Source organism: Eubalaena glacialis, chromosome X (genome assembly GCF_028564815.1).
Source record: "Eubalaena glacialis isolate mEubGla1 chromosome X, mEubGla1.1.hap2.+ XY, whole genome shotgun sequence".
Classification (NCBI taxonomy): domain Eukaryota; kingdom Metazoa; phylum Chordata; class Mammalia; order Artiodactyla; family Balaenidae; genus Eubalaena; species Eubalaena glacialis.
Window position 1 is genome coordinate 112078372 of NC_083736.1, and position 144179 is coordinate 112222550.

Consider the following 144179-nt stretch of genomic DNA (forward strand, 5'->3'; position numbering starts at 1 on the left):
GGATATAACAGTAAAAAGGGCAGATCTGTCCCTACTCTCATGATGCCCACAGTCTAGTCTACGAAAGAGTGATATGCAAAATACAATCTAATAAACGGAGTCAAGTTTGAACATGCAAAGTGATGTAGAGCCTGGGTCTTTTACCTGCATAATTCATGCCCTCAGAAGCCTCAGTCTGAAATATCCAAATCAGGAATGCCAAAGTAGAGCCAAAGGCTTAACTTGATAGGATGATTGGCCCAGCACTCCTGCTTACGTTGTCAGCAAAGTGCTGTCCTTACCAATGCCACCCAATTGCGAAGACAAACAAAAATATCCAACATCTTCACCAATGCCAGAATTTATCTTCACTCACAGCAAAGAGCAAACATTTTAAAATGCATTTGCAGAAATCTACCTGCCAGGTCCTGATGAACAATTGTTTATTTCAAAGATATTGGAATTTTCTCCAAGTTTAGTAATCCAATGGGCTCACCAAAAGGAAACTTAGAGATATAAAATACCTACTAGACTGCTACCAATCTGTCTCCCTGCCAGTGCCAAAAAGCAACAGAAGCACTGGGTCCCACACAGCATTAAAGCATTAAACAGTACTCTGTCGCCTGGGGTTTTCTTTCCCTCTTCTTGTCATTCATATGCCACCTGATATGTTTCTCCGTTTTTATGCAGAAGGACACATTAATCTAATAGCTGCCTTCATTGATTGAACATTTTATGTCCTTTTTACTCTTAAATGATCTGCTATAATTTTTTAGATATCTATAAACCACATGAACTCTCTCTCATTTCTATGAATTACTGTTTTTGCTCCTATCCATGTTATTTGCATTCTCCCTTTTACCACCAGCTTTCATTTCTGATTCCAGAACTTTGAAAATGGCAATTTTCAAGGAGGATTATGGACTAATGTATATTTGTCAAAAAGGCCAGAGGGCAGCTGTTTGTGGGGTAAATTGAAAATAATGTTTTCTTATGTTTCTTATTTTCATCTGATGAAGCCATTCTAACTCGACATAGCAGGTTATGGTGAGTGCTCCTTGCTGAGTGTGCTGGCAAGGGCTGGGCTTATCAAGTGATTCATGAGCTTCCTTAAACTGCAGCCTGAACATTGCTTAGGTTTATGACAATGGCTTTTATGGAGGGATGACATGGATCGGAACAGTCAGACTCATTCGTTTATAGTTAGCTGAGACAGTTGAACTATGAGCTCCCATAACTGAGGCCTTTATTAAACACAATGTTGTATAATATTTTATATGATAAAATTAACAGTAGTAGGTCTTATCGGTACCTTATTATATCATATTATATCTTATTATAGTAAGTTCTACTGGGCTTACTCTTTGCCAAAAGCTGTTCCAAACACTTCACATCTATCAACTTATTTACTTCTCACAAATGCCCTATGGAGAGACACTATTTCGAAATCCCAACTTTATAGGTAGAGAAACTGAGGGACAGGGATATTTACCCATAATCACAGTTAGTAAATGATGGAGCATGGCTTTTGTAGCCATTAACTGCTTCAAATTCACTTCTCTCCTTCCCTTCCCCTGCTATGCTGTTCATCACAGGCAACAACATCCTCAGGTTCCCCTGTCCTCTGGCTTCTGCATAGGTTTGGTCAATGCGAGGCACTGATAGTTAGAAAGAAAATTGTAGGGAAGGAGTTGGCGAAAAGTCAGTTTCTCTGTCTCTTTTTCCCCCTTCTTCCTGTAGTATCTCTGGAAGCAGCTGTGTTTTCTCCAAATACACATAGACAGCTCTCCCTCCACAGCCCCAGGTCTACCTGGGCAGCCTCTGCTTTCTCCAAATACACATAGACAGCTCTCCCTCCACAGCCCCAGGTCTACCTGGGCAGCCTCTGCCTAGGTTTTAGCTTCAACCAGACAGCCTGGCTTCAAGGTTCTGGTAACACCACCTCTTCCCATTGCCCATCTAGCCCTAGAAGTGGAAGCAGCTTCCTGTAGCTACTAATCTCTTGGTGGACTCACAATCCCATGTTTGATTTCTCAACAAATCTATTACTCATTTAACCAATCCCTTACATTAAATTCCCTTTAGTGGAAAGATCTAGAGTAACTTTTGATTTCTTGTCAAGACCCTAACAGACAATGCTTTGAACTCAGTCTAGCCCCAGGGTCCATGCGCTTGAACACTATGCTACTTTGCCCTTCCATAGAACAGTTTCATTCATTCTGTAGAGAGTTTTCCAAAGCATCTAAAAGATGAATAATTCAACCTGGAAGTTGACTTCTTTAAATTCTGGTTTGTCAAGAGTAACCCCAAACTACCCCCAGGGCCCCATGCTAGACTGTAAGCTCTGTGAGGACAGCAATTGTGCATGTCTTGTTCATTGCTGTATGCCCAGCACACTACACAATGCCTCATACATAGTAGGTGCACAATACATGTTTGTTGAAGCACCATCTGAAATCCACTTCCTTTTGTTCTTATGTAAATTTAATAATTCTCTCAAAATATTTATTCAGCATTATATATATGATAATACATTATATGTATGAATATTAATAGCAAATATAGGTTTAGGAATCAGACTGTCTGGGTTCAAATCCCAGCTCCATCATTCCCTACTAAGTGAATCTGGGCATGTTGCTTAATCTCTCTGACCCGCTAAAATGAGGACAATGTTGGGATCTATCTCATAGAATAGTTGTAAGAGTTAAATGAGATAATATATGTAAAGTGCCTAGTACAGGCCTGGAACATGGTAATTACTCATTAAATGGAAACAGATGCTGCTATTACTGTTGTTGTTGTGTTGTTACTATTATTGTTTCTATTGCTGCTGCTCTTATTACTTATCCTTTCCCCTTTATGAAATGAATGCTGGTGTTGGAACATTTCCTCAGGAGGCAGAGACTATTTTTAAATGATTTTCTGCCTATAAGACCTTTCAGCCTCTGCTTTCTCCATGCCTCCCTGCTGTACAGGCTGAAGACCTTTAAAACTGGAGTCCATCAGGTCCTTGAGCTTTACTCCCAGTGGAGATAATTGAATTATTTCATCTTTCCTAAGCCTGACACCACCCCAGTATTACCACATACTCCATGAGCCTCAACTTCCTGCTAGGTTTAGCTGATATACATAACTGGGATTCTGCCTCTGTTTCCAGACAGCACTAAGCTTCTCTAGTGGCTCTAGAGCCTGAATCTCTGACTCCATGATTACCCTTTACTGATAGGGACATGATTTTCATTCTTTGCTTTCAATCAAGTGGACCTTATAGAACCACAGTGCTACCACATTTCTCCATATAGAGCTAACTACTGTTTGGAAACTTCTGCTAGTGAGCATCCACATACCATATAATCATATTAGACCACCATCTCCCTTGGAAACATATGCTAGTTAGGCCTGAACTTGCTACACTACTGTGGACACTATGATATTAACTGCTAGCTCACTCCTTCAGAAGGTATTGCTAAACTGGTTTAGTTCCACAGCCCTGATCATGTTCTCTCTGGATTATTTCCTTCCCTCACTGGCCCTCTAAAGTCCTAGTTGGTTTTGTAGTCCCACTTATAAGGATTATAAGTGTTCATCCCAGAACTATATGCAATTAGGTACATCCCACACATTTTGTAAATGAGAATGCTGGATCTATCAGACCCAAAACCATTCAGCTAAGTCTGTTCATTTGGTCATTTTTCTGCATTCCTCATTCCTTCATTCATTTAGCAAATATTTACTGAGCACCTCCTGTGTGTAGTCTACTAGGAACAGGAGATACAGTAGTGAATAAAACAAATCTATAACCTCAAGGAGCTTACATTCTGCAGGGTTGGGGTTCAACAAGAAAACTTTCCACAAGACTCTCAGGCCCTCTCTTGTTCTTTCTAGTCTTCTAGAAAGTTATTTCAATGACCATATGTCACTAATCTACTGGCTTCCACAATGATTCCTTTGCAAATAAATTTGGTTGTGCCAATAACATCAGGAGTAAAACTGATGAACACCCTTACCCATACACACACCCACAAACCCACACACTAAGTTATCAGTACTAAGGAAAAATAATTATTCTCATTCCACCGAAAACTATGCTCCAAAGTGTCAAAGCATCTATAGATTTGGTTCTATTTGAGAATGGAAGAACTAATGACCATGTTAATTGGGCTCATCAAGTCAGACATTTGACAACATTGTGTAAGTTAGGAAAATAAAATGAGTGTGATATAAGACCAGCCTTCAGATTAGCAGTCGCCCTCTCTAATGGAGCTCAAAATCTATTCCAAATGTCCAATCTAATCCAGAGTAACTAGAATGACCAGAAAAATCTTCCAAGAGCAAAAGACCCCATCACTTCCTCTCGTTTGCATCTTTCATTGTCAATAGGTAATTAATCACCAGGTTCCACCTCAGTGCTACAGGAATTTTTCTAATGATTTATTATATGAATAACTAAGGGAAAAAAGTCTCCAATGACATAATATGCATAATATGTATTTTAATTGGAAGGCAATTTAGATATTTATCTAGGCCATGTTCATGTGCAAGTTATTTCTAATGATGGAAAGCTGCTTTGGTGGAACTAATTATAATAAATTACTAATGGCAGCTGCAAACATTAGGTGTTCAGTGAATGTGATCAATAGACCAAAAGCCAAGCATAGACATAGTTACAAATGCTTTATATGAATTTCTTATGGAATTAAAAAGGGGCCCCCTTTATATTGTTATACGAGAGAATGAGTCCTCTAAGCCAAGTGCACTAAGATCTTCTCAGCATTCACAAAGCTGCCTTAAGATACAGATCTATGTACCCCTAGATCCTCAGGAATGGGACTCTGTCCTGTCCCATAGTGCACTTAATTCTCAGAAGAACTGGGGGTGCTAAGACAATGTTGAAATATCCCAAATAAGCTTCACTTTTCTCAGAAATCAATTTTATCTTGGTACAAGAGGTGCCTTGCTTGATGGAAACCAGTTAGATGAAAATTTAATTTCACAAATTGTTCATTTATTCTCATATTCACTGTCAGTGAGAAAAGAAAACAGGTCAATTTCCATATGACCACAAATCAAATGCAACAGAAATATACTTAGAACCATGCACAGTCGATTTAAAAATGGGTTGGACAATTGGAGTCCTTGCTGTCCAAAATAATCTTGCTCAATATGAAACTATTTTTCTGCTTCAGATCTCATCACAAAAGCTCCTGGTTGTGTGCACTGTAAAATATTCCAGGGTCAGTAGGACCTCCCACTTTTGCTTGGTATTTTGAAAGCACGGACCACAATGAAAACAGGTCATGCACAGAAATACTAGTTCACAGATTGCCAGCAAATGTCCTGGGTCTACAGTTTAAAATTTTATGTTTCCTTAACTTAAGAACTGCAAGAGACATAGCAAATAATTCAAACACTCTCCTATCCAACACTCAGTTTATGAAATAAAATATCACAGATGTAAATGAATCCATCCGTGCAGCACATCTCTTCTGGCTCCTATTCCCTCCCTCCCTCCCCAGAAGTAAACAGTATCATAAATTTGGTGTTTGCTATTTCCATGCATGTTTTATACTATTCTTTATACAAATATATCCATAAACAACATATAATATTGTTTTGTGTTTTATGGTATCACAATGTATTTTTCCATAAATTCTATTCTTTTATTGATTCAGCATTGTGGTTTGTGAGATTCATCCATGTAGATGTGCATAGCTCTACCTGAATCATTTGTACTTCTGTATGTACTCTGTTGTATTCATATACCACAACTTTATAACCTTTTCTCCATAGATGCACATTCTGTTTCTAACTTTTGTTATTACAAACCATGCTGCTGTGAGCATGGTTCCTAACACCCATGTTCAGAAGTTTCTGTAGGGTGTACCCTTAGGCATGGATTTTGGTTGTAGGCTATATGCACATCTGCACCTTTACCAAACAATGACAAATTGTTTTCAAGAGTTAGTGTACCATGACCAGCACTGCCCACCAGCAGTGTAAGAGGGTTTCAACTGCATATTTTTCAAAAGTTCTTTTTTCTTCCTCAGAAAGTTATTCCTTTGCTACATCAATATTACCTCTTTTATTTTTTAACATCCTTATTGGAGTATAATTGATTTACAATGGTGTGTTAGTTTCTGCTGTATAACAAAGTGAATCAGCTATACGTATACATATATCCCCATATCCCCTCCCTCTTGTGTCTCCCTCCCACCCTCTCTATCCCACCCCTCTAGGTGGTCGCAAAGCACCGAGCTGATCTCCCTGTGCTATGCGGCTGCTACCCACTAGCTATCTATTTTACATTTGGTAGTGTATATATGTCAATGCCACTCTCTCACTTCATCCCAGCTTACACTTCCCCCTCCCTGTGTCCTCAAGTCCATTCTGTACATCTGCATCTTTATTCCTGTCCTGCCCCTAAGTTCTTCAGGACCATTTTTTTTTTAGATTCCATATATATGTGTTAGCATACGGTATTTGTTTTTCTCTTTCTGACTTACTTCATTCTGTATGACAGACTCTAGGTCCATCCACCTCACTACAAATAACTTAATTTAGTTTCTTTTTATGGCTGAATAATATTCCATTGTATATATGTGCCACATCTTCTTTATCCATTCATCTGTCGATGGACACTTAGGTTGCTTCCATGTCCTGGCTATTGTAAATAGTGCTGCAGTGAACATTGTGGTACATGACTCTTTTTGAATTATGGTTTTCTCAGGGTATATGCCCAGTAGTGGCATTTCTGAGTCGTATGGTAGTTCTATTTTTAGTTTGTTAAGGAACCTCCATACTGTTCTCCATAGTAGCTGTATCAATTTACATTCCCACCAACAGTGCAAGAGGGTTCCCTTTTCTCCACACCCTCTCCAGCATTTATTGTTTGTAGATATTTTGATGATGGCCATTCTGACTGGTGTGAGGTGATACCTCATTGTAGTTTTCATTTGCATTTCTCTAATGATTAGTGATGTTGAGCATCTTTTCATGTGTTTGTTGGCAATCTGTATACCTTGTTTGGAGAAATGTCTATTTAGGTCTTCTGCCCATTTTTGGATTGGGTTGTTTGTAGTTTTGATATTGAGCTGCATGAGCTGCTTGTATATTTTGGAGATTAATCCTTTGTCAGTTGCTTCATTTGCAAATATTTTCTGCCATTCTGAGGGTTGTCTTTTGGTCTTGTTTATGGTTTCCTTTGCTGTGCAAAAGCTTTTCAGTTTGATTAGGTCCCATTTGTTTATTTTTGTTTTTATTTCCATTTGTCTAGGAGGTGGGTCAAAAAGGATCTTGCTGCGATTTATGTCATAGCGTGATCTGCCTATATTTTCCCCTAAGAGTTTTATACTCTCTGGACTTACATTTAGGTTTTTAATCCATTTTGAGTTTATTTTTGTGTATGGTGTTAGGAAGTGTTCTAATTTCATTCTTGTACATGTAGCTGTCCAGTTTTCCCAGCACCAATTATTGAAGGGGCTGTCTTTTCCCCATTGTATACTCTTGCCTCCTTTATCAAAGACAAGGTGACCATATGTGCGTGGGTTCATCTCTGGGCTTTCTATCCTGTTCCATTGATCTATATTTCTGCTTTTTGTGCCAGTACCATACTTTCTTGATTACTGTAGCTTTGTAGTATAGTCTGAAGGCCAAGAGCCTGATTCCTCCAGCTCCACTTTTCTTTCTCAAGATTGCTTTGGCTATTCAGGGTCTTTTGCATTTCCATACAAATTGTGCAATTTTTTATTCTAGTTCTGTGAAAAATGCATTGGTAGTTTGATAGGGATTGCACTGAATTTGTAGATTGCTTTGGGTAGTATAGTCATTTTCACAATGTTGATTCTTCCAATCCAAGAACATGGTATATCTCTCCATCTGTTGGTATCATCTTTAATTTCTTTCATCAGTGTCTGATAGTTTTCTGCATACAGGTCTTTTGTCTCCTTAGGTAGGTTTATTCTTAGGTATTTTATTCTTTTTGTTGCAGTGGTAAATGGGAGTGTTTCCTGAATTTCACTTTCAGATTTTTCATTATTAGTGTATAGGAATGCGAGAGATTTCTGTGCATTATTTTTGTATCCTGCTACTCTACCAAATTCATTGATTAGCTCTAGCAGTTTTCTGGTAGCATCTTTAGGATTTTCTAGGTATAGTATCATGTCATCTGCAAACAGTGAGTTTTACTTCTTCTTTTCTGATTTGGATTCCTTTTATTTCTTTTTCTTCTCTGATTGCTGTGGCTAAAACTTCCAAAACTATGTTGAATAATAGCAGTGAGAGTGGGCAACCTTGTCTTGTTCCTGATCTTAGAGGAAATGGCTTCAGTTTTTCACCACTGAGAATGATGCTGGCTCTGGGTTTGTCATATATGGCCTTTATTATGTTGAGGTAGGTTCCCTCTGTGCCTACTTTCCAGAGAGTTTTTATCATAAATGGGTGTTGAATTTTGTCAAAAGCTTTTTCGGCATCTATTGAGATGATCATTTGGTTTTTATCCTTCAATTTGTTAATATGGTGTATCACATTGATTGATTTGCGTATATCGAAGAATCCTTGCATTCCTGGGATAAACTCGAGTTGATCGTGGTGTATGATCCTTTTAATGTGCTGTTGGATTCTGTTTGTTAGTACTTTTTTTTTTTTTTTTTTGCAGACAGGGATTTTTTTTTTAACAGGTTTTTGTTCTATGTTTATTTATTTATTTTATTTATGGCTGTGTTGGGTCTTCGTTTCTGTGCGAGGGCTTTCTCTAGTTGTGGCAAGCGGGGGCCACCCTTCATTGCGGTGCACGGGTCTCTCACTATCGCGGCCTCTCTTGTTGCGGAGCACAGGCTCCAGACGCGCAGGCTCAGTAATTGTGGCTCACGGGCCCAGTTGCTCCGCAGCATGTGGGATCTTCCCAGACCAGGGCTTGAACCCGTGTCCCCTGCATTGGCAGGCAGATTCTCAACCACTGCGCCACCAGGGAAGTCCCTGTTTGCTAGTATTTTGCTGAGGATTTTTACATCTATGTTCATCAGAGATATTGGCCTGTAGTTTCCTTTTTTTGTGACGTCTTTGTCTGGTTTTGGTATCACGGTGTTGGTGGCCTCATAGAATGAGTTTGGGAGTGTTCCTTCCTCTGCTATATTTTGGAAGAGTTTGAGAAGGGTAGGTGTTAGCTCTTCTCTAAATATTTGATAGAATTCGCCTGTGAAGCCATCTGGTCCTGGGCTTTTGTTTGTTGGAAGAGTTTTAATCACAGTTTCAATTTCAGTGCTTATGATTGGTCTGTTTATATTTTCTATTTCTTCCTGAGTCAGTCTCAGAAGGTTGTGCTTTTCTAAGAATTTGTCCATTCTTCAGGTTGTCCATTTTTTTGGCATATAGTTGCTTGTAGTAATCTCTCATGATCCTTTGTATTTCTGCAGTGTCGTTTGTTACTTCTCCTTTTTCATTTCTAATTCTGTTGTTTTGAGCCTTCTCCCTTTTCTTCTTGATGAGTCTGGCTAATGGCTTATCAGTTTCCTTTATCTTCTCAAAGACCCAGCTTTTACTTGTATTTATCTTTGCTACGGTTTTCTTCAGTTCTTTTTCATTTATTTCTGATATGATCTTTATGATTTCTTTCCTTCTGCTAACTTTGGGGTTTTTTGTTCTTCTTTCTCTAATTGCTTTAGGTGTATGGTTAGGTTGTTTATTTGAGATTTTTCTTGTTTCTTGAGGTAGGATTGTATTGCTATAATCTTCCCTCTTAGAACTGTTTTTGCTGCATCCCGAAGGTTTTGGGTCGTCGTGTTTTCATTGTCATTTGTTTCTAGGTATTTTTTAATTTCCTATTTGATTTCTTCAGTGATCCCTTGGTTATTTGGTAGTGTATTGTTTAGCCTCTGTGTGTTTGTAGTTTTTACAGTTTTCCTGTGATTGATATCTAGTCTCATAGCATTGTGGTCAAAAAAGATACTTGATATGATTTCAATTTTCTTAAACTTACCAAAGGTTTGTAAATTTGTGACCCAAGATATGGTCTATCCTGGAGAATGTCAAATGAGCACTTGAGAAGAATGTGTATTTTGTTGTTTTTGGATGGAATGTCCTATAAATATGAATTAAGTCCATCTTGTTCAATGTGTCATTTAAAGCTTGTGTTTCCTTATTTATTTTCATTTTGGATCATCTGTCCATTGGTGAAAGTGGGGTGTTACAGTCCCCTACTATGATTGTGTTACTGTCGATTTCCCCTTTTATGGCTGTTAGCATTTGCCTTATGTATTGAGGTGCTCCTATGTTGGGTGCATAAATATTTACAATTGTTGTATCTTCTTCTTGAATTGATCCCTTGATCATTACGTAATGTCCTTCTTTGTCTCTTGTAATAGTCTTTGTTTTAAAGTCTATTTTGTCTGATATGAGAATTGCTACTCCAGCTTTCTTTTGATTTCCATTTGCATGGAATATCTTTTTCCATCCCCTCACTTTCAGTCTGTATGTGTCCCTAGGTCTGAAGTGGGTCTCTTGTAGACACCATGTATATGGGTCTTGTTGTTATATCCATTCAGCTAGTCTATATCTTTTGGTTGGAGCATATAATCCATTTACATTTAAGGTAATTATCGATATGTATGCTCCTATTATCATTTTCTTAATTGTGTTGGATTTGTTTTTGTAGGTCTTTTCCTTCTCTTGTGTTTCCTGCCTAGAGCAGTTCCTTTAGCATTTGTTGTAGAGCTGGTTTGGTGGTGCTGAATTCTCTTAACTTTTGCTTACCTGTGAAGGTTTTAATTTCTTCACTGAATGAGATCCTTGCTGGGTAGAGTAATCTTGTAGGTTTTTCCCTTTCACCACTTTAAATATGTCCTGCCACTCCCTTCTGGCTTGCAGAGTTTTTGCTGAAAAATCAGCTGTTAACCTTATGGGGTTTCCCTTGTGTGTTATCTGTTGCTTTTCCCTTGCTGCTTTTAATATTTTTTCTTTGTATTTAATTTTTGATAGTTTGATTAATATGTGTCTCAGCGTGTTTCTCTTTGGGTTTATCCTGTATGGTACTCTCTGTGCTTCCTGAACTTGATCGACTCTTTCCTTTTGCATGTTAGGGAAGTTTTCAACTATAATCTCTTCAAATATTTTCTCAGACCCTTTCTTTCTCTCTTCTTCTTCTGGGACCCCTATAATTCGAATGTTGGTGCGTTTAATGTTGTCCCAGAGGTCTCTGAGACTGTCCTCAATTCTTTTCATTCTCTTTTCTTTATTCTGCTCCCTGGCAGTTATTTCCACCAATTTATCTTCCAGCTCACTTATCCATTCTTCTCCCTCAGTTATTCTGTTATTGATTCCTTCTAAAGTATTTTTAATTTCAGTACCTGTATTGTTCATCACTGTTTGTTTGCTCTTTAGTTCTTCTAGATCCTTGTTAAATGTTTCTTGTATTTTCTCCATTCTGTTTTTGAGATTTTGGATCATATTTACTATCATTACTCTTAATTCTTTTTCAGGTAGCTTGCCAATTTCATCTTCATTTATTTGGTCTTGTAGGTTTTTACCATGCTCCTTCGTCTGTAACATATTTTTTGTTGTTTCATTTTTTTTTTTTGATGGGTGGTGCTGTATTCCTGTCTTACTGGTTGTTTGGCCTGAGCTGTCCAGCACTGGAGTTTGCAGGCAGTTAGTTAGAGCTGGGTCTTTGTGCTGAGATGACGACCTCCAGGAGGCCTCACTCCGACTGATATTCCCTGGGGTCTGAGGTTCTCTGTTAGTCCAGCGGTTTGGACTCAGAGCTCCCACCTCAGGAACTCGGTCCCAACCTCCAGCCTGGGAACCAAGATGCTGCAAGCTTCGTGGCACAGTAAAAAAAAAAAAAAAAAAAAAAAAGGAAGAAAGAAAGAAAAAAAGGAGCAGTATAATATCAAAGAATAAAAAACAAAATAAAATTAGAAAGATAAAAAATATATTAGGAAAAATAAAACTATAATTGAAACAATGGTTGCTGGGGGTTTCTGCTGTCCCCTTACTTATCCGCGGTCCCTCACCAGTGCCTGGTAGGTGCCCTAGTTGTGAGGAGACGCGAATTCTGCCTCCTCCTAGTATGCCATCTTGACTCTGCCCCAATATTACCTCTTAGTTCAGTTCTTATAATACTGAAAAAAGAATTTACAATGTAGTCCCAGGTCAGTCAGCTAGAGTAGCTGGGGTCCACTTGGGGACACAAATGGATCATTTCAAGCTCCTACTTCCCATTTCAGCCAGTCTCAGGAGAAAATGGTGAAGCACATGACATTCATCTTTGGTAAATTCTACTGCTCCTTCTGCACTTGCAGCTCCCAGTGATTTGATGTCTCTCACTGAGTATAGCCGTACCATCACCAGTCACCACTTCATGCTCTAGCCAGCTCCCATTCTCATCACAGCTTGCCTGTCAACTCTGACTCATTCATTTATTCATTCAGTCATTCATTCATTAGTTCAATAAATATGTACTGAGCACTTAAGATTTGCTAGACATTATATAGTGGGGTTTAAAATAGAAGGGAAGGTTCAGAATTGCCAAGACTGGTACCTCTTCTGCCTTATGTTCCAACCCTCTTCTCTTTGTCAGAAAATCTGATCAATTAAAGCAACGTGAGTAAGAAAATAACAAGTATTAATTGAACATCTACCATGAGCTAATGTGTCTGTGGCTGAAAATGACAACATGTTCACTGTAGTATGTAACATACTTGTACAGTAACATGGCCATCATCAATGACCCAAAAGAGAGTAGAAAGTAAGCTGTCATTTATTGAGTACCAATGTGTTCCAGGCACAAAGATGTTATCTCCTTTTAATTCTACAACAGTACTCTGATATGAGGAGTGTTATTATTTGCAATTAGCAAAAAGGAAACTGAACCACAGCGAAAATCAGTGACCTGCCCAAGGCCTGATAGTAAGAGCCTGACCTAAGATTCAAATCCTGATCTTACCCCACTAGTCCAAGGCCTCTTATGGCTGATGGTAGGAATTTTAAATATCATGAACTAGACAAGGAAAACAGTTTCCCATTCCAAGCCACTATATGCAGGCTAGACAGAGAGGATGCAATTTGCTGATGTGATTTTTGCCAAGAAAACGTCAAAGGAATCTTTAATCATTGTGACTGAGCTGAGGTTCCATTGCCCATTATAGATGGTGCCTCCCTCAGGACAAGGTCGTGGCACACAAGTCTTGATTCACTGCCCAGTCTGGTTTCGTGTCATGAGAGCTAAGGAATATATCTCTGAGTTTAGGATCCTTCCACAGAAAATTTCCCTAACGTCTTCTAATGAAGGGTAAAGGCCAAGGTGGAACTGGCTGTGAGGCCATAGGCAATGTCTGAACCCTCTTTTCAATGCACAGGACTTCTCTGGACTCAGCAACTACAAGGAAAACTGGGTGAGAGGAAATAATGACATTATGGAGTCAATCCTAGAGGATCAAAGAATAGCAGTTAGCAGCAACCTTGTTGTCACTGAGAAGAACCTGGAGGTCAGATCTCAGTTTAGATGGCACCTCTTCAGGGAAATCTTCCCTCACCACCCAAGCCCAGGTTGGTTGACCATCTTGTGTGCTTTCGCAGAGCCCTGTGCTTCCCCTACCATAACACTGACCCTCACTGTAATTGTTTAGTTACCTGCTTGTCTCTTCCATCAAAACTGTGAGATCCATAAGAGAAGGGACCATACTTGTCATTTCACTCTTACATTTGCAGTGCCTAACATAGTGGCTGGTACAAAATAGGTACTCAATGGGTGTTTGTTCAATAAATTAATGAATATACAAATGAAATTAGGACTGAAAAATTCATTCTCCTTTCTTAGAGGAAGAGACCCAGAAGTGGTCTGACTGAAGCATTCTAAGAAGCTAGAAAGCAGGACCCCATAGACCCACAAAACGTCCATAACACTTAATTAGCACTTGCTCTGTGCCAGGCACTGTTCTAAGTGATTTTATATTTATTGATTCATTTAGCCCTCACAATTATCCTATGAGTTAGGTGCTATTATTATCCCTATTTAACAGCTGAAGAAATTGAGACATAGAGAGGTTCAATATCCAACCCAAGGTCATTCAGCTAGGAAGTACTGGAACTGGGATTTGTACCCAAACAGTGTAGACCTGATGTATGTGCTCTTAATCACCTGGGTAAACTATAAAAGTATAAAAGTCTTTCTTGATTTTTGTCCCAAGATAAAGTGCTGATAACTCAAGAGCTACTGTATTTTCCTATGTCTAGGCACCAAAATCCTAATCAGACTAGACTGTGTATTCCTTGAAAAACTTAACCCTGTCTCATGGATCTGTACTCCTGGCCCTAATATATTTTGGTTGTTCTGAAAAAGTACCATGCTAAGTTCACAAGAATACCTGTAGCTGAATCAAACTATCGTGTTATCTTAGATTAGGCTCTGGCACTAGAAAAAACTGGGTTTTTTTTTTTTTAAAACAAATACCCAAACTCTCTAAATCTCAGTTTTTCATCTATAAAGAGATACTAATAGTATCTATCTCAAGGGGTGTTCTGAGAGCCAATTGTGATAAACTATGTAAAATGCTTAGTGCAGTGCCTGGCACAGAGGGGATGTTCAACAAATGTTATCTGTGGGATTCATTTTCTTCCTCTGAAAAAAATGGGAATCCTACTACACATCTCCCGGGATTGCTGTGAGGACTAAAGGAGATAGGGAGTGTATTCCTAGCAACAGGCTATCTTATGCTATTGCGTCCCCCTTTATCCTATTTTCTCTTCCTTCACTGGGATTCCAGTTATAGGCTTACCACTATACTAAAACTACTCTTTAAAAGGTCACCTATAACTTCCAAAATGTCAATTCTAATGTTGTTTTCTCAAGTTTCATCCTACTTGCCGTGTCTGCTACATTTTTTTCATTATTGACCGCTCCTGTCTTAAATTTCCCCCCTCTTGTTCACTGTAAAATTGCATTCTGTTGCTGCTGCTTCGTAGAGACATATCTCTTATACTAGAAGCTCCTCTCTGCCAACCCCTTCAACAGGTACTTGCCAATGTTTTAGTCCTGGCACGCTCCACTTCCCACTGAGCCCACTCTTGCTGGGCAATCACATCTACTCCTGTAGCTACAAGAGCTCATTCTGTGTGAATGAGCCCCAAATTTATGACTCTGACCTTAATCTCAACTGAGCTTGAGTCCTTAATCTCTATTTCTTGCTGGATATCAAGCTTGGCAATCTCTCCTTTCCTCCTCCTTAAACCAATACTTCCTATGTTCCTCCTATGTTTCTTGTTTTAAATTAATGGCCTTACCACTCTCCTAAGCCACCAGAGCTTGAAACTCTAGTAATCTCTTTCATCTGTAGCCCTTATTATTTCTTGTTCAAACTAGAAGAGTAATTATCACATAAGCCTCACTAATTCCATCCTCAGACTACTCTACTCCATCCTTCAGCTGGCCCCAGTTTCATAAACGTAATAAAGCCACTCCTAGTTCTCGGAGAAGGCACGGACTCAACAGTGACAAACTTAACATTTCAAACATCTTAACTCAGCAATCTTGTCTTCAAAGTCCTTTACCAATTCAATCCCATTCTAAACTTAACAATATTATTCCCCTTGGCATTTCCCAAAGCTGACCTAACTTTACCACAGAATTTTATATGTTTAAGTTATTCTCTCTGCTTGGACTGTCCTGCACAAGTTCCCCTTTCTTCAGAGACATCCATGGTTCAAAAGCGCTCTCATCCTTTAAGCTTCCCTAAAATTCCACCTCAACCACACAGCCATCTTAAAAGTCCTCAGTGAAAATTTCTCTCTCTTTTCCTCATAATCCAATAGTACCTATTTTTTACCTTTGTTATGGAGCTTTCCATAGTCCAACTTATAAGTATTTAGATCTTCTCATGGACTGGATTGTAAACTATTTGAGGATAAGGAAGATATTACATGTTTTTATCTATAACTTGCCCACAGAATCAAACATAGAGCTTTACGTATGGTATGAACTCAGGAAGAGTTGTGTGTGTGTGTGTGTGTGTGTGTGTGTGTGCAGGTTTTAGTGGAACTGGGCCTTACATACTCTGAACCTCCATGATCTCTGCAATCCTTCTCATCAAGGAAACCCATGGAGCCCCATGTGCTCTCTGGGTGAATAGACTTTAGAAACCTACCTGAGCTCCAGAACCCAACCCAGTGAATGGCCTGGGCAGGGGAGTGAACCCATAAACCTCTACCTCACTATTAGCAGCCTATAACCAGCAAGTAAGTCAGCTACATAATTTGACAATTTGGAGAAGCCATCAGTTGAGATAACCTTGGGATTCCAAGGGCCTAGCTCACTACAGCCTTAGACAAATGTATTAACAATATCTGTATATAAAGCACAGTGGGCAGCCTGTCATCATGGGCTTACCATCATTAATTCACCCATCAAATTTAAAGTGATACCATTATGGTAAGCATTAATAATTCCCAGCATAATAACAGTGATAACAGCAGGTAGTTTTTCAAAACTGTTACCCATGTTTCAATAACACATCCTGAATGTTGTGCTTAAAGCAGTCTCCCAAGGAGAGATGGCAATGGAAATATTCTGATAATAACAGTTTACAGTAATAATAGTTTAGAGCTCTAGCTTGAAGTTGGCTGTATGTGTCTTTTCTTTTTTGAGTCTCTGGGTAACACCATTTATGGTATCTCATTTTTCAGAAGTACTGGCATGAGCTGGTCTCACTTGATAATGCTGTAGTCATAGAGTGGCCACAGTCTAAGCAGCTTCTAAAAATCATAGAGCCCCAGAAATGTCATTGGCCCCAAAATACCAAATAAAAATGTATGGCAATACCTTACCTGTTAAAAGGGTCTGCTTTATACCAATAGATCATTTAGGAATGGACAATTTAGAAAAAGTACTGAGGTTCAGCGGATAAAAACAACACATTTAGAGTCTACCAGAGCTGGATTTGAAACCTTGGTTTGGCCACTTCCGTTTGGCAAATCACTTAATACTCCTTGTCCTAAGCATCCTGTAAGATGGAGCTAGTACACCCATCTCATCTTGTTTGGGGTGGGGGGTTATGTGACATAATATGCATAAAGCTCCTGACATACGAGGGGCACTCACTGCATTCTCATTTTGAGTTGGTATATGGTATAAATAAGTCCAAAGTTGGCTACTGCATGGTGTGATAAATGCTATGATAGTGCATACGTAGTACAGTAGAGCTTAGAGAAAGTTTCTTGGAAGAGATGGGGCCTAAATTTAGAGTACCTATTTCCAGGATCGAGAAAAAGAAAACAGAAGCTTTTGCCAGAGGAGACACATGAGCAAAGATTAGCTGATTTTTCTGTTATAACAGACTGGACTCCCAATCCCACTCAGTGTCTTATGACTCCCTTAGAGAGAGAGAGAGAGAGAATAGCTGGATCAGGGGAAACCTATGCTGTTCCTGGGAGAACAACTTAGACAGTTCACCCTTCTGACAGAATGGGGAGCTTGTGGCATGATTTCTGTGTAATTAGAATAGCAAATTACTTACATAGGTTCTCAAAGACCTTCAAGAGGCCAATAAACATAGAACTTAACGCGAAAAAAGGCAAAGCCACTTTAGCTAGACTTCGTAAATTGAAGACATTTTCAACTTATTAAAGATTAGCTCTAAGAGATTTTAAGATACATGGATATTTGGACTGCCTAGGAAAACTACTATGTGGGTCAGAATCAAGAGAATGACCTTTGTTAGCTGTTGTCTAGATCAAAGAGCTTTTTCAACTTGTGTGCAGGGGTTACAGGTGTGTTGAGATACTGACCATCTCCAACACTCAGCGGACCAGGAGGGGCCTGGGGCAGCCAGAGCCCTGGACTTTTCAGCTGTGGCAGTGAGAAGTCCTTTCCTTTTACTCCATGTGAAAAATAATATCATTCTGTATGCCATGACAAGAAAATAATGGAGAAACATTGCTATGGAGTTCCTTCTCTAAAGGAACTTCTCAAAAGCAATGCCAGCCTGAATTATACTGGTGCTAGAGTTAAGGGCATCACCATCATCATCATCATCACTACCACCACCACCACCACTACCACCAGTGGTATTTCTATTATTAAAACTAAACGATTATTCTGAAAGAGTCACTTGGCTTCCCCCAAATATCTTGCTCTACTCCTAGTGTAGCATGATGACCAGGATGAATGTCATAAGAATATGATTTATAAGATAGAGAAGACAATCAACCTTAATCAGAAGTCACTGTGGCTGTAACTAATTCCATAAAATGAGCATTTGTTTAAAGTGGGTATTAATCTGTCACCGTATGAAGAAGCTCTAAATAAGTCTGTGCATGTATGTGGAGGCATCATGGAGCAGTAGTCTCTCTTTACACAAGAGCAAATAAATATTCTGTCTGGAAAGAGAATGATGGAGAAGAGGCAAGAAATCAAGAAATCCCTTTTCACTGCTCTTTCTTTTCTACTTAAAACAAAACAAAAACCAACCAATCAACCTTTCTACATATCACGGTTTGGACTTTTTTCCCCCAAAAGCTTATTTCGAGGGCCATTTGGGGAATGTTTCAGCCTGGCCAAGTTACTCTGGATTTGCAGCTCTGCTGTCAGTCCAGGGCAGACTCCCAGCAGAAGCCTCCTAATTGGCTGTCAGTGAGTCACTTTTATGCAGAGCCTTTTCCTTAAAACCTTTTCCACTCCAGTAACACGGCCTCTCTACAACAGCCCCAAAACACGCTGGAAGTGTAGGTGTGGGAATGGGAGTAGGAGGGTTGGAAACCACACTGAACTGGTGCTCCGACAGTTGCGAACAGTCTCTAAATGTTTTCACTGCGAATGTGCTTCAGTCATGTTAAGACAGTCAAAACAGTTTGACAAGTTTCTGTTTGGCTCTGGTCTCGGCTACTGTGTTCATGACCTGATTAGCTAGTGCCTAGAAGACATTGACAAGAGTGGCAAATCCACTGAGACAGCTCTCTGCAAAGGGAATTTATGGCTGTGTAATACAGTGATTAACCCTAAGAACCCACAAGCTGTTACCCAGAACACGACTTCTTCAGAGCCAAGAAAGGCAGAAGAATGAAGTCAAACATTTTCTTCATGTATATGTGTCCACCCTCCAAACACATTTGCTTGTCTTTGAATATGAGTTTATTGCTGCCAGTTGGAATTTGGAGCTTAATTTGAATCTTGGCTCTGTCACCTAGTAGCTGTGTGACCCTGAGTAGGATACTTAACCTCTCTGAGCCTCATGCTCTTATCTGTAAAAATCTGACCATTGATTCCCACCTCCCAAGATTACTGTGTTCACATGTGAAAACAGCACAGTGCCTAGTTCACAGTCGGCAATTGATACATGTTGATTTCCTTCCTTTCCTTAACTAAAATATTTGAATTAGGACTTATATTACCATTACTATCACAAGACGTACAATACAGAGAAAGCACTTGAGGCCCAAACTGCATGTCCTATGCAGTATGCCAAAACGATATCCCAAATCTTAAAAGTTCTCTCTACCAACTAGCCAGTGCCTGTTTTTCCAGCAGGATGCAATCTGCTGCCACATCTGTCATCCATAGGAAGTTACCTCTAGGACTTAATATTCTTTTCGGCTACTCTTGGGCATTGATCTCTGAAGATGAGATATCTGAGCAGAATTCTTTTAACATTATCTTTGCACATGCAGCACTTAGCCTTCTTAAAGGTCTTCCCTCTGCTGCTACTAACTGACCCTCTGGCACATAAGTGCCGACAAGTGCCCTTGCTATTGAAATATCTTAGACTTTCCAATCATATTGCCTGGAGAGATGGAGTGCTGAGAAAGGAAGTTGGGTATGACAGAAAATTAAATTGAGCTCATATTTTCTCATTATTAGGATTATCATTTTTAAGGTTGAGATGCCAATAAACCCTGAGACTGAGTTGAGCCCCTCTTCTTTCGCCTAGCCCTGCTTTCGCTTATCTCATTTAAGTACTTACCCTACTGTATTGTTATTAACCCCTGAGATCCTTTGAGTCAGGAACTGTGTCTTGAACTTCGTCATAAACACAGCAACTTACATAATGCCTGGCACATGATAGGTGCTTGGCTAATATTTATTAAATGAGAGCATAAATGAATAAAAGAATGAATGTTGGCAAAACAATTTAGAAATGCTTTCAGCTAGACCTTCAAGAGCTTCATAGCCTCATCCTCTACTTCCCAATCCTTTGCCCAAATGTACAGAATCAAATATGGGGAAATAAAGCTTTCTCCTCCCTGAAAAAAATAAACTAATTACGATGAGTCCTAATATGCCAACTATGCTTATTGACCCCAGCCAAATACACAGTCGATTATTTAACACCAGGAAAAAGAGAAAAGATATAACTGAAACCCATACACTTCACACTCCTTAGTGTGTGCCATTTTACCTTTATGACCTCCCCTCTCAATGTCCCTCAGCCTGAACATACATTGCAAATGTGCTATACTTCTGTAGGTCTGATTTGCAATGCCAAGCCCACTAAGAATGATTCTCCCCAGATACTGAGCCTGCAGATCTGCAGCTGAATGGCAGTACCTTGGATCTGACAGCAGAGGTCCAATAGGAAGGCTATCTCCTCAGGATTATTGAGAACTTTAAATGAGATGTTGTATACAAGGCACCCAGCACAGTGCTTGGCACATGATAAATGCTTGATACATGTGAGCTAGCGAGCTAATTTCTTGCTCCTCTTAGTGAGAGGGCATCAAATGGTCTTAACCCTTCAATTCACTCTTCAGTGCATCTTCAAAGATCCAAAAGACAGTCACATACCACATTTCTTTCTAAATGATTCTTTTTTGTTGTTATTCCAATCCAGAAAGAAGGTTACTAGACAAACCACAACTGTATAAAATGCCAATTCATCCACTTTAGTCCAGCCCCTCCCCAAGGCCTCTCCTTTTTCAACCAATGATTTATTTTCTTTCGAAGAGTTCATTGCCCTCCCTACTAGAGACTTTACAGTTTTCAACAATCTATTATAGTTTTACCTGTCTTAAAAGGAGCCAGAATTCCATTTTTTCTTAAGAATGTTTAAAATCATATTGAAACAAAACAGCTTATTTTAACAAAGCTATATGCAGTAATTGTTTCCTTGCATACCATGTGCTTGTTCCTTCTAACCATACCCACTCCACCTGAATTCATAATGAAGCTGTCCCTGCCAACACCAATTTGCACTTATTTTCCCTCCTCTTGGCTTCTGCTGGTGCTTGCTATACAACTCCCACAACCTAGCCCTTGATTCCAATATCATAGTTTCTTGGAGATGTTGGGAGTTTCCTCAGATTAGGTGCTCATTTTTCTTCTACTTCTTTTGAATTTCCACTAACATATTGCCTTAGGATAGTTCTTGGCACCAAACAGGGGTTTATTATACCCCGTTGAATGAACACATGATCTTTAGGTTCAATCCCTGCAATGGTGGGGCTCAGGTAAGGATGGCTCCATTCTCCTTGTAGTCTATCCCCACTGTAGCTGCTTCCCTCATATCTGGTGGCTTTGAGCCCAAGGAAACACCCTCAGTGCTGTTCTACCAGACCTAAAGAGAGCTGTGAAGATACGGCTCTCTTAGACGATGTTCTTTCTAATACGGAAGTTCAGCAAGAAAGCCAAGGGAACAGATGCTTTATCCCTCTGGCATTTCTTGTTCTCCTGCCTGCAGAAGACAGGCTTTTGGGGTCCACTTCAAGATGTCAGAGGAGTAAGATGTGGAGATCACCTTCCTCCCCACAAATACATCAGAAATACATCTACATGTGGAACAACTCCTACAGAACACCTACTGAATGCCGGCAGAAGACCTCAGACTTCCCAAAAGGCAAGAAATTCCCCACGTACATGGGTAGGGCAAAAGAAAAAAGAAAAAGGAAAGACAAAAGAATAGGGACGGGACCTGCACCACTGGGAGGGAGCTGTGAAGGAGGAAAAGTTTCCACACACTAGGAAGCCCCTTCACTGGTAGACACGGGGGGTGGGCGGGGGGGAAGCTTTGGAGCCACAGAGGACAGCACAGCAACAGGGGTGCAGAGGGCAAAGCAGAGAGATTCCCACACAGAGGATCGGTGCCGACCAGCAGTCACCAGCCTGAGAGGCTTGTCTGCTCACCCGCTGGGGCAGGTGGGGGCTGGGAGCTGAGGCTCCAGCGTCGGAGGTCACATCCCAGGGAGAGGACTGGGGTTGGCTGCATGAACACAGCCTGAAGGGGCTAGTGCGCCACAGCTAGCCGGGAGGGAGACTGGGAAAAAGTCTGGAGCTGCCGAGGAGGCAAGAGACCATTGTTTTGGATTGCACGAGGAGAGGGGATTCCTCTCCTGTCTGCCCACAGAAGGCAGAGCACCGACTAAACGAGCTCCAGAGACGGGTGCGAGCCGCAGTTATCAGCGCAGACCCCAGAGACGGGCATGAGACGCTAAGGCTGCTGCTGCCGCCACCAAGAAGCCTGTGTGCAAGCACAGGTCAGTATCCACACCTCCCCTCCCAGGAGCCTGTGCCGCCCACCACTGCCAGGGTCCCATGATCCAGGGACAACTTCCCCCGGGAGAAAACACAGCCCGCCTCAGGCTGGTGCAACGTCACATCGGCCTCTGTCACCGCAGACTCGCCCCACACTCCATACCCCTCCCTCCCTCCGACCTGAGTGAGCCAGAGCCCCCTAATCAGCTGCTCCTTTAACCACCACCTGTCTGGGCAAAGAACAGAGGCCAGAGGATGACCTACATGCAGAGGCAGGGCCAAATGCAAAGCTGAACCCCAGGAGCTATGCGGACAAAGAATAGAAAGGGAAATTCCTCCTAGCAGCCTCAGGAGCAGTGGATTAAATCTCCACAATCAACTTGATGTACCCTGCATCTGTGGAATATCTGAATAGACAACAAATCATCCCAAAATTGACGTGGTGGACTGTGGGAGCAACTGTAGACTTGGGGTTTGCTTTCTGCATCTAATTTATTTCTAGTTTTATGTTTATCTTAGTTTAGTATTTAGAGCTTGTTATCATTGGTAGATTTGCTTATTGATTTGGTTGCTCTCTTCCTTTTATATATATTTTTTCCTTTTTCTCTTTTTGTGAGTGTGTATGTGTATGCTTCTTTATGTGATTTTGTCTGTATAGCTTTGCTTTTACCATTTGTCCCAGGGTTCTGTCTGTCCGTTTTTTTCTTTTTTTTTGTATATATTTTAGTGCTTGTTATCATTGGTGGATTAGTTTTTTGGTGTGGTTGCTCTCTTCTTTCTTTTTTTATTACTTTTTTATTTTTAATAATTTTTTTATTTTAATAACTTTATTTATTTATTTATTTTCTTTCTTCTTTCATTTTTTTCTCCATTTTCTTCTGAGCCGTGTGGCTGACAGGGTCTTGGTGCTCCGGCTGGATGTCAGGCCTGAGCCTCTGAGATGGGAGAGCAGAGTTCAGGACACTGAACCACCAAAGACTTCCCAGCTCCACGTAATATCAAATGGCAAAAGTGCTCCCAGAGATCTCCATCTCAACGCTAAGACCCAGCTCCACTCAAAGACCAGCAAGCTACAGTGCTGGACACCCTATGCCAAACAACTAGTAAGACTGAAACACAACCCCACCCATTAGAAGAGAGGCTGCCTAAAATCATAATAAGGTCACAGACACCCCAAAACACACCACTGGATGCAGTCCTGCACACCAGAAAGACAACACCAGAACACAGGCACCAGTCCCCTCCACCAGGAAGCCTACAAAACCCAATGAAACAACCTTACCCACAGGGGGCAGACATCAAAAACAACAGGAACTATGAACCTGTAGTCTGCGAAAAGGAGACCCCAAACACATTAAGTTAAGCAAAATGAGAAGACAGAGAAATACACAGCAGATGAAGGAGCAAGGTAAAAACCCACCAGACCAAACAAATGAAGAGGAAATAGACAGTCTAATTGAAAAACAATTCAGAGTAATGATAGTAAAGATGATCCAACATCTTGGAAATAGAATGGAGAAAATACAAGAAATGTTTGACAAAGACCTAGAAGAACGAAAGAACAAACAAACAATGATGAACAACACAATAAATGAAATTAAAAATTCTCTAGAAGGAATCAATAGCAGAATAACTGAGGCAAAAGAATGCATAAGTGACCTGGAAGATAAAATGGTAGAAATAACTACTGCACAGCAGAATAAAGAAAAAAGAATGAAAAGAACTGAGGACAGCCTCAGAGACCTCTGAGACAACATAAAATGCACCAACATTCTAATTACAGGGGACCCAGAAGAAGAAGAGGAAAAAAAAAGGGACTGAGAAAATATTTGAAGAGATTATAGTTGAAAACTTCCCTAATATGGGAAAGGAAATAGTCAATCAACTCCAGGAAGCGCAGAATCCCATACACGATAAATCCAAGGAAAAACAGGCCAAGACACACATTAATCAAACTACCACATATTAAATACAAAGAAAAAATATTAAAAGCAGGAAGGGAAAAGCAACAAATAACATACAAGGGAATCCCCATAAGGTTAACAGCTGATCTTTCAGCAGAAACTCTGCAAGCCAGAAGGGAGAGGCAGGACATATTTAAAGTGATGAAAGGGGAAAACGTACAACCAAGATTACTCTACCCAGCAAGGATCTCATTCAGATTTGAGAGAGAAATTAAAATCTTTGCAGACAAGCAAAAGCTAAGAGAATTCAGTACCACCAAACCAGCTCTACAACAAATGCTAAAGGAACTTCTCTAGGCAGGAAACACAAGAGAAGGAAAACACCTAGAAAAACAAATGAAAACAATTAAGAAAATGGTAATAGGAACATACATATCGATAACTACCTTACGTGTAAAAGGATTAAATGCCCCAACCAAAAGACATAGACTGGCTGAATGGATAAAAAAACAAGACCCGTACATATGCTGTCTAGAAGAGACCCACTTCAGACCTAGGGACACATACAGACTGAAAGTGAGGGGATGGAACAAGATATTCCATGCAAATGGAAATCAAAAGAAAGCTGGAGTAGCAATTCTCATATCAGACAAAATAGACTTTAAAATAAAGACTATTACAGGAGACAAAGAAGGACACTACATAATGATCAAGGGATCAATCTAAGAAGAAGATATAACAATTGTAAAGATTTATGCACCCAACATAGGAGCACCTCAGTACATAAGGCAAATGCTAACAGCCATAAAGGGGGAAATCGACAGTAACACAATCATAGTAGGGGACTTTAACACCCCACTTTCACCAAGGGACAGATCATCCAAAATGAAAATAAACAGGGAAACACAAGCTTTAAATGATACATTGAACAAGATGGACTTAATTGATATTTATAGGACATTCCACCCCAAAACAACAGAATATACTTTCTTCTCAAGTGCTCATGGAACATTCTCCAGGATAGACCATATCTTGGGTCACAAATCAAGCACTGGAAAATTTAAGAAAATTGAAATCATATCAGGTATCTTTTCTGATCACAACGCTATGAGACTAGATATCAATCACAGGAAAAAATTGTAAAACACACAAACACATGGAGACTAAACAATACACTACTAAATAACCAAGAGATCACTGAAGAACTCAAATAGGAAATTAAAAAATACCTAGAAACAAATGACAATGAAAACACGACAACCCAAAACCTATGGGATGCGGCAAAAGCTGTTCTAAGAGGGAAGTTTACAGCAATACAATCCTAACTGAAGCAACAAGAAATATCTCAAATAAACAACCTATCCTTACACCTAAAGCAATTAGAGAAAGAAGAACAAAAAAAAACCCCCAAAGTTAGCAGATGGAAAGAAATCATAAAGAGCAGATCAGAAATAAATGACAAAGGACTGAAGGAGACAATAGCAAAGATCGATACAACTAAAAGCTGGTTCTTTGAGAAGAGAAACACAATTAATAAACCATTAGCCAGACTCATCAAGAAAAAGAGGGAGAAGACTCAAATCAACAGAATTAGAAATGAAAAAGGAGAAGTAACAACTGACACTGCAGAAATACAAAGGATCATGAGAGATTACTACAAGCAAATGTATGCCAATAAAATGGACAACCTGGAAGAAATGGACAAATTCTTCGAAAACCACAACGTTCTGAGACTGAACCAGGAAGAAATAGAAAATATAAACAGACCAATCACAAGCACTGAAATTGAAACTGTGACTAAAAATCTTCCAACAAACAAAAGCCCAGGACCAGATGGCTTCACAGGTGAATTCTATCAAATATTTAGAGAAGAGCTAACACCTACCCTTCTCAAACTCTTCCAAAATATAGCAGAGGGAGGAACACTCCCAAAGTCATTCTACGAGGCCACCAACACCCTGATACCAAAACCAGACAAAGATGTCACATAAAAAGAAAACTACAGACCAATATCTCTGATGAACAAAAATGCAAAAATCCTCAACAAAATACCAGCAAACAGAATCCAACAGCACATTAAAAGGATCATACACTATGATCAAGTCGAGTTTATCCCAGGAATGCAAGGATTCTTCAATACAGGCAAATCAATCAATGTGATACACCATATTAACAAACTGAAGGATAAAAACCAAATGATCATATCAATAGACGCAGAAAAAGCTTTTGACAAAATTCAACACCCATTTATGATAAAAACTCTCCAGAAAGTGGGCATAGAGGGAACCTACCTCAACATAATAAAGGCTATATATGACAAACCCACAGCCAACATCATTCCCAATGGTGAAAAACTGAAACCATTTCCTCTAAGATCAGGAAAGAGACAAGGTTGTCCACTCTCACCACTATTATTCAACATAGTTTTGGAGGTTTTAGCCACAGCAATCAGAGAAGAAAAAGAAATAAAAGGAATCCAAATCAGAAAAGAAGAAGTAAAACTGTCACTGCTTGCAGATGACATGATACTATACATAGGGAATCCTAAAGATGCTACCAGAAAACTACTAGAGCTAATCAATGAATTTGGTAGAGTAGCAGGATACAAAATTAATGCACAGAAATCTCTTGCATTCCTATACACTAATGATGAAAAATCTGAAAGTGAAATTCAGGAAACACTCCCATTTACCACTGCAACAAAAAGAATAAAATACCTAAGAATAAACCTACCTAAGGAGACAAAAGACCTGTATGTAGAAAACTATAAGACACTGATGAAAGAAATTAAAGATGATACCAACAGATGGAGGGATATACCATGTTCTTGGATTGGAAGAATCAGTATTGTGAAAATGACTATACTACCCAAAGCAATCTACAAATTCAGTGCAATCCCTATCAAACTACCAATGGCATTTTTCACAGAATTAGAACAAAAAATTGCACAATTTGTATGGGAACACAAAAGACCCCAAATAGCCAAAGCAGTCTTGAGGGAAAAAAACGGAGCTGGAGGAATCAGGCTCCCAGCCTTCAGACTATACTACAAAGCTACAGTAATCAAGACAGTATGGTACTGGAACAAAAACAGAAATATAGATCAATGGAATAGGAGAGAAAGCCCAGAGATAAACCCATGCACATATAGTCACCTTAGTTTTGATAAAGGAGGCAAGAATATACAATTGAAAAACGACAGCCTCTTCAATAATTGGTGCTGGGAAAACTGGACCTCTACATGTAATAGAATGAATTTGAACACTCCCTAACACCATGCACAAAAATAAACTCAAAATGGATTAAAGACATAAATGTAAGGCCAGACACTATAAAACTCTTAGAGGAAAACATAGGCAGAACACTCTATGACATAAATCACAGCAAGATCTTTTTTGACCCACCTCCTAGACAAATGGAAATAAAAACAAAAATAAACAAATGGGACCTAATGAAACTGAAAAGCTTTTGCACAGCAAAGGAAACCATAAACAAGATGAAAAGACAACCCTCAGAATGGGAGGAAATATTTGCAAATGAAGCAACTGACAAAGGATTAATCTCCAAAATTTACAAGCAGCTCATGCAGCTCAATATCAAAACTACAAACAACCCAATCCAAAAATGGGCAGAAGACCTGAATAGACATTTCTCCAAAGAAGATATACAGATTGCCAACAAACACATGAAAGGATGCTCAACATCACTAATTATTAGAGAAATACAAATCAAAACCACAATGAGGTATCACCTCACAGCAGTCAGAATGGCCATCATCAAAAAATCTACAAACAATAAATGCTGGAGAGGGTGTGGAGAAAAGGGAACTCTCTTGCACTGTTGGTGGCAATGTAAATTGTTACAGTCACTATGGAGAACAGTATGGAGGTTCCTGTAAAAACTAAAAATAGAACTACCATACGATCCAGCAATCCCACTAATGGGCATATACCCTAGAGAAAACCGTAATTCAAAAAGAGTCATGTACCACGATGTTCACTGCAGCTCTATTTACAATAGCCAGGACATGGAAGCAACCTAAGCATCCATCGACAGATGAATAGACAAAGAAGATGTGGCACATATATACAATAGAATATTATGCAGCCATATAAAGAAATGAAATTGAGTTATTTGTAGTGAGGTGGATGGACCTAGAGACTGTCATATAGAGTGAAGTATGTCAGAAAGAAAAAAACAAATACTGTATACTAACACATATATATGGGATCTAAAAAAAATTAAAATGGTTCTGATGAACCTAGGGGCAGGACAGGAATAAAGACACAGACGTAGAGAATGGACTTGAGGACACGGGGAGGGGGAAGGGTAAGCTGGGACAAAGTGAGAGAGTGGCATGGACATATATACACTATCAAATGTAAAATAGATAGCTAGTGGGAAGCAGCCACATAGCACAGGGAGCTCAGCTCACTGCTTTGTGTCCACCTAGAGGGGTGGGATAGGGAGAATGGGAGGGAGACGCAAGAGGGAGGAGGTATGGGGATATATGTATATGTATAGCGGATTCACTTTGTTATAAAGCAGAAACTATCACACCATTATACAGCAATTTTACTCCAATAAAGATGTTAAAAAAAAAAAGACAGACATTCATCAGCTAAATACTCTAATATACCTAACACCTCACAATACGAAAATAGGAAAATTTGTTGCCTTAATGGGAAAAAAAAAAAGAGGCATTTTTATGTAACTTGGAAAAATAACTTAGTAGCCAATGAAATACATCTGGACCTTGAAGGGAAACAAGTGCATCTATACTAAATGGAGAAAGAAAAAAAAAAACACTTTAGAGATTAGAAAGCACCGTTCAGAATTAGACCAATGCTGGATACCATTTCATATTCAAACTAACGGAAGGGCATATTTAATAAGGGCCTATTTAATAAGGGCATTTGTTTCTCCCTGTGCGATGCTCCTACATACTATTAGAGCTTACTAAAGAATGGGGAATGCCGCAAATGAGTGCATATCTGACAGACACTGTTCTAGAAGTTTCTGGGGAAATCTGATGATGTGTTGGAGCTATCCAAAGATAAAACTGCTGCAGTAATGCAAAGAGGATCCAAGGAGTTTTGAAAACTGCTTAGTGAAGAAGGGGTAGAAGGAAAACAAATAATACACATTATCTTATTTAAAATTCACAATAACTCTATGAGATAGGTACTATTATTACTTTAGAGATGAAGAAACAGAAGATAAGAAAATCATGGATGACTAGAATTATAAGAAAATTTTATATTATTTAATTTTCCCTATTCATTGTATAAATGTATAAAGTAGGATCAGTGAGGGAAGGTGTTTTTAATAAAGTCGCATAGCTGCAGGGTCAAGACCAGAATGCTTCTGACTCTTAATCTGGTGGTTTACCCACTATTACAACCTCCCTTCCTCTCTAGCTCAAATCCAACCCTTCCACCTCACATATGTCCCTTTACTCTTCTCTCTAATTCGTCTGTAGAATGAGATTTAATATTTTTATCTTGTATTCATCTATTTTTTTAAATAGTATATACTGAGTGTCAGGACTGTTCTAGGCACTGGGCCCTAGATTAGAGAATAGAATAGACAAAACAGAATTCTAATTCTGTTGGCATTTAAAGTCTAGTGAACAACACAGACATTAAAGAAATTATCATCATATAGATAACTACCAACTCTGACTGCTGTTAAGGAGTACTACAGAATATATAACATGGGGAATAATTTGATTTGAATGGGATAAGTTCAGGAAGGGCTTTTCAGAGAAAATGACTATTAGTCAGAGATCAGAAATACAAGAACTTGGTCAATCAGAGTCCTGTATTACCACTTTGAGGCGTAATGTGTCTAACAGTTTTACTCATTCAATAAAATTTAGTATTTAACCATTTAAATATATGGCAGCAGTCATTTCATTTTCAACCATCTAGTATAGAATCATGAGCAATCGGATGCTTCAGAAAAGTGTTCTGATGGTAATCATGGAAAAAGAGTCAAAGTCAGTCTCAAAGAGCATAGGTGATTACTCAAACATTGATTAGTTAGCTTCACCTAAAGATTTGCCAGCAAAAAGTTTACAGAGTGCCTTTAAAGTAAGGACATGACTTGAACAAAGGCATTAAAATGCCCCTTCACAAATCCCAAGTGAAATGATCAAACAAGTCTGCCTAATGGCATTATCAATAATCTCAGTTCCCTTACCATAGATTTCTGCCCATTGTATCACAGTGCTAATTTAAACTTACAAATGTTAGCCACTCAGGTTAAGTTAGGATAAGATCATTAAAATAGCACAAAGCTAAAGAGAGAATGCAAGAGGAATTTACCCACATGTTTGAGTGACATATCCTAAGATGAGATAAATCCTCCTCATTCAAAAATGAATGAAGTGGACTTGAAACCAACACAAGGTCAATGAAATTCTGCTACAGCACAAAAAGGAAGGGGGAGAAAGTGAAGCAAGTGGTGGAAGAGGAGCATACTTTTGAAAAAGGTTTGCTATAGGAAACAGAAGTTAATTTAAAATAGTATCTGCTTTGTACAGAATAAAATTCAAGGAAATTTAAACTTGACTCATTGCAGATTAATTAAAAGACAAAACAATTAGATTTTAAAAGGAAATTGGTCAGCCAAAGAATGTAAGGAAGCAAATAATCCTGTAACAGATTTTTTAATGATACTAAAAGATTTTGCTTTGGCATTTAATAAAGAATCTACTCTTGAACATCATTTTATGTTATTTCCATAGACCTATGCAAAGAAAAAAAAAAAAAAGCTAAAACTAGATAGAGATACTTTCCTGACTAGCAAGAAAGGGAAAGGGAGAGAAGCTAGATTTCTTTTAATGTACCTTGTTTTTGTTTTTACTTTGGAACAATATAAATGTTCTACATAACTATAAAACAAAATTAAATTTAAAAAGCAATTGTTAAAAAAAAGAAACAAACTTAATTATTTATCAAATTGTTGGCATAACTACAAAAATAATTATTTCAAGAGACTTTAAAACACAGTGCAGATAGTCCCCGACTCAACGGTGGTTCGACTTATGATTTTTCAACTTTTTGGTGGTACAAAAGCAATATGCATTCAGTAGAAACTGTACTTCAAATTTTGAATTTGGATCTTTTCCCAGGCTAGCAATATGCAGTATAATACTCTCTCGTGATGTTGGGCGAGCTGCAGCTCCCAATCAGCCATGTGATCATGAGGGTAAACAACTGATACACTTACAGCAAGCCTGTACCCACACACCCAGTCTGTTTTTCACTTTCAGCACAGTATTCAATAAATTACATGAGATATTTCCATAACTTATTATAAAATAGGCTTTGTGTTAAATGATTTTGCCCAACCGTAGCCTAATGGAAGTGTTCTGGGCACATTAAAATAGGCTAAATGCATATTCAGCTTATGATGTTTTCAACTTATGATGGGCTTATCAGGATGTAACCCGCATCATAGGTCAAGCAAGATCTGCAGTTTGTACATCCCTAGTGGGATGTGCTCTAAGGATAAAATTTTTGTTTAATCTGCAGAGGATTCTCAAATTGCTCTCAGTAATAGTATCAGTTGGTTTCAGTAATCACTTTATTAGTAATATATTTATATTGTTTTGAAAGTATAAATACCAAAGAAGCAATTATATTAGTGTAATAAGGACCCAAGCTTTTCATATAGGATAAAATGAAGCATATAATTAAAAGCAGTTAAGTAAAACTCATAAATTGGAACTGAAATATGATAGTAAAATCATGATATATTATTTTAGCTTGGTCCACTGAAAAGTTTTAAAAGATGATGGCTACGTTCTGAGTACGGGAGATACAACAGCAGACAAGATAAGATGGCCCTTGCAATGCCCAGAGCAGAGCCCAGTGAGGAAAGCATACAAGTAAAAATGCACATACATTTCAGTAGTTCATTAAGTGGCACTCAGTAAGGTGGATAAGTACCATGATAAGCAGAGTTTCTCTATATTGCAGGGTAAATGGAAATGTAAAAAGAAGAATAAATTAAAGTTGCTCTATATAAAGGATGGCAAACAGAGAGATAATTGCCATACCTAAAGAAGAGGTGGAACAAATGGAAAAGAAGCAAGAGGCAAAGATATAATCTTGAGATGGACAAAGACCAATTAGTGAGAAGGAGTACTGTACACCAATAAACACATAGGAAATGGAAATGAAAAAACAATTCATAAAGTAGAAACACATAAAACAAAACATAAATTAAAACAAGACCGATTTGACAGTTGAAAAGCTCTATCACAATGGTTGAAATTATAATATCCTATAATTGTGAGGGTTTAGTGAAATAGGTAATTACACAACTATTGGTAGGAAAATAAATTACCCAATATTTCTGAAAATAAATTTGTTATATGTACCCACCCACTCCCTACAAAAAATAAAAAATGCAAAAAAAATCACATACCTTTGACCCAGCAGTGCAATCACTAAGAATTTATAAAAATGAAATAATGAGATATTCTTGTTATGTTATAATAATAGTAATAATACTCAACATTTATTGAGAGTTCTTAATATGACAGACACATTTCCTTGACAACCCAATTGGGTGTTAATATTTTCAATTCCATTTTACAATTGAAGAATATGGGGGTTAGAGAAGTTAAGTGACTTGCCAAAATCACAAAGCCAGTGAGCATCAAATCCAGGATTCAGATACAGTGTACCTCTACAGCCTGAGCTCTTGCACTATCCTCCTGTTGTTGTAAATAATATAGTGGTTAATAAATTATGGTATATCCATATGAAAGACTGCCATACAGCCATTAAAATCATAGTGCATCATATTTAGTGGCAGGAATATGCTCATAATTTACTAAGTGAAAAATGTTTTACATTTTAGAGCATGTGTCCACATATTTTAAAATGTATGCCATCCTAAGGGTACAAAAACAAAAAAAGTGTCTACATCTGTGCCAACAGAGGATAATGGAAAAGGCAGAGACAGAAATAAGAAATAAGCTTGCTCTGTCCACTTTTCTCAATACAGCAGGCTTGTGCTTCTAGTACAATGCAGGCAGTTGAGGTCATGTCCATTGTGAGCAAGCAGCTGATAGCACTGGTGGGGGCTTTCCTGGGATCCCCACACATCCATGTTTCCTGAAAGCTGTCTTCTGACATTCTTTACCAATGGTTATGAAAGCAATGGTCTTTCCAATGGTTATGAAAGCTTTTAATTCCCTGAATCACTCTATGTAGCGCTTCTGAATGGACATTGATTGATACAGGATTTAGTATCAGGAGATGGTGATACATGCCTACTAAGAGATGCCAAAGGCAACACAATCTCTTGAAAGGAATTGCACTGCTCTTCATTAGCAGTACCTCTGTGCTTCAGTAAAAGAGCTCTGTATGAATATCTGCAAAGGAAAAACAGATTTCTAGCACTAATCAACCCTATGAACTTCAAAAAATTCACCCAGCAGACATGTACCTAAATAGAGATGTTGAATTTGAGTGTCTTCAGGACCCTCCTTGGGGAAAATTGGTCTTTGTCTACTGAGGTCTGCAGTAAACAGATCTGACTTGCTTCTTATAAAAGTTTTCATTGTTATTATTATTTATAGACAGCTTTATTAAAATAGAATTAAATTGAAGATAAGATTAAGCAGAATTCAAACTAAGTCAAGTTGAAAGCCTAGAATAAAGGGCTAAAAGGGAACAGCAGTGAGAGAATGTAATAATAATAATACCTTGGATTTATATAGCTCTCATCCTCCCACAAGCACAATGTGAATGTGAACTGCATATATAAGTGGATGAAGAATTAAGTGCAGTTTGGGTTTTTCAAGTCTGGATTTAAAAAGCTGTGGCAGAAGAGACTAGCAAATGGAGAATCAAGATCTTAAGACCAATTTGAAAAAGCTTCTCATGGAAACACAAAATCCGTGTTTGCTATTCCTGTTAAAGGGGCAGCATCCTCAAATAAAGCCAAGACTTATATGTCAAAGACAAGGGAATCAAAATAAATGAACAAATAAGAGAAGATATATCAGTGACTGTCCCTCAGATATGACAATTAAAATACTACTTTTTCCATGAAATATTTCTCAACTGCCCAGCTACAAGTGATCTCAACTCCCAAAAGGGTTTTGCACTGGTTTCATGTGGTGCACACTTAGCGCATTCTACCTTGTGTTGGAATTATTTATGTATATTCCTGTCTCGTTCACCAGACCGTTAGTTCCCAACTTAGTGTTCTTTAGAATCACAGTAGGCATTAAAATCTAGATTTGGTCACCTTATTCTCAGAGAGTTTTATTCAATGAGTCTTGGGTGGGCCCTAGAACCGGTATTTTAGTATGCACTTCTGGTAATCCAGTGTGGGTAGTTCATGCCCAAACTGTGACTTCTTTGAGGCCAGGGACCTCGTTCCATACTATATACATCTGGATTTAATTGAAGCATTTTATATAATGCTATGTACATAATAGATCTCTCAGTAGGTATTCATAAAATGGATAAATGTACATGAAATAACTAAATGTATCAGGTTATCTATTTAAAGGATAAAAGAAGAAGTATAGTGTTCAAGTGCTGTGAAGTTCAGGGGAAGGTAATCTTATGGGCTAAAATGACACAAGTGCCCCTGGAGGTAGGTGTTCCTTAAGTTGGTCTCTGAAAACAGGGTATTTGGAAGAGGCAGGGGGAGGTGGTGGGGGGAGGCAAGGAAGGCAGTAGAAAGAGTAAGCAGTGGTACAAATGTAGGACTATATGGGCTATGTTTAAAGAATAGTTATTAGAAATTCCTGTCTATATTTCTTCCTTTTTCAAAGTCAGAAGTTATAGATTCCCTTTAATTTAATGCATGATCAACAGATTTTGACTCTGCTCTGCTCCCATAAGAACCAAATGACTTCCCTTTTTAGAACATGACTCCCAAGTGTCTTCAATTTAAAAATCCCAACTCCATACACAGACCTTCAGGATCCAGCCTTTCACATATTTATCCTCCTGAATACACACACACACACACACACACACCCTCCTTTCCAATTTTACACAACTGCCTGCAGTTCTTAAAGATATAGTGTCTCTATGCCTTTCTCTCTCTTGTACCACATTTTCTAGCCAGAGTAACTCTTCACCTCAAAACAAACATCAGATATCACATCTTCGAAGACATTCTTTGACTACATATGAAGGTCCCTCCCAGCACTGGATTAAAGTACCTCCTCAATGCTACCATAGCTTCCTGTGCAATCCCAGTCATATCACACATTTACTCTCTCTTTTTTTTTTCTACAAATGTATTATCCTCCACAAACATAGTCAGAAAAGACAGAATATCTATAGCCTGGGAAATCCTCTCTGTGGCAGGCAGCCTCTGAGATGGCCCCCAGTAATCCCCACCTCCTGGTATTCATACCCTTATGTGATTCCCTGCCCTTGAGTGTGGGTGAAATGTTTGGCTCTTTGTAATCAGTAGAATATCGCCGAGGTCATGGGATTCTACTTTCAAAAGTAGGCTACAAAAAGACTGTGGCTTCCATCTTGAACACTCTCTAGTAAGCTCTCCCTCGTGTCTCTCTCAGTCTCTCTTGCTCTCTCTCTCTTCTCTCTCTCTCCCTCCCTCTCCCTCTCCCTCTCTCATCATCATCATCATCATCATCATCATCATCATCATCATCATCAGTTGCCATGTTTGGAGCACACTCAGATCCATGTAATGAGGAACCAAAGCCTGTCAGCCACCACATGAATGAGATGGAAGCTGATCTTCTCAGTCCAGTCCACAGCTATGTGAGTGAGATTAGAAGCAAATTCTCCAGTTCAAGCTAAGACTTGCTATGACTACTACTGCTTTGACCAATGACTTGGCTGTAACCTCATAAGAGGCCTGGATTGAGAAGCACCCAGCCAAGCTGTGCCCAGGATTCCTGCCCCACAGAATCTGAGAGTTAAGAAATTTTTGTTGTTTTAAGCAGCTAAGTTTGGGGAAATTTCTTATACAGCAATAGATAACTTTTACATTTCTCCTTTGTTTCACTAATACTATTCTGGGTCACTCTGGGAGACAGAATATGAAGTTTGGTTTCCTTCTTTCTTAATTTTTTAAGACTTTATTGACATATAAGTCACATGCAATTCAATTCACTTTTCTAAAGGTGCAACATTCAATGGTTTTCAGTATATTCAGAGTGGTGCAACCATCACCACAGTACATTTTAGAACATGTTTCTTCATTTGCAGTATGCTCTTAGGACAATTTCCAGAATCCCTAAATTTTTAAAAAATAATTTCCACCAGTTCCTCTGAGGAGCAGGTCCAAAGAGCTCCTCACCCTTGTGCCAGAAGTGGAACCCCTCTCCCCTTTCTACAGATAATGAGGACTGAACTCAACCTGGAGCAGTCTCAGGATAAAAGATGCCAGATAAACTAGGTATTACTTTTTGAGATTTCTCTCCTGAAATATATTGCTTTTTGCATAAGTCCAAAAAAAGCTACAAAGAAGAATTAAGGCCTTCCACAAAAAAGATGTGAGAAATATCCTGGTAGAGGGTCCTCTCCTGGGGAGAGGAGATTTGCCTCTTTTTAGGCTAGAAAGGCTGTGCTGAAAGTACTTGTCCAATCACTTGGGGAAAAATAAAGAATTGTTATTTCTTTCCCAGTAACAAAAACAATTCCCAGACTTCTCAGGCACCAGTGGATTTATGCTCAAAATTTCCAGACACCATGGCCTTTAATAGTTTAACATTAAATGAACTTAGCAACTTGGAAATGCAGACTGCAATTCCAGGAATATTTATTGACCACCCACTATGTGTAGAGAACTATCCTTAAACATTCTGTGATTATTAAAAAAAAGAATGTCAATGACGTGCAGAGCTTGTGAGTTAGTGAGAGAGAAAATGGATATTCCCGAAACAGCCAGAAAGATCATTTAAAAACAGTATTAATAAGTTTAAGCAATATACCACTCTATAAATGGCATGATAGGTGTGAAAAGCACGTTCTGAGCATGGCAGTTTAGTAAGGGAAGTTACATAAGAGAAGGCATGTTCTGGTATGGGTCTTGAAAGAGGTGACATGGATTAAGGTTTATATGGTTAAAAAAATGCAATTAACACTATATATAGGCAGTTAAATAATCTAATCCTAATTTATCTGTCTGCATTCATATTTATTTGCAGAACAGCAAATACAATGCTTTATTACAGAATAAATAGTAAGTTAGATATATTTTAGAATTTTGAAAAGAGAATAAGAGAAATGATGGTTTCATTAAGTATGCTAATTTTGTTTAATGACACTTGCCAGACATTTAATTATTGGATGTTACACAGAATGTGTAGACATTTTTTCATTGTAAAAGCTTAAAATCCTGTCATCTTGTCAACAGCTGCATTTACAATATGTCCCTTTTTTAAGTCAGAAGCTATAGATCCACCTCAATTTAATGCACGATCAACAGGTTTTCAAAGCTAACAAATAAACTGGAACACATACTGTAAATGCCTAACACCATCCCAACAATATTATAAGATTTCAACAGGCCCAATTGACTGCACAGTGAATTTGTGAAAATGATAAAGGATAAAGACTTTATTTTTGTAACACTGAAAGAGGGAGAAATAGGTTATTTGAGTCCCTGTCTTCATTAAGCCTAAACAATTGTCTGAAATGTGAGAAATTCAATCAGTTGGTCTGAAATAACAGCCAGAATTCATGCTAGACTTCTTTCTCTCCAATCCTCACACACCCCACTCCCCCAGCCCAAGTTAACTTCCATTATATTATAGTGTTAAAGAGCAGGGGATGTGGGTGTATACAGATCTAAGTTAATATCCCAGATCTGCCACACAGCAACTGGGTGGCCTTAGGCAAGTTATTCAACCCCTCTCCACTGTAGTCTCCCCATCTGTAAAATGGGAACATTAAAATCTATTTAATGGGTTTGTTAAATGGACTGAGTTAATATAAAGTATATAATGTTTAGGTACAGTGGTCAAACACACAATTAATGCTCAACAAATAGCATGAGATACTTGATAAGTAGTGGGTTGGCCAAAAGGTTCGTTCGGGTTTTTCCATAAGATGGCTGTGGTAGCGTTTAGTTGTCTTTAACTTCATTCGAAACAATTTTGTTAGATTGTATTGTGACAGCTGTCATATCAGCGTGCATTTTAAAAAAACTTAGCAAAATTGGAGAATTTTTTGTGTAGCCATTTTAATATTGAAGACAGAAGAAGAAAAGCAACATTTTCAGCATATTATGCTTTATTATTTCAAGAAAGGTAAAAACGCAACTGAAGCGCACAAAAAGATTTGTGCAGTGTATGGAGAAGGTGCTGTGACTGATCAAACGTGTCAAAAGTGGTTTGCGAAGGTTCGTGCTGGAGATTTCTCGCTGGACGATGCTCCAGGGTCAGGTAGACCAGTTGAAGTTGTCAGCGATCAAATCGAGACATTAATTGACAACAATCAATGTGATACCACGCAGGAGATAGCCGACATACTCAAAATATCCAAATCAAGCGCTGAAAATCATTTTCACCACCTTGGTTATGTGAATGGCTTTAATGTTTGGACTACACATAAATTAAGTGAAAAAAACCTTCTTGACCATATTTCCGCATGCGATTCTCTACTTAAACATAACAAAAACATTCTATTTCTAAAACAGTTGTGACGGGTGATGAAAAGTGGGTACTGTACAATAATGTGGAACGGAAGAGATCGTGGGGCAAGTGAAACGAACCACCGCCAACCACACCAAAGGCCAGTCTTCATCCAAAGAAGGTGATGTTATGTATATGGTGGGATTGGAAAGGAGTCCTCTATTATGAGCCCCTTCTGGAAAACAAGCGATTAACTCCAACAAGTACTGCTCCCAATTAGACCAACTGAAAGCAGCACTCACAAAAAGCGTCCGGAATTAGTCAACAGAAAAGGCATAATCTTCCATCAGGATAACGCAAGACTGCATGTTTCTTTGATGACCAGGCAAAAACTGTTATAGCTTGGCTGGGAAGTTCTGATTCATCCGCCATATTCACCAGACATTGCACCTTCAGATTTCCATTTATTTCAGTCTTTACAAAATTCTCTTAATGGAAAAAATTTCACCTCCCTGGAAGACTGTAAAAGGCACCTGGAACGGTTCTTTGCTCAAAAAGATAAAAAGTTTTGGGAAGATGGAATTATGAAGTTGCCTGAAAAATGGCAGCAGATAGTGGAACAAAAGGGTGAATACATTGTTCAATGAAGTTCTTGGTGAAAATGAAAAATGTGTCTTTTATTTTTACTTAAAAACCAAAGGAACTTTTTGGCCAACCCAATATTTGGTGACTAGATTGAATAAATCTAAGTGTCCATAGAGATACCTTAACTCAAAATAATTCAGGTGTAAGTATCTCCCTTAGAGTGGAGTTATTCATAAGTGGGTCTTAAGGACTTAACGTGTCCCCCCAAATTTACATATTGAAACCCTACCCCACAATGTGATGGTATTAGGAGGTGGGGCCTTTGGGAGGTAATTAGGATTAGATGAACTCATGAAGGTGTGAAGCCCTCATGGATGGGATTAATGTCCTTCTAAGAGTCACAGTAAAGCTTGTTTCCTCCCTCTGCTCTCTGCTCTCTGATACAATAAGTCAGAAGTCTGCAACCTAGAAGAGGGTCCTCACCAAACTCGACCATGCCGGCACTCTGATCTCTGACTTCCAGCCTCCAGAACTGTGAGAAATAAATTGCTGTTGTTTATAAGCCACCCAGTCTATGGTACTTTGTTATAGCAGCCCTAAGACAGTGGGTTAGAACTGTGATAGCTATTCAGTCAGGTAAGGATTATAACAGACTGAGATTACAGGGCAACTTGTAGGGCTTCACAACCAGTTAATCACAGATTGCCACAATGCGGTCATTCCAAGAGCTACTGCATCTCACTCTCCTTATGGCCCACTAGCACTTGTAATGTAAACTAAAAACTCCCTCCATGTAGCCCCCATCATAGTTAGCAGAACCTCTCCCTGCTACAGGCTGAACTTGTTCCTAGGGTAATGGGTTGGAGTTTCCAAAACCAAAGGGGTTTTTTAAAGATTTTTAATTTTGAGATAAAATTCACATAACAAAATCATCATTTTAAAGTGTACAGTTCAGTGTTTTTAGTATATTCAAAATCCTGTGCAATCATAACCAATATCCAATTCCAGACCATTTTCATCACCCTATAAAGAAACTTTGTGCCCATTAAGCTCTCACTTTTAATTTCCCACTCCCTCAAACTCTGGTAACCACTAACCTGCTTTCTGTCTTTATGGATTTATCCATTCTGAATATTATGTATAAATGGAATCATACTGCCTTAGTCCATTTGAGCTGCTATAACAAAGTACCACAGACTGGCTGGCTTATAAACAACAAACATTTACTTCTCATGGTTCTTGGGACTGGAAAGTCCAAGATCAAGGTGCAAGCATGGTCGCATTCTGGTGAGATCCCTCTTCCTGGCTCATAGCCAGCACCTCTGGCTATGTCCTCACATGGTGGAAGGGACCAGGGATCCCTCTGGAGCCTCTTATAAAGCATTAGCTCTATTCAGAAGAGCTCCACCCTCATGATTTAAGCATCTCCCAAAGGCCCCAACTCCTAATGGCATCATCTTTGGAGGTTAGGATTTCAGCACATGAATTTTAGGGGGACACAGACATTCAGACCATAGCACATATAATATGTGACCTTTTGTGTCTGGCTTCTTTTACTCAGCATGTTTTCAAAGGTTCATTAATGTTGTAGCATGTATTAGGACTTCATTCTTTTATGGCTGAATAATTGTCCATCAAATGCATTAGATGTATAAACATTTGGATCATTTATACTTTGAGTTATTATGAATAATTCTGCTATGAACATTCATGCACAGGTTTTTATTTGAACATATGTTTTCAATTACCTAGGTGTATGCCTAGGAGCAGAATTACTGGGCCACATGGCAATTTTATGTTTAACATCTTGAGGAACTGCTATACTGTTTTCCACAGTACCCTCACTATTTTACTTTTCCACAATGCCCTCACTATTTTACATTTCCACCAGCCGTGTGTGAGGGTTCCAATCTCTCCACATTCTCACCAAAAATTATTTTCCTTTTTTTTTTTTTTAATTCTAGCCATCTTATTTAGTGTGAATTCATATCTCATTGTGGTTTTTATTTACATTACCCTGATGACTAATGATGTTGAGCATCTTTTTATGGGCTTGTTGGCAGTTTGTATACCTTCATTTATTCAATTGTTTTCCCCATTTTTAAATCGGATCATTTGTCTTTTTGTTGAGTTCTTTATATATTCTGGATACTACACCCTTATCAGATATATGATTTTCATTCTCTCAGTCGTCTTTTCATTATCTTGATACTGTCCTTTGATGTACAAATGTGTTTTATTTTTTTCAGTTTTGGTGAAGTCATATTTATGTTTCTCTTTAGTTGCTTGTGCTTTTGGTGCCATATTTAAGAAAATGTTGACTAATAAAAGGTCGTGGAGATTTATACCTATATTTCTTTCCAAGGGCTTTTTAAATTTAGCTCTTACACTTAGATCTTTGATCCAGTTTGAGTTAATTTTTACATGGCATGATATAGGATTCTAAATTCATTCTTTTGTATATGGATATCCAGTTGTCCAAGGATCATTTATTGGAAAGAATATTCTTTCTCCCTTGAATGGTTTGGAGCTCTTGTCAAAGATCAACTGACCATCAATGTATGGGTTTATTTCTGAATTCTCAATTTTATTCCATTAATCTCTATATTTATCCTTATGCCAGGGCCACAGAGTTTTGATTACTGTATTAATTATTGAAATTGAGAAATGTGAATCCTCTCACTTTGTTCTTTTTTTCTGATTGTTTGTACAATTTTGTGTCCCTTGTAATTTCATATGAATTTTAGGATAAGCTTGTCAATTTATGCACAAAAAAAGGCAGTAGGAAATTTAACAGGGATTACACTGAATCCATAGATAAATTTGGAGAGTGTTGCCATCTTCCTATCCATGAACATGGATGTCTTTCCATTTAATTTTTTTCAACAATGTTTTGTAGTTTTTGGTATTTAAATCTTGCACATCCTTCATTAAAGTTTTTCCTAGGTATTTTATTCTTTTAGATGCAACCAAGCTGAACTTATTAACTCTAAGAGTTTTTTGTAGTTTCATTAGGATTTTCTATATAAAAGATCATATCAACTGCAAACAGATATAGTTTTACTTCTTCTTTTCTGATTCAGGTGCCTTTTATTTCTCTTTCTTGCCTAACTACCCTGGCTAGAACTTCCAGTACAATGTTGAACAGAAGTGGTGCAAGCAGAAATTAAGGGGAAGGCTTTCAGTCTTTCACCACCAAGTATAATGTTAATTGTGGGTATTTCATAGATTCCTTTTATCATTTTGAGGAAGCTCCCTTCTATTCCTAGTTTATTGAGTGTTTTTATTATCAAAGGGTATTGGATTTTGTCAAACGATTTTTCTGCATCTAATGAGATAATCATGTTGTATTTTTCCTTCATTCTGTCAATATGGTGCATTACATTGACTGAACTTTAGAAGTTGAACAAGCTCTGCACTCTTAGTATAGAGACTTAGGATAAAGTCCCTTTGGTCATTTGGTATATAATCCATTTGGTATATATAAAGTCCATTTGGTATATAATCATTTTAATTTGTTGCTAGATTTAGTTTTCTAGTATTTTGTTGAGAATTTGTACATTCATATTCAGAAGAGATATTGGTCTATAGTTTTCTTTTCTCATAATATCTTTGTCTGGATTTGTTATAAGAATAATACTGGCCTCACAGAATTAGCTAGAAAGTGTTCCTTCCTCTTCTATATTTTTGGAGAGTCTGTGAATGATTGATGTTAACTCTTTAAACATTTGGTGGTATTCAGCAATAAAGCCATCCAGTCCTGGGTTTTGTTGTTGTTGTTGTTATGGTTGGGAGGTTTTTGATTACCAACTCAATCTCTTTACTTGTTATAGTGCTATTCAGATTTCTACTTCTTGTGTCAGTTTCGGTAGTTTGTGTGTCATAAGAAATTTTTCCATTTCATCAAGGTTATCTAATTTGTTGGCATACAATTGGTCCTAGTATTGTCTTATAATGATTTTTATTTCTGCAAGATCAGTTATAATGACCCCACTTTCTTTCCTGATATTAGTAATGTGAGTACCTCTCTATTTTTTATTGGTAAATCTAGCTAAAGTTTTTTTCAATTTTGTTTATCTTTTTAAAGAACCAACTTTGAGGCTTGTTGATTCTTTCTACTGTTTTTTATTATCTAGTTCATTTACATCTGATCTAATCTTTATTATTTTCTTTTCTCTATAGAGACAGAAAGTAGATCAGTGGTTGCTTAGTAGTGGGTGGGAAAGGGGAATGACTTCAGATGGGTTTGAGGGATCTTTTTAGAGTGACGAAAATGTTCTAAAGTTGGATTGTAGTAATACATGCACGATTCTGCACACTTACTAACAATTATTGAATTGTAGGCTTAAATGTGTACAACATACATTTTATAATATGCAAATTGTACCTCCATAAAGCTGTTTTTTAAAAATCCCCAGCTCTGTCACTTAGTAATTAGGTGATCTTGGGCAAAATATTTAATTTTTATGAGCTTCAGTTTCCTCATTTGTTAGATGAGAATAAGAGTTTCCACTTCACAGGTTTATCTTGAGAGTTAGACATAATGTACATCATGTATACAGAATTAGAAATGATGTATATAAAGTATCTAACACAACTCTTGATGCATCATAGATTTTCAATAAATATCAGTTACCTTTCCACTTCTGTTAAATGGTGGTGGTGGTGGTGGTGGTGGTGGTGGTGGTGGTGATACTGATGAGGAGGAGGAGAATCTCACTCTGCTGAAGCAGATCTTTGAGGCACATGCAATCCACATTCGGCCCAGATTCAGTTGGGAGAACACGAGAGTAGAACCAAACTGGTACTTTAAAAAATGGTTGATAAAGTGTATCCTGAAAAGCACTTAGATTTTTAAAAATTATTTGTAATATAAAACAATTTTGAGGTAAAACTTACTCTTAAAGAGAATACCATGTTTTATTTTAGTTACCAAGTTCATAGTTTGGTTCAGGTCTGTAGCTTGGGGGAAGGAAAAGTGTTATGGCTTGGGCCTGATTCCATAGGTCCTAAATTGTGAAAGACAATGAAGCCCTCAAAATTTTCACCTTGAGAGTACTTTCAAGACTTAAGTTCCCCCAAAATGGCTATTTTAGGGCTAGGGCCCAGACTACATTTTGCACTAAAATAGTCTCTACTCACTGCTCAAAGTCTACAAAGGGTAGGAAATGGTGGACTGTTGCAGAGCTCTACTCTGAGCAGTTTGGAAACTAGGCGATCACACTCAGCCTTGGGAGTGACTTTTCTTTGGAAAGATCTGATACAGAAGAACGCCAAGTACCATCCCAGGTTCCTGGAAAAGTAGCCAAACCTGATGAGTCTACACTGACGTAGTTCTCAATGGTTTCCCATATGGGAGTTGTTCCACTCCTCACAGAGCTACAGAGATATACAGTAAAGGTAAAAGAGAGACAGGAGGCAGGTCAGCGTACTAGAATGGCCCTTTCTCAACAACTGCTTGGAAAATATGACCACCATTTGAATTCCCTCTACCCTGGGGCTAAGCAATAGGGAAAGAAAATAACATATAAATTCTTATAAAATCCAAAAGTTGAGGGAGAAAAGGAAAAGAAAGACCTGACACTGTGTGGCAATATAGGAAGTATATTTTCAGGGTGTCTCCCATTTCCACACTAAATCTCCTCTCAAGGACTTGGCATTCAGTCATAGATGTACTACTAAGTAGCTGTGACTTTCAGCACATAACTTGAACCTCTCTGGGTTTCAGTTGCTTCATATGTAAGATGGGAAAAATAATAAAATTTATCTTACAGAGTCCTTATAAGGATTCAAGGAAGTAATAAAGCAACTGGAAAACACCTAGTTCAGTGCCTGGCACATAAAATATGCTTAGTTAAATTCCTACTGAATTCAAAGTCCATCTGATTAACTTCTGTCACTTCAGATGATAATGAGCACTATGTTTATGTGTTCTCCCCACCATATAGCATGCATGCATTTTAAGTCTTTTACTGTCTCAAATTAGAAGATTTACTAGTTACTAATGGATAGTTCAGGAAAGACAGAGAGCAATACAAAGATTTTTGGTGGAGTGTTGAGGAAAGCAAAGAGCCCTTCCACTTTCCTTTGGCCATCAAGAGAAACAGTAAAATAATCATCCCCAGGTGACCTGTCAGGGTCAAAGTTCTAAGTCCTTGCAAGGATGTGAATGTATGACATCACTACAACGGAGTAAAGAATTATGATCAACAATTCCATCTAACACGGAACAAAGTAAGAAAGGGCAGTGAAAACTGGAGCCTAGGTCAATGGTATACGCGGGGCAAGGGGGTAGAGAGAGGGACAAGAATTGTAGGGAGAGGAATTCACATAAGACATGTAACACAAGGCTACATTATGGGTGTTTCTGATTTCCAGGACAAGGTATTTGGAATAGTTGAGCTCTTCAACTGTTTACTTAAAAGAAGAATCTGAATCAATGTGAGGTAGCTCTATTTGCTTATATATGCCCTAACAAATCTTGAAAGACTAAGTGAGTTGGCAAGAAAAGAATGAGTATTCGATGATTTTAGTGTAATTTCTGGGGCCTTCCTAGAACCATCGGTGAGGTGAGTCTTGGCAAAGGAGCAAATTAAATAATTGTGTCGTTAAGCAACATGCATATTCATGCAGACGCTGTTGTTTACACATTCTTTTCTGTCATGGCTAAATAAAACACAGCACCATTTACGTGCAAATCACCACATAATTATTCTACCACACTTCTAAATGACTGAAGGGGGTGTTATTGGGTACAGGCTTTCCAAGTCCCTGAGAATTATGGTGAGCCATCCAATAAAGGTCAGTTGGTGTGCTCCATCAGATCAAGAAACAAAGGATAGCAAGACTGTGAACCCAGGGAGGCAGGCCATCTATAAATCACAAGGGCCTGGGAAAAGAGGAATCAGAGGTGAGGTAAGTCACAGAAATAGTCTCCACTGAGAAGAATGAGGCAAAAGGGAAGAGGACTGGTGTTACTGAGTGTCTACAATTTATCAGGTGCTATGCTAGGAGTTTTATACAAATTACTTCAAGTAATCCTCTTAATAACCTTATGAAACATACAGTCTTATAGTCCCATGTTACAGATAAAGAAACTGAGATTCACCTGCCTTGGTGACACCAGCTAGTATGCCATAAAACTGAGCTTAGTTCTCTCTGAATCCAAAGTCCTTCTACCACAGCATGTTATCTCCATACAAAAGGGACAAAAATATTTGGGAAAATGGCCAGGCAAACAGTACACAGTGAGTTCACAGGAAATAAGCAAAGGTTGAAGTAGGGTGAGGTGAAGGTACAAGAGAACAAATAGGAGAACCTAGGGAAAAAAGTAGCACAAAGAACAAAAGAACAACCATAATTTGTCTTTATATGTCTCTCCCTCAAGGTAAGAACCAATCCTGAATGCGACTGGCCTGAAACCCTGAAGAGGACAAATAGGACAAATAAGCCTGAATGCTCAGCACCATTGGCTGGCCACCTGGACCCTGCATTCAGAGCATTCTCTGTCAGAGGCTCTTCCCTGATAGACCTTCATGTAGCTATTAGCACAACTGGCTTCTTCGGCCTTTCAAACTAGTGAGTAGCTTGTGTAAATTTTAAACTGCAGAGAAATGCCATTGTGTGAACTCTATGTTTGTTCCTCTGCTGGCCCACTGAACATTAATGTTTGCAGAAAAAGCTGTTTACAGCTACTTACTCTGGTCTTCTAAGCAAAGAGCACTAGAAGACTAGTATTTGTATTAGGAAGGCACCATATTGAGACCCTAAGGAGAAGAGCATCAGATAGAGCTTCTCTTTTTCTGAAATCTGGGATGCTTTTTGAGAGCACTGGCTTGGGGGTGTGGGGAGGAAAGGCAGCCCAGGATAATACCAAAAGGTAAAATTTACTGTAAATTTTTGTGTGAACCTGTTTGGTGTCGGTTGGGAATTCTTGAATTACAGGAATTGGTGAGATAAAGTCTTTTCTGTTTACTAGCATGGCTGACCACACATGTAAGTGATCTGATTTTAGGCATTTTCTCACAGAAACATAAAATTGGAAACAAAATTGCATCCTTAAGATTCAATCCATTCTATTGAAAAGTATTTTGATCCCTGTTAAAATGTAAACATCTTTGGGCAGGGTAACTCTTTTATACGTTAACTCTTTTATCAGCTGTACTTTTCTGGACTTTTTCATCTAGAACAGGGTCAGCAAACTTTTCCCGTAAAGGAGCAGATACTAAATATTTTGGTTTTTCCATGCCTACTCAACTCTGTAATCATAAGGAAAAAAGCAGCCATAGACAATATAAAAAAACAAGTGTGGCAGTATTCCAATAAAACTTTATTTACCAAAAAAAAAAAAAAGAATTGGCCAGCCAAATTTTGCCAATCTCTGACCTAGACAGAAGTTTTTTGAGCAGGAAGGCTAAGGTTCCTGGTCAGTGGAAGTAGGAGAAATATGAGAGGTTGCTCTACAGGACATCTAAGTGGGTTAAAGATGACATAGGCCATTATTAGTTCTTCAAATAACCAAAATCTAAAGGAAGATTCTATCTAGAGAATATGGACTGGTGTACAAAATGATACAAGAATGTACATTTTTCTGGAAAAAAAAGGTCCTTAACTTTTATCAGATTTTCAAAAGCATTGATGACCCCATACAGGGTGAAACCCCATAGCATAAAGGGGAACATCTTGTCCTGAAAATCTACCTTCCCCAGGCCAGCCCCTAACCCACATCTACCAGTGAAGTTCAATGACCACTGTTATGTCCACTCACATATGTTTCAGCAATCATCCTAGAGAAAACATATGTTTCACTACCTCCCCCTTTTGGTAGCTATTTACTTATAATAATTGCAAAAAAAAAAAAAAGCATATAGTCATCACTAAAAGGTTGAGTCTAGGACTCTACCCATTCTTAACCTGATCCTGGCTAATGAAAATAAAATAATGTACTTACAGTTAATGAGCCAATTAATGTTCTACCAGACACTGTGCCTATCTTTCATTTTCATTTTATTACGGGCCTAAATTGATTCTACACATAGAGATATGATCATCAGAATCAGCCCTACTCAAAGTTAGCAGAAGTAGTGGAGTGAGGGGGTAGGTTGAGGCTATGGTTTGGGGCATAAAAAGGCAAGCTTTGGGTTCCAGTTTCGGATCATGCAAAGAGCTTGGAAATTGTCACTCCTGTCCTTGAAACTATAAAAAGCTGGACAAAAAAAAATCATTAACCTTTCTTTGACCCGTGACAGAGCTGAAGTCGCAGAGCATATACCACCCCAAAATCTAGAGAGACGGTCACATCCAGAGTGACATAATCCTTAAATTTGCTTACCTGGAACAAAACCCACTGAAATCCATAAGCTTGTAGGGACACTTAAATGATTATTTTGACAAATTTCTGAAGGCTAAGTGTAAACTACCTTGAAAGTGAGAAACTCATGGGGGCTGCAGTCTTAGGAAGGCTCCTCACACTTTGTGGGCTTTCACTCCAGGAATTTACCAGATTCTCACAGTGAGGATATGAAAAAGATCTCCTCGTGGCCCCGGCTGATAATTACTAATAAATAATTAATATAATTTTAAATGTTTTAAAAAAGTATAAATGATATGCTAGGAAAGGAGATAAAACGAAACCACATAAAATATTCAATTAAAACCAGAGAAGGCAGAAAAAGAGGGTAAAAAAGAAATAGAGCAAATATGAACCTAATAGAAAACAGTTGCAAAGATGGTATCTATAATCCAACTATACAAACAATTAATTTACTTTTGAATCCTTTAAATATACCATTTAACAATATGGTGCGGAGTACAGGGACGCTCTGTAACATCCTTGTAACTTTTTTGTATATCTAAAACTATTCTAAAATTAAAGTTTATTGGGCTTCCCTGGTGGCACAGAGGTTAAGAGTCTGCCTGCCAATGCAGGGGACACGGGTTCAAGCCCTGGTCTGGGAAGATCCCACATGCCGCGGAGCAGCTGGGCCCATGAGCCACAATTACTGAGCCTGCGCGTCTGGAGCCTGTGCTCCTCAACGGGGGAGGCCGCGATAGTGAGAGGCCCGCGCACCGCGATGAAGAGTGGCCCCCGCTTGCCGCAACTAGAGAAAGCCCTCGCACAGAAACGAAGACCCAACACAGCCATAAATAAATAAATAAATAAATTTAAAATTAAAGTTTATTATTAAATGTTATTTTAAAAAGGCAACTTCATCCCAAAGGATATCTCCCCAGCCCACTACCATAGAATCTGAAGTGCCACCATAAAGAGCCATCACCTCTAATTCTTATTTTGTAAAGGAAGCAGTCCTGGGTATCATGTTAAGCACTACTGCTATCTTGATTAACGCTTGAGACTGGTGTTTTTCTCTCCTATAGCTACTAAGGAAGGGACTGAAGGAACTAGGCTTCTCACTGAGAAGGGAGGGTTACTATGGAGCTGGCATGGCCAGGAAGGCAGAAAGGAGTAGGGTACCCCAGCAGCGGTTACCAATCCTGAGGCCCCAGGACCTGGGTTTGTGAAAACCTATGGAAAAAAATATGGCGAACAGGCAAATTGAAGCAGTTCAAACTAGCATGTGGAGAACAGGATATGCTGGCTCCTGCTGACTTTTACCTCAAGGGCCTCAGCTTGGTGTAACAGTACTTCTTATAGTGGCACTCTCTCAAAGCAGTTCACAACATCTCAAATTAAAAGCAGGCTCTCCCCAGTGATTTATTACTGTATAACTCTACACAGTTGGTAATTGGGAATTTCAGTAGCACTTGAATGCCTATTTTGTCACAAGTTACATGAAGGCTAAAAAGAAATGGTTAAGGGAGTGGATAATTATGGAAATACATACATCTGACTTTGAATCCCAGACATGTTCCAACTTGTGTCTGGGTTCAGCTTAGCATAGGTGAAATCTCACTTAGCCAAATCAACATGCTTGTGAAAATATCCAGGGGATGAGCGTGAGAGAATCAAATTTTTATCAAGCAAATGCTGTTTTCTCCTTGGGTTTAATATCACTTCAGGACTGTTTTATGTTCACATCTCCTAGATCCTCTAACACGAGTTACAAATCTCTCTGCCTCCTCCTCTAGTTTATCTGTCAACTAGTTATATGTAATTCTGTAAATAAAGAATTAAAAACAGTAGGAAAGCCTCTTATTTAATGGTCTGCCACTGTGAGTCCTTCCCCTTAAACCAAGAATTCTTCTGGCTATGTCAATTATCCCTCCCTTATGCATCTGCAGGCCTCGGCTTTCTTAAGCAGAGCATGTCTGTCATCCCATGGGTTTTTCACAGAGGAGCGTTTTACAGACAGAGCTGGACAAAAAGAGAAACAGCTTGCTCCAACACTTCCCAGGTCTAGATAATCATCAGAATCACGTGGAAAGCTGTTTAATATACAGATTTCCAGGCCATGCCGATCACCTACTGAATCCCTGGAGGTAGGGCCTAAGAATCAGTATGCTAAAAAGCATTTCAATTCTAGATTTAATTAAATAAGGACACCCCACCCCACCTCTGCCCAGTGATTCCAAAGATTAATCACTTCTGAAAACAGTGGTCTAGTCCAAATTCCAACTAAAGGTTTGCAGTCAGGACAACAGAGCCACACTGAGCAACTACATATGGTTGGAGTATTTCTGAGGAGCTCAGTACCCTGTTGATAGAGGAGACCTAAGTAACACATGGTTATTAGATCCTAGTTATTTATGTTCACAATTTTCCTACCTGGAGGACAGGACCAAGTTTACCATCTTTTCTACAATCAATATAAGGAATGTATTTTCCTTTGCTTCAGTTCAAGCAAATTAACCTTCCTAGTTCTTAATTCAATCTTACGTCAGCCGCTATAAACCACTCTAGAGTATCCCATTTCTTCACCTTACTCTGTCACACAACATGGGGTCAGTACCAATGCATAATTCACCAACTATAAACAGAAACATTCACAGGGAAGCACCTAGAATTTTCCAGAGTAGAAGACTCTCTAAATTTGGTTAGGCAAATGCCCAGGAGGCCAAATCACCAGGCAAAGTATTATGGTGGTTGAGCTATAGCAATCCTTTCACTCTCAGCCAGAAGAGCTCCAAGAGAACAGGTTCCTCTACCCTATACAATGGTCTCCGAATGTAACTTCCAAGTATAGACCTTAGAATTTCATTTTCTGAGATGTACTCTACTGAGCACTACACTTGGAATCAGGAGACATCCAGTTAGGTGATCGTAGATAAATCATTCTTTCTCTTTGAACCTTAGCTTTCACATCTATAAAATAAAGGAATTAACCTGAACAAGCTTTTAGAATTACAACTCTAATTTTTAATTGAACCGAGTAGGGCCATTTGTAGTATGAGTTCTGGACTTCTCAGGGTTCTAGTTATATGTAAGGAATCTGAAAAGGAACTCCGAGAATTACTTGGTTGGTATTAAATTCAGCCCCGAAGAACTTCCAACTTTTCATCCCAGCTTACCTTGCACTGGACTCACCATCTTGGCCAGTGAGCTACCCAGTCACAAGTCAAGGGAGCCAGGGAAAACAGTCTGTTAACAATGCTGCTCATAGCCTGAGAGAGCCAGTCAGGAAACCCTTGACTTTTAACATAATTGAGTTCCATGAATGTCAAAGGAAATGGTATAAAAGTTATTATCCCAATCCAAAATCCCCAAAGTGAGATAAAATCCTAAGAGTCTTTCAACTGGGACAAGGTTTGTTCAACTTTAGCATCTGGTGGTAGCAATAAAAACAGAGCCCCATGCCTATTGGGGCTCTTCAAGTTGAATGACCAAATTAACATGGTCAGTGGTTAGTAGGCTCACTGAAGCTCTATGGAAGGATATCTCTCCCTCTCCTTCCTATTTGGGTCCTTATTCTACTTGGTCTCGACTGGATGATTTCTTTGCTCTCCAGATCTTTGCTGCCAGTTTCCCAGTTATCTTCGTACTGGGATTATCATTTCTGCTGAAACAATCCTCTCTTTCTGGCCAAAACACAGGTACAAATTTCTGTTTGGTTTGGGGGTAGTAGTTCCTTCCTTCCTTCCCTTCCTTCCTTTCCCTTCCTCCCTTCCCTTCCTCCCTTCCCTTCCTCCCTTCCCTTCCTCCCTTCCCTTCCTTCCTCCCTCCCTCCCTCCCTCCCTTCCTTCCTTCCATTTTTCCTCTGGTGTGGGTTGGCAGGAGGAAGCGAGGGTATTATTTTGGTCCCAAAAGCATAGCTCAAGTTTCTCACACTATAAAGCTAACCAGCCTCATAAAACATCACAACAACATCCTCACCTCTTCTACTGAAAGCCCATAAATAACAGAAGAGGCCATGGGAAGCCCATTTCCGCCCAAAGCATACAAGTATCCTCTTATAATAGTGTTTCCAGAGGTTAGGACCCACACCCAAATATATCACACTACTGAATGACATGGTTAGGTCAGAGAGCCATGGTTTGATGGGTAGTGATGCAAACTACCTTCATAGCACGCTGTCCTTTATCTGAAAAAGGAATTTCCCATCACCAAATGAGGCTACCTTTCCAGGAAGCCATAAAGTTGCTGACTACCTACAGTGTCTCAGCACAAATTCACCATATATGTATTACCAAAATGAATGGACTATTTTTTTCACTGTTTGGGTCACCATTGCCATAATTATAAAAGTCAGCAAAAAAGCTCTGGTACTTAAGGGTATGCTAGTTCTAATGCACATCCAAAAGGCTAATGGGACCTGGGTGGGTGGGAGGGGGAGAGAATGACCCTGAAAATAAACTTTTCTCAGGTACAGACCTTCTCATACTCTAGATCTTCTCTGCATTCTAAGGACCCAGATTAAAGCGCACAATCTGAAATAGGAAATGGACACCCTGTGGAAGATGCCTCAATTCTCAGACTAACTGGGTAAGATGTGAATTGACCAACATAACCACTAACCCAACTCCGTGTCCACAAAGACTTCCAATCCTCTCTGCTGGGATCACTTAGTCCCATGCTTCAGCCTCAATGCTGTTCCAACCTCTGGAATCAATCAGAACCCTAGCCAGGGAGAATTTAAGAAACTCATAATCAGTATCCCTTGCTGCAGATCCTCCTCTGACATAAAACTGGTTTTTTGGTTTTGTTCTTTATGATCAAGTTCTGTCTTATTTTTTGCTCCAATAACTGGACCCTTTTTATATGTGTGTGTGCTTAATGTATTTGAGGAACAGCAAGGTGGCTGCTGTGGCTGAAATGGTGTGAACTAAGAGGGGAATAGCAAAGGCATGAGATATGGAACTAGAGACCCAATCATAGTCCATTGTGAAGACTTTGGATTTTGCTAAAAGTGAGATGCAAAGTCATGGGGTTTTGAGCAGAGAAGTGATAGGAGGTGACATATTTTAACAGCACCACTCTGGCTCTTTTGTGAATAATAGATTGAACGGGGCACGGGGAGAAGCCAGGAGGCCAGTAAGGAGATGATCGCTCTAGTCCAGGTGAGAGGGAACAGTGGCTCAGACCAGGGACATAGCTTCAGGAAGGTTGTCAAAGGTCGCTGCCTCTGCTGATTAGCACACCAGAATCCCCAAGTCTGCCTCTGCCGACCTTACCGCTGCTCTCTCCCAGCCCAGCCAGTTAACTGTGTCATTAGCTGAGGCTGGATTAGCTGAGGCCAGTGCAGCCTCAGGCCAGTTCTTGACACTTCAGGATTGGTACCTGTTCTGTGCCCGGAGACGGATGAAAATGCTGCAGTGGTGCTTCTTTAGCCAGGAAACTAGAAGCGAACTTGCCCTCATAACCAGAGACACCAACCCATGAGACCTTAGATAGGCCCACAGAAATTCAAGATGCCACCCTCACTCCCACAGCACAGCTGAGTGTCCTTTCCTTCAGTAGCCCTGAGTAAGGAAGCTGTACTATTGTAATACTGTTCTGAATGCTTGTTATGCAGCAAAGCACTGTGCAGAATTCTCTACGTGGATTATTTCACTGAAACCTTTCAACAAAACTATGAGACAGATTCTCTTATTACTCACTTGTGATGGTTAGTTTTATGTGTCAACCTGACTAGACTACAGTATCCAGTTCTTCAATCAAACACTAATCTAGGTGTTCCTGTAAAGGTATTTTGTAGATGTGGCTAACATTAACAATCAGTTTAAGTAAAGGAGTTTCGCGCCTCATCCAATCAGTTGGAAGGCCTTAAAAGCAAAACTGACTTTTTCCAGAGAAGAAAAAATTGCGCCTCAAGACTGCAGCATCATCTCCTGCCTGAATCTCCAGCCTGTTCTACAGATTTCCGACGTGTCAGCCCCCACAGTCAAGTGAGCCGATTCCTTGAAATATATACATCCTACTGGTTCTGTTTCTCTGGAGAACACTGACTGATAGACCATTGTGACAGATGAATAATGAGATTCAAAGCAGTTAAGCAAGTTGCTCAAGGTCACAATGGCTACTAAGCGTAAGGGATCGGATGCAAGTAGACCGACTCCAAACCAAATATCCCATCCCCTGCTTCCTCTAAAATGTCTAAATCCATTTTTTTTTCATTGCTTGATCCTGAGAAATCTCATAGTACTTCAAGGGTCTGTGTACTTATTATATTAGAATATTAATAGCTTATTATTATTATATACTTGTTATTATTATTGCTATCATTTACCAAGTCATTCCTTAATGCCAAGCATTGTGATGAGCATTTGGTATGCATTGTTTATCTTATGTAATCCTGACAACAACAGTGTAAGGTAGTTAATATTACCATCATTTTATAGATGGTAAATATGAAGATCAGAGATGTTATGTAACTTGTCCACAGTCACACAGCTAGTAGAAGGCAGAGTTGGGATTCAATATCATTGCTCTGGCCTGACTTCTGAACTAGTGTGAGTAGAACCAGTGACTGCCCAGCCTTAGATTCGAAGGAGCCGTTGTTAACCCACTAAGTCAGTTAATTATTTTTATAGGGCCATGTCTCTACTTGCTTAGGGTCCTTGGCTCCTGACCCACTTCCAGAATCAATTAAATTTCTAGAACAGTCCCTAAAGGTACTGGATCTGTCATTTATACTCTGGATTAAGTAGCTACCATTACTGGACCCTGTCCTAGTTAGGCACGATTTATGAGGTCAATGGCTCTTATAAAGAGGCATTAAGAAATAGAAAGGCCAAGTCTTCTGACTCCATGGAATAAGCTTCGAAGTCAGAACACTTAGGTTCAAATCTCTGATCTCTGACCTTGAGAACATCAGGTAACTTTCCTAAAACTTAGTTCCTTCATCTGTAAAACGAAAATAATTGCTACAGGATTGCTTTGAGAATTAGAAAGGTAATATGAGGAAAACATTAGGCCAGAGTATAGGCTCACCAAATGTGAGCTATATACAACCAATTACAGAACCTTCAGCCCTGGCTGTTGGGGGCCCAAGCTGAGCTGAGCACCTAAGCAGGCACCCTGGGAGTTCTGACTGGGCTCCAAACTGGAACAAACTGCTCACGCACAAACACAGCCATGTCTGTATAATTCACTGGGAAGATCTTATGCTCAGTAAGTGGTATTTTAAAGCCAAATAGGCCCAAAACAGAGTTAGAGAAAAGACAAATGACGTGTTCTGACCATCATTTCAGTACTTTTGGTATTGTGTAGTAAGAGACACCATTCCATCATTAGTTCAAATCAAGTCTCATTTTGTGAGCGCCTACTCTGTGTCAGATCCTGTGCTAGGTATTGGGGTTATAGGAAAGAATAAGACATCATCTTGCTCTCAATCAGCTCCTAGTCTAATGGGTTCGTGGGTGTGAGAGAGTGAAAATAGATAGACAAGGGTATTTTATGTAGCCAATACTTATGTGACACTTATTTTATGCCAGGTACTCTTTTAACCACTTATTAGTCTTATATTAACCCAATGAAGTAGTTATTATTATTATTCCTATTTTATAGATGAGGAAACTGAGACATAGCAACACAGAGTAACTCATCCAAGGTTACATTGCCAATAAATGGCAGAGCCAGAATTTGAACATACCACACTATACTACTGTACTCAAACAAGACTTCCTTCTTACTTATCAGGACACCTCCTGGGGATGACTGGGAGAGCCCCAAAAGGCTCCAGAAACTCTAGAGGATTAGTACAGTTTAATATCCTCTAAAAATTGATCAGGGCAAATTCCCTAATCACAAAGCAGAGGATAACCAGAACATCAAATAATAAATTTTAGTGTACCTACCCATAGAATAGGCAAAAACATGGGAAGTTGTCTCTTTATTAGTTATCTTTTACTGTATTAATAATTACCCCAGGGACTTCCCTGGTGGTGCAGTGATTAAGAATCTGCCTGTCAATGCAGGGGACATGAGTTCGAGCCCTGGTCCGGGAAGATCCCACATGCCATGGAGCAACTAAGCCCATGCGCCACAACTACTGAGGCTGCACTCTAGAGCCCGCGAGCCACAACTACTGAATCCGCACACCACAACTACTGAAGCCTGCATGCCTAGAGCCTGTGCTCCACAACAAGAGAAGCCAGCACAATGAGAAGCCCATGCACTGCAACGAAGAGTACCCCCTGCTCTCAACTAGAGAAAGCCCACGCACGGCAACGAAGAACCAACACAGCCAAAAAAAAAAAAAAATTACCCCAAAATTCAGGAGCTTAAAATAATAAATATTTATTACCTCACAGTTTCTGTAGGTCAGGAATTTGTACATAGCTTAGCTAGGTGCCTCTGGCTCAAGGTCTTTTATGAGGTCACAGTCAAACTGTCAGCTAGGGTTGCAACCTCATCTGAAGGCTCAACTGAGGGAGGATCTACTTCTGAGCTCACTCATGTTGTTGTTGGCAAGATTCAGTTTCTCACAAGCTATTGGTCAGATGGCTCAAGTCATCACTGGATGTCTACCTCAGTTCCATCCTGGGCCTCTCCCACAGGGCAATTCACAACATGGCAGCTGGCTTCCCTCAGAGTGAGTAAACAGAGAGATAGAGAGAGGACACCCCCAATACAGAAGTTAGCATCTTTTTATAACCCAGTCTAGGAAGTGACATCCTTTTACCCCTGGCATGTTCTATTTGTTAGAAGAGAGTCAATAATTTCAGTTCATACTGAGAGGGAGAGGATTACACAGGACATGAATACCAAGAGTTGGGGATCTTTGGGGGCCATCTTAGAAGCTGTCTAGCACAGTCTTTAACATCATCCAAAGGCAGGAAGCTCCACATCAGCTCTCCCAATAGATCATTAGTCTGGCTTGTTGCCTTCAGGTACTAGAGTATCCTGCACCACTGAATTCAGAAGAAATCCTTGTACTGAAAATCAGACACCAAATCTAATAATACAAGCTACATTAAGATTTTACTTGCACTTCTATGATCTTCATTAGTTTCGTTCATGCCCTTACTTCTAGTTTTTGCCAGACAGGCCTTTAAAAAGTGCTATAAAACTAGACTGTTCCTTCCTTAACTTGTCACCTTTTCTGTTTCATCCTTCAAAAAACACCTCTTGACTCAGCTTCAGGGAAACTTCCCTAACGAATCTTGCCTGGCATAAGGGGATTTTTTTGCCCGAGACCCAAGTTAGTTCCTCTAAGATATGAATATAGGCAGATAGCAGCAGGTTATGTGTGGAATTTGGAATAGACAAGGCTGATGACACTTTTTCCCTGCCTCACATAGAAGCAGGGGTACCCACAAGTCTCTAAGTTTTTATTACATGCAATTAATACTTGTGGAAACAAGGTTACACTCACTGGCAAAAAGAACAAAGTGGTGTGGGTTCTCCCCTAAGATAAGCGCTTACTTCAGTGTTTCTAGCTTATTGTTTCCAATATTTCCAATTTGGACTCTGGGCCTACATGGATCTCCTTAACTCTTCCTTCCTGTCTTAGCTAGCCTAACAATTATTGACTTCTGAGCTGCTTAGCTGTCTGACACTGCTGCCTTTGGTTAACTAAGCTTGCCTATCAGCAAAGTCAACCTGATATTCCTTAGTTTGTTGCTCCAAGCTGCAACTTTTTGCTGATTCCACTTTATCTGACCAAACTACAAGTTCTGGTCCCTCCTAGCCAACCTCTATCTTGCTGCCACCTATTCCATATTGTAAAAACTATCCTCTTTCACCTTGAGCAAATTATCTGCCTCTATCAGGAAACTGATGCCTTTAGGCAGAGACTCCTTGTTAAAACCTCACCCAAGCCTGTTCTGTCTAGGCTTTATATCAAACTTGAAAATATTATTTCCAATTCCCTGTATCTACCATCAAATTTACCTGTTTCCTGGCCAGTGCCCTCAGCACGCTCTACCTGATAAACTAACTCATGCTGAGTTGTTGATCATTGGGAATACCTTGATGAATAACCCTATACAGAAGGATTCCCACTTTAGTTACTGAAAAAAATGCCAGAGCACAAAGTTAATAGAGGTAGAATTTCTGGCACTCTGACAGAATAGTGGAATTATTATCATTATATAATGAAATAATAGTGGTACCCTTCAAGTTATACTACAGGTGCCCTCCTGCTCCACTTTTGCAAAGGGCAAGTCCTCATAGAATGTTTATAAGCTAGAAAGAAATTCTCTAAAAAGGCATCTCATCACCAATGTGATGATGAAGCTGTTTTTAAGCTACATACCTCTAAATATTTGGACGTATCCTTAGAAAACCAAGAGTTTCTCTGAAAGTCTTAATTTTCTTTGAAAAAATAAATGGACAATAGTATACTGCATGGAAGTGTGCACAACTTTACCAATTTTCCAGACTGACATCTTCTGACTGGTTCCCCTTTTAGACCTTTGAAAGTATAATTACTGCCAGCTATCTAGTTCCTATGGAACATAAAATTACCCAAAAGAATCATAAGTATTCCATCATCTCCACTGTAGAGAAAAATCAAGCACCATTTTTATTTGGCATTGTTTCCAAGGCGCAGTGTATTCCAAATTATGAAAAATTTCTTGATAAATGAATTCGTGGAAGTCAACTCATTTGCAAGTTAGGAACTGCTTATGTTACGTATGTGGCATTTCCCCAGTTTTTAAACACTATGCTAGAGAAGATCTTGTGGTTCTTGGCTAATCAAAAGAAATCAAAATCTTTTCCATGGTGATATTTTCTTCATCTCACCAACATAGAGTGAGAGACATAGACCACCGACTCCCAGACTGGGTATAAGGACTCTTGGTGCATTACAAAAATACCCTGGGTAGGTCAAGGCATATTGAACTCTCTCAATCTCTCTTGCTTCCCACATGTACACACTTTCCCAGAGGACCCCTAAATAAACAAAACCTACCTGAAAACTTTAAACAAAAGGCATTATTAATATCATTCCCTTTATAAGAAAAGGGAAGAAACAAAACCAAAGCCCAGATTAAAAATTTAGTCAGAGATCACTCACAGGGGATGTCTTAACACCATGCAAACGGATTCCCATTTCCTTTCCTTGGTGTCTGGAATTCAGAGACTGATCTCCTTAATCTGGCTTACATGGCCCTTCACAATCAGGCTCCAGTTTAACTTTCCAGGGTCTTCTCTGTTTCTTCCTACACATAAATCCTCCATACCAGCCAGATGTCCCCTTCATTGGTCCCTGAACATCAGTTCTTATGTGCCTTTGCTTGCGTCATCTCCCCTGCCTGATGGTCTCAAACTGCTTCTCTTTAATGACAGGAGGAAGTCTGGTATATTGAAAGGAGAATGAGTTCTGGAGTGTGACCAGCCAAGGGTTCAGATCCTGGCTTTGCCATTTAACAGTCATATGCCTTTAGGCAAAGTTTCTTAGTTTCTCTAAACCTCAGTTCCCTAACCTGAAAAATGAGGATGATAATGTTGCCTACCTTGTAGGGATATTATGTGGGTTAAATGAGATAATACATGAAAGGCACCTAGCCCATATTAGGGCTCCAACAAATAGGATATATCATCATCATTATTATCCTTTTTCATTTTTAAAGTCATAACTCATAGCTCAACCACCAGCCAAGTCCACAGGGATATCCACTTTCCCTGAGCTCTAATATCTTACTGCATCTATATCGCATGTCTGGTACTTTAATATTATTAGTTTTATCGTAGGTGCAAATATCTTACCTAGCCAAGTACACTGAAAGCTCATTTAGGGCTAGGACTATGTCAACCTTCTCTCTATTCTCCCAGATAATCTTTAATACAGAGGTAGAATGCCCAAAATATTTGTTGCTTATCTTAGATTATAGATGCAGAGTCAGTAAACACTGACTGGCAGGATGATGACATAGGGCTTGAAAGATAATAAAAATAAATAATGTCGCTCGCAACTAACATTTCATTGAACACTTATAGTTACTAAAAACAGTATACAGGCACTTGACAGATAATGTCATTTCATTCTCGCAAAAGCACTGTGAAATAGGTATTATTAGCTCCATTTTACAGATGAGAAAACTGAGTCTCACAGAAGTTATGGAACTTTTGGGGGATTACATAGCTTGTAAGTGGAGGAGGCAGGATCTAGATCATTTGACTATGGATTCTGAAAAGTTCTAAACGAACCAACATATTGCCTTACTAAAGGACATATGCTATCCTAAGGACTTTTTACAAATTATTGAAGGTCACTTCGCTGTTGGTAACCAGACTGTACTTTGCTAAGGTGAAAAAGTGTACATAATAGGAAGATTTTTAGCATTCATAATTGGAAAAAAATGGAGTTCTAGTACACCAGACCATTCCCACACTCATCCACTGCTGTAATTCTTGATCATTCTTGAATTGAAGATCCAATCTATGTGAGAGAAGAGGGGAGGGTGATCAAGAGGAGGCAGATAGATGGGCAGATGGCTGGAGGAGTAGATGGCCATGTGGGAGAGTACAGGGACTGTTGCCTGCTGTGTCCCAGGAAGGCTCAATGTCCATCAAGGAAAGAAAACGATTGGGAGACGCTTCACAGTACAACACACCAAATGGAATAAGAGCCTATTCATCCAGTTGGAGCAAGTAAAAAGTAACAGTGCCCACTTCCTGTGTGGGTGTTCTTGGCCTTTTCCAGCAAGGTGTGTGTTTAAAAAAAGATTAGTACAATAGGGCATGAACAGTCCTATTGAAAACAGCCGCCTGCATAGACTTGGCAGATTTTGTGGAACAGTTCCGTCTGACATTTAAAGTGTGGCAAAACTACTTAAATTCAATTTAAAAATAAGTTTTCTATAGCCCCTTATTTTCTTCTTATAAGCATGAGCTCAATGAAGATGGCATCAGCTTTACAGGATGCCCCTCAGAATGAATGCTTGTCAAAGACAAGAATATGTGGCACTAAGGGATGACAAGCTGATTAGGCTGCATTGATTCCCAGGCTCGTGCCTGTGAAGAATATTCTCTCAAGAAAGAAAACTTGTAGGTGGAATTTGGATAGTGGTTTGGACTGGGATGCAGCTCCAAACCACTGCAGCCAAGTTCACAAAAGGAACATGAACAAATGTTTTAATCAACAAATGGTAAAGAGGAAAGGGAACAGAGAGGGACATTTTTTGTAATGTCACTGAGGGACTCGGACCTGCATCCTGATTTCTTCACAGCAGTTGAATTTGGTTAGAAAAAGGATTGCAGAACTCTGGTTGAATAGGTCATACAGCATAGCTACTAGCTTATTCTTGTTCCCCAGCATAAAGATTTGAAATGCTTCTTGAGGAGCTCAATAGACAGACTTCTTTTTTTCTCCAGTGAGATACTGGCTCAAAAGCATCCATCCACATCCTCCAAATTATCGCCCTGCTTTCTTCCTGATCCCTTCTGCTAGAACCACGGCCAGGAGCTAGAGAATATACTATCACTATATAACAAAAGCTTCCTTGTTTTGAGTATTGCAGAGGGAAATTCCACCTTTCTCTCCAAACTTTTCCCTCTGTCTGTCCCCTTAATAGCACCTTCACAAGGGAAGAGGACTTAATATGCTTATTGGTCAAAGCTTGAAACATAGGTCATGTCACATTTGAACAGTGGATATAGTTATTTTTCCAGAACCCATTCGTGGCACTCTTTCACTTATACTTCTAGGAAGGATCTAAACTGTTGGTGCAGATTTAATCACTCTCTTCTTCCATATCTTCCTCTTTCTTACATTCCTGTCTCAGGAACAAACTTGGCATTCTTTTTGTCTTCTTTCTGTACCACTCCATGTAGCTGGTTGGGTCAATGGATTCAGAGCCTTTCTTGAGATCTGGCTTCTCTCTCTCTCATCCCTACTCACTCTCCACTTACCACCTGTCCCAAGCAGGCATATCTAAGTACACAGGTCCTAAGATTAGGATTAGGGAGTGGGGGTGAGTAAGAGACTCCATTAAGCCCCCAGCTTAAACCCCATCATCCCATTCAGTTTTTTTGCAAGGATTACTGAGTACTAGCCAGCTATCAATGAGGTAGTAATTAGATTCCCATTTGGTTATCGTTCTTTGCACATAGCTTCCTCGATATAGAACCCTGCAAGAATGAGGGATCACTGAGAGGGCAGGAACCAAGGATTTTAGAGTCCGGGGCTATATTACCAATCTGAGACTATCAAAACCCATCTATAACTACTATTCTGGAATTGGAAATATATCTTGCCTAGATTACTAAAATAGACACCTCTCTGTTCCTCCCACCTCCATTTTCACTTTTCTCTTGCCCATCCTTCTCATTATAGCTAGAGCAAACTTCCTAATTAGAAAATCTTTTCATATTACTCCTTTCCTTAAACACATTTGTTTGTTTTTTATCCTTACCATGACTTTGAAGACTTGCTAATCTGGCCCTGGTCAACTCTAAATGAGTGGTTCTCAAGATCTGTCTCAACAAGAGTCACTTGGTATTTTTGTCCTACCCCAGAAATAGATTCAGTAAATCTGAGGAGAAGCCTGGAAATCTGCAAAGGGACAAATGCCTTAGATTATTCTGACACAGATATTCTGAGTACTACACTATGAGAATCACTTTCTTGTGGTGGTGACCTTCCCTCATCATCTTGTTCTCCTCCTTGGCTGACTTCCTCTGCTCTTCCTGAAATATTTTACTCATAGACTGATAAAATCTTGAGTTGGAATAAACCTTAAAGATCACTGAAGTGCCTTTTACACTGCATGTAGGCATCTCCTCCACAGCTTGTCTCACAGGTAGGTCTCCAGCCTCTACACTTGCTCACGTTGTTGAATGGCTCTACAAAAGTCTAAATTTCATTCAACATGAGGATCATCTTTGGGTAGTGGAAAGAGCACTAGATCTTAAGTCAGAATTTAGATCCCGACTGCCACTTTTCAGCTGGGTGATCTTAAGCAAATCACTTGATCTATCTTCAGCTCAGTTTCCTTTTCTGTAGAAAGTGTTAAGAGTTAAGAGTATGGACTGGAGCCCAGACTGAGGGGAATCAAAAATTGGCTCAACGAGTTGCTAGATGTGTGATGATGGACATGTTACTTAACCCCTCTAGGTCTCAGATTAGTCATCTGTAAGGTGTACCTGAAAATAAAAATAACCAACTCATGTGGTGAAATGTAAATGAGTTTATATGTGCAAAGGGGTTGGCATATAGTAAGTACAAAGTAAGTATTAGCTATTACTACTTTCTAATATTATATATCAGGGTAAAATTCCTGCAGTAACTACCTCATATGGTTGGTGCAAAAATAAAAATCATATGAGATAATGTATGATAAAGTGCTCAATAAACCATAAAATGCCATGTAAATGTTATCAGATTTAGTTGGCATCTGTTCTAAAACTAACTTCAGACTACACAGAATAAGTCTAATACTTATTCTACATAACAATATCTGAAGATAGCTTACCATGTACCCCCAGGCATGATAGCTTCAGTGTTTTCAACCATTCCTTATGTCACATAGCTTTATGGCCTCTTCATCATCTTGGTCATATTTTATGGATGCACTATATTTCATCATTTATTTTTATTCCTCAAACATTTCTTGAACACCTACTACATTCTAAGTACTTTGCTACGTATTGGAGATATAACAATGACTGAAACACAGTTCCTACCCTCAAAAAATGTTGTCCAGTGGTCAAAATGCTTCTTAAAATATAACATCAGAACTAAATGTTACCAAAGGACTGACTGGGCCAATGTACCTCTCTTATTGTGTATAATACATATTTATCAACGTAGACTGAGGCTCCATTAGCATGGCTGATCAGTGTTGATTCATATTGAGCATAGCATCAAATAATCCTCCAGGATTTACACATTAAAACTCCTGTTGGACCACATCTTCCCCACCCTGAATTTGTATAGATGATTGTAAACCCAAGAGTTAGGACTTGAAATTTATACATATTAAATGAGCTATTATCATTTTCACCCCATCCTTCTAGACTATAAAAACTTTAATATCTACAGAGTTAATAGGCATGCTGTCAATAAATTCAGTCATTTCGTTGATAAAAATGATGAGCAGAACACCATTAGAAATTTCCTTTCTGATTCACATAAATTCATTAGCATGTCTGCATTAGAATTATTCAACTATGTATGGAATCCCCTAACATGATTTCCATAGAGCTCACATTCCAGGCATTCAAATAATAGTAGCTAATGCTTATTGATCAATTACTAGATACTGCTCTAACGTCCTTAGATACTGTTCCAAAAATTTTACATGTATAAACATGTCTTACCCTCACAACAATCCTGTGAAATAAGTGCTACTTCTATTTTGATTTTATAGATCAGAAAACTGGGGAACTGAGAGATAACGTCAAATGCCTGAGAACCCACAGCTAATAAGTGGTAGAGCTATGATTTTAAACCTGAAGTCTAGTGCTAGAGCCCACATACCATCACTGTGATATTCCTCTTCTTGTTGTTGAACAAATGAAATGGAATTAACTAGGCATAACTTAACCCTCAGTGAAGCCATACTGAGAGCCCTCATGATCACTACTGCCTTTTCTTAGCATTTGCAATTGATTTCTTTATGAATCCACTAGAGATTTCCACTAAGGATTGATGTCAACAGCACTGGAATAAAATTTCTAGAATCTGAACCCCTCCTTTTAAAACAATCAGATTACCATTACTTTTGTAATTGCATTCAGTTAGAGACCCCTCTCATTTGATTAATATGGTGTTTCTCTGACCTATGATTACACAGCCTGCTTGCATATCATAATTAAAAGTCAACTTCCAGAATTTCATTAAATATTTAATGAGTGTCCTTGGCAGAAAGGCAGAAAGCCTAACTAAAATGGCTCTTTAAACCCATTCACCGAGAAAGAAAATGAAGCAGAATACAAGAAAGTTTATATTCCAAGCAGACACTGGTAATTATCACATTGGACCACGCATCTGTCTAGCCACCTTCTGTTCACAAGATGAAATTAAAACTGTTGGTGTGCTGGCTTCCTATTCCTGTTAGTTACAGTCTCCTCTTACGTGCCTGCAGGTAGGGATGCTCTGTAATGCTGTTTCATTGCACTGACATTTTAAGAAAGTAGAATGACCCTTCTGTTTTTATTTCCTCGTCCCTAATAGGGTCTGTTACCAGATCGCCCCCAGAAAAAGCTATTTATTGCTGTCTCTTTTATTGCTTTTCTTTTTATATTTCTGCTAACTTTCTGTGGAGAAACTTTGAGCACTTAATTGGGTGGGACATGGAAAAGTGGGAAAGAAGGAAATAAATTGCTGGCATTTATTCTTGGATATGCACTGTGGCAGCATTTTGGCCCAAACTGTTCAAGTTCTTACCAATTTTATGGGAAATTATTAACCCCCAAAATTGTAAAACTAAATCCTCAAAAAATTTTAGATCATCATTTTTCAACCTGTGTACTATAGAACATGAAAACAGAGTTAATTTTTTAAAGTGTGTTTGGGAGGAGGAAGTTGAATTCTCAAACTAGTTTTGGGAAATTTTTATAACATATTTTCTACATAAGTGAATATTATTTACAATTTCAATCAATTTTAATTTTTCAAATATTTACAATTTCAAACATTATTCACAATTTCAATCAGGCAAATGTTTATTGAGCACCCACTGTGTTTCAGGTACTCTTGCAGGATCTGGATATAGAATGGTGAATAAGGCAGACATGGTCCCTCCCCTAATGGAGCTAACATACCAGAGAGACAGAAAATATACAGCTCAATGAATAAATAAATGAGATAATCTTATATAATAATACATGTTTTGAATTTAATAAGACAGAGGGATGAGATGGAACATGGCAGGAAGATGTGTTGGACCCACCTTAGATAGAACCATGAGGGAAGGGCTCTCCAAGGAGGTGATATTTGATCTGAAGTTTATGGCTGTTCCATTGGAATAGCAAGGGGAAGAGTTAGGAATAGAGAATGGTGAATACTGGAAATTCCCTGAGACTAGAAAGAGTTCAGTGTGTTCAAGAAACAGCAAGGTGAGACCTTCAAGACGGAGGAGGAGTAAGAGGTGGAGATCACCTTCCTCCCCATAAATACATCAAAAACACATCTACACGTGGAAAACTCCTACAGAACACCTACTGAATGCTGGCAGAAGACCTCAGACTTCTCAAAGGACAAGAAAATCCCCACGTACCTGGGTAGGGCAAAAGAAAAAAGAAAAAACAGAGACAAAAGAATAAGGATAGGACCCGCACCTCTAGGAGGGAGCTGTGAAGGAGGTAAAGATTCCACACACTAGGAAGCCCCTTCACTGGCGGAGACAGGGGTTGGGTAGGGGGGAAGCTTTGGAGCCACAGGGGAGAACGCAGCAACAGGAGTGCAGAGGGCAAAGTGGAGAGATCCTCACACAGAGGATCGGTGCCGACCAGCACTCAAGAGCCTGAGAGGCTTGTCTGCTCACCCGCCGGGGCAGGCAGGGGCTGGGAGCTGAGGCGCGGGCTTCAGAGGTCAGATCCCAGGGAGAGGACTGGGGTTGGCTGTGTAAACACAGCCTGAAGGGGGCTAGTGCACCACAGCTAGCCGGGAGGGAGTCCAGGAAAATGTCTGGACCTGCTGGAGAGGCAAGAGACCTTTGTTTTGGGGTGTGTGAGGAGAGGGGATTCCTTCCCAGTGTGCCCACAGAAGGCAGAGCACTGCCTAAGTGAGCTCCAGAGATGGGCACGAGCTGCGGCTATCAGCCTGGAACCCAGAGATGGGCATGAACCACTAATGCTACTGCCGTTGCCCCCCAAGAATCATGTGTGCGAGCGCAACTCATTATCCACAACCCCCCCAGGAGCCCTGCGCAGCACATCACTTCCAAGATCCCGAGATCCAGGGACAAATTCCCCAGGAGAACACACGGCACACCTCAGGCTATTGCAATGTCACGCCGGCCTCTGCCACCTCAGGCTGGCCCCGCATTCCAATTATGACTACAGTACCCACTGCCTCCCCCCGGCCTGAGTCAGCAAGAGAGCCCTAATCAACTGCTGCTTTAACCCCCTCCTGTCTGGGCAGGGAACAGATCCTGAGGGCAGCCTACACGCATAGGCGGAGCCAAAACCAAAGCTGAACCCCAGGAGCTGTGCAAACAAAGAAGAGAAAGGGAAATCTCTCCCAGCAGCCTGAGGAGCAGTGGATTAAATCCCCACAATCAACTTGATAAATGCTGCATCTGAAGAATACCTCAACAGACAACGAATGTTTCCACAATTGAGGTGGTGGACTTTGGGAGCAACTGTAGACTTGGGGTTTGCTTTCTGCATCTAATTTGTTTCCGGTTTTATGTTTATCTTAGTTTCGTATTTAGTGCTTTTTATTATTGGAAGATTTGTTTATAGGTTTGGTTGCTCTCTTTCTTTTTCTTATATGTATATATACTTTTTTCCTTTTTCTCTTTTTGTGAGTATGTATGTGTATGCTTCTTTGTGTGATTTTCTCTGTATAGGTTTGCTTTTACCGTTTGTCCTAGGGTTCTGTCTGTTCATCTTCTTTTTGCTTTTTTGCTTTTGTTTTTGTTTTCTGTCTTCCTTTTCTTCTCTGCTGTGGGGCTGGCAGGCTCTTGGTGCTCCAGCTGGCTGTCGGACCTGAGTCTCCAAGGTGGGAGGGCCGAGTCCAGGACACCGGACCACCAGAAACCTCCTGGGCCCACATAATATCAATTGGCGAGAGCTCTCCCAGAGATCTTCGTCTCAACACTAAGACGCAGCTCCACCCAACGGTCAGCAAGCTCCAGTGCTGGACACCCCATGCCAAACAACTAGCAAGACAGGAACACACCCCACCCATTAGCAGAGAGGCTGCCTACAGTCATACTAAGTACACAGGCACCCCAAAACACACCACTGGATGCAGCCCTGACCACCAGAAGAACAAGATACAGCCCCGACCACCAGAACACAGGCACCAGTCCCCTCCACCAGGAAGCCTACACAAGCCACTGAAGCAACCTCACCCACTGGGGGCAGACACCAAAAATAATGGGAACTACGAACCTGCAGCCTGTGAAAAGGAGACCCCAAATGCAGTATGTTAAAAAAAAATGAGAAACAGAGAAGTATGAAGTAGATGAAGGAGAAAGGTAAAAATTCACCAGACCAAACAAATGAAGAGAAAACAGGCAGTCTACCTGAAAAAGAATTCAGAGTAATGATAGTAAAGATGATCCAAAATCTCAGAAATACAATGGAGAAAATAAAAGAAACATTTAACAAGGACCTAGAAGAACTAAAGAGCAAACAAACAATGATGAACAACACAATAAATGAAATAAAAAAACTCTAGAAGGAACCAATAGCAGAATAACTGAGGCAGAAGAACGGATAAGTGACCTGGAAGATAAAATAGTGGAAATAACTACAGCAGAGTAGAATAAAGAAAAAAGAATGAAAAGAATTGAGGACAGTATCAGAGACCTCTGGGGCAACATTAAATGCACCAACATTCGAATAACAGGGGTCCCAGAAGAAGAAGAGAAAAAGAAAGAGACTGAGAAAATATTTGAAGAGATTATACTTGAAAACTTCCCTAATATGGGAAAGGAAACAGTCAATCAAGTCCAGGAAGCACAGAGAGTCTCATACAGGATAAATACAAGGAGAATCACGCCAAGAAACATATTAATCCAACTATCAAAAATTAAATTCAAAGAAAAAATATTAAAAGCTGAAAGGGAAGAGCAACAAAAAACATATAACGGAAACCCCATAAGGTTAACAGCTGATCTTTCAGCAGAAACTCTGCAAGACAGAAGGGAATGGCAGGACATATTTAAAGTGATGAAAGGGAAAAACCTACAACCAAGATTACTCTACCCAGCAAGGATCTCATTCAGATTTGATGGAGAAATTAAAACCTTTACAGACAAGCAAAAGCTGAGAGAGTTCAGCGCCACCAAACCAGCTTTACAACAAATGCTAAAGGAACTTCTCTAGGCAAGAAACACAAGAGAAGGAAAACACCTACAATAACAAACCCAAAACATTTAAGAAAATGGGAATAGGAACATACATATCGATAATTACCTTAAATGTAAATGGATTAAATGCTCCCACCAAAAGACACAGACTGGCTGAATGGATACAAAAACAAGACCCATATATATGCTGTCTACAAGAGACCCACTTCAGACCTAGGGACACATACAGACTGAAAGTGAGGGGATGGAAAAAGATATTCCATGCAAATGGAAATCAAAAGAAAGCTGGAGTAGCAATTCTCATATCAGACAAAATAGACTTTAAAATAAAGACTAGATTCTCAGACCTTCAAGATGGCGGAGGAGTAAGACATGGAGATCACCTTCCTCCCCACAAATACATCAGAAATACATCTACATGTGGAACAACTCCTACAGAACGCCTACTGAACGCTGGCAGAAGACCTCAGACTTCTCAAAAGGCAAGAAACTCCCCACGTACCTGGGTAGGGCAAAAGAAAAAAGAAAAAACAGAGACAAAAGAATAAGGATGGGACCTGCACCAGTGGGGAGGGAGCTCTGAAGGAGGAAAGGTTTCCACACACTAGGAAGCCCCTTCAGTGGCAGAGATGGGGGGTAGGTGGGGGGGAAGCTTTGGAGCCACGGAGGAGAACGCAGCAACAGGAGTGCAGAGGGCAAAGTGGAGAGATTCCCGCACAGAGGATCAGTGCCGACCAGCACTCAAGAGCCTGAGGGGCTTGTCTGCTCACCCGCCAGGGTGGGTGGGGGCTGGGAGCTGAGGCTTGGGCTTCGGAGGTCAGATCCCAGGGAGAGGACTGGGGTTGGCTGCGTGAACACAGCCTGAAGGGGGCTAGTGCACCACAGCAAGCCACGAGGGAGTCCGGGAAAAAGTCTGGACCTGCCTAAGAGCAAGAGACCACTGTTTCAGTGTGCGCAAGGACAGGGGATTCAGAGTGCCGCCTAAACGAGCTCCAGAGACGGGCGCGAGTCTCGGCTATCAGCACGGACACCAGAGATGGGCATGAAATGCTAAGGCTGCTGCTGCAGCCACCAAGAAGCCTGTGTGCAAGCACAGGTCACTATCCACACCTCCCCTCCCAGGAGCCTGTGCAGCCCGCCACTACGAGGGTCCCGTGATGCAGGGACAACTTCCCTGGGAGAACACACAGCATGCCTCAGGCTGTTGCAACGTCACGCCGGCCTCTGCCGCCGCAGGCTCGCCCCGTATTCCGTACCCCTCCCTCCCCCCAGCATGAGTGAGCCAGAGCACCCTAATCAGCTGCTCCTTTAACCCCATCCTGTATGAGCAAAGAACAGACGCCCTCAGGCAACCTACATGCAGAGGTGGGTCCAAATCCAAAGCTGAACCCCGGGAGCTGTGCAAACAAGGAAGAGAAAGGGAAATCTCTCCCAGCAGCCTCAGGAGCAGCGGATTAAATCTCCACAATCAACTTGACGTACCCTGCATCTCTGGAATACCTGAATAGACAATGAATTATCCCAAAATTGAGGCGGTGGATTTTGGGAGCAACTGAAGACTTGGGGTTTGTTTTCTGCATCTAATTTGTCTCTGGTTTTATGTTTATCTTAGTTTAGTATTTACAGTTTATGATCATTGGTATATTTGTTTATTGATTTGGTTGCTCTCTTCCTTCCTTTTTTTTTTAATATATAGATATATATATATTTTTTCCTTTTTCTCTTTTTGAGAGTGTGTATGTGTATGCTTCTTTGTGTGATTTTGTCTGTAGAGCTTTGCTTTTACCATTTGTCCTAGGGTTCTGTCTGTCCATTTTTTTTTCTTTTCTTTTTTTAATTACTGTTTAATTTTTAAAATTTTTAATAATTTTTTTATTTTAATAACTTATTTTATTTTATTTTATTCTTTCTTTCTTTCTTTTTTTCTCCCTTTTCTTCTGAGCCATGTGGCTGACAGGGTCTTGGTGTCTGGTGGGGTGTCAGGCCTGTGCCTCTGAGGTGGGAGAGCCGAGTTCAGAACATTGGTCCACCAGAGGCCTCCCAGCTCCACGTAATATCAAATGTCGAGAGCTCTCCCAGAGATCTCCATCTCAGTGCTAAGACCTAGCTGCACTTAACGACCAGCAAAATACAGTGCTGGACACCCTATGCCAAACAACTAGCAAGACAGGAACACAACCCCACCCATTAGCAGAAAGGCTGCCTAAAATCATACTAAGGTCACAGACACCCTAAAACACACCACCAGACACGGTCCTGCCACCAAAAAGACAAGATCAAGCCTCATCCACCAGAACACAGGCACTAGTCCCCTCCACCAGGAAGCCTACACAATCCACTGAACAAACCTTAGCCACCGGGGGCAGACACCAAAAACAACGGGAACTACGAACCAGCAGTCTGTGAAAAGGAGACCCCCAAAACAGTGAGTTAAGCAAAATGAGGAGACAGAGAAACACACAGCAGATGAAGGAGCAAGGCAAAAACCCACCAGACCTAACAAATGAAGAGGAAATAGGCAGTCTACCTGAAAAAGAATTCAGAGTGATGATAGTAAGATGATCCAAAATCTTGGGAACAGAATGGAGAAAATACAAGAAATATTTAACAAGGACCTAGAAGAACTAAAGAGCAAACAAACAATGATGAACAACACAATAAATGAAATTAAAAATTCTCTAAAAGGAATCAATAGCAGAATAACTAAGGCAGAAGAACGGATAAGTGACCTGGAAGATAAAATAGTGGAGAAGGAAAAGACTTACAATAACAAACCCAAAACAATTAAGAAAATGGTAATAGGAACATACATATCATTAATTACCCTAAATGTAAATGGAATAAATGCTCCAAGCAAAAGACACAGACTGGCTGAATGGATACAAAAACAAGACCCATATATATGCTGTCTACAAGAGACCCACTTCAGACCTAGGGACACATACAGACTGAAAGTGAGGGGATGGAAAAAGATATTCCATGCAAATGGAAATCAAAAAAAAAGCTGGAGTAGCAATTGCCTTATCAAACAAAATAGACTTTAAAATAAAGACTATTACAAGAGACAAAGAAGGACACTACATAATGATCAAGGGATATATCCAAAAAGAAGATATAACAATTGTAAATATTTATGCACCCAACATAGGAGCACCACAATACATAAGGCAAATGCTAACAGCCATAAAAGGAGAAATCAGCACTAACACAGTCATAGTAGGGGACTTTAATACCTCAATTTCACCAAGGGACATATCATCCAAAATGAAAATAAATAAGGAAACACATGCTTTAAATGATACATTAAACAAGATGGACTTAATTGATATTTATAGGACATTCCATCCAAAAACAACAGAATATACTTTCTTCTCAAGTGCTCATGGAACATTCTCCAGGATAGATCATATCTTGGGTCACAAATCAAGCCTTGGTAAATTTAAGAAAATTGAAATCCTATCAAGTATCTTTTCCGACCACAGCGTTACGAGACTAGACATCAATTACAGGAAAAAATCTGTACAAAATATAAACACATGGAGGCTAAACAATACACTACTTAATAACTAAGAGATCACTGAAGAAATCAAAGAGGAAATCAAAATATACATAGAAACAAATGACAAAGAAAACACGATGACCCAAATACTATAGGATGCAGCAAAAGCAGTTCTAAGAGGGAAGTTTATAGCAGTACAATCCTAACTCAAGAAACAAGAAATACCTCAAATAAACAACCTATCCTTACACCTAAAGCAATTAGAGAAAGAAGAACAAAAAAACCCCCAAAGTTAGCAGGAGGAAAGAAATCATAAAGAGCAGATCAGAAATAAATGACAAAGAACTGAAGAAAACAATAGCAAAGACCAATACAACTAAAAGCTGGTTCTTTGAGAAGAGAAACAAAATTGATAAACCATTAGGCAGACTCATCAAGAAAAAAAGGGAGAAGACTCAAATCAATAGAATTAGAAATGAAGAAGAAATATCAACTGACACTGTAGAAATACAAAGGATCATGAGAGATTATTACAAGAAACTATATGCCAATAAAATGGACAACCTGGAAGAAACGGACAAATTCTTCGAAAAGTACAATCTTCCAAGACTGAACCAGGCAGAAGGAGAAAATATGAACGGACCAAACACAAGTAATAAAATTGAAACTGTGATTAAAAATATTCCAACAGGGCTTCCCTGGTGGTGCAGTGGTTGAGAATCCGCCTGCCAATGCAGGGGACACGGGTTCGAGCCCTGGTCTGGGAAGGTCCCACATGCCGCGGAGCAACTGGGCCCGTGAGCCACAACTACTGAGCCTGCGCGTCTGGAGCCTATGCTCCACAAGAGAGGCCGCGATAGTGAGAGACCCGCGCACCGCGATGAAGAGTGGCCCCCGCTCGCCGCAACTAGAGAAAGCCCTCACACAGAAACGAAGACACAACACAGCCAAAAATAAATAAATAAATAAATAAATAAAACAAAAAACTAAACATTTACTTCAAATTAATATTAAAAAAAAATATTCCAACAAACAAAAACCCAGGACCAGATGGCTTCACAGGTGAATTCTATCAAACATTTAGAAAAGAGCTAACACCTACCCTTCTCAAACTCTTCCAAAATATAGCAGAGGGAGGAACACTCCCAAACTCATTCTATGAGGCCATCATCACCCTGATACCAAAACCAGACAAAGATGTCACAAAGAAAGAAAACTATAGGCCAATATCACTGATGAACATAGATGTAAAAATCCTCAACAAAATACTAGCAAACAGAATCCAACAACACATTAAAAGGCTCATACACCATGATCAAGTGGGGTTTATCCCAGGAATGCAAGAATTCTTCAATATATGCAAATCAAGCAATGTGATACACCATATTAACAAACTGAAAGATAAAAACTATATGATAATCTCAATAGATGCAGAGAAAGCTTTTGACAAAATTCAACACCCATTTATGATAGAAACTTTCCAGAAATTGGGCATAGAGGGAACCTACCTCAACATAATAAAGGTCCTATACAACAAACCGACAGCCAACATTGTTCTCAATGGTGAAAAACTGAAACCATTTCCTCTAAGATCAGGAACAAGACAACGTTGCCCACTCTCACCACTACTATCCAACATTGTTTTGGAGGTTTTAGCCACAGCAATCAGAGAAGAAAAAGATATAAAAGGAATCCAAGTTGGAAAAGGAGTAAAACTGTCACTGTTTGCAGATGACATGATACTATACATAGAGAATCCTAAAGATGCTACCAGAAAACTACTAGAGCTAATCAATGAACTTGGTAAAGTAGCAGGATGCAAAATTAATGCACAGAAATCTCTTGCATTCCTATACACTAACAATGAAAAATCTGAAAGAGAACTTAAGGAAAAAATCCCATTTACCATTGCAACAAAAAGAATAAAATACCTAGGAATAAACCTTCTTAAGGAGACCAAAGACCTGTACGCAGAAAACTATAGAACACTGATGAAAGAAATTAAAGATGATACAAACAGATGGAGAGATATACCATGTTCTTGGATTGGAAGAATCAACATTGTGAAAATGACTCTACTACCCAAAGCAATCTACAGATTCAATGCAACCCCTATCAAACTACCAATGGCATTTTTCACAGAACTAGAAAAAAATTTCTCAGTTTGTATGGAGACACAAAAGACCCCAAATAGCCAAAGCAGTCTTGAGGGAAAAAAACGGAGCTGGAGGAATCAGACTCCCTGACTTCAGACTATACTACAAAGCTACAGTAATCAAGACAGTATGGTACTGGCACAAAAACAGAAATATAGATCAGTGGAACAGGATAGAAAACCCAGAGATAAACCCAAGCAGATATCGTCACCATATCTTTGACAAAGGAGGCAAGAATACACAATGGAGAAAAGACAGCCTCTTTAATAACTGGTGCTGGGAAAATTGAACAGCTACATGTAAAAGAATGAAATTAGAACATTCCGTAACACCATACACAAAAATAAAGTCAAAATGGATTAAAGACCTAAATGTAAGGCCAGACACTATCAAACTCTTAGAGGAAAACATAGGCAGAACACTCTATGACATAAATCACAGCAAGATCCTTTTTGATCCACCTCCTAGAGAAATGGAAATAAAAACAAAATAAACAAATGGCACCTAAAGAAACTTAAAAGCTTTTGCACAGCAAAGGAAACCATAAAGAAGACAAAAAGACAGCCTTCAGAATGGGAGAAAATATTTGCAAACGAAGCAACTGACAAAGGATTAATCTCCAAAATATACAAACAGCTCATGAAGCTCAATATCTAAAAACAAACAACCCAATCCAAAAATGGGCAGAAGACCCAAATAGACATTTCTCCAAAGACGATATACAGATTGCTAACAAACACATGAAAGGATGCTCAACATCACGAATCATTAGAGAAAGGCAAATCAAAACCACTATGAGGTATCACCCCCCACTGCTCAGAATGGCCATCATCAAAAAATCTACAATCAATGCTGGAGAGGGTGTGGAGAAAAGGGAACCTTCTTGCACTGTTGGTGGGAATGTAAATTGTTACAGCCACTATGGAGGACAGTATGGAGGTTCCTTACAAAACTAAAAATAGAACTACCATACAACACAGCAATCCCACTACTGGGCATATACCCTGAGAAAACCTTAATTCAAAGAGTCATGTACCACAGTGTTCATTGCAGCTCTATTTACAATAGCCAGGACATAAAAGCAACCTAAGTGTCCAAGGACAGATGAAGGGATAAAGAAAATGTGGCACATATATACAATGGAATGTTACTGGGTCATAAAAAGAAACGAAATTGAGTTATTTGTAGTGATGTGGATGGACCTAGAGTCTGTCATACAGAGTGAAGTAAGCCAGAAAGAGAAAAAGAAATACCGTGTGCTAATGCATATATATGGAATCTAAAAAAATGGTACTAATGAAACTAGTGGCAGGGTTAATAAAGATCCAGATGTAGAGAACGGACGTGAGGACATGGGGGGGGAATGGGAAGCTGGGACGAAGTGAGAGAGTAGCATTGACATATATACACTACCAGATGTAAAATAGATAGCTAGTGCGAAGCAGCTGCATAGCACATGGAGATCAGTTCGGTGCTTTTCAAGGACCTAGAGGGGTGGGATAGGGAGGGTGGGAGGGAGACGCAAGAGGGAGGGGATATGGGATTATATGTATACATATAACTGATTTACTTTGTTATACAGCAGAAACAGTACAACATTGTAAAGCAATTATACTCTAATAAAGATATTTTAAAAAACAAAAGAAAGAAAGAAAGAAACAGCAAAGATGCCAATGTGGCTGCAGCAGACTGTTAAGGTCAAGGAGGTTACCAGATGATGCTGAAAAGGAAGGCAGGGCCAGCCCATGTAGGGCCTTGTGAACTGTGGTAGGGATTAAACGATTTTGAGCAGGAAAAGTGGCCTAACTCAATTTACATCAAGACTTTGAGAAGTCCCACCTTAAAGAAATCTGCTTAGAATTTTTAATCCAGTAGTTCCCAAGCACATTTGATTACTAAAGACTTTTATCCCTATAGAATACATTTTAACATCTTGCATAATAGTATCCCATAGGACACCAGTTTAGGAAACACTTGGGATAAATCTGTGAGTGAAATAGCCATTTTGCAGTATTACGAATGTTTGAGGATGTACTGAGAATAGAGATATATAGATGAATACAGGTAGACAGATGATGTGGACAAATACAGACATTTTTGCTCTAGTTTTAGACAGGATACTGAGTAGATCATAGAGTTGGGAGGAAGGAGGTTAGAGTTCTTATATTCTTACAAAATAACCATATTTTCTTTTCTCAAACACTGAAACTGTTATCAGGAGGACTTCTATTTTACCTGTCTTCTCTCAAACCTTTGCTCATAGAGGGTTCTGAAGGAAAAGCAGCTGAACCTAGAACAATGTTTGTGTGGTTTGCTTTAAGAAATAAATCAGTAATGCCCATCATTTCTTACAATATGCATCTTTCAGGATAGGAAAGGAGAGGTAGAGGAGTGAGTAAGAAGAGACAGCTGAGTAGTAGGTAAGAGAAAGGGGATGTTCAAGTTGAATCTGTGGGGCTCACAACATGATGGATGCCAGGGTTTTTGCACAAGCAATGTCATTTCCTCCTTGTCATTCGAAGGATGATAACAAGGTGAACTTGAAGGAAGAATGAGAAAGTGATGAGAGACAGTCTAGTTAAGTGGTTAAAAGCATGGTCTTTAAAATCAGGCTTGGTTTCCAGACCAAGCTCTGCCAGTTACTAGCTATGTTTCTTTGGACAAGTTATTTAACCTCTCTGAGACTTGGCTTCCTCATGTTGAAGGTATTAAATGAGATTATATATGTAAAGAGCTGAGTGCAGTGCCTGTTATAGTATATATTATAAGATGTTTCTGTTGTCAAATTTATTAATGTCTAGGCCTTTCGGAGAGAGGAGACTGGAAATGCAGTTCAATATTATCTGATGGAAGTTTCTGTAATAATGGAAATATCCCTTATCTGAACTGTAATAGCTTAGCCACTAGCCACATGGGACCATCGAGCATTTGAAATTTTTCTAGTGCAACTGAGGAACTAAAATATTAGTTCCATTTAATTTAAGTTAATTAAAATTTAAATTTAAGTAGCCATGTGTATCTACTGGCTACCATATTGGACAGTGCTGCTCTAAGTGCTCAGAATTCTGAGACTGATGGAAAGAGATAATATTTGAAACAACTCTGGATTTGGAAGGGGAAGAAGTAAAGAGAAAAAAAAAGAGGGTAGATTGTAAAGGGGAGACAAAGCAAAGGAATGAAGCTTCCAAAAGAATTAAGATGCAAATATAAGAAATGCCATTCTTGGTTCTATCATCCAGTCAAATAGTAACTTTATAAGATGTCACCTATGGCATCCCTTTAAGAAAGTGAGGACTAGGCCCACTACATATATAGCTTTTCCTTGGATCTAGAATTCAATTTTTTTTTCTCAGCCCTTCTTGACCCTTTTTCTATTTTCAGCCTGCCTCATTTCCTAAGGTAATGGGTTCCATATGTTTACCACCCGGTGGATAAAGTGGTATTTCTACTTTATTGCTTTCAAGCTACCTCCTCTAGCTCCAAGTAATAGTACTTGTCTTTGATGAGTTCCAAGTGCTTTAAAGATATCCCCAAAGAACCCAACAACAAGTGAACATGTCGATACTTCCCCTGAGAGTCTTGGCTAATATAACTGCATTTGGTCCTCAGGGCACTCAGGGTCAGATGGGGCACTCTGAAGTGTCCTGGCTTGTCCTAGCCTGCCTTAGCACTTGAGACTCCTCTCATTACAGTTTTCTGTTGGGTAAAATCTTTGCTTTTAGAAACCCATTAAAATGCAAGTATGTCATACTTGAAGCCAAAAACAACCACTTAATACCTTTGACTTACTTTTTTTCCACATTGAATTCTAAGGACCTGGAACTATGTGAGTTTGGATTTGGAAAGAGTATATGAGGAAAGGCCCTGGTCATGAAGGGTCTGCTGCCTAGCATGGAGTATCACAGAAGAATAAGTACAAAAGTCCTGTGCACCAGTACAGGAAACAAAAAGAGACAACTGAAGAAGGGCATCAAATAACACCAATGTCAACAAAATTTAAGGTTTTACCTCCTCCACAATGAGACTCTTTTTGTTACTTCATTGTTTCACAACAGTGAACCAAGTTACAGGGTTCAGAAGCCACAAGGCGAAGCTGTTCCAATGCCCTTCACAAACAACTGATTGAAATGATTCACTGGTGATAAGCAGTAAAAAAGTAGTGTTTCATTGGACTGATCATCTTCCTGAGAATTTTATTTGGCCTTTGAGTATTTTCCAGTCAATCTTCTTTATGTGGAGATCTAAATTGACTCCAGGAAGCCCTCAGTTTGGCCTTTTTTAACTCCATTCTCGCTGAATCTGTCAGTAAAATAGCAATACATCATTTTGCCTCAGGCCTACATCTTGTTAATGACACTGGCCCAGTACAAACTGAGTTCAAAGATAATCAGTATTCAAGTAATGACACTGTTTATAGGACACTATGTTTTCCATTAAATTTAACAAACAGTTCTTGAGCGTCTACTATGTAGGGCTATGAGGGACATGAGCATAAATTTTAAAAGAAATTCTTGTCTTTGAGAAGCATATGAGATGGAATATGATCTTCCTCTTCTCTAGGTCATTCAATATTTGTCACATTTTTATTTAGTATCTACTATGCCAAAAACTTTGTTAGGAATTGGGCAGTTAATGGAGAACTAGATAGATACATTCCCTGCCCTCAGGGAGCTTTGCATTCCACAGATATTTGTGATTTATTTTGGTGTGAGACTCAGCTCATCTTAGTTTACCTACCATGAAGGTCATTTATTTGAGTATTTGTCTTATGTCTCCTTTAGGAAAGACAGCAAAGGTAGAGATGGTATTTAACATAGGGTTGGAGAGTTTTTTGAATGAAGAAAAGGTGTGATCAAATATGAACTCTCAGAAGCTTAATCTGTCATCCTGTATGTTGGATGGCTAGGAGATGAGAAAGAAAGTAGGGAGAAATGTTAGGTTTCTGTAAAGTCCAAACAAAAGACAATGAGGGCCTTTATTAGGAGAGTGTCAATGGGCATGGAAAGGTAAATGACTAGTTTTAGGTTGGAGAAATTGAACAGGATGCCAAAGTTGGGGTGGAAGAAAGAATTAATCATATTTTGCACATTAGTTAGAGATTAAAGATTCGTAAACAAAATTTGTTTAAATTTCTGGGGGTTCTCTGGAGAGCTTATCATTTCAGAAAGGGCTCAGCAGTGTTAAAAAGAAACTGGGAGTTCATTTAATCTTTATTATTTATGGGTATAACTATGTTCAATTCAACACATGCTCACTGAGCATCACCTACTATGTCCTAAGCACCTTTCAAGGCACTGGGCATAAAACAGTAAAGGAAAGTAGGTGTGGTTCCTGCTGCTAAAAGCTTACAGTCTTTTGATGTAGATAATAATAAAATAACCATTAATTCAATATATACTTAATGAGTGTGTACTCTATTACAGACTCTAAGTGCTAAAAATACAACAATGAGCAAAACAGACAAAAATCTCTACCCTCATGGAGCATATATTACAGTAGAGGAGACTGACCCTTCAAAAGTAAACAAATAAGATTATTTCAGATAATGATAATTGCTATTAAAAATGTAACTAGGTAATAGGATATAGTGGCAGAGGTGATGAGGTTTACTTTAGATAGGGTGGCCAGAGAAGGGCTCTTTGAGGAGGGAGCAAATCATACAAAATATCCAGGGGAAGAGCATTCTAGGTAGAAGGAAGAGGAAGTATTAAGGTTCTCAGAAGGAAAATAACGTGGCAGGTGCAAGGGTCAGAAACAAAGCCAATGTGGCTGGAGTAGAATGAGCAAAAGGAAGAGAGGTAGGAAGGGGCAGGCTTATGGAGGGTTGTATAGGTCATGGTAAGGAGGTTGGTTTCACCCTGAGTATATCAAGGGCTTTAAGAAGTAAGCAACGTGATTTAGTTTACAGTTTTAAAAGGATCGCTCTGGCTGCTGTGCTGAGAATAGACTCTAGAGGGGCAGGAGCAGAAGCAGGGAGACGTATTAGGAGACTATAAATACACATGTATATCTGTACCTCTTTTATCTTTTTATGGCAAAACAATGTTTCTCCCTTATAAAAAAAAGAGCACCCATAATATATTTCCCCATCACTCATCATTTTTTGTTCCAATGCAGAGCAATAAAACAAATCCTTCAAAGTAAATGGTAAGAAATTATATCAAATTTTGGCTACTTAGGCAATTCACTCATTCATTCAACATATATTTATTGAGTAGCTACTCAGTGCCATGCACTCTGCTAGACCCTGGGGACACAGATCCGAACAAAACAGAAATAATAACTTCCTTCATGGAGTTTTTGATCTTGTGTGGGAGATATATATCTATGAGATAATTATACACAGTCATAATCACAAACCATGATAAGTGCTATGAAGGGAAACAGGCTGCTCTGCAAGACATCTATTATATGAATTTTTTGCAGTGAGCGTGTGGTCATCTGCATTGCCATTTAAGACTAGGACACACGTGAAAGCAGAAAACCTATTTAGGCAAGACGTTAATTCAGATTTTTAATCTATCATTAGACATGCACTGTCAAGTTTTAATTATAACTGCACTCCCAATATCAGGAAAAGAATGAAGTGTAACTGACTATATTAAAATAAGGGAGTAGCCCCCAAAAGGAACTACAACAATGCCATAGAGAGCCTCCTCAGCACATAGCCCAGGACCGGAGGGTTCTGCAGGAGAACACTGATCAAGCAAGGACTCTGCCCTAAAGAAGCTACAGCGTTATGTCCTCCAAGGGGCCTTTCCTGATTGTCCCTACCATTCCAAGTCCTGGTAAGACACCCTTCTCTAGCGTCCAATAGCACCTGCTCTTTATGACTCCGTGACTCTAGACTCTATGGCCATTGTTTTTTAACTTGTCTTTCTTCCCTGACTAGACAGTGAATACCATAAAGCCAGTGGCATTGGTCAACTTGTTCACTGAGGTGTCCCCACATTTCAAATAAAAATGGCACATAATGGGTGTTCCATAAATGATGAATTAACAATACAAGGTAAACAATACAAGGTAAAAAGTAATAAACATCATGAGTGACATATAGATAAACTGCTATGGACATTCACTGGAGGGAGTGGGCACTTCTAACCAAGATGAATTAGAGAAGGGTTGGTAGAGGATTATTTTTGTGCCGGTCTATGAAGATCAAACAAGATTGGATGTGGGCATGAGGGAAGACATACCATGGGAAGTGAACAGTGTGAACAAAGGCATGGAAATGGAAAAATTCCACTTAAAAATGGTTAAACTAAAAGGTTAAACAAAGAGAACATGAGAGGAAGTGGTGGGAGGTGATACTGGAAAGGTAGGTTAAGGGCTGAAGTGTGAAGGGCCTTGCTTGTCAGACTCAGGGGTTTGATCATCTGACATCTGGTCCAATCCACTACAACACTCAGGATTTGAAATCAGAAGATAGGGATTCTGGTTCCAGCTCTGCCATTTGTCAGCTATGTAACTTAAGGAAAACTATTAAACTCTGATGGTCTGAGACTGTGAATCATTGATATAATATACAAAAATGGGAAATACAGCAAGGAAAAGGAGGAAGATAGTGAGTTCATTTTTATAACTGTCAAATTTGAGGGTACCATATGATATCCAAGTGGAGATGTCCAGTGAAGAGTAGAGATATTTGGGGGATTTAAAACAAGTAGAGGGAGGTTAGAAATATTGATTTAGTAGTGCTAAAAACAGAACTGATAGTTGAACTCAAGATTTTTAAATAAAGGGAAATAGCAATCAAAGTCAATATCTGAAAAAGGATTGTGTTCAAAAATGCTTTTGATCAATTTAGATTCATTTCAAAAAATATATTTGAAGAGCAAAACATCTCAGACTATCCTTTTACTATTAGCCTTCTGCTGCTGTATACTCTCGTAGCCATGGAGATAACAGCTCCCTAAACCAACTCCAGACATACACAACCTTTTAGGCCTCGCAAACCTATATTTCCTCTCATCACAGAAGCCGAACATCACTAATGAGAGAAGTTACCAGATTATATATAACACTGTTCTTCTCACTGTCATCTGAAGCTCATCCATGCTTTTTGAATCCCATTACAAATTATTTTAGTCTCAAAAAAACTTCTTTAAAATACTCTCAGAAAGTAGCAATGTTCTCCCCATAACTCCATTTATATCAGGGAGTTCATCTTATCAGAAGTAGCTGAATAAAGGGACACTCAACCCCCTTCCTTCACTCTATGCTCTAAACTCTCAGGAAGACCATGGCATATAAGTTTAAAGTGTTACCTTCAAGTCACCTAGTCTATCTCTGCTCCTGGGGGTGGGCAGGTAGGTGCTAAATAATACCTTGCAGACACCATGTGAACCTCAGCCCCATGTAACTGGGATCCTGATTCCCTGTTGAACAATTGCCAACTTTTTTTTACTTAGGGACTGAATTTTGTCTCTGTACTTTCAGCTACAGCCTGGAGACATGCTTCAAACCTGAAAGATGCTTCAAACTAGAACCCTGCCTCCTGACTCTAGGTGTCACTAACTCCTGTACTATTGTCAAGTTCCACCAATGAGATCACCCTTAGGTATTTCTGCTGACCACCAATGGAGCCAAATTCCACTGCACCAGATCACTTTGGACCTTGGGTCCCCTCCCAGAGTGCAGTTCTACAGGTGGGTCATTCATCTTAGGCCTTGGCACTGCCACATCCCAAGCTTCTTCTGTTTCCCCACTAGTCTGAGATGCTGAAGTACCATGCACACCTAGCAATTGAGCCACTAGAAATTTGTCAACAAATGTGTGGATGACTCAGTGCAAATCCATTCCCCACTACTGGAAGAACAACATATGTGCCACCTGTATTTTCCACAGTTTATGAGGCTAAGCCAAAATGCATCTTAATTGAATAATCAGTGGTGGATCAGCAATACAGACTTCGTATAGGAGCCTACAATGAGGGACTTCACCCTTCACATACATACACAAGAACTTGGAAATGAGGGCAATAAAGATTGCCTTCAGAATTAATAAGAGAACACTTAATGAATTAGAATAATAATAGACAAAATCATTTTTAAGAAACTGAATTTTTACAGGCCAGTAGAATTAGACCTTAACCTGATTAACTTTATTAATATAGAGGAATAAATTGTCCACAAGAAGGGGAATTGAACAGACAGAATAGGAAATATGATAATCGAACAAATTTGACCTTTGACAGTGCCCATCCAAACACTGTCCAGGGGATAAAATACCTTAGCCAAAGGATTTTGCATTCTGATTGCATTAGCAAGACTCTCCATCTCTGTTATGATAATGAATAGAGAAAGTTGAAATCAAGTATGTTATTCCCATTGACAAGATCTCTCTTTACTTGAGATATGTCAGTCTATCTTAGTTGTATGTCATTAAATATTCATTTCATCTAACTCACCTTGACCTGATTCAAAGGTCATCACTTCATGTTTAGGTGACTTGCTAAAGGTCTCACAATTTTTATTTGATTTCCCATATCCATTTGTGGGTCATAAAGACTTTATAGATTCCAGTTCCTGTAAAATTTCTCATTGTGATTTAATATGTTGGTACTGTGATTGTGATTTGGCTTCCCATGTAAATTGTCCTGAAGGCAGAGAATTTCTGGTCATGCCAAAACAAGAATTTTGGTCTGTAACAATCATGTTGTTCATCATTCATTAATACACTGACGTCCTAGTTTTATGCACTACTCTTGTGAGAATAGTTAGTATGTATCTGCCTCTGAGTGATGGATCCATTCTCAATATGCCGACAACACCAGATGTTCAAGCAAACAAGCTGATGGCTAGGTCTCAGACCAAAGTACAAGACCCAGTTTACTAAACGCTACCCTGTGAGATATTTGGGGAGACAGTCAAATGGCATCACCCAGGCAAAGTACCAGCCATCTCCAATATCACTGTGCTTACTAGCAAATATTTTGTTGAGTCTCTATGACTGTTCATATTATAATTTTCCATAGTTTAAGTGCATGCATTGAGCACCATGTCAAGAGTCTTACATAAATTATTTCCAATATTTAAGTAACTATGTTATATAGATATTATTATAATTTTTCCAATTTACAAATGAAGAAACTGAGGCACAAAGAGGTCAAGTAATTTGTCTTTGGTCCCACAAAAAGTAAATGGTCAAGCTTGGATTTGATCCCTTGTCTCCAACTCTAAAATCCATACTCTTTCAGGACTATTATAATTGTTTTATGTCATCAATGCTGCTTTTGATTTACTTACACATACACCAACTTATTTGTTCAAAAATCTGCTTTGCATCTTATTCCTTTCTTCTCAGTTCAATTTCCTTCTTCCTGAAGTATATGCTTTAGTAGTTCTTGCAGTGATAGTCTCTTAAAAGTAACCTCTAAGTTCCTGTTTATTTGAAAACGCCTTTGTTTTATTCACACTATTTGTATTAATTAGTATTAGAATTAGCTGCAAATAACAAAAAAGTGTAAACAAAATAGAAGCATATTTCTTTCTTAATGTAGGACATTAAGGGCCAGTACGGTAACTCCATGATTATCAAAAACCCAGATACAAATCTACCTTGTTGTTCTGTAATTCTCAACTTTGGGCTTCTACCTCAGGATTCAAAATGTCTGTGGCAGGTCTAGCCATCACAGAGGATTTGACAGCCTTATCTCCCTGTCCTTACTCCTGCTGGCTGGAATTTGGATATGATGGTAGAATTTCTCACGTGGAACACCTCGCAGCAAATGCCAGCACCTCGTATTATTGTTTTTTGCCTTATATTTCTGGACTATGAAAAGAGTTTAAATTCAAATTCCAAGGCCACCTAAGGGCAAGCCCATGATTACAAATTCTCAGAAAAGACATTTTTCTCTGCCAAAACATTTTTCTTTGCCTGAGACAGACAAACTCCCTTGACATCTTCTGCTAAGGAGAAGAGTTTTCCTAGTACATGCTTTCACTGCACATAAAATACTTTAATAGACCTAGTTTTACATGGAGGTCTCAGTCTCAACTCTGACACTATGCATGGGTGTTAAAACACAGACCTTGGTTACCAATATCCAAACTTCCAACATACCCAGGGAAACCAGTGCTAACCCATGGGTATCACTCTAGTTTATAGTTTCCTCTTTGTGTTTAACCCCTGGAAATGTATTTCTGTCTTGAAAACTCAACTACGCCTTGAAAACTGTTTGTTCTATTCATCAAAATGTAAACTCCACAAGGTCAGGAACTTGTGTCTGTTTGGTTCACTTCCACAGCACTTAGAACACTACCTGGTACATAGGAAAGGTGTTCAATAATATTTGGCAAATGAGTAAGTTAATTTTAGCCAGCATTTCTGGTGTTTTGTAGCTAGGAGTGGGGTGAGAGTTTCCGGATTATCTAGTATATGATATTTCTAGAAATGGAAGTCAAATCCATGCCCTTTCCACTGTGCTGTGCTATCGTTTATATTTACAGTTACAGTGAGATTTTCAGAGTGTGTTTCCAAAGTCAACATGTGACAACTATAGCCAGAGGGAAATAATCTTCTTCAGGCTCATCTTAACCATCACATTCTATTAAGAAATTGGATTCTCCAATTGCATAGGTAGAGTGCAACCAGATTTTGCCTATAGGTAAATTCTAATTCAGCACCAGCTGTGAACTAAGACCTTGCCAGAAGTTTCCTTAGAAAGTTCTCTAGATACAACTCTCTGTCATCAACAAAGCTTCATACATTACCCATGAGTGATAACAGATCTATCTACTGAACACTCACTATGTGCCACGTACTCCTGCAAATACTTTACGTTTACTAACTCATTTACAGATGTAGAAACTGAGGCACAAAGAGGTTAAGTAACTTGCAAAGGCAACACAGGAAATGGCAGAGCCAGGGTTTCTCCAGGCATATTGGCTCCAAAGTACACGAGCTTACCAATTACGCTATGCAGCCCCATGTTTACTTGCATTATCTAGTCTCATCCCCTATCCCATTCTAACAGGAATTTTAACACTCAATGGTAAAATATAATTATAGGGCGAAATCCCTTTATTCTTTTTTCATGAAGCCAGAAGTTACAGTCTATAGTATCATCTGTCACCAGCATTGCCACAATAGGGTTTGTCAGAGCAACTGAGGAGGTGTAAACAATGGCTAAAGTACACTTTTTTGCCTTCCAGCATATAGAATGACTCAGATTTCTATTGAGTGAAGGAGAAGTAAGGGAAAAGTATCATATTAACTCTTCAAAATTGGGAGGGAAGGTGCAGCGTGAATACATATATAGTATCTATCACTCAAATGCCTCACTCAAAAAAAAAAGGAAAATCTTTTTTTTAATATAAGACGCTTTTTGGGTTCTTCAGTCAGGAAAATGATTTAGTCTGATACCCATCAATGAATATATTAGACTGGCTTCAACTAGCAGCTGCAGAGGAAGATTTAGAGAACAGTTAGTTTAAAGTTGGAAAACCACTAAAATATCCAGGCAACGTATCAACCTTGCTCTGAGTTTACTAAACCCAATAAACGGAACTATTTAAAGACATTAAGAATGATGCATGAATAATGCAAATCGATTCAACTTTATTACTTTTTCCGTACTGTTTTCTTAATGGCCCAACTTTCAGCTGCACATTCACACTACTATATGAGGGTGCATTTCAGCAGTTAATTCTATAGTAATTACAGATATTAAGGATTCAGCACACTGAGGAAATATCTCAATGAGAGACGGGCTACCTGAGACACAATTAGAAGGTACCATATATAAACACTGGTCCCATTTTGCAGAAGAAACGGACAATCAGTGAAATAAGACAGAGATATTGGCTGCAGAGAAAAGGAAAATGCTAATATCAAGAAAAACTTGCTATGTTCCAGGCACTGGATATGAATTTTATTATATAGATTTATTGTAGCTAATAGACACAAAAACCCTGGGGTGTAGTTATTATTGCTATTCCCATTTTATAGGTGAGGAAACTGAGATACAGAATGGTAAAGTGACTTTCTTAAGGTCATAGGATTAATAAGTGCTAAAACTGATGCTTGAACTCAACCCATACTCCAGAGTATGCTCTTAGCCACTCTCCTATACTGCCTCATATAGCAAAAGAAGTAAATATTAAAAAATAATTCACCAAAATTTTATGAAGTGCCTGCTATGTGTCTCCCACTGTGATAAGCACTGAGAGTGTAAGCAGCAGCATAGAATTGAGGAGAATGGGTGCAAATGGTTTCCAGATATCTTGGAGATTAGAAAGGCTCCAAGATGTTCTCAATACAAGTTTCTAAAAAAGTCATAGAAAAATTAGAAAATGACATTTATTGTATCATAAAGTCAGCCCTCCTTGGGCTCTGCTCCAGCATCAAGACGTCATCTCAAAGTCTGTCAACATGGCATGCAATGAATGCAGCCCAAAAAATAATATCTGGACAGGTTCTAAAATCCTTAAGATTCCCATGGAGGTTCTCATGTTTGAGAAGCATTTCAGACCATGTATTCAAGAGGTGGTCATGTTCATTTTATTTTCATCAATGTTGTCCCATTTGGAATCACTCAATCTATAAGTATGTATGAGTCTCTACCATTGTATCAGACATTATGAGTACAATAATGTATAAGACACAGTGCTTAGCAACAAAGAATCTACACTCTAGTGAATAGACAATGAACTCCCATGAAACAATTACTAGGAAAGACATTCATGATAAAATGCTCACTTATTCAGTACAAACAAATGCTTAAGGGAGTGAAACTGAGTTGAATTGTTCAGAGAAGGCTTCATGGAGACTAAGACCCTAGCAAGGCCTTGAAGGATTGAGGACTTGAAGTAATGGGAGAGGAGAGGAACAAGGCCACTCCTAGTCTGAAGGAACAGTCTGACATAGGCCTTATGTAGCAGTGGCATGATACAGGGACCTGAACAGAAACTAGAGCCATGCCAGATAAGGACCCCAGATCAACCAATGCAATCTGAGAAGTAAATGTGTTAACTAAAGGTATTAATCAAACTAGAGAGCCCAGAAGCCAAAGACCAGAGATGGAGGCAATATTGGGAACCAGTGAGTGCCAACAGCTACCAGGACCCAGGCTATGTATTCTGTGGCCAGACTTACCTAGGTTTCAATTCTACTTTGCCACATACTATCTAGGTCAGTTTATATAACTCTTCTGAGCCGACTTTCTCATCAGTGGAATGGGGATAACAATACCTACCATATGGTGTGTTATTGGGAAATTAAGTGAGACCGTATATATGAAAGAGTTTTAATACTGCAAAGTTCTGTATGAGTGTCAGTTATTATTAGCTAATTTTATATGTATAGCTGTTGTTATATGTAGATAGGACCAAAATTTGGGAGATCTTCTAGTCAGGAAAGTTGACAATGATTCTCAATATGAGATGTGGGCAACTGCCTGTAGGAGTGAATTAGAATTTCTGGGGGCTTGTTGTTTGTTTGTTCATTTGCTCTTTCTCCTTTAGAATCTGATAAATTCCTTTCCCCCAATAAATGTCCAGATGATGATCACTACAATAGGGAACCACTTTACTGATAAGCTGATAAGAGCCTGTCATATCCCCAGTATGTTGAGACAGTAAAAAGGTTAAAATCCCATTGATCTAGGAACTTATTTCAGTATTTTGAGTATGAGGTGATAAATGGTAGCAGTAGCAATGGAAAGAAAGGAACAAGTTTGAAAGATATTGTGAGAGAAGATGAAAAAAATAGATAGGAAACATTTTGGAGTACTAAATACATGATATTTTACTGTTGAGCAAAATGAGCAAGTAAGAAGCAGAGTCAGAATTTGAACCTAGTTCTGACTGACTCCAAAGAAAGAGAGAACTCTTTCCTCAGATCAGATGGGAAGGAAAAAAGGAGAATGAACAATGGCCTTTAGGGTATTTTAAACTGAAAGACTAAAGAGAACAGAAATCGACAAGCTTAGAAGGTAAACTTATCTACAAGAGAATGCTGTATGAGTTCTGAATTATATGACATCAGAATCTTAGTATTTAGAAATCAGTTTACTCTTAAATTTCAGTATTCTCAGCAATTGTCTCCTAAGTCAGCCACCTCCTGATTCACTCTCTGATGTACAGACCATGTTTTTGCCCTTTCAGTCCCCATCAATAGTGCTTAGGGGTGATTGATTAGTAGCAAGTTAACTCTGTGCTAAGTCAGGCATGTCCTTTTTAACTGAAGGTGCACATTTGGGGGACAACCAGATAGGGCAAAAGGTGCCATCTCAAATCCTTGAGAATCTACCATATAGGCAACCAACAGAATTATCAATCCAAACTGAATGAACTAAATGCATAATGTCTGAATACTCGGTTTATAATGCATATGATTTTTGCAGCACATTATTTGATTTTATTTGGTTTGATAGTTTTGAGTCAAGTTCAGATAAAAGTATGAAGGGCATCTTGTTGCTGTTCCTCTAGTTGGAATTTTTTAATTGATAATTCTTCACTTTTATTTTGTTTTACTTTCTGCCCCCGGTTCATTAAACAGGGAGAGAAAGGTAAAACAGAATTAAGATTCAAATTATTCAATAGGATACAACAAGTATCCCAAATCAACAGAGCCAAACTAAAGGAGATTCTGATGTACAGTTGACCCTTGAACAACATGGGTTTAAACTGCATGGGTCTACTTATATATGGATTTTTCTCAATAAATACTACAGTACTACATGATCTACTATTGGCTGAATCCATGGATGGAGAACTGTGGATACGGTAGAATCACAGGTATAGAGGAACCATGTATGGGAAGGCCAACTATAAGTTATATGCAGATTTTTGACTGCTCAGAGGGTCAGTGCTCCTAACTCCCTCGTTGCTAAAGGGTCAACTGTATATTAAAAAAATCAAGTGAACAAAGGCAAACTGAGAGGAGACTTTCCAGAGATTCACACACACACACAAAAAAGAATGGAAGTCTATGTTGACCACAATGTCAATATGAGCCCAAATTATGGCATGACTGGTAAAAAGCCCAAAGGAATCTTGGGTTTATTTACTCAAAAATATTTGTTGTGCACCTACCATGTATTAGGCACTGTATCCTGGGTATGGGCAATAAGGAAGTACATCATCAGGAAAGAATTTTAAAAGAATAATAAGACTGACTTTAGTAGTTCTTTTTTATTATTAATATGAGCTAGCAATTATAATAATTTAGAATTATTTAATTCTAAATAATTTCTCTTCCTGCATGGGAGAATCACTCCTACCAATCTTCCTCCTGCCTCCAACCCTGGGTACACTTCTGGAATCCAGATTTGTGTGACTGTAAAATTCATGTTTCTTCCATTAGAGCTGTATCTTTCAAACTTTTTTGACCACAAGCCTCAGTAAGAAATATATTTTACATATGACCCAGTATAAACACACACACACACACACACAGACTATGATCACATAACTGACATAAAAATTTCATAAAATAATACCATTACTGTGGGCAATGCACTCTAATATTTTCTACTCTATTCTGTTTCAAAAGAAAAAGAAGAAGAAAGAGAGAGAGAGAGAAAGAAAGAAAAGAAAGAAAGGAAGAAAGAAAGAAAGAGAGAGAGAGAGAAAGAAAGAAAGAAAGAAAGAAAAAGAAAGAAAGAAAGAAAGAAAGAAAAGAAAAGAAAGAAAAAGAAAGAAAGAAAGAAAGAAAGAAAGAAAGAAAAAGGGAAAGGGGAAAAAAAGTGAACCTTTTCCTACTAAATTTCACAACTCATTATGTGACCCACAGTTTGAAAAATATGGCACTATAGTGTAGTATACTGTTCTTCCTTCCAGATACAGGTGGACAGAATGCAGGATGGCAGGGAGATATCAGCCTGGGTTTAAGCATTAACCATAGGAATTCTCAAAGTAGAAAACTGCAGGACTGAATTTGCACACTCTGCCTCTGAGTTGTTTCTTGATTATATTATGCTTCAAATAGCTTTTATCTACCTAACCCCAAAACCTTGGGGAAAAAAGTTGGTGTTTTTGTTTTGGTTTGGTTTTTTGCAGCCTACCTATAGTATTCAAGTTATATTCTGACACAATTCTGGTCTGCTGTGACATGGTTAGCTTTTGAGGGAGAAGCAAAAATCTTAATTTGCTTTTCTTTGAGGAAGAAAAGAATCTTTGAAATTTATTCAGGGCAGGAGCCAGGCAATGGGGAAAGAATTTATACTGTAATCCTCAAAGGAGTAGAACATGAATTGAATTAATGTTTCTTCAGGATATGGGATTCTTTTCTTATGAATAAAATCTTTTGAGATCAGGTAGGAAGTTGTAACCATTTTTCTCTTTTATTACTTTTTCTGATACGTTGCTTTGAATATTTGGTTTTATACTGGCAGTGAGGGATGACCAACAAACCAGCCTGACTGTGTAATACCATTTTCCTGAGTTGATTCTATTCAGCAGGGTCTTTTCTAGTATGGACAGCTGAAGGAAACAGATCAAGTTAGTTTCAAGAAACTAACAAGTTTAGTGTGATCTGGTTCTTTCATTTAGTTCATCATGTAATAGTTAGTAATAATCCTTACTAAAGAGTTTTGTAATAGCCATTTAGTTCAATCATGTAACAGTTTCCCTTGACCATCTTAGAGGTTCATAGGCCCCCTTATTCATGTGCTACCTATGTCCATGGTCCCTCGTTAAGTAGAGCTGAAAAATGTAGCCCATTCTAAGTGCGTTTCTTTATGAAACTATGAGATTGATTGGTTAATTCAGAAAAAATGATCAAATAATTCAAAATTAATCAAAATGAAGGATGGATTAAACTTAACCAGGGCTGGATAAAACTTGGGTGTAGATTGACAAACCATTGTGACTCCTTTGCTTGATTTGCAGTCATGTCAGTCAAAGATTGCCTTTTTGTTCCCCCGGTGAAGTTTTGTTATATCTCTTAACTAGCTTATATAGCTCCTACCGAGGATACATTAATTCAAACTACTTCTTTGGCTGGTTTCGACTGTCTTGACCAGCTGAAGAAGGTTTGAGTTAGTTAATAAGAACTAAGATGAAGGGACTTCCCTGGTGGCACAGTGGTTGAGAATCCGCCTTCCAATGCAGGGGACATGGGTTCGAGTCCTGATCCAGGAAGATCCCACATGCCGCAGAGCAACTAAGCTGGAGCACCACAACTACTGAGCCTGCGCTCGAGAGCCCGCGAGCCACAACTACTGAAGCCCGCACGCCTACAGCCTGTGCTCCTCAAGGAGAAGACACCTCAGTGAGAAGCCCACGCACCACAATGAAGAGTAGCCCCCTCTCGCCACAACTACAGAAAGCCCGTGCGCAGCAACAAAGACCCAACGCAGCCAAAAATAAATAAATAAATAAATAAATGATTAATTTAAAAAAAAAGAACTAAGATGAATAGTGGTTTGATTATAATGACTAGCTTGCCTGAACTACTTGGTTGTTGCACTACAACCAGTCAGCAACTTGACCAAATCAGTATTTGCCTAAGTTGATTAGTCTATTCAATCTGAAGTTGAAATAACTATGGCAGGTAGGAAAACCTGAAAAAAATATTTTTACTGAATTCTTCTAATTACACACAATCTTACCATTTTTCAGAAAAGAGTAAACTCTCTGTATTAGATAAGGTTCTCAAGAGAAACAGAACCAAACAGAAACCATGAACCAATAGGATTCTCAAGAGAAACAGAATATTGTAAAATTATATTTTATATACACACACACACACACACACACACATGCACACACACTCATGCAGTTATGGAGGCTGAGAAATCCCAAGATCTACAGTCAATAAGCTGGGGATCCAGAAGAGCCAATGTGTAGTTCCAGTCTGAGTCCAAAGGCCTGAGAACCAGGAGAGCCAATGACAGAAGTTCCAGTCTAAAAGCTGGCAGGCTCTAGACTGAAGAATGGCCAGTGTTTCACCTGAGTTCATAGGCTGGAAAAGACCAATGTCCCAGCTCAAGTAGTCAGCCTAGAGGAGTTCCTCTTACCCAGCCTTTGTGTAGTATTCAGATCTTCAGTTGATTAGATGAGGCTAACCCACATCAGGGAGGGCAATCTGCTTTACTTAGTCTACCCATTCAAATGTTAATCACATCCAGACCCTCACAGAGACACCCAGAATAATGTTTGGCCAAATGTCTGGCTATTCCATGGCCCAATCAAGTTGACACATAAATTAACCATCACTCTCCCTGATTGTTTCTCTGCTGGCTGACTTTTAAGGGAGTCCCATGATACTGTCTCCTTAAAGGTTTTATTTACATGATATGAGTTGGCTTCACTTATAGCTGGAGTCTATGACAGTCTAAATGCTTTGGTATATGGAATATCAGGATGCCCCTCAAACTAAAGATATTCCCCATCTCTAACATAACAGAATTCCTGAAATTTCACCATTAGAGTTATTCTTTTGGGATAAAGCAAAGTGGGTCACATGCACTAAAATGCAAATATCCATGGAAGGCAAACACAGTAATTCCTTATCAGTATTGACATAAATTAGTTTGTACAAGTTTTCAAGTGTTTTAAAAGAAGTCCCTTTGTAAATGGGAAATGGAAAAGGAAAATTTGAAGACAGAATATCTAGGTTCTGAGAACAGCTACAATGTGCATGTGTGTGGGAGTGGTTGGTCCTGACGCATCTTAGGGGCAACTGGGGGCACTCAGCAACAGGGAAGAGATACACGAAACATGGAAACAGCACCCAAAGGACAAGTGGGAAGGAATCAAAGATGTGTACTATTTTATCATTTTTTCTGAACCTGTTTTGATTGTATGACTAGGTAGATCAAAAATGACCAAGCAATTCAGTCAATAACATTTCCTATGGTTCATTACTATGGTCTGGTGAAAGGTAAAGACTGAGAAACGGTTTGCTATTTGGGGGCTCCAATGGAATCAATCTGGCCACTCACATGCAAATCAACTCTTATTTCCTAGACCCAGTCTTCAACTTCCAACAACCCTGTCACTTCATCCATCTTCTCTCCACTGTCACAGATTTCCCTAAGGCTCAGTTATGTTTGTGAGGTCTTTATGTAAACATCTCAGTCTTTGTGCCTAAGAACCAAAAGACTCCCATGGTTAATACAGAGTCCTAGCTTTGGAAGCTCATTCATGATGGGAGGGGCACACAGTAAAATTGTCCAAACCTCCTAAAACCATGGAACATTAGGGAAGCAGGAGGAGGTTGTTCCACCGGATCTATTTTCTGTTCTCTTTAATTAATCATTGTCCAAACACCAGCACTGTACAAGATGCAGCAAATCTTACCCAGAAGACCTACCACAAGTAAAAATTAATTGTTCTTTCTGCCTTTTCACTGGCCAGTTTAGAATGTTTTGCAGGTGGTCAAATGATATTAATTATCTGCAACAAAGGGGAGGATGTTCCTAAATGAACCTAAAGGTAGAACATAGCCTAATCGATTATGTAGAATGAATTCTCAGCAAGCACTAATAGTCTTTATAACTGCAGCAGCAGAGGCTGTGTAGGTAAGTGCAGCAATTAGTTTGTGCTTAGTGAGAGGGACCCCAGTATGCTGAGTGGAAAGCATTTGTATCTTTTTCATTCAAAAATGATTGAGAAGAAGAGCAAAAATTGGGATAGTGAATAGGGACAGAGAGACCACATTGAGCAATGCAATTCTGTGAATGCACTTCAAAATCATCTTGGAGACCACAGAGAGACTGTGGCAAAATATTGTAGTAGCACCTGTGGGTATCTACTGACCTCATGAAAAGCAAAAATTCATCAATAATTTACATTGGCAAAATCATCTGGGCAAGATCCTCCCTTAGTTGAGTACAGTGTCAGTGCCTGGTGAACGGTTAATTTGGAGAAGAGGAAACATCACCATTATATTGACAGAAGCCACCTCCTGTTTCCGTCATGCTTTTGCTGCTAAGAAAAAACAGCCCTGATTTCCAGGAATAGGTCTGACACTTAGGCTTAAGTGTTGTTAGAACCTGGCCTGGTGCTCATGGCTAGGCCATGTTGTTCTCCTGCTGGGTATAAACAATCTCACAGAATGCCAAGATTAGACAAGGTCACTCTGTGACCACAGTAAAGAGAAAAAACTTCATAAATTTTATCTAAAAACAACAAAAAAAAGAGTATTTCCCAAATCACAAAATACTTAATATCTTTCTCTCCTGGCTAATATAAGTGACCACTGCTTCTTTACCAATTACAGCTTTAGCCTCACTCTAATCTGTCCTCCCTGTAGATAAGATTTATTGAGATACCCACTGAAAGAACTGTTCCCATTTCCTGACAGCACCCACCAGAGAGAATCCTTGCTTCCTTGGACCCTCCCCCAAATCACCTAACCAAAGCCCAAATCCTATAATAAGTCCTTTCTAATGCTCTCTCACTGAGACACCCCCGTGGTTCTCCATGGTTTGTGTTCTCCCTACTTGCCAGGAGTATTAAACCCAGCTTACTCCATTACAGGTGTGTTCCAGGTGATCTTTGGCTGAACAACATGACACTACCTTTAAAAAGAAGTGGGAAGCTCGGTGGGGGGCAAAGTTTGGTAGGGTGGCTAAAGCAACAAACTCTGATCTCCCTATCTTTTGCTCTTCGCCCTTTGTAATTTCCAGTCAGTAAGAATCTACAAAAAATGAAATTAATACCAAAACTATAATAAATGCTTTGGTTATTCTCACTTGGAGACTCCCAGCAGATAAGACCTCTTGGCAAACTTTCCAGCCATTAGTTTATAGACTGTATAAGTCAGTGTCCACTTTCCAGGGGACTTTGGCTATTTCAGCTGTTGTACTTATGTCAGTTACTCACTATATGCAGGAAGCCTATCCCAGTAAGTATCTTTTCACACAGTGGTTTCAAAGTTATGGTTTATCTTCTGGTAAGATAGGTCAAAGAAACATTCCTTGGGTAATTTTCTCTAAATCATGCCATTTTTATCGAACTCCCACTACTTACAAAGTACAATTTTAGGTTCTGGAAACACAATGATAGATAAGACAGAGTTCTTGTCCTCATGCAGCTTACATTCTAGTTGGAGAAACAGAAAATAAACAAGTAAACAAATAATTCAAGTACCACCTCCTCATTTTTCTTGACAACCCAGATCAATTCAACTCTCCTTCCTCTGAACTCCTATATTAATGACTGTGTCACAAATTTTTGTGTTTGCTTATTCATTGTCTTAGAATTGTTGAAGGAACAAGTTATGTTTTTTGAAAAATAATAAGAGAAGTTTCCATGATGCAGAGCTGCTAATTTTCAATATCATGTGGAAGAAGAAGTATACTTGTGATGAGTGATCTTAAGGAAAAGAACTTGGTGGCTACTCCAGGAAAGCAGAGTTGAGCCCTACACAAGCAACTACATTCTAAAAGTCAGCTGTCTGAATACCAAGTAGATGACCTCCAGAACTAATTAGATCCCTATTACTATTGAGTATTCAAACAGATATCATGCAACCTCTTGACTGATACGGTTAAGGAGTATTTAAGCATCAGAATGTAGGTTGAATTAAATGCTTTTTAAGGTCCCTTAAGTTTCTAAGAATCAATGATTTGTGCATTGTTCTGTATGTATATAAGGCACCCCCCTATTACACTGGAAGCTAATTGTGAGCAAGAATCTTGCCTTTCTTATTATTATTTTATTCCCCAGATCCCTACTGTGTATAACACAGTTCTAGGTCTACAATGAGAGCATAATAATTACTTCCTCACTTTATTATCCCCACTAGAAGAAGGCCACTGCTAACTGGGCCACAACCCTCTGGGATTTCCAGCAGTAGTGGGCAAGATCTGAGTTGAAAATATAGTGCTGAAGACATTATGCCACACTCCTTTTTTTTTTTTTTCTTTTAGGATTATATTCTTAAGGACCAAGTGTTCCAAGATAATAGGCCATGTGTTTTCAATGGTCTATGTTTTCACAGACTCATTGCCATATTCACACAAGTTGCCAAGCTCTCCAAGTGTTCCTATCTTAACTACCAACCATAACCTTGAACCTGACAGTGGACAGCCTTATTATTCTTTTCTGTACCTCATTTTCACCATCCTATATTCATATTTTATCATTTCTCCTACTTATTCCATCAGAATAAATAAAGAGGCAGGCATGGTAGTTAGATTGATATTAACCCAAAGTGGCAGAGGACTACAGATGCACTAGGCTAGGTCCTCCTCTGGGCTGAGCAAGCAGGCAAGTGTCTATCTACCTAGCTGATTGATGAGGTGACCATTAATTAGCAGCTTAAGGCTAACACCTGGGAAAAACCATGGCCCGTGAACAAAGCTTGTGATTCATGATTCCCTCCTTTTAACTTTATTGCTATTATCTCACAGGAGACCACTGTTGTAAGCTCGTTAAGCACTGAAAGGCCATTTGAGAAGGTAGATTGAAGAGTCAGTTATGAAGGGAGACCTAAAACTTGCTTGAGAAACAAATTATTATTAACTGAATGCAAACCTGAAGTCAAACACAACAGTCAGGACACAATTAAATGCAGCTGTGTTCCTTTCCTTCTGCCTCAGAGCATCAGCTACAATCACTCTCTTTCCCTCCTATTTATTGACTTGTAATAAAATCTTGTTGGATGGGCATAACGGGAATTTGCAGAGTGGAGGGACTGTATGGTGTCTGGGTATACAGATGGTAATCATCTTTATTTATCTATGACCCTGAAGTCACACCTACCCCAAGATAACCACCAAAGAGACTATTAGCCTCTGTTCTGCCTTGAAATCTCAATGGCAATAAAGAGTGCCTTCCAACACTTGATCAGTCCTCAAAATGATCCTCTTGCACCGTGTTTTATCTAGCCTCATATTTTATCAGGGTTGATATTGCCTGGGAGTTCAATCCTTGAGTTGAATGACCCAAGGCAAGACTTCTTCCTGTCTCCAATTTGACTTGTTGAGAGTGACTCAAGCTATTCAACTGAAGCTGGGTAGCGTGGGATATTTTGTTAAGCGTTAGTTTTTTGAACACCAAAGGCTATGTCTACATGTACAAATCAGGCTGACCAAATTCAGAATGCTGACTGATTGATTTCAACTAACTGAAGTCAGTGACTGGAAAGGAGCAGAGGTAATTCTAATAAATGCCAAAAGTCAAATTTTACTGACTTGTTGAACCCATCAAACGCACGATTCAGGTGACTCATAGGCGAAGCTAATGTCTGCATTATTTCTTCCGTTTCAAGAAAAAAAAACGCAGAAAGGAATAAACTGAGGTGATCTTAATATAGCATTAACCACAATATTGGGCATACTAAGGGCATTCAGTAAGTAACTGTTGACTGGGTAATCTGCCAGCATACTTTTCAAAACAATAGCCTAACCTCTCACAGTCCCTCCAACTCCCACCCTAGCAGCTTTTGGGATTGGGAGGCTTAGTCATATTTCTAAGGATAGAACCAAAGTAAAATGGGTCTTTGCTGGTGAGGAGGTGGGGGGCAGTGTTTGTTTTTCTAGAAACATTTTATTTTCTCTGCCTAGGTTTAGCATTTCATAATGTCTGTACTTTTTTGTTAGCCTGTCTATTAGACTCCATGAAGAAGCAAATTAAAGGATCAAGAATTTTCTTTAGAGAAAAAACCCTATGGAACATAATAATAATATTTCACTTCAGCAGTGTCATAATTTACCGAGTCTTTAACAATGTAACTTTCACAGAATGAAGAAAGGTCAGACTTCTATCCCTAAATCACCTTCATGATAATGGCAGTTTTTGTTCTTCCCCACCATTGTAAGATCAATCCTAGCCATCAAGAGGTCAATGTTTTCATTATTTAGTACTTGGATATGATTTAAATGCCTTTTCCCCTAAGTTTAGTGCTTTCTTCCAGATATCTCCCCAAACTTCAGATAACATAATTATGGAAGAAAAGAAATTTGGAGTGCATTTCCCTCAGTTTATCCCTCATTGCATGGTACATGAAAATAAGGTGAAACTGGTATTCTGTCTGTGCTCACAGGAGCTGTGGTTAATGAATCTTAGATCCACTAAAAACAGTTCTTTAAAAAATCCCACCACACTTAAATATGTTCTGCACTCAGAACATATTTAAACAAAAGTAAAAATGGGATTCAGAAATATGTGAAAATTGTTTAAAAGCAACCAGAAACAAGGGTGTCATCCAATAGCAGTAAACCTACACTCACTGTGGGTTAAATAAACAAACTATATTTAATATGTCACACATGTATACTATCCACTCTAGGGAAGAAATCTATTTAAGCTGCTCTTGTTTATCACATCTCACCTCAAGACTAGCCTCAACGAAGAAGCTGAGTGGATGACTTCACACGTCAGTAGTTTTCAAACTTGTGGATAAATATTACCTGGTAGGTATGTTAAAATGCAGATTCCCAGGTCTTGCCCTCAAATATTCTGAATCAGCTAATTTGGTAGAATGTCTGTTAATCCACAGTTTAAATATGGCCCTTCAAGTGAGTTCAATACAGTTGGTCAGTAGGCCACCCTTTGAGAAACACCAGCAAACATGGTGTGTGTAATTAAAGTATTCAAAAAAGGTCACTGACCTATCACTGAGCCTAGAAATTTTGTCATTTGAAAGTTAAAATGTCAGATCAGATCCTCCTGGAGTAACATAGCAGACATTATGGCAAAGTGTATAAGATTCTTTCCATTTGACAGCAGATTTTGGGGAAAGGAGCATTGGATGCCTGGAAGGCAAACTCTATAAATCTCCTAATTTGTTGCTTAGATCCTATCCTATTCTTTCCCATGAACTACATGATCCTTGAAGGCATGGTCATATCTAAGAAAAAATTTTCAAAGGCAATGCTTCATAGTGTGTTCACTAGACAGAATGATAACATGTCAGAATTACAGAGGTTCTCAGGGATGGTGAAATCCAACCTAATTCTTTGATCTCTACCCCTACTCTCCACTGGGCAGCTCTTTGGTTGACTTTCCCCTTTGTCCATGAATTTGGTCCCTTTTGTCTCACTTTGATAATTTCACTTCTTGATCACTGCCTTTGATAACCTCCTCGGCCCTAGCTACTTTCCAGCCCTGGCTTGCAGTAGCATGATTTAGCTGCTGTCCAAAAACTTGCTTGATCACTGACCCATCTAATTTACCAGCCACTGATTTTACACCACTGTGCCTAATCCTCTAGTTGCTCTGGCACAACATTATACTCGATTTTTTCTTTAACTAACACCTTGTAGAAACTCCATAGGGTTTAATTTCCTTCTATGGGTAAATGAGATAAAGTAAAAGGCCTTGATCCTCATGGAGAATAGGGTCCCGGGAGCTAGGATGGCTATTCCTCCATGTCTGATTTTTTGATCCTATCTACAGCTCCTGATAGATGGTTTCATGACACCCCATTGGTCAGACCCTTGGGCTGCTGCCCCAACACTCTGAATCATAGCTATAAAGTCACCACTGCTTAGGATTCCTACCTTCTCTGAAAAGGCCAATAAACTTTTAAACCTCCACATTTTCCTTGGAGGCTATTTGAATGCTCCTAAGATTTGAAATGGTTGATCACTCCCTACTCCTTGAAATACTTTCTTCCCTTGGATTCTATGCTTTCTTGGTAAAAAAAAAAAAAAAAAAAAATGGAGTTCTCTGACTGAAACAGAGGTATGAGTGAGGGTCCCTGAACCATGCCCGCTGAGCCTCCCACTTGCCTTCCCTTACCCATAATGGCCTTCTAGTAAATCAATATAATCCCCAAGGTCTCTAGAAGTTTGGAAAGTACAAACCATGAGAAAACATGTTCTAAGAACAATTCTAGGTGATGGTGATACATGTATAGTATTTGCATTTTAGATCACTCAGGGATAAATTAAATTCTGTCACAATAATCAGATGACTATCACTAACCAAAGACATGCATGTATTTTTCACACACATACACACACACACACAATCTGTGCATCAAGTTAGGAAGCTTATGTTTCCACTAGGAGAAGTGAATAATAATAACAATAATAACAACTAATATTTATAGGGTAAAGTCTATGCGTCAGGTACCATAGTGAGTGCTTTACCTTCTGTGCATCATTATTGTTCACAGCAACCATGTGAGATAACTATGACGACTCCTATTTTACAGATGATGAAACTGGGGTTGGAGAGGTTAAGCAGTTTGCCCATTTAAGTGACAGATTTGCACACAAGCCTCACTGACCCTAAAGCCTTTTCTCTTTTCAACACTCTATGCAGCACTGAAATACTGGCTCAACAGAATGTCTAAAAGCATTTCAAGCATTTCCTTGAAATTCTGTATTTATCACCAGTAGAAACAATACAGCAGTAAAGCAAAAAGATTTGAAAATAAAAGCTGAGCCAAGTAGCATTGGGAAACAAACTCATAACAAGTTGGGTGTTTCAAAGCAAAGGAGTCCAATGTGCCACAAATCTTTTCAATATTGAACCACTCAAACGCTCTCTCTAATCAGCAGCAGTGCAGACATTTTGGGTTTCACTTTTGATATGAATGTGAAAACTCTGGGTCTAGTATCTCAACACAGCTGTTGCAAGGCCCCTAGGGAAGGGCACTGAGAAAGAAGGCAGTGTGGGCATAGTGGAGATTTTGCCAGATGGTTCCTCTCCACATTAGACTCTTCTCAGCATATTTTATTTATTTAACCCTATCCTGCCTGGTCCCTCACAGAAAACAGTTTTCCTCTAAAGGCAAATTTTCCCCAGATCCTTGTAGAACTTGACATTTTAATAGGCACCATCGTGCATTCTAAGTTCATAAATAATAGGTCCGCTTTTTTTTTTATACCCTCAGTCATTTAACATCCTTCCCAGCAGGATATTTCTTTCATGTAGTCTACCCCTTATTTATTTACATAAGTTCTCAACCCGAGATCGTCATCTCTCTCTCTCTCTCCGTCTGTCTGTCTCCCTCCCTCCCTCCCTCCCCTCTCCTTACTTGTTCTATCTGTTCCTAGCTCTTGGGGAATCTTCTGGTTTCTAACCTTCCAATGACTTGCCTTTTTCTCCTTTCCAGCATGTCTGTCCTCTCTGTTTGCCTGGTCTGGAAGGTTCCACTTACCTTAACCTTCCCTCTCTGTGGGAAGCTATGATTTAATTGCCTGTATGAATCTGACTCCTAGTCATGTCCATGCTTTCCCTTAATACTTAAATGTTTCCATTCCAGAGTATTCCCACTATTCTCTCCCCCAGCTCCATTCTTAAACCATAAGTTTCTGAGCCCTACCTGGAGTGTTGTGTGCCTTGTACTAACCCTATACTCTTGTGATTTTCAAACTACTAGAAGTCTTGGGGGTTCTACAGAGTTACTCCAAGACCACTACAGAATAAGGGGGAGACTCAGGGTACATGGCTCTGGGACCCCCACCAACAAGAGCTTTAACAAGCACAACTCCATTTTTATCTCTTTTTAATATTGTTTCACAGAAAATTTCATTTGAAACAAATAATCTACTAAAAATATTTGAGATATATGTGTGTGTGTGTGTATATATATATATATATGTATATATAAATATATATATATACCCTTTACCTTTAGCCTAGACTTAGTAACTCTTCCATTAATTTATGACTCAATCTACAAGTCTGGGACTGACAGGTAACAAGCCACAAATTACTCTGTAAACAAGATAGGACAACAGTTCAAAACAGAAGATGGATTTGAGCTCCATGCTGTCAACATTTGATACTGTTGAATTTTTGGTTCATTTCAAAGAAAGAAACATAGGTATAGGTTTGAGAGTTCCAATAAATGTTGCATCATTGGGCAAAGGGTAAGCTTCAGGTACCTCTACAAGAAATAATATGAATGCAATAATAATATTAAAGATTTATTTCTGTAACCAGCTAAGGCACTAAAGTTTGAAGTATTGCAGAAAGGAACTGTGAGCAACGATAGCATCCTTGCCACACTGTAATTATTTTTAACATCTTTATTGGAGTGTAATTGCTTTACAATGGTGTGTTAGTTTCTGCTTTATAACAAAGTGAATCAGCTATACATATACATATATCCCCATATCCCTTCCCTCTTATGTCTCCCTCCGACCCTCCCTATCCCACCCCTCTAGGTGGTCACAAAGCACCGAGCTGATCTCCCTGTGCTATGCGGCTGCTTCCCACTAGCTAGCTATTTTACATTTGGTAGTGTATATAAGTCCATGCCACTCTCTCACTTCATCCCAGCTTACCCTTCCCCCTCCCCATGTCCTCAAGTCCATTCTCTAGTAGGTCTGTGTCTTTATTCCCGTCTTGCCCCTAGGTTCTTCATGACCTTTTTTTTTTTTTCCTTAGATTCCATATATATGTGTTAGCATACAAAAGACTGAGATACCTTCGTTTTTAGGAAAACTTGACATGTGACCATCATTCTCTTGCTAATATTTGGGCCACGTACCTTAAATTGTCTGGCGTACTTTGTCTCCAAAAGGTTAGATAAACGGTGGCTGCTCAAGGATATGAACAATTAGGGCTGAGGCCTGGCGGCAACCAAACATACCTCAAGGCAGCTGGGAGAAGTCCTGCTCCTCTAACAGGGGTTATGACGATGCCCCAAATCAGCAAGAAGCAGTTACGGAAGAGGATCTGTGCCCCTCGGTGCCCCTCAAGAATGAGGAGCAGGACAAAAGGCAGAGGAGGGATTTGTCACTGGCAAAGCCCACTAACAATTCCTGGGGAATAACAGTAGAATCTGGGTAAAAAAATAAAATCTGACCTTTTTTCTTTTCTCTTCCTTTGTGCTTAGTCTTGTTTCACTTGCTCACAGGGTGCCACGTGGGGAGGCCTCGCACCAGGCACTTCACAGCAGAGTCCCTAGTGTGGAATGGCTGCACCGACACCTCAGTTCAAGATGGCTGCGGCGGGCCAAGTGCAGAGACGCTGCGCCCACACTGTGATCTGGAGCCAAATGCAGCACAGCTGCCTCAGCCTTACAAGGACTCCACCCCGCCCCTCCCCCACCCCCAGGAGAACCCTATAAAGCAGCCCCGCCCACAGCCTGGGGGAGGGGAGCATGTGCTCTTGAGTGCAAGCTCGCACCTGGTCCATTCTTTCATCAGAGAATAAATCTTTCCTTTGTTTCTGAACTGACCTCAGTCTTGTTCTACTGGCTCAAATGACACCGGGCAGGAGGACACTCATTAGAGCCCAACTCGGAAGGGTTGTTAATAGTTGATCTGATGGCTGGAGATTCAACAGAAATTAGGTTTTTGAAAAAGGAGGGAGGAGAAACCTGAGGAATGTGGGGTGGGGTATATGAGAAAAAAAGAAAATCAGCTACTTGCAAGGGGTTCAAGGCAAGTAATACCTTCAAGGAAAGCCAGGTTTCCTTTAGGACAAAAATGAAAAGAGTGTTCATAGACACAGTTGTAAACATTCGGGATGTTGCTCCTAGCAGACCATGATATGCAAGTAATGCATTAAGATGGTTGAGGGGATCAGGGAGGAGTGGGATATTGGGTCAGATTAAGGGAATCTGTGAAATGTGGTATTACCTGGGCTTTGGCTATCTGGGAGCGACTGAGGTAAACGAATTCACAAGGTATGAAGTGATTAGTCCTGGGATTGGGTCTTGTTTTAGTCCTTCTGAGTTGCTATGACAGAATATCATGGACTGAGTAGTTTAAAAAACATTAATTTCTCACAGTTCTGCAGGCTGGGAAGTCTAAGATCAAGGCACCGGCAGATGTGGCATCTGGTGAGGACCTGTTTCCCAGTTCACAGATAGCCATCTTCTTCCTGTGTCCTCACATGGCAGAAAGGGCAAGGGAGCTCTATGGGTCTTTTTTATAAGGACACTCGTTCCTTTCACGAGGGCTTCAACCTTATGATCTAATCACCTCCAAAAGGCTCCACCTCCACATACTATCACATTGGGGATTAGGTTTTAACATATGATTTTGGTGGGGATACAAATATTCAGTCTATAGCAAGTCTCTTATGGGAAGGTAGGTAATTTGATCTAATTATAGCTTTTTTCTAGGGGATGGTCTCCTGTGGAATTTCTAGTATTGAGGCTGACAGTGTTGAGGGAGGCTATTACATTAAGCACAAGAAAAAATATATATCACCCTTAGTCCTGCAGTGGGTAATGTTGCCACCTTGAGAGGGGTGGGCTTTCATGCAGCACAAGGAAACTGGAGCCCCCCTTAAATCCAGTTCTGGAAGGATGAAGTGGTCTTATCAAGAGTCTTTGGAGCTTTGAAAGACTAGTTTAAATACAGAAGTCCTCAGGGGCTTTTTAAAATAAATTTTATAGAATTCATAAAGGCCTCCTTTACAAAATTCAGTGGTATTGTTGGAAAGGAGCATACCAGGAGCTCTTTGGACCACTTTTAAATCCTTTAAGGTGTTTAAAGTTATTACAGTGAGGGGGGAACTGTGCAAGATGGCAGAGTAAAAAGACCCTGTGCTCACCTCGTCTCACAAGCACACCAAAATCACAACTATTTGCAGAACTACCATTGATGAACAAGGTATTATAATGCAAAAAAAAAAAGAGATCATGTGCTAAAATAAGTTTGGAAACTGCTAGGCTCAGCAAGGTTAAAGAGGTTTCTTTTTTGCAGAACATAGTGGAATCCTTAATATGGAATTGTGCAATGTGAATTGCCTAAAAGGGAGATAGAATATTCAGGTAAACAGGAATATAAGCCATGAAGGGATTGATCCTCCAGAATAACCAACCTGACCCAGGTTTAGAGAAGAGGAAGGGAGAGCCTTGGACTCTAATCCTGTGCTCAAGAGAGAAGACAGGGTCTATGTATAGACTTGTGCTACCAAAAATGCATAAATGAATGGGACTTTTGTCAATTCAATTCTATTTCTCATTGGTCTGCACAATCTCTTCTGAAGGGCTTTCAAATGTTAGTGGCTCCCAACACTTTGGTTTTTAGCTTGACTTCCAGCAGTGAATCCCTTAACAAACACCTAAATGCATTTGGAAAGATAGAGACTTAGAGGAATTTTTTTGTTGTTGAAACACTTTGTAAAATGAATAATCCTTTCAACTTGTAAAGTAAATAACTCTCCTTAATTCATGCGGTTTGTATGTAAAACCATAAATCAGATTTTACAGGACTAACAATTACTCTGATACAAAATTTTAGAGAGGAAGAAATACTGACTGCCTATAACTGTCAGCTTTGCTCATTTACGCATCCTAACAATTTGACCTATTTAGACTGGAGTCATCAAGAAAGGTTGATGTCCTATAGTTATACAACATAATGTAATGAGGTTTCTATAAAAAAAAAAGTAGATATCCCATGCTCTTGTATTGGAAGAATTAATACTGTTAAAATGGCCATACTACCCAAAGCACTCTACAGATTTAATGTGATCCCTATCAAATTATCCATGACATTTTTCACAGAACTAGAACAAATAAAATTTATGTGGACCCATAAAAGACCCAGAATCGCCAAAGCAATTCTGAGGAAAAAGAACAAAGCTGGAGGCATAACCCTCCCAGACTTCAGACAATACTACAAAGCTACGGTAATCAAAACAGCATGGTATTGGCACAAAAACAGACATATAGATCAATGGAACAGAATAGAGAGCCCAGAAATAAACCCACACACCTATGGTCAATTAATCTTCAACAAAGGAGGCAAGAATATACAATGGAGAAAATACAGTCTCTTCAGCAAGTGGTGTTGAGAAAGGTGGACAGCCGCATGTAAATCAATGAAGTTAGAATGCACCCTCACACCATACACAAAAATAAATTCGAAACAGCTTAAAGACTTAAGTATAAGACATGACACCATAAAACTCCTAGAAGAGAACATAGGCAAAACATTCTCTGACATGAATCGTAGCAATGTTTTCTTGGTTTAGTCTCCCAAAGCAATAGAAATAAAAGCAAAATAAACAAATGGGACCTAATCAAACTTATAAGCTTTTGCACAACAAAGGAAACCATAAACAAAATGAAAAGACAACCTATGGACTGGGAGAAAATATTCACAAACAATGCAATGGACAAGGGCTTAATTTCCAAGATATACAAACAGCTCATACAACTCAATAACAAAAAAAACAAACAACCCAATCAAAAAATGTGCAGAAGACCTAAATAGACATTTCTCCAAAGAAGACATACAGATGGCCAATAGACAAATGAAAAGATGCTCAACATCGCTAACTATTAGATAAATGCAAATCAAAATTATAATGAGGTATCACCTCACATGGGTCAGAAGGGTCATCATCAAAAAGTCTACAAATAATAAATTCTGGAGAGAGTGTGGAAAATAGGAAAGTCTCCTACACTGTTGGTGGAAATGCAAATTGGTGCAGCTACTATGGAGAACAGTATGGAGGATCCTTAAAAAACTAAAAATAAAATTACCGTATGATCCAGCAATCCCACTCCTGGGCATATATCCAGAGAAAACCATAATTCGAAAAGATACATGCACCCCAATGTTCATAGCAGCACTATTTACAATTGGCAAGGTATGGAAGCAAACTAAATGTTCATCAACAGATGAATGGATAAAGATGTGGTATACACACACACACATACACACACACACACACTGGAATATTATTCAGCCATAAAAAAGAATGAAATAGTGCCATTTGCAGCAACATGGATGGACCTAGAGCTTATCATACTAACTAAATTAACTCAGAAATAGAAAGACAAATATCATATGATATCATTTATATGTGGAATCTAAAATATAATACAAATGAACTTATTTACAAAACAGAAACAAACTCACAGACATAGAAAACAAACTTATGGTTACCAAAGGGGAAAGGGGGAGGGGAGGGATAAATTAGGAGTTTGGGATTAGCAGATACAAACTAACATATATAAAAGAGATAACAAGGTCCTACTGTATAGCATAGGGAACAATAATCAATATCTTATAATAAACTATAATGGAAAAGAATATGAAAAATAAATAAATAATTAAAATCACCATCATTGCCCGTTGGTCAGTGTCTTCGAGCTTCATTTTATATAGTACAAAGAAAGAATCATATTTGGAGAATAAATCACATGTTACTTTACAATACCATTTTATTTCTATCCTTTACATAAAACAATGGCATAAAATAGAGTTTTCATATTTTAACATGTATTCCCTAAAGAGAGACAGAGCTCTCTCTCTTTAAAATAGCCTTTAATTAATGTCCTGTAACTGGTAGGTGGAATGGAAACAAAAATTCAAAATACGTGATGTTATTTGCTAGTTATGACCCTATCTCCATTTCATCAGACCTCAGCAACCTCCTAATTCTTGTTGTTTAATGGAAGAGTTTAGTACAATGAAGAACACAGGGCTGGCATATCTGAAATTGTTGCTATTCTAAGCAAAAATATATATACATATATGAGCTTGGAGTTTATCAATTAGCTTAAGTAGTAATAAAAAAACAAAGCTGTTTTAGAAAAAATTCTGAAAAATCTTGGGAATCCTCTTATTAGAATTTTTAGGTTTTTCAGAAACTAATAACCAAAACCTACTTTGGGCTCTGCATATTGTTGAAAATCTTTTTAAAACATGCTGCCCACTTTCCTGCCTGAAGAAATCCAGTCTAGAAACCGCTTGGAACATGTGAATGATGACTGCTTACCTTGTAGGGACTCAGGGCCATCAATCTGCCAAAGCCTAGTATAAAGCCTAAGAGAGTAAAAGAAAGGGATCATTTGTATCTTGTTTCAGGGGTTGTGGTAAGCACTTTACATACTTTGTCTCATTGGATTCTCACAGCAACCGTACGAATTAGGAGAAATTAAGTGATTTAGTAGAGGTAGAGCCAGGATGCAATCCCAGGAATATTTCACACTGGTTGAATGTACACTCATTCTAGAACATTCTACAAGTTGCACCTCTTTTTACAAAATCCTAAGTATAAGTTTATCTTCCAATCATTTATCTCCTTTTCTGTAAAGTAAAATGTAGCAGGAAAAAAAAAAGAAGAGAATGAATATCTGCTTAACTGAGGGCCTTTGTTACCTGAATTCTGTTTAAACAAAATTTTACTGAAATTAAGGACTAAATGAAGCATAAACTCCAAATGAAATAACAAAATGCATACATACATTTGAAGAATGTATTACATAGGACTTTTTCTCTAATGATAAACATTTATTTAGAATCTAATATGTGCTGGGAACTGTGCTAAGCACTTTGTATGTAGTACCTGTCAGGGTCCAAGTAGGAAACAGATGGCACACTCAAATGAGATAATTAAGAGTTTAATGAAGAGACTATTTGCAAAAGGGTGATCAAGGTTAAAGGATGATGAAGTGCTTCTGAGATAACAATAGCCACAAATCCTTTACCACCTTTGCTGAAGAGACATGGAGGAGAGGGTATTTACTGGGATCCAGAAAATATTAGGGTTGTATCTGTAGCTCTAGGAGAGGACCATCTGACAGGAGCTGTGACTTTAGGTAGAAGAACACAGCCACTGCCAACTCATGACAAATCGCAGAGGAAACTGAGGGAATAAATACACATACTCTCCTCCTGACCTCTGACCTCCTGGCTGGCTAAACCAACCAGAAGCTAGAAAGCAAGGGAGCCCCCTGATGAAGGCACTACAAGCCAGCCTCTCAGGACACAGAGCAAGGAAGAGCAGGAATTTGGAGGGGAAATGAGAGAGTATTCAGCACACATGTTTTGAATCTCTACAACATTGACACAGGTAGGTCTACTATAATCTTCATTTAACCAATGAATACATACTGAGGTTTAGAGAGATTAATTAGCCCAAGATCCCAATGCCAGTAACTGGAGCCAAGATTCATACCAGAGTCTGTCTGAATCCAGAGCTCTTAACCACCACCAAAACTGCACAACAGAATCACCCGTGGAGCACTGTAAAATTGCATTGCCCAGGGCCACATCAAGAAGCTACTAAATCAAAATCTCCTAGGGAACCCTGGAGTGTGTATTTTTTTAAAGTTCCACAGTTGACTCTTATGTACACCAGGGCAGAGAAAACACTAGATTTGTTATACATTTCTTCAAAAGTGACTTTGGGTAAGTCAGTTAACTTCTTTGAGTCTGTTATATCATCTGTAAACTGTGGATAAAATACTAGCATTATAGATCTATTGTTACAAGCAAATAGGGTAATATATATAAAACACCTAACATGGTTTCTGACACATTGATGGTGCACGATGAAATGTCTGTTCCCTTTTCTTCCCATGTCTTTTCCTTTGCCTTGAACGAAGCCTGCCTTTAGAATAACTGGCCCAATCACCCAAAGATACTATGGTTTTACAGTTAGCATTTACAAGTGCTAAATCTTTTAAAATCTTGATCTCTGACCCCAAGAAAGTATAGTATTACCCTCATCCAGCACCAACTAATCACAAATCACTGTCTTTATATTAAACCCAGAATAATGAAAATGCACAAAACACTTAAGAAATAAAATAGAAATAAGTAAGAACATTAAAAATGCTAGTGACCTTATAAATCATGCATGATTTTACCAAATAATATTGATTATTTTCCTTGCTCCATGGAAGTAATGTCTTCAGTAATAAAACATGTCTTCAATCCCTCTTCTCTCCCTCAATATCACCCTATGTGTGTGGCTATAACTATCACTTTTATGCTGATGGTTCACACATCTATAAATTCAATCCTGAAACCTCTTCTGAGTCCCAGGCTCATATATTCAAATGCCTACTGGACATATCTACTTAGATGTTCCACAAACACCTCCTACACATGTCCACTGAACTGAAAAAAAACTGAAATCACAACCACACCTCCTCTACTCCCTTTCTTAGCTAATGGCAACAGCACCCACTGAAGCTAGAAATCCGGTAGTCATATCTTCCATTCAAGTGGTTACCAAATCCTATTAATTCTTTGACTACTTTATAATTTTATTATTCCTCCTCTACTTAATGAATATTTAGGTTTTCCCAATTTTTTGTTCATAAAAATGATACTGCAATAGGCATTCTTTTAACGCTTCTTTGCTTTTTTGAAAGTCATAAAGTCATGATCTTGTTTTTTTTAATTTAGTTTTTTGAATAAGTAAGATATTGACATGGCTCAAAAGTCCCTTCCACTCCATCCATCATCCACCCAGAAACCATTTCACCCATATTCCAGATAACTACTCTTAGTAAGTACTTGTGTATCCTTCCAGAGTGTTTCTGTATATTTTAAAAGGTATATGGATATTTATTACTTCCTCTTTCTATACAAAAGATGGCATTCTTTTTAATGTTAAAATTAATATTTTAATCATATAATGTATTATCAAAGTTTTATATGCGTCAAGCATGAGAAGCTGATTCTGGAGAATGGAAAACCTAGAGATGAGCAAACAAAAATGTACAAAAGATAGATATGACTGGGGCAATTTTACTGGCTCTTGTTAAGTGAATTTAAATATCTTTTATCATCCACACTGAAAGGGTTTACAGACATTTTCAGGTGCAAACTAGTTAATGACCTTAGCATTCGATAGGAATATGTATGGGATTTTTATTAGGTTAGTTGTCTACAATTTATGATTGAAAAACATGAGTGGTGCAGGACCACCTAAATCATTCTACATTAAGTTACACACTACTGCCATGTGCACTGATTGGTAATATTTCTTAATTATTCTCGTTCAAATGTTTTGTGAGAAAATGGTAGCCCAGGGAGATAGAGAGATAAAGACAACCTTCAGTTAATGCAGGAGTCACTTTGCTCATTAATTATGGAATATCCTATCTACAAAGGAAAAAGCAAACTGCAATAACTTTTAGGGAAAGTCATTTGGTAAATGTATCAAAAGACTTTAAAATGATGCTCCTAAAGTTTTTTGTGTTTTTTTAATCAAAATTTTTTTCTTTATTGAGATGTTATTCTTGCCTCATATGATTTTTTTTAACATCTTTATTGGAGTATAACAACTTTACAATGGTGTGTTAGTTTCTGCTTTATAACAAAGTAAATCAGCTATACATATACATATATCCCCATATCTCCTCCCTCTTGTGTCTCCCTCCCACCCTCCCTATCCCACCCCTCTAGGTGGTCACAAAGCACCGAGCTGAGCTGATCTCCCTGTGCTATGTGGCTGCTTCCCACTAGCTATCTATTGTACATTTGGTAGTATATATAAGTCCATGCACTCTCTCACTTCATCTCAGCTTACCCTTCCCCCTCCCCGTGTCCTCAAGTCCATTCTCTACATCTGTGTCTTTATTCCTGTCCTGCCTCTAGGTTCTTCAACACCATTTTTTAAATTAGATTCCATATATATGTGTTAGCATATGGTATTTATTTTTCCCTTTCTGACTTACTTCACTCTGTATGACAGACTCTAGGTCCATCCACCTCACTACAAATAACTCAATTTCGTTTCTTTTTATGGCTGAGTAATATTCCATTGTATATATGTGCCACATCTTCTTTATCCATTCATCTGTGAATGGACACTTAGGTTGCTTCCATGTCCTGGCTATTGTAAATAGAGCTGCAATGAACATTGTGGTACGTGACTCTTTTTGAATTATAGTTTTCTCAGGGTATATGCCCAGTAGTGGGATTGCTGGGTCGTATGGTAGTTCTATTTTTAGTTTTAAAGGACCTCCATACTGATCTCCAGAGTGGCTGTACCAATTTACACTCCCACCAACAGTGCAAGAGGGTTCCCTTTTCTCCACACCCTCTCCAGCATTTATTGTTTGTAGATTTTTTGATGATGGCCATTCTGACTGGTGTGAGGTGATACCTCATTGTAGTTTTGATTTCCATGTCTCTAATGATTAGTGATGTTGAGCATTCTTGCATGTGTTTGTTGGCCATCTGTATAACTGCTTTGAGAAATGTCTATTTAGGTCTTCTGCCCATTTTTGGATTGGGTTGTTTGTTTTTTTGATATTGAGCTGCATGAGCTGCTTGTAAATTTTGGAGATTAATCCTTTGTCAGTTGCTTCTTTTGCAAATATTTTCTCCCATTCTGAGGGTTGTCTTTTTGTCTTGTTTATGGTTTCCTTTGCTGTGCAACACCTTTTAAGTTTCATTAGGACACATTTGTTTATTTATTTATTTTTTTCACACACACACACACTGTATTTTATTTTTGTTTTTATTTCCATTTCTCTAAGAGGTGGGTCAAAAAGGATCTTGCTGTGATTTATGTCATAGAGTGTTCTGCCTATGTTTTCCTCTAAGAGTTTTACAGTGTCTGGCCTTACATTTAGGTCTTTAATCCATTTTGAGTTTATTTTTGTGTATGGTGTTAGGGAGTGTTCTAATTTCATTCTTTTACATGTAGCTGTCCAGTTTTCCCAGCACCACTTATTAAAGAAGCTGTCTTTTCTCCATTGTATATTCTTGCCTCCTTTATCAAAAATAAGGTGACCATGTGTGCATGGGTTTCTCTCTGGGCTTTCTATCCTGTTCCATTGATCTATATTTCTGTTTTTGTGCCAGTACCATACTGTCTTGATTCCTGTAGCTTTGCAGTTTGGTCTGAAGTCAGGGAGCCTGATTACTCCAGCTCCGTTTTTCTTTCTCAAGATTAGTTTGGCTATTCGGGGTCTTTTGTGTTTCCATACAAATTGTGAAATTTTTGGTTCTACTTCTGTGAAAAATGCCATTGGTAGTTTGATAGGGATTGCACTGAATCTGTAGATTGCTTTGGGTAGCATAGTCATTTTCACAATGTTGATTCTTCCAATCCAAGAACATGGTATATCTCTCCATCTGTTTTTATCATCTTTAATTTCTTTCCTCAGTGTCTTATAGTTTTCGGCATACAGGTCTTTTGCCTCCTTAGGTAGGTTTATTCCTAGGTACTTTATTCTTTTTCTTTCAGTGGTAAATGGGAGTGTTTCCTTAATTTCTCTTTCAGATTTTTCATCATTAGTGTATAGGAATGGAAGAGATTTTGTGCATCAATTTTGTATCCTGCTACTTTACCAAATACATTGATTAGCTCTCGTAGTTTTCTGGTAGCGTCTTTAGGATTCTCTGTGTATAGTATCATGTCATCTGCAAACAGTGACAGCTTTACTTCTTTTCCAATTTGGATTCCTTTTCATTCTTTTTCTTCTCTGATTGCTGTGGCTAGGACTTCCAAAACTATGTTGAATAATAGTGGTAAGAGTGGGCAGCCTTGTCTTGTTCCTGATCTTAGTGGAAATGGTTTCAGTTTTTCACCACTGAGATCGATGTTGGCTGTGGGTTTGTCATATATGGCCTTTATTATGTTGAGGTAAGTTCCCTCTATGCCTACTTTCTGGAGGGTTTTTAATCATAAATTGGTGTTGAATTTTGTCAAAAGCTTTTTCTGCATCTATTGAGATGATCATATGGTTTTTATCCTTCAATTTTGTTAATAATGGTGTATCACATTGATTGATTTGCCTGTATTGAAGAACACTTGCATTCCTGGGATAAACTCGACTTGATCATGGTGTATGATTCTTTTAATGTGCTGTTGGACTCTGTTTACTAGTATTTTGGTGAGGATATTTGCATCTATGTTCATTAGTGATATTGGCCTATAGTTTTCTTTCTTTGTGACATCTTTGTCTGGTTTTGGTATCGGGGTCATGGTGGCCTCATAGCATGTGTATGGGAATGTTCCTCCCTCTGCTATATTCTGGAAGAGTTTGTGAAGGATGGGTGTTAGCTCTTCTCTAAATGTTTGATAGAATTCACCTGTGAAGCCATCTGGTCCTGGGCTTTTGTTTGTTGGAAGATTTTTAATCACAGTCTCAATTTCAGTGCTTGTGATTGGTCTGTTCATATTTTCTATTTCTTCCTGGTTCAATCTCAGAAGTTGTGCATTTCGAAGAATTTGTCCATTTCTTCCAGGTTGTCCATTGTATTGGCATGTGGTTGCCTGTAGTAATCTCTCATGATCTTTTGTATCTCTGCAGTGTCAGTTGATACTTCTTCTTTTTCATTTCTAATTCTATTGATTTGAGTCTTCTCCCTTTTTTTCTTGATGAGTCTGGCTAATGGTTTATCAATTTTGTTTATCTTCTCAAAGAACCAGCTTTTAGTTTTATTGATCTTTGCTATCATTTCCTTCATTTGTTTTTCATTTATTTCTGATCTGATCTTTATGATTTCTTTCCTTCTGCTAACTTCGGGGTTTTTTTGTTCTTTCTCTAATTGCTTTAGGTGTAAGGTTAGGTTGTTTATTTGAGATGTTTGTTGTTTCTTGAGGTAGGATTGTATTGCTATAAACTTCCCTCTTAGCACTGCTTTTGCTGCATCCCATAGGTTTTCGGTCGTCGTGTTTTCAATGTCATTTGTTTCTAGGTATTTTTTTATTTCCTCTTTGATTTTTTCAGTGATTTCTTGGTTATTAAGTAGTGTATTGTTTTGCCTCCAATGTGTTTGTATTTTTTACAGATTTCATCCTGTAATTGATATCTAGTCTCATAGCGTAGTGGTCAGAAAAGATACTTGATACGATTTCAATTTTCTTAAATTTCCCAAGGCTTGATTTGTGACCCAAGATATGATCCATCCTGGAGAATGTTCCATGAGCACTTGAGAAGAAAGTGTATTCTGTTGTTTTGGATGGAATGTCCTATAAATATCAATTAAGTGCATCTTGTCTAATGTATCATTTAAGGCGTGTGTTTCCTTATTTATTTTCATTTTGGATGATCTGTCCATTGGTGAAAGTGGAGTGTTAGCGTCCCCTACTATGATTGTGTTACTGTTGATTTCCCCTTTAATGGCTGTTAGCATTTGCCTTATGTACTGAGGTGCTCCTATATTGGGTGCATAAATATTTACAACAGTTTTATCTTCTTCTTGGATTGATCCATTGATCATTATGTAGTGTCCTTCTTTGTCTCTTGCAATAGTCTTTAAAGTCTATTTTTCTGATATGAGAATTGCTACTCCAGCTTTCTTTTGATTTCCATTTGCATGGAATTTCTTTTTCCATCCCCTCACTTTCAGTCTGTATGTGTCCCTAGGTCTGAAGTGGGTCTCTTGTAGACAGCATATATATGGGTCTTGTTTTTGTATCCATTCAGCCAGTCTATGTATTTTGGTGGGAGCATTTAATCCTTTTACATTTAAGGTAATTATCGATATATATGTTCCTTTTACCATTTTCTTAATTGTTTTGGGTTTGTTATTGTAAGTCTTTTCCTCGTGTTGTGTTTCCTGCCTAGCGAAGTTCCTTTAGCGTTTGTTGTAACGCTGGTTTGGCGGTGCTGAATTCTCTTAGCTTTTGCTTCTCCATAAAGTTTTTAATTTCTCCATCGAATCTGAATGAGATCCTTGCTGGGTAGAGTAATCTTGGTTGTATGTTTTTCCCTTTCATCACTTTAAATATGTCCTGCCATTCCCTTCCAGCTTGCAGAGTTTCTGCTGCAAGATCAGCTGTTAACCTTATGGAGATTCCCTTGTATGTTATTTGTTGTTTTTCCCTTGCTGCTTTTAGTATTTTTTCTTTGTATCTAATTTTTGATAGCTTGATTAATATGTGTCTTGGCATGTTTCTCCTTGGTTTATCCTGTATGGGACTCTCTGTGCTTCCTGGACTTGATTAACTATTTCCTTTCCCATATTAGGGAAGTTTTCAACTATGATCTCTTCAAATATTTTCTCAGTCCCTTTCTTTTTCTCTTCTTCTTCTGGGACCCCTATAATTCGAATGTTGGTGCGTTTAATGTTGTCCCAGAGGTCTCCGAGACTGTCCTCAATTCTTTTCATTCTTTTTTCCTTATTCTGCTCTGCAGTAGTTATTTCCACTATTTTATCTTCCAGGTCACTTATCCGTCCTTCTGCCTCATTTATTCTGCTATTGATTCCTTCTAGAGAATTTTTAATTTCATTTATTGTGTTGTTCATCACTGTTTGTTTGTTCTTTAGTTCTTCTAGGTCCTTGTTAAACGTTTCTTGTATTTTCTCTATTCTATTTCCAAGATTTTGGATCATCTTTACTATCATTACTCTGAATTCTTTTTCAGGTAAACTGCCTATTTCCTCTTCATTTGTTTGGTCTGGTGGGTTTTTACCTTGCTCCTTCATCTGCTGTGTGTTTCTCTGTCTTTTCATTTTGCTTAACTTACTGTGTTTGGGGTCTCCTTTTCGCAGGCTGCTGGTTCTTTGTTCCCATTGTTTTTGGTGTCTTTCCCCAGTGGGTATGGTTGGTTCAGTGGGTTGTGTAGGCTTCCTGGTGGAGGGGGCTGGTGCCTATGTTCTGGTGGATGAGGCTGGATCTTGTCTTTTTCGTGGGCAGGACCGCATCTGGTGGTGTGTTTTGGGGTGTCTGTGATCTTATTATGATTTTAGGCAGCCTCTCTGCTAATGGGTGGGGTTGTGTTCCTGTCTTGGTAGTTGTTTGGCATAGGGTGTCCAGCACTGGAGCTTGCTGGCTGTTGAGTGGAGCTGGGTCTTAGCGTTGAGATGGAGATCTCTGGGAGAGCTTTTGCCCTTTGGTATTATGTGGAGCTGGGAGGTCTCTGGTGGACCAATGTCCTGAACTCGGCTCTCCCACCTCAGAGGCACAGGCCTGACACCCGGCCGGAACACCAAGACCCTGTCAGCCACACGGAAAAAAGAGAAAAAGGAAAAATATATATATATTGCTGCTCCCAAAGTCCACCACCTCAATTTTGGGATGAGTTGTTGTCTATTCAGGTATTCCACAGATGCAGGGTACATCAATTTGATTGTGGAGATTTAACCCACTGCTCCTGAGGCTGCTGGGAGAGATTTCCCTTTCTCTTTGTTTGCATAGCTCCTGGGGTTCAGCTTTGGATTTTGCCCCGCCTCTCCGTGTAGGTCGCCTGAGGGCGTCTGTTCTTCGCTCAGACAGGATGGGGTTAAAGGAGCAGCTGATTCGGGGGCTCTGGCTCACTCAGGCTGGGGGGTGGGAGGGGTACGGATGCGGGGCGAGCCTGTGGCGGCAGAGGCCGGCGTGACCTTGCACCAGCCTGAGGCGCGCCGTGTGTTCTCCCAGGGAAGTTGTCCCTGGATCACGGGAGCCTGGCAGTGGCGGGCTGCACAGGCTCCCGGGAGGGGCGGTGTGGAGAGTGACCTGTGCTTGCACACAGGCTTCTTGGTGGCGGCAGCAGCAGCCTTAGCGTCTCATGCCCATCTCTGGGGTCCGCGCTGATAGCCGCGGCTCGCGCCCGTCTCTGACGCTCATTTATGCGGTGCTCTGAATCCCCTCTCCTCGGGCACCGCGAAACAATGGTCTCTTGCCTCTTCGGCAGGTCCAGACTTTTTCCCGGACTCCCTCCCGGCTAGCTGTGGCACACCAGCCCCCCTTCAGGCTGTGTTCATGCAGCCAACCCCAGTCCTCTCCCTGGGATCCGACCTCCGAAGCCCGAGCCTCAGCTCCCAGCCCCCGCCCGCCCCGGTGGGTGAGCAGACAAGCCTCTCGGGCTGGTGAGTGCTGGTCTGCACCGCTCCTCTGTGCGGGAATCTCTCCGCTTTGCCCTCCGCACCCCTGTTGCTGCGCTCTCCTCCGTGGCTCCAAAGCTTCCCCCCTCCGCCACCTGCAGTCTCCGGCCGCGAAGGGGCTTCCTAGTGTGTGGAAACCTTTCCTCCTTCCCAGCTCCCTCCCACTGGTGCAGGTCCCGTCCCTATTCTTTTGTCTCTGTTTTTTCTTTTTTCTTTTGCCCTACCCAGGTACGTGGGGAGTTCCTTGCCTTTTGAGAGGTCTGAGTTCTTCTGCCAGCGTTCAGTAGGTGTTCTGTAGGAGTTGTTCCACATGTAGATGTATTTCTGACGTATTTGTGGGGAGGAAGGTGATCTCCACGTCTTACTCTTCCGCCATCTTGAAGGTTCCCCCGATGCTCCTAACTTTAACCTAGTAAACTTATCAGTAAAGATATAAACCAAAATGCAAAAAAAAAATTGATAGAATGTATTATTTCATAAGGGGAAGATTTGGATGTCTATGAATGAGGTAATACATTTTGATACAGCTCTAAAAGGAATATTATTCTGTCATGAAAATAGTGTCTACAAAAATAAACATGAAGAACTAATCAAACGATTTTAGTGATAAAAACAGATACTTGAGAAAATTGTGTTCTCGTGGCTGCTTCATGAAGAATGCTGGCAAGTGCACATATGTTGATGTTAGCATTATTGGAAATTTTTATTTAAATCATTTATACTGTTAGATTTTTTCAAATTTTTACGAAAAGCATGTATTATTTTACAATCATAACGAACTTATTTTTAAGTACAAACTACACACTCCTAGGAGGAAGTACTTTGCAATAGTCAAACGAAAAAGACTTCCACTTCTAGCTATTATGGACTAGTTTGTAGCAGATCAATCCTCCATCCCAGAACAACTAGAAAACTTGCTTCTCTTCTGCATTTGGCACTCTCAACCAACCACTTGCTCCTTCACTGCCTTGTTCATTCTCTTGGTTTTACTCTTACCTGGATTACTATTCCTTCTCTGTTTCCTTGGCTGTTTCCCTTTCCCAAGTTTTGGTTCATCTCTCTCTGTATACTCTCTTTCTTGAAGAGTTTTCCCATTCCCTTGGCTTAGTTATCACTTTTATGAAGATTAGTGTCATCTTTATTTCTAAGTCCAACCATTTCCCCAAGCTTTAAAATTGTATATCTGCCTAATCTACTGGACAGCTCTACCTGGATTCTGCCGAAACCTCAAACTAAACAAATTAAACTCATTATATATTCCACCAACCTAATGATTTCTTATTTCTGTTGCGAGTACCTTTTGTCACCTAGACTTAAAACCCCAGTGATTGTGGATTGTTCATGACTTTTCTCTCCCAATATCCAGTCAGTTGCCTCACCCTGTAAGTTGGCCATTTATGTATAATTTTTCTTTTTGCATTTTCTTCCTTGGCATTCTCAATGTCATGTCTGTAGTTTAGGCCCCAATCCTCTCATGGCCAGATTGCTTCAGACTCCTAGTGAAACTGCCTGCCTCTAGAATCTTCTCCCTTGATCATCCAGCAAATGTCCACTTGTTTAATCTTACTATAACTCCATTCAAACTTTATATATCTCTCTACCAAGGACTTTATATATCTCTCTACCAAGGACAAACTACTTTACTTGGCTTTTAAGTTCCCTATAGGATAGCCTGGATTACCTATTTAATCTTATTTTCATTAATCCCCAATATGAACCATAAGCTCCAATCAAAAATTCCTACTTACTGTTTACCTTGTGCCTTCTTGTTTCTATGACTTGTGCCTTGTGCCTTCTTGTTTCTATGACTTTGATTATGGCATTCTCTCTTCTTAGGTGCTTTTCCCCTTTGCTAACTAAACTCTAGGGTCTAGCTCAAATAGAATATCTTACCTGATTACCCCTTCCTGAAGTAGTCAGGCTCTCTTCCCTGACACGTCATTTATATTGCTCACCTGGCATCTATCCTATACTGCATTGTTTTGTATCTATATAAGTGCACATCTAATACACCCACACTAAGCTATAAGTTCTTTGAGCTTGTAATGACCTAGCCAAGTGTCTAGGATAGGGTAGGATTTTAAGACATATCTGTTGAATGGATGAAGTAATTTACTAAAAGTCAATAAGGTGGTTTTGATCTAGAAGATTCCCCTCAATGAGATACAACTTTTATGGGGAAATTTATCTGGCCAAGTGAGCCACTTGTTCAATTTTTTATCAAAGCACTAATTTAATGCCATATGATCTGACCCCCTAAAAATTTCAGGGAATTTGGCAAGAATTCCATCTGTTAATTTATAGAGATTTGGAGGAGGTCTCTCTCTATATAAGTGTATATTTTTGAGAGTTTTCCATAAATAGCTATAATAATACAATAATATTTTAAATGCCTACATGTCTACAACTTCTATGGATATTTAATTAGTTTTCTCATAATTGGCATGGGGGCTACAAACACGAGGCCTTGCTCAGGACTATCTTGTTCTTAAGCAACAATAGGAGTAGGTTGATTCTTGCCAAAAAGACCTCTATAGACTGGAGTGCATATACCAACCCTTAAAAACCATGGCAGTCATTCTTGAGAGCTTTGTTCCTAGGCAGAACTAAACATTTCCAATGCCAGTTATCTGAGTGTGTTATTGTTAGAAGCAACATTCTTATAGATTTCTGGGAAACCAATACTAATCACTCTTTCAAAATGTTATCGACTCATAGCAATATACAAACTACAAAAGCACATAAGGCCAAAGTAACCTAGATGAATATCAAATCATGAACTAGAGATGATATTGGTGATAGGAATTAGCAACACATCAGAAGATCTGGTGTTTAAATGTCAACTCTTTAACCCAGCACTGTCCTTTTCTTTTTCCTAAGGTGAAGATCCAGGGGTATTCCTCTGACTCAGAAGAAAATGAGATGAACAACTATTTCACAAACAATATTAGCCCTATATGAGGAAAATTTGGAAGTGAGAGTACTATTAAAATTAGAGTACTACCAAATTAAAATTTATGCAGTGGAAAAAATCTTATCACTGCACTTAGGACCAGAATTTATTAAGTATTTGGTTTATTAGTTTGGAAGCTTCATAAGGAAGTGATGCTAGACTTTAATATTAACTAATATTGCTGATAAAATTTTCAGATAAAGCTTGGAACAACCCAAATGAAAAGGTTTCTATTTAAAAGCTCATGGTAGGGGGGAAATAATTTCTGAAACATAGTTGATTAATCACATATTGGTCTCTTCTCCTCTAAAAACCGAACTATAATTATAGTAAACAGACTTTCAAAATAGATACATTCACAAGGACAATGAATAAAAGAAACAGTGGACTAAAGATATTAATACAATTTTTGAAGATTTAAAGGAGATGAAGATGAGGTAATTAATTTAGCAGAGTAGAGGACGTTACAATCTAAGAACCTACATAGGGAGATGATATTTGTTAGAGAAAAATCAGTTTACCCTGCAGAACAAAGGAAATGACATGTCTTGGAGGCACCAGGTACCACAGAAGACAAGGAGGCTGCACAGCACAGGAAACAGTGAGATTAATTCAAAGTCTCTCTACTGAGACCTTTACGTCCCAAACCTCTACCTTGAACAGCCAATTCACCACATTTCCTCCCAAAGGAGACCAGAGGTTTACTGTTTAAAGATATTGAACCTAAGAGACTTTGAATATGGTAACACCAGACATCATGGAAGATGGAGGTGAGGCATAAGGCTGAAAACAGGGAAATTAAGTGAAAGTCTACCTTCCTACTGAATAGTGAAGTCTGAGCACAGAAAATGGAAGCTGTCATAAATCCCCCATGAGGGTTGAGTAGATCTCTAAGGAAAGAAGCAATCAAGAAACAATCTTATACGCAGCAGCACTATCTTCTAATCACCTTCTCAGTCATACATAGGTTAATTGACCTCCACTTTCCCAACTAGGCACCTGGTAAGCTTCACATTAGGTATCAATTTACACAGTTTTACTCTCCCAATCATTATGTAAATGGTAAAGGCAGAAGGATAAAGTTCATGGGCTCTGGATTCAGCTTAATCTAGATTCTACTTCCAAATCTATCTTTCTCTAGTTGTATGGCAGAGGGCAACCTAACTAAGCCACAGTTCCCACCTATAAAATAAGAATGATAATAACAGTCTCACACTCATAACATTGTAACGAAGATTAAATAAGATATTTATCACAGTGTTCATCACTGTGGACTCATTAATGTATGCTATGAGTATTATTATTGGCACATTTGAAAGAATTTCTTAGTTAACATTTTATTTCAAGATGGTGTACTGATCCACAAAGCAAATTTGCTGTGTATCTTGCTACTTTTTAGGCTTGCCCTTCAATTAGAGATATAAATTACAGTGGTTTTCTGGCCACAGTCCCCTTCTGAGAAGAACCACCACCTCTGAATCCCCCCCAGACCATGTGACATTGTTCTCCTTTCACCATTACCACCACCTCAACCATGGCTGACTGGACTGGGTGGACTCCTGGCCCCAAACAAACCAACTCAATGGCTTTCCATAGACTAATCAGAGTTTTCCCTATGGCAAGAATTTGAACTGAGAGACACAAAGATGGTAATTGGCGATGTGCACTGGATTTGTAGGTTAGGCAGACAAAGGTCTGACAGTGACACTGGGAAGTATACAAGCTGGGGACTGGGTGGCGCGGGGAGGGGGAAGGGAGAAGCAGAAATGAAAGAGACAATTTAGCCCTTGTTTCCATTATCTATTTGCCACAGTATTGTTGTATAATAAATAACCAGAAAATATTAGTAGCATACAACAATAAACATCTATTTTTGCTCTTGAGTCTCTGTGTTGGCTAGGCAATTCTTTTGATCTGACCTAGGCTCCATGTTATCACTCATACATCTGTGGCCAACTGTGCATTGGTTAGGTAGCTTTGGTAATATTAACTGGACTTTCTCACATATTTAGAGTTTCCGCTGAGACAATTGAGCTGACTTGGCTCTGCTCCATGTATATCATTGTCCCACAGGCTATCCTGGGCACGTTCTCTTGGCAATGCCAGAGGAGTAAGACAGGAATTGTATGCAAACTTTTCAAGTCTCTGCTTACATCAGGTATACTAATATCCCATTGGCCAAAGTAAGTCAAATGGCTGAGGCCCAGAGTCAGAGTGGGAGTGGGCTTCAAAGTTACAGGGCACTGGATGAGGATATAGGAAGACCATTAATTAGAGTCATAATGCAATTAATCTTCCACAGTCCCTGAGAAAAAGAGAATGGCTTGGCTTAGCACCTTCCCAACTCCACTTTCCAAGAGTTGTGAGTGTGCTCTGCTTCCTAGGTCTGTGACACTGGCTCTAGTTTTCTTATAACAAATCCTCCTCACTTGAACTTTCTTGAGTGGATTTCTTTTCTTTGCAATCAAGAGATCCTTTGTTAAAAGAGTCCTAAATTTACTGGAAATAATTTAGGGAAAACCAAATATATGGCATGGTACAAAATGACGAGTTGGACTAAAACAGAAACTTCTATCTTCTTGGTCAACTAAATCAAGTATTTCCATCATTAAGTACTGACAACAGTTGTTTTAAAATATCTCTTTTCTTTTTAATTTTGCTTTGCTTTTCTTTCCTCCTAATCTGTTGGATTTCAGAAGAATTCACTAATTTTACAGTAAATCACCAAGACATGGCACATTTGACAATTCCTGTGTGATTTTTTAAAACGTATGCTGCCCTACACAGACAAACCCAGTACTGCTGGTTATCTATTTCCAAACTGCCTGTTTCAGCTTCAAGAGATATCTGGGAATATTTCACTCACTTCAGAACTTCCATAAATATTCAATGAGACTGAGTGACCAGAATAGATCTGCACATTTCTTCTCTTTGCAGAACATGTAAAGAGTGGGGAGACATTGTGCTGATTTCCAGCTTTGATTCAGAAAAATCTTGGCTCTCAGAGCCCTGAGCATCTGTAGCTCCACACCCACCTGAGCTAATCTTGAATCAGCTGCTAAGACACGTCCGAGGCTTTGAACACTCACATAGACTCACTAAAAGCTCTTCACATGGAAAACTCTCACCATCAGCTCTTACTAATGTATCATTTAATAGAGACTGCTATAGGGCTTCTAAACACCCTCCACTGCTGTAAGTGATGGAAGTGTGATGATGTGAACCTTCTAAGGCATCTAAATCCTGGGAAATTTCACATGATTACCATTAATGAGACAATCTCAAGTAATTGATTTGGGTCATGACCCTTTCCAAACCTAAGTTCTAGTAGGTATCATAAGCCACCATGAAATTAGTCTGGCTGTAACATAATATTTTCCATCAAGCCTAGGGTTCTCTCGCAAGAGAATTCCAGATTTGCTGATGGCTTTAACTCTAATATCTGAAACTACAACATCATGAAGAGCTGTAGATTCTTGCCTTTTCTGCTTGGTAGGCATCCTGCTGATTTAAGATCGGTTACCCACAGCCTCAGAGTACCAGCCAGATTGCATGTTTTTTATAAACGATCTACTGACAACTATTTCAAGCCAATATGCAAACACAGTCCTTTCCTTTAGTTCACAGACTATGTCAATAACTTTGATCAGGGAGACAATAAGTGAAATCTCTGTGGTTAGTCACAAGAGTTTGAAAGAAGTTTTATTAGTATTAATCAAGTCCTTTTATCATATGTAAAATCTTCTCTTGCCAGGATTAAAAAATGCAAAAGAGAAGAGGTACAAAGATGGAAAGAACATTGGAATCTTTATTTTTATTATTATTATCTGCTTTTATTCTCATGGAGAGAGAAAAAAGAGAGGATTCAAAGCAACCACTGTGAAAAATCCTAGTTTCCCAAAGGTCCAAGGGTTCTAGGAAAACCTTTGTGAGCAGCCTTTTCCTATTGCAGTAATCGTGGAAATGAAGCCCAAATTCTTGGAAGTTCTAACAGGCTTACAGCAAACATCTGTGTCAGAAGCAACAACTGAAATTAACCCTTCTGTTTAATAAGCAGTAAATGGAAGACAAATTGTGGGCAATGCTGACCCCACTTAAAGATTTTATTGGCTGAAACAAAAGCTTTATTTTGAAATATATATTACTGTTATATCAGCAAATGGCACTAATGATGCACCATAACTCCTCTAACTTAAAAAAAATTTTCTGTGGCTCCCAACATACTTCAGGATGTAGTCCTTCTTACAACATATAATGTCCTTCACAATCTTGCTCCTTCCTACTTCTACAGCCTCATCTCCTGCCATTCGCCTAAACCTGGCCGAAAATACTTCACTCCCAACACCCTGAATACCTTCCACATGCCAGGTACCTTCAGACATGCCAGGTACTTTCAGCCCTGTTCACCTTCACACCTGCTTTTTCCCCAATTTTCCCCCCTTCTCTACTCATCATTTAAGACCTAGCCTTGCAAAGCCATCCCAGCATCACCAGGTGTAGTCATTCTCTTGGCCTTTTTTACCAACCTCTATAGAGATTCCAACATATTCTAACACTGTTTATGTCACAATCACTAGTGAGCCTACCTATGAGTTCAGCCATGTGCATACACATGCACATACAGACGCATACTTACACACATCCTTGGAACTAGAACCCATTTCATATGCATTTCATACTTTCAAGGATCCAGCAAAACGCCTGGCAAAGAGTAAAGATTCAGAACGATGGTGGAATTTATATTTGTGTGTGGACATGGATTTGAACTGAGTACAGAGAATCTCTTGCCTGGACCTCCATGTGAGTGACTGATAACTTACGTTTGCCAGATGGTGTGTCTATAGTAGGAATAGACAATGGACAAAACAAGAAAAACAAATGGTTTGGCTGACTGGCCCAGTTGCAAAAGAATTCCTTAGCCATAACTTTAGTCTTGTACACTAATCATGTTAGCCCATGCCAAGGACAAACTTTTTCAATATGAGAATCTACTTAGATGCAAGCAAACTGCCATTATTCCCCACCCCAGGCTTCCTTGTTCTTGCAACACAAACCATGATTTTCATTAGTTTCCTTTTTTTAGATCTTTTTCTGAGCTTCTTAATCCATTGCCCATTTATAGAGTTATTTATGATGATTTGGCAGACACAAAGCTCTTTGCCATGACTCAATTGGCATTTTAAATTATTTTAATTTCAAAAGAGGCAGCAGTGACACAACCATTTTTAACTACTAACTACTTAGAAACTTCCCTACTTAGGCAAATACATTCTTGCAAGTAGAATGGATTTCATGATGAATTGAGTCACCAACACACTTGTCAAACCAATGAGACTTTCATTTCACCATATTGCATTGATAGTCGCAAAAGAAACTTCAGGGGGGCTTCGAAGTATATACTACTATTGTTAAAGGAAAAACTAAGTCAGTATTCAGCTCAAGGATGGTAAAAAGAAAATTATAATGAACCTGTAGTTGTGATGGCTGCCTCTCTCTCAAAAGATCACCCTGTAACCACTGAACAGACCCTGAAGAGCAAAAGGTAGCCCTGGGATTTCTGGAATCTTGTTTAAAAGTTTCATCCTCAGGGAAGTCAAAATACAACAGGAACTTGCCATAAAACCCACTGGACTATAAGATGATTGTGTATAGTGACTACAAGTCAAATAGAAACAACCTTCCTATTCCTGCCCCCACCCCATAAAGACTTAACTTCATCAATTAACACATGTTTGGAAAATGCATGTAAAAGCATCTTTTTAAAAAAATTATTAGGCACACATTCACCCAAAATGCACAAGTACACACAGGTGAGTACACACAAAGACACGCACACACACACACACCTCACAAAAGGGAAAGGATTTCTCATTCCAGAAGCCTAGGTACAGATTCCAAAAGCAAACATCATGACATGTTGAATTGGAAAGGATTGACCTCTTCCTTTCCCTGTATTTGGAAATTCACAAAAAACATAATGGGAAATATAAACACTAGTTTAAAATGTTTATTTTATAGAGGGGAGTGGGATTTGGAGAGGGGTTGAAAGTGGGCTTTCATCAGTTACTGTATATTTCTGTAGTCTTTGATGACTTGTTATAAGTATGCATTCATATATTATTTGTGCAATAAAAAAATAAGAAAAATAATGAAGGGGAGAAAAATAGTGTGGTTTAAGCTACTGATATCTGTGGCACATATATCAGAGATAGATTGTGCCAAAGTTTCCACTCTTTATTCAAAATTTTGCATACCTGTAACTCTGCTAGGACTCATCATTTGATGCAAGAAATTTCCTTTATCCAGCCCATCAAACATCTGCTAGCACGGATGGCTATGCAGCCACTCTCTTCAAATACATTCTAACATACAGGCACATGTGCCTGTGCACATATCCCCACATGCACTTGCCCTTGCACCATCACCTTCAAGCCACTTATCAAAAAATCATCAGAGGAGAGTGAGAAAATCCAGAACCTCATGAAAAACCAAGGTCATCACTGTAACCAGCCAAACATCTGAGCTAGAATACAGTGAGTTAGCCAGTTAGAATGATTGAGTCTCTATTTCAAAACCTAAGTCTCACCACTTTGTGCGTTCTGTGGTTTTGTGTGTATGTGTTTTAATTCATTTTTAAAACTGGGGTTTTTGTTGCTTCTTTACAGATACGTTCTCCTTCTGCAATACATATAATAATTGATACATCAATACTCGCATGCATACATACATACATAGATGTGAGAGAGAGAGAGAGAGAAACCTCTAAAAATCTTTTAACTCTGAGATCCTAGTATTCATAAAAGCCTAAAGCACAATTTCCATGCAAAAATATTGGTCACAAAAAGGATATATCTTCAAAAGGCTTAGTTTGATGTTCCAGGAGTATTCAGATAGATGCATTTGATGTTACACACACCTACCATCTTCAGCAACGAAGCAGCAGGTTTCATATTTCAATCTTGGAGATTCTTATTTGTGACAACTCACACTCGGAAAACCCTCCTGGGTTATAACAACATAACTCCCTTCAAAGACTACCTGTTTCTCAGCCATAAAAAGAAATGAAATTGAGTTATTTGTAGTGAGGTGGATGGAGTTAGAGTCTGTCATACAGAGTGAAGTAAGTCAGAAAGAGAAAAACAAATACAGTATGCTAACACATATATATGGAATCTAAGGGGGAAAAAAAAGGTCATGAAGAACCTAGGGCAAGACGGGAATAAAGACACAGACCTACTAGAGAATGGACTTGAGGATATGGGGAGGGGGAAGGGTAAGATGTGACAAAGTGAGAGAGTGGCATAGACATATATACACTACCAAATGTAAAATATATAGCTAGTGGGAAGCAACCGCATAGCACAGGGAGATCAGCTCTGTGCTTTGTGACCACCTAGAGGGGTGGGATAGGGAGGGTGGGAGGGAGGGAGATGCAAGAGGGAAGAGATATGGGAACATATGTATATGTATAACTGATTCACTTTGTTATAAAGCAGAAACTAACACACCATTGTAAAGCAATTATACTCCAATAAAGATGTTTAAAAAAAAAAAAAGACTACCTGTTTCTTTTCCTAAATTATTGGGTTGACCAAAAAGTTCGTTCGGGTTTTTCCGTAAGATGTTATGGAAAAACCCGAATGAACTTTTTGGCCAACCCAATACATTAAAAAGAAACTCCCAATATAAAGGGCATTTCACAGCATTCTTCGGATAGGTGGATAATGATGATCGCAATATTACTGGAAATTATGCAAAATGAAAGGGAAACTGGTGAGGGAGGTATGGTCTCATATATTTTGGCAAGAAGGCTTGAGAACTCTTTGAGATTGAATTTTGGTCACCCCAACTCCAAACAACACACACACACACTTATGCAAATTGCTGGAATATTTATATTTATATTTATGTACACTTCTTACATCTAGAGATGAGAGAGTAAATTATAACTGAATATCAAGAAATAACAGAATAAATAATGAGATGAGGGAATCACGTCAACAAGTATTGGGTTGGCCAAAAAGTTCTTTCAGGTTTTTCCATGATTTACATCTTACGGAAAACCCAACAAACTTTTTGGCCAACCCAGTATTTACTGTCAGCTCCTGGAAAGATTGGCAGAGGAGGGGGAAGTACAAAGGAGTTTGAAGATGAGCCCTGCTCTCAAGGAACTTCCATCTAGATCCAGAGGAAAGACTAGTCTACATGAAACATGTAGAGCAGTTAACTGCCAGAATTATTTGGGGCTCTTATAAAAATTCAGATTCCTAGGCCCACTACCAACTTACTGAATCAAAATCTCTGGTGGTGTTGATGAGAAGTCTGTATTTTTAATCACCTCTTCCAGTAATTCTGATCATCAGCACATTTTGGGAACCACTAAAGGAGAGACAACACAAAAGGGTACATAAAGAAATGCTAGATAATTTTTTTAAATTAATTTATTTATTTTTGGCTGCGTTGGGTCTTCGTTGCTGCGCGCGGGCTTTCTCTAGTTGCGGCGAGCGGGGGCTACTCTTCATTGTGGTGCGCATGCTTCTCATTGCGGTGGCTTCTCTTGTTGCAGAGCACGGGCTCTAGGCACGTGGGCTTCAGTAGTTGTGGCTCGCGGGCTCTAGAGCACAGGCTCAGTACTTGTGGTACACGGGCTTAGTTGCTCCGTGGCATGTGGGATCTTCCCGGCCCAGGGATCGAACCCATGTCCCCTGCATTGGCAGGCAGATTCATAACCACTGTGCCACCAGGGAAGTCCCAAAGTGCTAGATAATTTTTTGATGGGGGACAAGAGGGAGAATCAAAATGCTTCAGGAAATTAAAGAATAAAAGGATCAATGAGGCAGCAGTGATCAGGAAAGGCTTCCCAGAGAAGGTGAGACTAGAGCTGTGCCCTGAAGGATGGGTAAGATTTGAATTGGCAAAGAGGAAAAGGGATGGCATTTCAAGATGAATTATATAACATCATCAAAAGAATGGATATGAAAAGGAACAACTTCAGAGCACAGCAACAGACCAGCAGTTGCAGAGAAACCACTGCTGAGAAATAGAGTGAGAGAAGATTGGATCTATATGAGGCAATTAGGATACTAACACTAGTATACCAATGATGCTTAGAGCAAAAATGGTTCCTCTGGGCATCATAATTGTGATAGTCTTTGCAACCAGACGTTCCTTTGATTGCAAGAAAGACAATGAGATATGGGATAGGCAAGGAACATGGGAGTAAATGGTAAATGCAATGTCTTCTTTGAAAGCACAAAATTGTCCCACACTCCACTATAACTCTCCAAAACCATCAGGTGATAGTTCCAAACCAAATACTAAAAACTCTTCAGTGGTTTCCCATTTCCCTTAGGGTAAAGTTCAAACTTTTGAACATAATTTACAAGGTGTTTTATGATCTTCCCCAGTTTATCTCTTCTCCCATGTATGTTACCACTCCCTCATTGCACTCTATGCCCCAGTTATATTGAACTATTGATACTTTCTGCCTTTCTCCCCTCCCTGCCTTTCATCTGCCTATCTATTCCCTACTCTACCAACTTCTTGGCTAATTTTTACTTACTTTCAAATTTCCTCTTAAAATTGGTCTCCTCCAGGAAGCCTTCCCTGAACCTTAGATTCTGTATTCTGTGCCCCTCTTATTTCCCAGAGCACTTTGTACTTCCCCCATTACAGTAGTTACCACACTACTATAAATACCAACTGTTTGTATGTCTCTTCTGCTACATAGAGTCCTGACATCAATTAGGTCACAATATATTCTGTTCACTATTGTAGCTACAGTGCCTAGAAGAGTGGCTAGCACATATTAGGTGCCCAATAAACATCTATTGAATGAATTAGTGGATTTTTAAATTAATTTATCAGATTAACAGGTGAAAACAAATATCACTGGGACAAATCAAACCACCCTTACAGGGCCCTCAGGCTGGACCAAACCGAGAAAATCAAACTTCCAGTTACTCTACAATTAGCAAGAGAAATCCAAGCAAAAATTCTGTGCATTTGCTCTTTTCTCCAATGCCCCAAGAGCAATTCAGAACTTTCATTTCCCGCTTTATCAGTGGTATCAGTGGTCAGCAAAGAGATGGATCAAACTAGAAAAATTCTTTCATGAACATTCAGGCAATAAATGAACCCCAGTCCATGATAACTGCTCTCCACCACATAACCCAACACACAAATTTGCTTTCTCAAATATTACTGATCAGTCAGGTGCTGTTGTCACACCTACACAGAAGGCTGTAGCACCCGTCTTTATAAGAGAAGCCAACACTCCTGCAAGACCTGATTATTTTATACTCAGATGTTACGACACTCACCTGGTTCTGGTAATAGGGTTTCAATCTTTGGCCAAACTGAGCTCAGTTGCCTCTCATTTGATATATTGCTACAATGTGACTGAGACAAACCAGAAGTAATACTGTTTAGCAGTTTTAGTCTCCTGTTAAAGATTCAATGCTCTCTAACATCAAATGAGAAACCATTTGATATCACAGATGTGCCCTGATTAAACTAAGGCAATACACAAAATATTTCAATTCATTCCAAAGACCAACTTAAAAGTGCGTGGTTATTTCCTTCCCAAAAAAAGTTAAAAAAGAAAAACAAAATCTATTTTAATTGTTTTTCAAACAGATGTACAATAGAATGCTCAGATAGTATCCCTAATGCTTGGAAAACAGCATTATATTTACAATTGTCCTATCTAAATGTAAGTTCTTGGTAATAATACTGTTTGGGATGATGGAAAGAGCATAGGATTTGAAGATGAGGTATTTAAATCCCCACTCTTCCACTTCTCTCTCTGCCCCTTATGTGTGTGCAAGCCTGAGGTTCAAAAAGGTTAAATAAGATGGCTCAGTTTCCTCATATATAAAATGGGGGTAATATCAATGCCTACTTCATAGGGCTGCTGGGAGGATTATATGAGATAATAAGGGGAAGGTATTTGGTAAATGTGAGGCTCTCCATGAGTTCCACCTTTTGTGACTGGCACTTTATATTAATTTTTATTTTATTCATATTTTTATTTCTTAATGATTTTGTCATCAGCATGGTGGTGTAGAGTACATGGGCTTTGGCATCAGACAGCCCTGGATTCAAATCCCAGTTCTGCTACTAAACGTTTTGCATTAGGCAAGTTATTCAACATCACTGAGCTTTCTCTTCTTTGTGTACAAAATGCATTTAGTAAAAAACCTACCTCCTGAAAGTTGTTGGGAAGAGTGAAGGAACACGTAAAGTATCTATTTATCACAGCGCCTGATACGTTGAAAATCTTCAATAAATGGTAGCCATTATTATTTTTCTAACTACCATTAGTATTTATTCCATAATGAGATACACTTGTGTTGAATTCCAAAAGCAGAAACCTCAGCCAAGCCAAGAAACAAAACAAAAACAAACAAACAAACAAACAAACTAGGGTTATTTCAACAGCTGATTTGGGCCATCTGATTTTTATAAAAAGTCAGTTTAGTAAAACCAGTATGAACTAAAGCAAAACAAAACTGTCCATTCAACTCAATGATATTTGAGCAGCACAGACCAAAAAAAATGTTGTTGAAGAAATTATTCCTGTTTGGCTGATTGTGTTATTACAGTGTACACCTAGCCTAGTGTTGACTCTCTCATTGACCTGAACTAATTATTTGATGTTATTCTATCTACAGTAAAGTAAGAATCCACATTCATTTTTAGGGCTGTATATTCCAATGAACAAAGAAGTCAGCAGGATGTATAGGAAAAAACAACATAACCTCTGAATTCCCTTCAAACTGATATTCTGTGGATCTCTGGAATCTCATCCACTGTGCGACCATGACCAAGCAACTTCACCTCTCTGGGTCTAGGATTCTCCATCCTTAAAATGAGGGAGTTGGCTCTAAGATTCTGGATTCTACTTTAAATTATAGTCATTCTAAAAAAAATTATAGTCATTCTGCAATAGCCACAAGGGCAGAAAAGCTGATACTCCTGCAACTATCGCTCTTAGCAAAATCAACTCCAAATAAAGCCATGGAAAAAATTCTCTCCTTTACCTTTTTTATTGCTCTCCCCTTGTCCAGGGCCTGAGTGATTTGTTATAACATCACTGTAAAGCGATTACTAACATGCTCACCAAAATTCAAAAAGGAATAAAAACAAATCAGAATCCTTGATAAATGCCTTTTACTCCAGAAAAGGAGTTTAATTTAATAATGACAATAATAAACCTCTGTTTCCAAGGAGCCTATGTTGATACTGCAGATGAGAGAAGTTACCTTCAGAAACACTCTCAAATACCATACAATTCAACGCCTCCTAATAATCTAGGCAGGAGAGAACTGGAGACATATTTCAGAAGAATGGTTTGGGGGAGAAAGAAAATGTTGAAATTTCTACATTAAATATGAACCGAACACTTTGCAGGAGACAAGATGGGTGCTAGATTTTTTTTTCAGTGCTTTTAGTGATACCCAGTAAAATACTGATTAACCAGGACTCTATAAATACAAACTTCATATTTCCAGAATATTCTCACTACACTCTGCTCTAAAGGAAATACAGCCAGTTTTAGATTCTCTGATCAGCCCTCAGAGGGTGACAGCAATCAATGACGGTGACGGTCTGGGCCCCAGAGCATTCACATGCCTCCCTGGGCTTCTTTATCTAGCCAGAAAAGACAATGTACAGATAATATTTCTATAGGTAATATTTATACCATTTACATAATATGTATATTATGTTCCTATTATAATATTTTATAGATAATATTTACTGCACACTTCCTCTATACCAGGCCCTGTGCTAAGTGTTTATTAAGAATGTTGTTATTTAGGAGACTGGTAATGAGGGGACCCCATCAGAAACCAGCAAGAGAAACCCACAGGGGTTAGCCAGGAGAAACAGGGGTGGAGCCATGAGGTGTAGCTGCTCTGGCATAAAGGATTACAGAAACTTTAAGACAGGTATGACTACTTATATGACCTTAGACCTCTCCTGGCTGCTACTCAGACAGTTTCCAGAGAATGCTACTACAGCAACCTTTTAAGCTTGGCTCCTACAACTATCCCACAGAGTTCCCGGACTCTCAGTCAGCCATGTAGACTTAAAATTTATACTTCCTGGACCTTGCCCTGATCCCTAGTTTCACAGTATCTAATGCCAGCCTGTCTTGCATTGAGCACGAGAGGAAACGGGAGACTATTACAGTAGTCCAGGTGAAAGAGGTTTAAAATAGGGTGGTAGCAGCGGAGTGGAACAGAAATGACTATATTTGAGCTATATTTTGAGGATAGTAAAATTGGCATGTCTTTCTTTGGGGTTTTATGTTCACAGCGAATGCCTAATTGTTCCATCTGATTTGGCTGCTTTCTTTGTCAAACTGGTGTATTTGTTTCAACACACCAACCAAAATAAATCCCGGTTTAGAGACTGGATTTCTCGCTTTTCAATACTTTCGGTGATATGTGGATACAGCCTAAGACTCAACAATTCTAAGAACAGTGATGAAAAAGGGAGTATAAATATAAGTGACAATTCAATCCAAAGAGCAGAAAGGCTACAGTGTGCCTTTATCTAAAACCTTCTTTTATAAAATATTAATATTCTCAAATGAAAATATTACCTATGATGCACATTGAGTGCCACTCAAATGGCAACTGGCCAAGAAGAGAATTTTTTTAACACTGATACATTAAGCTCCCTGTAAAAATTTGTTTACTGCTGAAACTGGTGCACAAAAAATTAGAAATAGAATCAATGAAGCATATGCCTCAGCATATTTTTAATCAGTCTCTTGCATACATTAATTTAACTCCCATTGTTATATTTTCATCCTTGCTGGAATGGGTTTTACTTTGCCTTATTTGAGCCCCAAAAGCCAGACATTTAGAAGTAATCCAGAGAACCAGAAGATGACCTGGCGCATGTAGCCCACCAGCTATTTTGATACCTAAACTGTATCTCTGAGCCAAGGGAAATCCAGAAGAATAGTAGAAAAGCCAAGCAATCATTTAGATACTTGTACGTGGTGGTATCGAGAAGATCTGGATGCTTCATTATTTTTTTTTCCATTTTAATCCAGATGTTTGCTGTTTCCACCACTGCTCGTAGATGTTTGCCTTTGGGTCTGGCTTGATTCCATTTGTCTATGGCATGTTCAGAAATACTTACAGATACTTGACACATCTCCAGGAGATTTCTGGCAGATGAATCAACAACAAATTCAATATTTTTTAAAGATATACTATCATATAACTTGATAATTATTTATCAGACATTTATCAGGCAGTCATTAATTTAGAAGGTGACACTTCTAGACTCCTTGACGGAACTCTGAACTTACTTGTTAGTTTAGTCAAGCAACTGTTTTGACAGACACTTTCTAACAAATTTCAGTTGTTTTGATGCCCACCCTGGGTATAGACTGGCATAATTATTATAAACAGTTGACATGATTAGTCCTAAGGTCTGGCTTTCAGGGAGATTTCATTTCCAGATTTCATTAAACTAGCCAAAAGACTCGCATCTTTTTGTGTTCTAATGTCCGCCTACAAACCCGTAGTTATAGTAACCAAGAGCAAATGCTCAGCCTCAGAAGATTATCAGATTTGAAGCAATGGCCTAGATTTGGCAGCTTCTCTGCTGTTAAAGATGCTTAGGGACTTATAGGCAAAATAGTCTCCTACTCTTTCTCTTCCTTACTTCAAAATGACGGTTGAAATGCCCACTTTTGGGAATGCCAGTCTGTCTTCCATGTACCCCCCAAAAGTAGGCAGCAGAGAGTCAGAAGAAGTAAAATGTCAGGTAAGAAGATGTACAGGGTTGATGGTTACTGTAAAGAAGAGTATAAAGGGAAGACTCCTTGTAGAAGCCAGGCCTGGAGCTAAAGCATGGGGGATGGGTAGAATCTGAATTGGCAGAGAGGAACACACAGTGAATTCAAGGTGTGAGCAAAGGCCTGGAGGAGAATATGAGTATCATGTGAATACAGAACCAGGCCAGGTGAAGCAGATGATCCCTATGGCTTTGAGCTACAAATGGTTGTAGTAAAGATTTCTCCAGAAGGCCAAGATTCCAAAACACCTTTACATAGATCTGGCTTTCCATATCCATTTGATTCAGTCACTGGGATGTGAATTTTGATTGAGGCAGTATGATAGACAGAATAATGGTGCCCAAAGATTTCTAAGTCCTAATACCCAGTATATAACTGTGAATATGTTACTTCACATGTTAATAGGCACCTGAAATGAGGAAATTATCCTGAATTATCTGGATGGACCCAATGTAATCACAAGGGTCCTCATAAGTGAGAGGGAGGCAGGAGAGTCAGAGTCATAGGAGATGTGATGATGCCAGCAGAGGTTGCAGTAATGTGACGGCTGGTTTTGAAGATGGAAGGTGTTCATGAGCCAAAACATACAGGCAGCCTCTGGAAACTGGAAAAGGCAAGGGAATTGGTGCTCCCCTAGAGCCTCCAAAAGGAATACAGCCTTGCTCACACTTTGATTTTAGCCCAGAGAGACCCATTTCAAACTTATGACCTCCAGAACTGTAAGATAATAAATCTGTGCTGTTTAAAGTCATGAAGTTGGTGGCATTTGGTATAGCAGCCATAAGAAACTAACACAAGAGGTCTAATAAATAGTATCCAAAGGGGCCTGACCAGTTCAGGGTTTATGTGATCCAATATCCATCTCCTGGGCCCCATGGGTGGGGAAAGAATAGGCACCAAAAGTTACATCTTAGGACTGGATGATCAGTGTATTAGGAACCAAGACCCCACTAAGTGACTGGGAGGTAAAAGTACAAATTTAAGTAGTATTAATAACAATTATAATAACAATGAAAACACCTACCATTGTTCTACATCTACTCCATGCCAGCACTTTACATTTATTTTAATCATCATAAGAAGCCTATATAAAATCTGTTTTCATTATCCCTATTTTACATAACCCTGTTTTACAGATGAGAAAACTAAGTTCAAGGGAAGGGGTGTCAAGAACCAGGGAGAGAGTCAGGGGCCCATGAAAGAAGGCTGAAAATCAGGGCAAGCCTCCAGTCCCAGCAAGGAACTATAGTACTAAATAGAAAACTGAGAGAAAAATCCAGTGGAGGATCATAGGAGGAAAGAAGGACTGCGATTTCGCAGAGTTGTGTGTGCTCAGCACTCATGCCAAATGTGCTGGGTCCAAGGACATAGGGCAGCATAAGTCAGTCTAGGCTTTGCCTGTTCGTGGGTTGAAAGTTCAGGGTAGGGATAAATACAGCTGGCTTTAGGCAAAGCCTACTAATCTTCAGGCATTCCAGTCTGTTGGGCTTGCCTAGGATTACCATGTTACCAGTCATCTCAAAAGCAAACTTCGACAATACACTCAGGATACTCCAAGTGCTTCAACTTCCTTCAGCCCCATGTCTTATCATATTTCCCAAAATGGACTCTGTGCTCCAGGCAAACCAAGTCTTTTGCCTTCTTTAAGGATTTGCCCCCAGAAACAAGCAAACCATTTTCTAGTGAGCAGAGGAGAAGTTCTGGAAGAAAATCTCTAGTGGGTAATGGATAACTGTTCTTGTAGACCCCAAACCATTCCTACTGAGTTTTTGCTCCTCCCTAAAGTTTTATTACTTTCATTCTGTTTAAGAACCAATCCTGGTCCCCAGGGGGAGTTTGTCACCTCATTTAGGAATTAAAACCAAATCCAAAGAACAGCAAATATCCTCAAACTAAACCTTTTCCAAACCTGCCTCACCCACACACAATCCTGTGAGTTCCAGCCTGAGGGCCATGATCTAATTCCAAGCTGACAGGAAGGCTGCAGAGACTGGCAACCCTGAGCCCAAATGGATCTACCTTCCTGACTCCCATCAGCATCACCTAAGGGGCATCTCTGATGACCCATGCAGTTGCTTCCTCCCTCACACGGCAGAGTCGTCTTGTAAAAGTTTGCCCATTACAATTTGACAATACAACAATTCCATAGCCATGTAATAAGCAAACATGCACAGAAAGAGAGTCAGCACTAATTCTAAGAAGGCTTTCTTGCCCCTCAAAAGCCGGGTCAACTGTCCTTCGGTGTTCACTCCACCCGGCGGGACCTCGTTTGAGATAATGTGTAGTCACAGACATATACTGCAGAAATGGAGAAAACGAAATTCTTCATGCAACTTTAAATAGTATCTAATTACCAGACTATACTGCCTGTGGTATACTATGAAATAATAAATTTAGAAATTCTGTGTAATTATCTTATGAATAGCTTAATTATATTACATTGTATTCTTTGTGTATGTAAAAAGGATTCATTTGTTAAATTTAAATCAACATGTTAAATCCTGTTTTGGCATTTCTTCATTTTTTTAAATATACAAGGTACCTCAAAACCTGGAAGATGCTCAGCCTCTTAGAGACCCTGAATTATAATAGCACGTCTACTTGTCTAACTGCCTCAACCCTGGTTGCACTTTAAAGTCACCTGGACAACTTTGAAAACCACTGGTGACTGGGCCCCCCAGTCACCAATTGAAATAAAAATGCTGGGGGAAGGGACTGACATCTTGCATGTGAAATGTCCCCCCAGTGACTTGACCCACAATGAGGGCCTAGAACCACTGGTATAGACTGGTATCTTCTTTTAAGGATGGGGCCAAATCTGTACCATTCTTGGCTCTAGCCAGTAAGCATTCAGCGAACGTTTGCCAAATGAATAAATGGTTCTTCTCTCCATGTTTCTCTGCCCTCAGTTTTCTTATTTCCTTGAGGGAGTCATCCTTCTATCACGTACTTTCTCATCTTCCTCAAATCAGTGTTCCTCTAACTTGGCTGTGTTTCCAAATCAATTGGGAAGTTTGTTAAAAATCCATGTTCCCAGACTCCACTCCAGACCACTGAATCATAACCTCTGAAGTGGAACCCAAGTATTCGTATTTTTTTAAAGCACTCCAAATGATTCTGACGCATGTTTCCTTTGGAAATCACTGCCATGCTGTATGTCAATATCACTCACAAAGGATACTTCCTCTCAGTAGAAAGCCTTTCTGAACTGATCTTACTCTGCTACAATTCATTTTGTAACTATTTTTCTATAGGTGTTTGGAGTGAGGAGAGGGGAAAGAGAAAAGAATTTTCCTACATAAATTAAACCCTAATAGTGGGTATGAAATAGGTTTTCTATTTCATTTGTATGAACTACCTACCCACCCCACCATCCAGCCCAATATGAGCCCTTTGGAAATGATAATGACAAGCAGTCAGACCTAAAAATTCATAGATGGTAATGTTCAAGCTTCTCTCCCAGTACTCTCAGCCCTTTCCTGCTATCCAGCTTGGAAAATTTGTGCCTTTATGCCTGAGATTAAACAGATTCACCAGCTTTTTTTCTAAATTTCTGGTTTATTTTTAAACTACTCTTCTTCTCTTTTGTGCTAAGATTAAACATCTCTGATAAATCTTGACTACCATTCAAAACAGTGGCAAAAGACTGCGTGCAATTTTCTTCTAACTCCCTAACAGAACTCCTTTGGTCCTCTGCATCACTTTCACAGGTTTGTTTGTTTCTTTGATCTCCTAACCCCTTTACCCCTAAGGAAAGAGGCTGCTTTTCCAGAGATCTTCCTTTGCTAGGCCCCCAGGGAGGCTGTCACATCAAGGCTAATGAATACCTAATTTTTACACTTTTACACTTTTCCTAATTATCATAACAAACACATATTTAAGAAAGCAAGAACAAGCTCAGGCCTGTGATTAGATGACTACACAAGGAGTAGGATTTGGAGCTTTTTTAAGTAGAGTGGAGTACCAGGTTGGGTCCCTTCCTCAAGAAACTCACTCCATACAATCAGTGCTACCTAAAATTCTACTACTGTGGATTTATACCTCTGTCTTATGGTCTTTTTTTTTTTTATTATGGAGCGGGTAATTATGTAATCAGTCATTTGCAACTTAGAGAATTAATTTATCAGCAATTGTGCTCTAGTATCAAGATAATAAAATGAGATCAGGAGAATATGAGATACCTAGGATTTAGGAGGATGAAGAACAGGGTACAAGGTTGGAGAAAAGGTACATAAATAGGAAGCTAAGTGTTCTAGAGACAAATCTACTACCTTCTTCATTTTGAGTACGCTGGACCCTTACAAAACTCTTAGGTTAACAGTAAAAACTATTTCTGCCTTCAAATGCCAACCCTACCAGCCAACCCTCTAATCAGTAGCTGTTCTGTCATATTTCCCTACCTTTTGGAGCACAGGAGTCTCACCCACTCTTGAGAACTCTTGTCTATGAGGACAGATGTTGAGAAGGGATGTAAACTAGATGCTGCAGTTGCTTTTCTCCTGCTAAGCTCTCCATTACTCAGTTCCCCCTTCCACACCAGCAAGGCATACAGTCACATAAGGTTCATGAAACAAAGAAAGGAGTCACGAAAGGATATGCTCTCTCTCCCTCTCCCACCCCAGTGTTCAATACTCAAAACTGAGAAACAATTAATTTGCCTCTCCTTTTTAAGAAAATACGTAGATTTCCTGTCATAGGTCATTAGAGAAAACACCTTACAACTGCTTCATCATCATATATAATTTTAAATAATAATTTTAAAATTTTCTAGTAGCCACATTGAAATGTAAAAACAAAACAAAAACAATTTTAAAAAGAGGAAAGTAAATTTAATAATATTTTATTGATAATCCCATATGTCCAAAATATTACCATTTCAACATGTAATCAATATACAATTATTAATGAAATATTTTACATACCTTTTTGTATTGAATCTTCAAAATCTAGAATATACTTTACACTTACAGCACATCTCAATTCTGACTAGCCCACAAGTTGCTCAATGGCCAATGTGGCTTGTGGCTACCATTTTGGACAAGGCAGGTTAATAGTATATCTTTCTAGACTTCTGTATGTATAATAAATATATTTATTTGTATATTTGTTGCTTCACACAAATGGAAACATACTATTCATACCTTCATCAATTTTTTTTCTCTTAACAACATGGACATACATCCGCACTAGCATCTGTAAATTACCCTAATCCTTTTAAACCACTGTATTGTCTTTTATTGGTGAGACTGAGTATCTTTTCCTATGATTACTGGCCTGAATTTCTTGTTTCTTTCTTTTGCTCATTTTTCCTTCTTTTTTTCTATTTGAGTTGATTTCTATCTCTTGTAACTGAAAGTGTTCTGCCTGACATGAGTTGCAATAATTTTTTAATATATTAAGAATATTACCTTTTATCTGTCATAAATATTATGAATAGTTTTCCTAATTTGTTTCCCTTTCAGCATTATGATGCTGGCCTTTGATACAAAAAAGATGTATGTAGGGAGGAGTGTATGTGTATGTGTGTGAGTGTTTCAATAATGATTCAAATCATTTTTCATTTTTCCCCCAGCCTTGATTTCATGCATAGAAAATCTTTATCAACCTTCAAGATTATGTAAACATTCACTTACATTTTTTTCTAATACCATTATTTAAATATTTAATCCTTCTGGAATATTTTTTTTGTGAACTGTCAATAGATATATAATTTTTTAATACATTGCCATCTAATTGTCCCCAAATCCTTTACAAAATAATCCAGTCTTTCGAAATGCATGAATATATACTAGATCTGTATGCTATTAGATAGATAGATATTTATTAGTTTCTGGACCTTCTATTCAATTGCATTGATATTCCTGGTTGTTCCTATGCCAGTTTCACACTTTAATTACTTTATTTGGTAGGACAATTCCCCACCCCCACAAGTAGGTTTTTTTTTCCCAATTGTCTTTTTCAAGATAAACTACAATACAAATTTGTCAAATTTCCCCAAAATCTTTGAAGTGTTTTATTTGAAATTCATTTGGAATTATATGAGGATAATTGATATTTTGCAAATATTGAGTCTTTCCATCTAATTCCTCCCAAGGAATATGAAGGTGTCCCTCCATTTATTCTTTGTGACCTGTTATATGTTAAATTGTAAATTATCTATGGCTAAAGTACAGCTATTTTTTATTTACTTGAACTACCAAGTTTCAAGTCAGATGTTAAAATTTCCTATTATAATTGCGTATTTTTTATGTATTCCTGACTTTGCTGAATTGATCAAGTGTATTTTGTGCTTCTGTACCTCTCTAGTTATTTAGAAATGCTTTACTATAGGTCCACTTTACTAATAACTTCTCTTATTTTTTTATGTAACATTTTTTAAATGCAGAGAAATAAAAAGAAAACAAAACAACAATAAAAAGAATCTCAGAATCTCCCCCACCTTCATAACTCATATGAATATTTTTTTTTTGGCCACACCATGTGGCATGTGGGATCTTAGTTCCCAGACCAGGGATCTGACCCATGCTTCCTGCATTGGAAGTGTGGAGTCTTAACCACTGGACCACCAGGGAAGTCCCAGTAACTCATACGAATATTTTAAAAACAAAAGCAATACATACTAAGT